General features: G+C 42.1%; 3 protein-coding genes and 2 long non-coding RNA genes across 13 annotated transcripts in view; 4 read left to right on the top strand and 1 right to left on the bottom strand.

Annotated features, from left to right (window-relative positions):
* Positions 1-1,446, top strand: part of RASA2 (RAS p21 protein activator 2) — a 122,453-nt gene extending 121,007 nt beyond the window's left edge. For both annotated transcript variants that reach the window (XM_053903766.1, XM_053903765.1), the window contains exon 24: positions 1-1,446. This exon is cut by the window's left edge and continues 1,677 nt beyond it. The gene's annotated coding sequence lies outside the window, so the exon portion shown is untranslated.
* A 21,702-nt stretch (positions 1,447-23,148) lies between these two features.
* LOC109260202 (uncharacterized) lies at positions 23,149-76,025 on the top strand. 5 transcript variants are annotated; one of them, XM_053903764.1, is made up of 11 exons: positions 23,157-23,619; positions 27,490-27,718; positions 29,009-29,161; positions 35,675-35,823; positions 38,587-38,727; positions 39,125-39,255; positions 47,789-47,884; positions 56,895-57,021; positions 61,228-61,334; positions 68,705-68,777; positions 72,799-72,902. In XM_053903764.1, exons 2-10 carry the CDS (start codon positions 27,539-27,541, stop codon positions 68,752-68,754), a joined length of 1,134 nt encoding a protein of 377 aa, XP_053759739.1. In that variant the 5' UTR covers positions 23,157-23,619; positions 27,490-27,538; the 3' UTR covers positions 68,755-68,777; positions 72,799-72,902. The 5 variants fall into 5 exon arrangements, with proteins under 5 accessions (XP_053759738.1, XP_053759736.1, XP_053759739.1 ...); XM_053903762.1 differs by lacking the exon at positions 68,705-68,777 and adding an exon at positions 73,349-76,025 and having other exon boundaries at positions 23,159-23,619; positions 72,799-72,911; XM_053903763.1 differs by lacking the exons at positions 68,705-68,777; positions 72,799-72,902 and adding an exon at positions 66,734-67,834 and having other exon boundaries at positions 23,149-23,619.
* LOC109260217 (uncharacterized) lies at positions 49,108-50,000 on the bottom strand. Its single transcript, XR_002076902.2, has 2 exons — positions 49,917-50,000; positions 49,108-49,482 (listed from the first exon to the last, which is right to left on the bottom strand). It is a non-coding gene; the product is annotated as an uncharacterized LOC109260217 (long non-coding RNA).
* A 2,205-nt stretch (positions 76,026-78,230) lies between the features above and the next one.
* Positions 78,231-84,632, top strand: RNF7 (ring finger protein 7). 4 transcript variants are annotated; one of them, XR_008422564.1, is made up of 4 exons: positions 78,231-78,501; positions 82,103-82,150; positions 83,392-83,515; positions 83,690-83,805. XR_008422564.1 is itself a non-coding variant. In XM_019438332.2 (4 exons), the coding sequence occupies exons 1-4, from the start codon at positions 78,334-78,336 to the stop codon at positions 83,706-83,708; spliced, it is 366 nt and encodes a 121-aa protein (XP_019293877.2). In that variant the 5' UTR covers positions 78,234-78,333; the 3' UTR covers positions 83,709-83,805. The 4 variants fall into 4 exon arrangements, 3 of the variants coding, with proteins under 3 accessions (XP_019293877.2, XP_019293904.2, XP_019293886.2); XM_019438332.2 differs by having other exon boundaries at positions 78,234-78,508; XM_019438359.2 differs by lacking the exon at positions 83,392-83,515 and having other exon boundaries at positions 78,240-78,501; positions 83,690-84,632.
* Positions 84,633-85,750: 1,118 nt separating this feature from the next.
* On the top strand, positions 85,751-95,408 carry LOC109260246 (uncharacterized). The gene is made up of 2 exons (XR_002076921.2): positions 85,751-87,753; positions 95,314-95,408. It is a non-coding gene; the product is annotated as an uncharacterized LOC109260246 (long non-coding RNA).
* Positions 95,409-105,870: the final 10,462 nt, after the last annotated feature.

Genomic DNA, 105,870 nt, shown 5'->3' with positions numbered 1-105,870 from the left:
TATATTCCATAAATTACACTGATTTATCAATGTGAAAGAATTTAACCATTTAATAAATTTCTCATTGTTGAATTTCATTCAGATTGAAATGTCCTTTTAAGAGTCTCTGAGATGTCTACCTGAAAAGGACATGTGAGCATTGCCAATTACCACTTGTTACTCTTCAGTGGCCGTTTTAGCCCTCTGCTAGTTCTTCAAGGCAAAAGAAATATTTTTTTAATATTTCTGATATCAAATCCCCTATTATGGTGGTTTTTAAAGATTATGGCATTATCAAAGGGACCAAGGCTGTGTGTGAATACATGACTCTGAATTTGAAGGGAAGAGCTCAGTCATATAGTTATTTTTTTCACAGGACACTTTTAAACACCCTGTTTAACTGGAATTAACCGGTTTGGCACAGCCTAAAAAGAAGTAATGTGAAATTAAATTATTTTCTTTAAAAGTCTTCTGAAATAAAAGACCATGTCAGTAGGATCTTAGGATAACCTAGGTACTTGCTTCCAAGGGCCTCATCCCTCTGTTGTTACTTAGGAGTACTTTGGTTTCTGCTATGTGATGTGCTTTCTTTGCCTTTTCCACACTTGAAAACTACATGGCAGCTCACTTCACCCTAAAAACCTGAAAACGCCTAGAAGGACAGAAAAGGATGATTTGGAAAAACGCTTGCCATAAATGCCAGTTCTGGTTCTTAGTTTAGCCATTTTCATCAGTTGCGATTTTGGCGATCTGTTGTTATTGTTTGTTCTGGTTTTTTTTTTAGTTTGGTTTTTTAATAGTCATTTAGTAAGATGATGGCAATAGCAAAGTTTTTTACTCCCAGGAATATAAATTTATCAAGTTGAATGATTTTATTTGCCAAAGAAGTATGTTTTAATATCACGGGTAATGGCTAAGTGTCAAAACTAGGTTTTCCCTTATCATAAAAGAAAAGTGATGAATGATGTGGCTTTTATTTGTTTCTGAAGCCTGATTTCATTCATAGACTCATTAGTGCCAGGTTTTAGAGAACAGACTTTTTTCTTTTTCTTTCTTTTTGCTTTTTTTTTTTTTTTTTTTTTTTTTTTTTAGTAAAAGCACCTTTAATTTGTTCTAACGGTACATCCTGTAATGACAATGCTACAAAGCCTTTTAGGTGTCCTTACAGTATGTGAAAAATACAGGACTCATTCTAGAGTTAAATTACCTGTCATGACTGATATTATTGGCTTCCATTTTTATTAACTTGGAAATTAATATGTTGCTAGTAAATATTGGTTTTTACAGTGTCCAGTTTGAAAATATAAGTTATCAAAACTTAATGTAGTGAATTTGTGTAACCATGTTGTATTGTTGAGAATGTATTTTTATTTAAATTTTATTTTCTTATCAAGAGTATTAATAAAAATTAAAAACTTTTGTAACTGTCGCTTGGAAATAACTCAAATAAATTACAAGAAGCCTGTCTATTCTTTGTGAGACCTCACTTTCTTACTGGTTTCAGAATTCTGCTTGTTTAAAATTATTATACCTTACCTGTTAGTAAGGGAATAGCAAATTTGAGAACTCCTCAGGAACAAAAAAGAATAAAGCAATCTGGAAAGAGCTCAGATTCTTTTCTTGCACTTAACTAGGCTGATTTTTGATGCACTATGGTCCTTAATTTGCTTATTCATTCAACAGACTTGTTTTGAGGACCTACAGAGTGGAGGCACCATGCAGGATTCCTTCATTCCCGATAGCCAGGCACGTCTGGTATACAGGAATGTATTCCCCTCCTGTCTAGGTAAGTTGTTTACAGCTGACTTTTTCAGCCTATGTTAGACTTGAAAAAAAAAAAAATTTTTTTTTTAATGTTTATTTCTGAGGAAAAGACAGCACGAGTCGGGGAGGGGCAGAGAGAGGGAGACACGGAATCCAAAAGAGGCTCCAGGCTCTGAGCCTGGGGCTCAAACTCATGGGCTGTGAGATCATGACCTGAGCCAAAGTTGGACACTTAACCGACTGAGCCACTCAGGTGCCCCTAGACTTTTTAAAGTATCCTGTGTTCTACTTTTCTCAAAAAAGTTGGCATCAGAGCTTTTCTGGTTACTCAGGTCCTACACATTAGCCTGCCCTCTGGCTTGACCTTTAGTGCGGTCCGTCTGGATGTTAGGATTTGACCATGTTGTGCCATGCTGAATTCTCTAGAAAATATAAAGTAACAGCACCAAAGACCGGGTTAGTGGGTAGCTTGTGCCCACAACGAGAGCAGCTAGGGTGTTTCCCCATTAGTGCTGCAGCAGCCCTCTTTTCATTTCTAAATGAACCTCTGTAAAATTTAGCCCCTGTGACTCCAGAAGAGTTTGAGGTTAATAAAGAGGAACAAGCAAGGTTCCAAATACCTAGGGATCCTATTTTTATTGAAGTACCAGAATCCTGCTCATACTAGCTCATGTATTAGAACTTGTCAGAAACATCAGTGACTTCAAGTTATAGTCTGTGATATGAACAAGCTAGTTCTTTGACGAGAGAGGCTGTCCTACTTTTCCCTTTCCAAATTTCAGGATTCCAAAAGAGGAGATACCTGTAAATAGAGGTCAAGTAGGGCCCCTTCATGTGTACACCAGAATACGAAGGCGTGGCTAGCACTTCTGGGTTCTGATTGCCGATAGCACTACTCCCATGTCCGTGGCCTTCAGAAAACAGCCTTTCTTGCTACACATGACATGCTTCAAAATCAACTAACCACTCTTCAGAGACTTTTGGTCTTGATTCCTCATAGGCATACTTACCTGACTTACCTGAGGTTTGGTCTTTGGTGGCCAAAAGTCCTGTCATTTTGCCATTTGACTTCTTTGCTTGGTGACCTCATTTGCACCATATTTTAAGCTTATGCCTGTATTTTATGTTAACAGCAGAAATGGTATAACCTGTTTAAGTCCTATCAAGATTTGTTTTCTGCTTTGTATTTCAAATCCGCTTTGTTTTATACCACCTTTGTGCTTTCTTTGTGTTGATCTACTTTTTGACATGGAGTTTAGTCCTTAGATATATCAAGTTTTTGCTCCTCAAGGAAGAGTTCTTTTGGCTGTAGTGAACAACATTGTTTTCCAAATGTAGCATATTCCTTATCTGAGAACTGAGAAAGCCACACTGCCTGTTAAAGAAGCACCCTTCATTTTAGATGGATTCTCAATGCAGGATGGGTTGTCAATGACCCCTAGAGAAGCATAATGGGAATCTCTCAGAGGAGACAGAGGAGAGGGCTCAGGGGAAGGAAGGCACATAGTTTGAAAAGGCATAGTCATTGTTAAAATTTTACACTTGGAAATATAAACACACATCTAGTTTTATAATTCACACTACCAAAAAAGCGCAACATTACTGATCATTACTGATACTGATGGAAAGGTGGGACCATACTTCTCACTTGGAGGCCCTTTTCAGTATGGAACTTGAGATATTTGTGTTAATGTGGGGCATGGTTTTAAAGTTTGGGAAACACTGGAATGTGGGCTAAATTCCAAATCCTGAGCCTGAGGCTCAGTCCTAAATTCTACATCAAAATATGTGTGAGGAGTGAGGATACTGCCACATCACTGCTTCCTTGGAGCTTATACTCCACGGAGAGAAGGACGACTAGTGAAGTTAAAAATATTGGATGGTAGTAAGTATTCCAGAACAAAGCCAGGAAAGGACACAGGGAGTGCCACACATGGGACTGGAAGGTGCAGGCATACCCTTTGAAATTGGGTAGTCAGGGCAGGCTTCACTAGGAAGAAGATATTTCAACGAAGAGGTGAGGAAAGGCAGTCCCAAGGATGTCTGGAAAAAGATCCTCACAGGCAGAAGAAATAAAATGCATGGTGTGCTCAAAGACAGCAAGGACGTTAGTGTGGCCAGAGCACAAAGAATGAGGGGAATGGTAGGAGCCAGGTGCTGGAGGGTTTTGAGCCTAGTTGAGAGAGGTCTCAAGGAAGGCACAGGAGGAAGTAGGAGACCCAGTCAGCTGATACGCTGATCCAGTGAGGGATCATGGCAGCTGGGTCCTCGGGGTGATAGCATGGAGTGTATGAGGAATGATTGAAGTCCGGGTATAGTTGAAACAGAATCCATAGGATTTGTAGCAGATGGACTGTGGGGGAAAGGAGGGAGTCTAATCAACTGGAAGAAAGGAAGGTTTATTTACTGAGATACAGGTTTGTGCTTAGATAAAGCATATGATATCCATGGTAATGATTCCTAGAAAAGATTCATTTAAATCAATAAGTACCAGCATATATCATATCTAGTTTTATACATTTATCATATCTTCCTCAGTAAACTATAAATGATTCTGAGGGTAAAGAGGGACTTTATTGTAACCCCACAGCCCCTCACCCTTAGCTGAGGAGACTTAATGCATATTCCGTGAATGAATGACACACTGAGACTAATGATGGAGCACCAATGCATTGGTTGAAAATCATGACTCAACTGGAAACTACCTTTATGGTCTTGGTCAGACAACCTCTTTAGGTTTTGGTTCCCCTCTACATGTACAATTCCTAAGTTTTTATTTTCAAGAACAAAGTGCCGGGCCCTTGCTATGCACTAAGCACTCTGCTAAACTCAGGAGCCCTAAGATGATGCCTTCAAGTTGCTCATGGTCAAGCTAGAGACAGGACCAGAGTGACCTGAGGATTCTTCTACAAGTTCAGTACCTAGACAACCCCCAAGGGCCCTCCCACTGGCCCCACCCCAACAGTTTCTGTAGATGATTCAATTCCTTCAGATCTTTCCTGACAGAATGTGACTGGCATTTACCCAAGGCTCCATGACTGAGGACCAATTTAGCAGCAGGGACAGACTATAGACTGTATTATAATCGTCTTCCTGTCATCCTTTAATAGAGTCCTGATTGTTAATGAAGTCACTGATGTATAAATAAAACACTGATTTATTTACAAGCTTCCTGGTGTAGGAAAAGAGCCCAGCACTCATTCTGCCAAAGTGTTAAATTAATTAAAGAGGCCATTAGATGGAGGTGGCTTTAGATGTCATCGCTGCCTTTGTAATCAAACCAAAATCTAAGCCTATAAATGCCTCAGAGTTACAAAATCAAAACCTAAGGAAAGCAGTCCCAAACAGCCACTAGGCTTTAAGCCGTAGCCAGCCAGCCAATCATTACTTTTCCTAACTTCTGCACCTTCTCTGTGTCACTCCTCAGGCTTCTGTAGGAAGAGAGCTCCTAGCTACTTCCGGTTTGGTGCTGTCTGATTGGAATTGATTTTTGCTCAAATAAACTCTTAAAATGTTTCATATGCTGCAGTTTGTCTTTTAACAATTTTTAGACAAAAAGCGGCCTTAAAAGAGCAAAGCTGGCACTGACTTGTGAAGGTGATTTATTTGGATTCAAACAAGGAGCAGAAGGGACTGACCCTCGCATTTTAATGTCACAGAGGACAACATTTTGGATGATAATCAGCCCTTCTAGTGACTAAAGAAGATGAGGCACAGATTCAGGCATTCCCCCCGCTTCCCCCCCCACCCCCCCCCCGCTGGCTTTACTTCTTAGAGCAAGCCCCGCCCCCTGCCCCCCACCCCACCCTACTCCACACTTTTTTTTTTTTTCAATATATGAAGTTTATTGTCATATTGGTTTCCATACAACACCCAGTGCTCATCCCAAAAGGTGCCCTCCTCAATACCCATCACCCACCCTCCCCTCCCTCCCACCCCCCATCAACCCTCAGTTTGTTCTCAGTTTTTAAGAGTCTCTTATGCTTTGGCTCTCTCCCACTCTAACCTCTTTTTTTTTTTTTTTTTCCTTCCCCTCCCCCATGGGTTTCTGTTAAGTTTCTCAGGATCCACATAAGAGTGAAAACATATGGTATCTGTCTTTCTCTGTATGGCTTATTTCACTTAGCATAACACTCTCCAGTTCCATCCATGTTGCTACAAAGGGCCATATTTCATTCTTTTTCATTGCCACATAGTACTCTATTGTGTATATAAACCACAATTTCTTTATCCATTCATCAGTTGATGGACATTTAGGCTCTTTCCATAATTTGGCTATTGTTGAGAGTGCTGCTATAAACATTGGGGTACAAGTGCCCCTGTGCATCAGTACTCCCGTATCCCTTGGGTAAATTCCTAGCAGTGCTATTGCTGGGTCATAGGGTACGTCTATTTTTAATTTTTTGAGGAACCTCCACACTGTTTCCCAGAGTGGCTGCACCAATTTGCATTCCCACCAACAGTGCAAGAGGGTTCCCGTTTCTCCACATCCTCGCCAGCATCTATAGTCTCCTGATTTGTTCATTTTGGCCACTCTGACTGGCGTGAGGTGATAGCTGAGTGTGGTTTTGATTTGTATTTCCCTGACGAGGAGCGACGTTGAGCATCTTTTCATGTGCCTGTTGGCCATCCGGATGTCTTCTTTAGAGAAGTGTCTATGCATGTTTTCTGCCCATTTCTTCACTGGGTTATTTGTTTTTCGGGTGTGGAGTTTGGTGAGCTCTTTATAGATTTTGGATACTAGCCCTTTGTCCGATATGTCATTTGCAAATATCTTTTCCCATTCCGTTGGTTGCCTTTTAGTTTTGTTGGTTGTTTCCTTTGCTGTGCAGAAGCTTTTTATCTTCATAAGGTCCCAGTAGTTCACTTTTGCTTTTAATTCCCTTGCCTTTGGGGATGTGTCGAGTAAGAGATTGCTACGGCTGAGGTCAGAGAGGTCTTTTCCTGCTTTCTCCTCTAGGGTTTTGATGGTTTCCTGTCTCACATTCAGGTCCTTTATCCATTTTGAGTTTATTTTTGTGAATGGTGTGAGAAAGTGGTCTAGTTTCAATCTTCTGCATGTTGCTGTCCAGTTCTCCCAGCACCATTTGTTAAAGAGACTGTCTTTTTTCCATTGGATAGTCTTTCCTGCTTTGTCAAAGATTAGTTGGCCATACTTTTGTGGGTCCAATTCTGGAGTCTCTATTCTATTGCATTGGTCTATGTGTCTGTTTTTGTGCCAATACCATGCTGTCTTGATGATGACAGCTTTGTAGTAGAGGCTACAGTCTGGGATTGTGATGCCTCTTGCTTTGGTCTTCTTCAAAATTACTTGGGCTATTCGGGGCCTTTTGTGGTTCCATATGAATTTTAGGATTGCTTGTTCTAGTTTCGAGAAGAATGCTGGTGCCATTTTGATTGGAATTGCATTGAATGTGTAGATAGCTTTGGGTAGTATTGACATTTTGACAATATTTCTTCTTCCAATCCATGAGCACGGAATGTTTTTCCATTTCTTTATATCTTCTTCAATTTCCTTCATGAGCTTTCTATAGTTTTCAGCATACTCCACACTTTATTTCTGAGGAACATGAAGGAAATTAAAACCCGCAGCCAGTAATGGTGTAATCATCATTTTGGAACTCAGTTGGCACTTGGTGGTGGTGGCTTAAAAGAAAATAACTAAAAGTGCTGAATTCCAAAACCATACATGGCAAGAAAATGAAGCAAATCATTCACTGTCTGACTTTCACAATTAACTGCCCTATTGTATTTGGAAATTTTCTCTTTAACATTTTAATTTGACATTAATATTTTATTTAAATGCTTATGGAAAGAAAAAAGACTTGCTCAGTTTAAGAGGTGGAAATGCTTAAATTAACCACTGTTTGAAAGTCTTTTATCTCCATATTGAGAAATCTATGAAAACCATTACAAACAGACCACAAAAATGTAGTATGGAAATAGGTCTTATACCCCACATGTCTTAAATTCTACGCAGCAGTAAGTGAAAGTGCCAAAATTCAGTTAACTTGTTTCTCAGCCATCCTAGCAAATGTCAGGGACAGGGGTGGGATGGAGATTCCAGTTTCCGGTTACAGTTCAAACGGTGTTTTCTCAGACTCAAACCCAATTTTCTTGCAGTTTCCTGCAGTTCCAATTCAACCAGCCCCATGGGGTGGGGGATAGGGGAAGAGTGTGTCCCTTAGTCTTCTCTGCACTAGAACCCTTCACTCATCATTGTAAGGAGACGGAATGGACTTGGGGGAGGGGCCTCCCCTGTGCAGGGACCTCAAAGAGCCACAGAGAAACCCTCCTTTCCTCAGACCTGCTTCCTCAGCAGAGTGAAGGTGGCTACAGGGCTCTGTGCTGGTTGGACTGGCCTTTACTGGGCTACCGGAACCTGTGCTGGCCTCCCACCCGTGGGGCTTCAGCAACAAGAGAGACCTCCACACACCCGTGGAAGAGAGGCGGGCAGCTGCTAGGCCTGGGGAACAGACATCCAGAGGGCTCCCTGAAGCAGAGAGGTCAGACCCCTGGGCCAGGCCCTGGTGGGCAGAACCACACGGGAAGGCACACCGGCTGACACAGCGGCCCCTTGCTAGCACGAAATTTCTTCCTGTGCTGAGTCAAAAACTCCCCTGCAGTCCCTGCCTGCCCCTCAGGTTCTTCCTCTGTCCTCCCACCAGCCCTCTGCCCCCCGGATTCCACCTCTTAAAGCCACTCACTTGCTTCCAAAACAATCCTGAACTGGGGCAGGAAGGGCTCTAGAAATCGCCACCGCAGCTTGGCTTCCAGTGTGGATGCCCCCTGGGTGGGGGAGGGTTGCCAGAGTTAGAAAATAAATATAGCTGGTGAGACAGGATCAAGGCACTGGTATAGTGAGTTCTCTCTTGCTCTGGGGGTGTCTGCAACTGCAGGATGTCAGAGAAGACAGTGGGATTCTTTACTGATGTTCATCTACGCACCTCCACCTAGACACTCCAAGCAGCCCCCCCCCCCCATTGCTACCTTCCGCAGTCAAGTCAGCTCCCAGAAGCCCCCCTCTTTCCTCCGGCCCCCTTGGTGACTGGCTCCCTGGCTGGGGATGGACGACTGGATATCAGCTTGAGATTTCAGCCTGGTCCATACCTTCCTACAGCCCAGGATAGGGTCGTGCTGAAGGCTCCAGACCCCAACAACGTCAGCACTATTTTCCCAGGCTCTGAGCTCCATGTGGAATGTGCCGTGGTTGGCAGCTCCCATCACCCCTTACAGCTATGGGTGGACAAGTGTGTGACCAGCCCCCACCAGGATCTACACTACAGTCTCATCAGGCATCGTGGATGCCTGGCAGATGGCAAGGACACTGTTCCCACTTCATGCCCTGAGAAGTCCCCTAGGGATCGAAGCTCTCCTTCCAGGCCTTCAGCTTTACTGATGGCTCCTAATGACGCCTCTGTTCACTACTGGATGCTGGTCCAGGACCCAAAAGTACCATCTGATGCTACCAAGGAGGCCTGTTCCTTCCACAGGGATGCAAACTGGTGGGAACTTCTGGAAGATGCTTCCTTAAGCAGTACGTGTGACTGTTGTGAGTTACCTGCCTGGCCTCCTGCTTGCCCATGGAAGAGCCCTAGTAGCCTCTGGGAGGGTCCCTGAGGAGGCTTCCAACCAGGTGACAGAAGACAGATTGCCTTGTCCTGTGAGATGAGTCAGGCCTCTAACTCCAGGAAGCCTCCCCAGCTCACTGATGCTGATGACCTTGACCCGGCTCATGGTGGTGTTGATTGTTGATGTCCACCTTGGGCATGGGCTTCTGCATCTTCACCCACTGCCGCTGGCTCAGGGCACAGAGCCTTGCAGTACATCCAGCTCCAGGCCCAGGAAGCAGAATCTAAGGAATCCCTAGCACCTACCAGAGTTTTTCAATAAAGAGATGTGTACCAAGAAAAATTAAAAGAAGAAAATATAGAACACCCAAGTAATTTTGGATTTCAAAGAAAACAAATAGGTTTACAAGTAAGGATGCTCCAGGCAGATTTCTGTGTTTTATCTAACAACCTGACTTTTTCCAGACGCAGAGGACAGTCCCACGGGAAGAAGTGCTCTTCCCTCAGCCAGCGCTTGGGGTGAAGGGTTCAGAAGGATAGAACACAGAAGGTGCCCACCAGGGAGGTGTCCTGTGAACTATAACCAGCAGGGTCTTAACACTTTGCTTTTAAGGAACTTATCTTGAAGCCTCAGGAAAGACCTTAGCCCGCAGATGGCTCTAGACACCAAGCAGGCCAGGGTGGGCCCGTCCTCCCTCTGAGCCTTCTCCTGCCCACCAGCCCCTCCTCCCTCCCACCAGCAGGGCCTCTACCCCAGCTCCCTTCCTCCTGGCCAAACCTCTGTAAGGGCTTTGCCTCTGTCAGTGCCTCCTCAGATGGAGGAACGTGGGGAATCCAGGCTGCGTGGACGTATCTCAGGGGTCCTGGCTCCATTCCCTGCCATCGTGTCCCCTTAAGTGGAGTCCCCCGCAGACACCTGTCTACACTACCTCTATACATTGGAGACAAAGGCCACCACTTTCCTCCTGGGGCTGTGTGGGGCCAAAAGTGTGTGGCTAATAGTAAAGAACGGCACCTGTAGGGGTGGTTACTCTTCTTGAAGTCCCTAAATCTGAGTCGGTCAAGGGGCCACCTACTCTTGCTTTCTGCCCTCTCCCCTTTGGAACATAATGGATAAGGAATGGGTGCATCGTGAGGCGCCAGATTGGCTGACGGCCCCTTTAAATCCCTTTAACAGAAAGGATTACCTGTGTGGGGTACACCAGAATTAGTCCCACTTCAGAGTAGGAGAATGGCCCCCTCAGTTCCTTCCAGTCCAGGGACACTCTCTGAATCATTTCACATTCTAAGAATTATCTTTTCAGAGGCCTTCTACACTTCTACACTTTTTCAAATTTCAATGTCACCTGAACTTTCATGACCCAGGGGCAGAGAGCCCAGGCCACCCTCTAGCCTCACCTGGCCCTGCCTCGGTGCACACTACCCCACCCCCACCCCAGCATATAGCCGGAGCTCCAGATTGCCAGCTGGAGGGCTAGACTCTGGTGCTAGACAAGGGGCTCAAAGTGGATCACACTTCTAGAAGTGGGGACGAGGATGGGGGGGCATTGATCCGCATTTTATGAGCACTCTCCCATAATCCTCGTAACGGTCCTGACATCAAGGGAGAAACTGCTGCTGCTTAGAGAGGCCAAGAGACTGTCCCAAGGAGGAGGGTATGGCCCCAGAACTGTTCCACTTGTCAGACCAGCAGGTGGAAGCCAGGGCAAGGCTTAAAAGAGTTTGAAAGCAGGCTGGTGATTGTGTCAGTGCCGGCAAGTCCCAGCTCCCACCCAGAATAAGGGACCGAGTCGCAGGATGCAGCCAGGCTCACTGACCAGCCTCCAAAGGGGAGGGGCCCAGAGAGATCATCAAGGACCAAGAATTGGAAAGCTGGAGAGAGAAACCGGAAGCGGCAAGGGTAGACCCCCGGGGAGGTCTGACACCAGACAGTCCAGGAGTGTGTTCGTCTGAGGTCCAAAAGGGCCCAGAGTCAGAGGTGGGGGGGGGGGGGGGGGGGAGGAGTGGGGGATGAGGGCGATGTGGAGGACAGTCACAGTAAGGTAGGCCTATTAGATATCCGTGGCCAGGGGCCTGAGCAAGAACTCAGAGAAACAGGAGAGCCAAGGTGGCAGCACCAGGGCCTGGGGCCCCTAGGTCAGCCCTGTGAGCACCCTGGGAGCCGCACAATGCCTCATTTCCTAGGCCCAGCCACAGGGCATTGTGCTGGGATGCGACCTGAGTCACCCCTGCCCTCAAGCTGGGACTTCCCACCTCCACCTTCGTTTCCCCACACTCTTGACTGCTCAGCTACTGAGGGTGGTGGCTGCCTCACAGACTGCTTGCCCCCTTCCAGGCCCAGGTCTCAGGCTCACTGGGCTCCCCCAACATGACACTTGTTCCCAAGGGCTGCCTTCCTCCAGGCCTGTGGACACCCTCTCAGGCAGCCAAGATGGACTGGGGTCCCAGGTTCAGGCCTCAGGCTCCCTCCTCTCTCTGGCTCCGTCCCTTCTCCATCTAGGCTCAGACACCCTGAACTTCAGACAGCCCCGGAGAATCCAGAATAAACCTCTCCAGAGTCGTCTCCACGGAGTGACCAAATCCGGGTACCTTCCAGAAAGTTGTCAGGGGCCAGGCAGACTCACCCCTGAGACAATTCCCCTTTCTCCAGGCCTGGGAACCGGTAAAGTGGCCTTTCTTATGCCTCCCAACGTAACCCACACCCCTGGGGGAGGATCTCCTCTCAGGCTGCTGCAAGTCAGTTCCCCAGCTGTGAATTAACATTTTGGGGAGAAAGAGAAGTATTAGACTAGTGCTTCTCAAAGTGAGATCTCAGGAGCAGCAGCAGCAGCAGCACCTGGGAACTTGACAGAAATACAAATGCTTAGGCCCCTAACCGAGTCACAGTTCTGAGGGGGGATGGCGGGGGGGGGGGGGGGTGGGCAGCCATCTGGTCAGTGTGCCCTGCGGGGGATTCTCACAGTCACTCAAGTTGGAGAGTACCTGCTTTACCCACTGGTGAGCAGGTCTGCGAGGGTGTTGGTGGTTGTTCTCCCTGACACCGCAGAAGAGGGGAGACCAGCCTCCATGTCCAGGGGGAGGAGGAGATTCCTGGAAGCACCAGGCCGGGTCACCCCCCAAAGCCCTTCTGACTTACCCTAGGTGTTAACAATGGGGGGAAGGCCTGAAGCTGCATCAAAGTGGTGCAGAGCCATCTAAGATAAAAAATGAAAGTTCCCCAAATATTATCCTTGGGAGTACTTAGGAAGGCTCTACTGCGGTGCCTTTTACCCAAATATTGTGAGTCACAATAACTGTGTTTATCTTCTTTTTCCTTCAGCAAATAAGGAAACATCTGTGGGGGTGTGGATATTTATTTATTTTTGGATGAGCATCGTGATGCTGGAAATATTTCGTTCAGGATTATAGAACCCTGGGGCTAAAGCACTGCCCCTGAGGAGGAGCGAGGAATTAATTGGTAAATAATGTAGACTTTCCCTTTTAATTAAGAAGACCTCAATGTGTCATTCCTTGTTTTTAGGTGACATCTGGCTTTCAGGCATCTGGCTTCTCAATAAAACGTTAGGTCAGACCAGTGGGAAGGGAAAGGCAGTCCTTAGCAGAGGGCACCTGGCCCAACAATCTCTAATTAAATTGCCTCATCTGTGCCTCAGTTTCCCCCTGTTTCTCTGCCTTGTGGAGGAGCTAAGAAGCCAGATGCAGTGGTAGGCTCAGGCCTTTGATCTCTTGGAGCCAGGCCCTTGGGAGGGGTCCTTAAGTGTAGGTCCTTACAGCGGTCCCCATAAACGTTCTGCCTAAAAATCCTACCGAGCTCCATGGCTCCTGCACTAAATGTAAGGGGACAAGGCGTGCTTTGTATCCTGTGACAATAGCGCACAAAGAAGAACAGCCCTGTTAAAAATCTAATCCAAGAGTCTGACCCAAAAGCAAGGTGCATCCCCTGACTCTATGTTCTTCAGAAAAAGGCTGGATGCAACCAGCATTTAGAGAGAATACTGTTGTTGTTGTTTTTTTAATTGTATTGAAAGAAACAAAAACATATATCCACACACAGACTTGCAAGGAAGGCTCATAGCAGCTTTACTTGTAACAGCCAAAATATGGAAACAACCCAATGTCTGTTAACAGGTGAATGGATAAACAAACCATAGTTTATCCAAACAACAGAATGCTCCCGCTCAGCCATATAAAGAGATGAACTACACAAAACAGTAGGAGTGAATCTCAGAGTCACTGTCCTGCGTGAAATCAGCCGGGCAAAAAGAATACGAGCTGCGTGATTTATTTGTATAAAAGTATAGAAAGCACAAAATAATCTGTAGTTACCGAGGGCAGATCAGTGGTTATCTCTGGGGAGGGAAGCTGGCAGGAGGGGTTACAAGGGCACAAGGGGATGCAGGTGCTGGATACGCTGTCTCTTGACTGCAGAGATGGTTTCCTGAGTGATTTTTCGTAAGTCAAAACTTAACCAAATGGTACACTTGATCGTATGTCAGTAATACATCAATGAAATTGAAACTGGTCACGTTTCTGCTAGAGTCCTTACTCTTCCTGGCTGAGTTGGAAACATGCAGGTTTTTGTGGTGAGCTGTTGACACCAACAGAGAGATGAAGGGTATTCCAGGGCAAATGGTGTGTGCGTTCGTAAGTATGAAGTGTCTCTTTCATAGCGACCATGATATCAATGACCATCATGAGCATCTGTTATCTGCCAGGCTGAGTATTTTACAAACATTCACCTGATTTAATGCTCATACAACCTTATGAGGAGATGTTATTGAACCCACTTTACACAGCAGGAAACAAAGTCCAAGGGAGACTAAGTCCCTCAGGAGTGGCCGCCAGGTCCAGGGTTTGAACAGGTCTGTAGCACTGCACTCTGAGATATTCAATATGACCATCTCTGGCTGGTCTGATCAGAAGTGAATTTTATTTGGGGGGTGCCTGGGTGGCTCAGTCGGTTGAGCGTCTCTCTGACTTGATTTCGGCTCAGGTCATGAGCTCACACTTCATAGGATTGAGCCCTGTGTTGGGCTCTGCACTGACTGCTCAGAGCCTGCTTGAGATTCTCTCTCTCTCTCTCTCTCTCTCTCTCAACCCCTCTCTCCCTGCCCTGCCCACACAAGTGTGCTCTCTCTCAAAGTAAATAAATATTTTTGAAAAAAGAAGTGAATTTTATAATTTTTAAATGTTTATTTATTTTGAGAGAGAGAGAGCATGGTGAGGGAGTGGCAGAGAGAGGGAGAGAGAGAGAGAGAGAGAGAGAGAGAGAGAGAGAATCCCAAGCAGGCTCTACACTCTCAGCACAGAGCCAATGCAGGGCTCGATCCCACGAACCATCAGGTCAGATCATGACCTGAGCTGAAATCAAGAGTTGGACGCTTAACTGACTCAGCTGCCCAGGCACCCCATTTTGTAATTTTAAGTACTTCTCAAACTTTCTACAATAAACATGTCCTATTAACTAGAGTATTTTTAAGTCTTTAAAATTATTATAACCACTTTGTAACAATACTTTTAAAATTCTTCTCCTGTAAGGATAATTCCTACAGCTTATTAGGCCTATCCAGTGCCACATGCTTAATCTCTCATTTTATTTTTTTTATCAAAAAAAAAGTTTTAAATTTTATTTATTTTAGAGAGAGTGTGCAAGCTGGGGAGAGGGGCAAAGGGAGAATCTCAAGCAGGGTCCATGCTCAGTGCAGAGCCCGATACAGGACTTGATCTCATGACCCTGAGATCATGACCTGAGCCAAAATCAAGAGTCGGATGCTTAACAGACTGAGTCATCCAGGTGCCCCTTAATCTCCCATTTTAATCTACAAATGAAGAATGGGAAGTTGAGGCCCAGAGTAGGTGAGTTATGTACCCCAAATGACAAAGCTAAGGAGTGGGAGAGCCAGGATTTGAACAGAGAACACTCTGGGTGTGGAACAGTTGTCCTTTTCATAGTCCCAAATCCTACCACATCCCATCAAATGATTGCATGGCCATTTTAACTTTCCTGAAGTTCCCTTCCAGCTCAGCCATGCGTGCAAATATTGAGCATATCTGAAGTCACTGTATCCATCTGTCACTGTTTTGTTTTTTCCTCTTCAGACCACCAAAGCAGTATTTTCCAGTTAATACATAGACTTCTTATTCCTTCTTCAATGGACCACTAGAGGTGCCTGGGTGGCTCAGTCGGTTAAGCATCCAATTCTTGATTTCGGCTCAGGTCATCATGTCAGAGCTCGTGAGATCGGGCTCTGCGCTGACAGTGCGGAGCCTGCTTGGGATTCTCTCTCTCCTCTCTCTCTGCCCCTCTGCCCCAATACACAAATTCTTTTAAAAAAATAATAAATAATTAAAAATAATAAGTAATAGCCATATAATAGTTCAAGCAGCTGGTGTATTATAATCACTGGCTCTTCCATTCCTCTACAAATGGTTTACAATGAACTTTTCTTTTTTTGAATTTTTTTAACCTTCATTTATTTTTGAGAGAGAGAGAGAGAGAGAGAGAGCGAGCATGAGAAGGGGAGGGGCAGAAAGAGAGGGAGACAAAGAACCTGAAGCAGGCTCCAGGCTCTGAGCTGTCAGCACAGAGCCCGATGTGGGGCTTGAACCCAAAAACAGTGAGATCATGACCTGAGCTGAAATCGGATGCTCAATCGACTGAGCCACACAGGCAACCCTACAATGAGTTTTTGGTTTGTTTTTTTTTTAAATAGAAAACAGGGCTATTTATCAAGGAACCAAGGAAGCACCTGGTAAATTACACTTGCCTCCAAAAATAGTAGGGAGAACCAGAAAGGGCAGAGACGCTTTTATGACTAGAGGCAGGTTATTCAGACCCCAGATCATGACAGGGAATGGCTCAGCAAAATCAACTCTCTCATCCTCAAGAAGGAAAGCAACAGGGTTTAGGGGAAAGCTCCAAAGTGTTTCTCCACATTGATGCTGGCAGAGCCCTTGCAAAAGTTTGTTTCTACTTTTTGATAAAATAGCACATTTTTCTTTCACTCGCTATGAAACAAAGATTATCCACCTAACCCCTTCCTTGGGGTCAGCATTGGTTCATTTTTATCTTGCCACATGGAATTTTTGGCCATTTCTGAATTAGGGAGGACTGGATGCTGATCCAATCCTATAGGACAGGGGTCAGTGAACTATGGCCCAGAGGCCAATGTGGCCCACCACCTATTCCAGTACAGTCCATGAACTAAGAATAGTCTCTATGTTTTTCAAACTGTGATAAAACACACAAAACATATACTTTATCATCTTAATAATTTTTAAGGGTGCAGTTCAGTGACATGAAGTACATTCACACTGTTGTTCAACCATCAACACCATCCAGAGTCCATCTCCACAACTCTCTTCATCTTGCAAAACTAAAACTCGGTACACATTAGACAGCAAGTCCCTATTTCCCCTCGTGAGCACCTGGCAACCACCATTTTACTTTCTGTCTCCATACGTTTGGCTGCTTTATGTACCTCATGTAAGTGGAATCATCCAGTACTTGTCATTTGTGATTGGCAAACTTCACTTAGCCTAACTTGCTCAAGGTTCATCCATATTCTAGCATGTGTCAGAATCTCCTTCCTTTTTAAGGTTGAATAATATTCCATTGTATGTATATACAATACCTTGTCTATCCATTCATCCCTTGGTGGACACTTAGGTTATTTCCATCTTTTGGCTGCTGTGAATAATGGTGCTATGAACATAAGTATACAAATAACCTCTTTAAGGTCCTATTTTCAATTGTTTTTAATATATACCCAAGGGACACCTGGGTGGCTGTCGGTTAAGCATCCAACTCTTGATTTTGGCTCAGGTCAGGATCTCACGGTCCTGAGATTGAGCCCCAGGTCAGGCTCTGCACTGGGCATGGAACCTGCTTGGGATTCTCTCTCCCTCTCTGCCCCTCCCCTCCTTGTACTTGATCTGTCTCAAAAAAAAAAAAAAAAAAAAAAATATATATATATATATATATATAGGTATATGTGTATATGTATATATGTATAACCAAAGTGAAATTGCTGAATCATATGATAATTCTATTTTTAATTTTTTGAGTAACCACCATCCTGTTTTCCACAGGGGCTGGACCACTTTACATTCTCACACACACACACACATATGACTGTACAACTATTCCAATTTCTTTACAACCTCATAACACTTATTTTCTGTTCTTTTGATAGTAGCTATTCTATACACTTTTTTTTCTATGCACTTTTAAATGGTGGAAAAATCAAAGAGATGGAACCACTGGAAAGGGGCATGTGGTAGCGGTCCCCCGCCCCCCTGCCCCCAGGTCATCTCTAATGTTGATAGATTTCCAGTCTGAGGGTATTGAGGACTTGCCAGCAGTTTCTGCAGCAATCAGAAAGCCTGGGCACCAGAGAATCCCAGAGCCGGAAGAAATTTTGGTGTCCACAGGGCAGTGGTCCTCAAACTTGAGCATGCATCAGGATCAGTTAGCTTGTTAAAACAGAGGGCTGGGTCCCACCCCAGAGTTTCTGATTCATTAGGTCTGTGACACATTTCAAGATTTTGCTTTTCTAACAATTTCCCAGGTAATGCTGATGCGGCTGGTCTGGGAACCACACTTTGAGAACCACTAACCCACAACTTAATATTCAAAGTGTGGTCCACGGACCAGCCACATCGGCATTATCCAGAAACTTCTTAGAAATGCAGAATTTCAGATTCCACTGTAGACCTACTGCACCCGAATCTCGTGCTGACAAGATCCCCGTTGCAATTTGTGTGCACGTTAACATTTCAGAAACCCATAGGGGCACCTGGGGGGCTCAGTCAGATAAGCATCCAACTTCGGCTCAGGTCACGATCTCACGGTTTGTGAGTTCAAGCCCCGTGTCGGGCTCTGGGCTAACAGCTCACAGCCTGGAGCCTGCTTCGGATTCTGTGTCTCCCTTTCTCTCTGACCCTACCCGCATTCCTGCTCTGTCTCTCTGTCTCAAAAAAAAACTACAGAAACATTAAAAAAAAAAAATTTAAAGTTTCAGAAACACAGATCCACCTTGCTCATGTTGCAAGTGAGGAACATTGGTTTAGAGTGGTTGAACAGCTTGCTTGAGGAAGGGGAGAGTTGACTTCTGATGTGCGTCCTGATGTATCCTTCCACACACCAGTGCCTTTCCCCCCTGGCTGCATGGTAGCATCACTTGGGGAGCAAATACTATTCTCCAGCCCCAGCCCAAAGATTCTGATGTAATTGGTCTGGGGAAGGGTGCTGGGCACAGGTATTCTTTGAACCCTCCCAGCTGATTCTAATGTGTATCCAGGGTTGAGAAGCACTGGGACGGCCCACACTGAATACTCAGTTTTTTTTGTTTTTAAATTTTTTTTAATGTTTGTTTATTTTTGAGAGAGAGAGGGAGACACAGAATCCGAAGTAGGCTTCAGGCTCTGAGCTGTCAGCACTGAGCCTGATGCGGGGCTCGAACTCACAGACTGTGAGATCATGACCTGAGCTGAAGTCAGACGCTTAACTGACTGAGCCACCCAGGCGCCCCTGAAGACTCAGTTTTATAGCATCACCCCATGCACCTCATTGGAAAACTATCTGAAGCTTGTGTTCAAGTGTCCTACTCCTGAGTGTCCTGAGATTCTCATTGGAAAACATTCCTCACCCCTTTTAGTCATGGTCCTCATGTGGGATGTTTTTTTTTTTTTTTTTTTTTTTTTTTTTTCCAGATGCAGGTGTTCCAGAAACACCTGCAAACAGTTGCAAGGCCAGTTCTCACTGACTCTCCTACATCTAGTGTTAATATATTTCGGATGGGCACAACCTCAGGAAAAACTCCTCGACCCGCTAAGCATACCTTAGAAGAAACTCCCCCCCTCCCCTAACACAAGGGTCTCACTATTTCTTCACCGAAGAGTTTGCCTCTTTTTTCCCTAGGGACCCAGTCAGGCCTGAATGATGGCCACGGAAAGAGCAAGCAGAAGAGGGGAGCTTTCCTGGAGCTGTAATAGGCTGGGGAAGGTGGTGGCTGCCTTCTCAGGGTCCACATTCCTTCCCCTAACCCGCCAGTCCATGCTGGAGGAAACAGAAACACAGGTGGAGTTATTGGAGGCCAAGGTGAATGAACTAGCAACAGTTCCAACTCTCTTGGTGCTACAGCCTGCAGGTAGCTAGCTCCTTGCACTTGAACCTCTATTTGAACCACTAGAGACGGGAGGGGCTTAAAGCTTTAGCTTTTTGGTGTTCTGCTAAAGGATGTTCACCAAAGATTACTAGGAGCTCACCTGCAGTAAAAGAAAAAAAAAATGTTGGGTTCATGGGCTTGAGACAGGAGAGAAAGCCCCCAGAGACTTGGGAGGGAGCTGTGAGGGACTTCTCACAGGATCGGCGGTGTGCTGGGTGATACCTGGGAGGCACGAGGAAAGTGGGGGACAGTCCTAGATTGCATGCTGTCAACAACAGAGCAATTTGGGGGGCCTGGGTGGCTTGGTTGGTTAAGTGTCCAACTTCGGCTCCAGTCATGATCTCACAGTTCGTGAGCTCGAGCCCCGCATAGGGCTCTGTGCTGACAGGTTAGAGCCTGGAGCCTGTTTCGGATTCTGTGTCTCCCTTGCTCTCTGCCCCTCCCCCGCCCGTGCTTTGTCTCTCAAAAATAAATAAACATTAAGAAAAAAAAAGAACAGAGCAATTTGATAATTGGACATCGGATCTTATCTGGGAGGCGCAAGCACCAGCGTTCCTGCAATTGGCGAAGGAGCAGCAGTCACCGGATCAGACTCATCAGAAGAGGGGCTCATTTCCTCACTTTTGTGTTTGGAGAATGGCCATGTCCGTCTTGTTCTAAACTTGTTGGAGGGCGGGGGGCTTGTGTGAGCATGGTTGAGCTGCAGTTAGGAAACCACCACCTGGCTGCCAGCAGGGCTGGTTGTCACGTTTTCAATTCAAAACCTCACGTTCGTCTCAAAAACCCGAAGAGACTGTGTCTTTATTTCTTGTCTCTAGAGTCCCTGTTCTCTTCGCAGCAGTCGCTGTGCTTCAGAGAGGGGTCAACAATACAAATCTAAAACAAAACAAAACAAAACACAATCGCAATAAAAGTGTAAAGCCTATTCACCACATACTTTCTATATTTTGGAATTGAATGTCTGCATATTTTCTAAAGCTGTCCAGAAATTCTTGTTTCTAGAAACCTCTGTTCTACTGTGGGCAACAGAAATCTGAGTAACTTTCCCTTAAATAAATTAGGGTAGTCTTTTCTACCCTAATACAGAGAAAATACAGAGAGGGCAGCCCAGACAGGGTCAGCTGCTCCACGGGGCTCAGACCCAGACTCCTTTCATCTGTCTTCTCAGCCATCCAGACCTGTATTTCTTTTTTTTTTTTTTTTTTTTTTTTTTTTTTTAATTTTTATTTTTGGGACAGAGAGAGACAGAGCATGAACGGGGGAGGGGCAGAGAGAGAGGGAGACACAGAATCGGAAACAGGCTCCAGGCTCCGAGCCATCAGCCCAGAGCCTGACGCGGGGCTCGAACTCACGGACCGCGAGATCGTGACCTGGCTGAAGTCGGACGCTTAACCGACTGCGCCACCCAGGCGCCCCTTTCCAGACCTGTATTTGATGAATCATTGATTATGTATGAGACAGCAACTTCACCTTCAGCACAAGGAGGGTACTCCAAGCCGGAACAAACAGAAGACCCAAAGACAACATCGCATGCCACCTGCTCCTTTTAAAGAGCTTTCCAAAAAAAAAAAAAAAGCTTCTGCTCCTGTCATCCTCCAGTGCTATGTCACAAGATTACGCCATATGCAAGAAAGACTGGGGAAGGTGGTTTTTCTAGTCTGGTTTGCTTGCACCCATGCTAACATTGAGTTACATCATTAAGGTAGAAATAGAGAACAGATAGTAGGAAGGCTGTCGGCAACTTGGCCGGCTTTGCAGGAGCCTAAACCACACGTTTAACCTCTCCAGTATTCAGCCCATGTGAGTGAGTCACACTTCAAATAATAACAACTGTGAAATGAGTTCCAGGCTGCCCGATTTACAAATGCTTACGGTATGAGGAACGCATATAGTACTTGCAAACTGGTGTCTAGCTCACCCAATGAATGCCCAGTTCTCCCTGTGACCCTGGCAGCTGGCCCAGATTGTTATCTCCCAGTATCCACCTTCCCCCTTTTCTGGGAGTAACAGAAGCTCCCATTTTTAGCTGGACACATGTCTGCCTGGAATAAAGACGATATTTTCCATCCCTTTTTTGCAGCTAGATACGATCATGTCCATAAGTCTGGCCAGTGGAACCTAAGCAAAGGTGTCCCATGCAGTTTCTGAGAAATGTCCTTATAGGGAGAGAATGTGCACTCCTGTGTCCACTTCTCTGAAATCTGTCTGAATCGTGGACAAAATGGCTGGGGCTCAGAAACCATTTAGGGCCATGAGGTGGAACTCACACGCTGAGAATAGCAGAGTAATAACATAAAAGGAGCTTGGGTTCCTCATGGTCTTGAAGCTTCTGTAGCAGCCCTGGGCTGCTTATCCATGAACTTCATGAAAGGGGAATGAACTTCTATACTGTTTCAACCAGTGTTAATGGGTTTCTGTCACTTGCAACTGAACTTCATGCTAATGTTCCATTTTCTTTAGGAATCTTCCCACTGTGCATAAGGAGGAATCCTCATCTCATATGTGATGAGCCATCTGGTTTCTGACCCTTACTCCGTCCGATCGGAAGCAGGCTCCAGGCTCTGAGCTGTCAGCACAGAGCCTGACGCAGGGCTCAAACTCACGGATCGTGAGATCATGACCTGAGCCGAAGTCGGCCGCTTAACCGACTGAGCCACCCAGGCGCCCCCAGCCATTTGGGTTTAAAGTACACACTTAGAACTACAACTAGCCCTGGAGGAGAAAGGACTATTTTCCATTTGCAGTTTACTGTGAATTAGTTTAATCCACTTTCTTTTTTAATTCATTCTTCCATTAAACATTCATTAAGAGCCTATTTTATATCCTAAGAGATAGATAGGTAATTTATTATTTGTTCTGGAGATCAGAAATCCCACATGGGTCTCCCGGAACTCAAATCAGGGATCAGCAGGGCTGGGTTCCTTTGTGGAGATTTGGAGAGAATCCATTTCCACAGCTATTCAGCTTCTACAAATTTTTTTTTTAACGTTTATTTTATTTTTGAGAGAGACAGAGTGTGAGCAGGGGAGGGGCAGGGAGAAAGCGAGACAGAATCCGAAGCAGGCTCCAGCTGTCAGCACGGAGCCGGATGTGGGGCTTGAACTCACAAACTGTGAGATCATGACCTGAGCTGAAGTTGGACGCCCAACCAACTGAGCCACCCAGGCGCCCCTCAGCTATTCAGCTTCTAGAGGCTGCGGAAATTCTTTGGTTCGCATCCCCCTTCCCGCATCTTTAAAGCCAACAACAGCCACTGGAGTCCTTCTCATTGCATGTCTCTGACCACAGGGGAGAAGTTTTCTGGGCCATGTGTTCTCAGACTCAGGTTATTAGATTCCTTGACCACCTCCTCCCTGCCCCCTCCCTCCCCCCCCCCCCCCCCCCCATCAAAGGTAACAGTCCTATCTCAAGGTCTGTAACTTTAATCAATCTGCAAAGTCGCTTTTGCTATGTAAGGTAAGAAATTTACTGGTTCCCAAGACTAGAACATGTAGATCTTTGGGGGCCTTTACTCTGTCCTTATATTTACAAGCCCCAAAGCCACTACCCACAGCCAGATTTCTTAAAATCCTTTTTCCTCCCCCATCCACTCCCTAACTGCAACTGCTTTCCCTTTGCCTCTTCAATATCTCCCCCCCTCCCCCCAAAAAAACCTCTGTCACAGCCCAGCCCTGAGCTGCCTCCTTTATCCTGGCGCCCCCTTCCTCCTGGGCCTGGGGAGGGGAAACCGCTCCAACAGGGAAGCGGGCTGCGGACGGGAGAGTCTCCTCGCGGGTGTCCGCGTGCAACCTTGGGGTGGGACGCAGCTACCTTTGGCGACCTCTGCCCCGCCCCAGGCCCTGCCGACGGCCAGGCACACACGGGTCCCCAACTTCTGTCTCCTCCTAGACCTCGTCCCTCGTAGCGCTACTGGCTGTGTCGACCTCGACCCGCGGCGAGGACACTAGGAGCTCTCGAAGCCCGAGCCCGAGCCCAGACCCCACACCCACGAACCCTGGAGGGAGCTTTCCCCCCGCCCCCTCGCGAGCCGCCCCCTCCAGCCCCCGCCCCGCGCCGCGCCCGCCGGCGGCCGTCTCCATGGCGCGGAGCGCACGCGGGAAGCCGGCCGGAGAGGGACGCGGGAACCCGGCGCCCGGGTGAGTGCGGGGCGCGGGCCGGCGGCGGGGTGGCTGCGTGGGCGGCCGGCATTCGGTCCGGGGAGTACGGAACTGGGGCGTGCAGCAGGAGCCCTGGAGGAGGGGGCAGAAAGCAGCCCCTCCTCGCCCCTCCCCCCACCCCCTGCCGCTCCTTATCCCCTGGGACTCCGGGGGGGGGGGGGGGGGGGGACCTGGGCTAGCGCAGACTCACCCTTCTCTCCTTCTATCTCGGGAAGGGTGGGCGCTCCTACCCCTACTGTCTCCCCCGCAACCCTCACCCCACGCCCCCAGCTCCCAGAGTCACGATTAGCACGGGGTGGGGCGCCTACCCTTAGGCCTCCAGTAAATATTCGTTAGGAGTCAGCCAGTCAAGGCGGGCCTTGAGCACCCAGGTACTTGCTAACTTGGGCCCCACAATACTGTCTATGGAAATGACAAAGAAATGCTCGTGATAAAATAGTAAGAGAAAAACTCAAGATTTCAGAAGGCCTTGCTGGAGTATTCATAGCATGTTCTCTGTGAAGCTTGTGCTCCTGTAAATACCCAGCGAAGGCTGGGGAGAAATACCTCATATTGTCAACAGTAAGTGATACTCTCCAGTACCAATCTTAGCTTGGCTGCCTTAACAAAGTACCATAGACCGGTGGCCTACACGACAGAAATCTATTTCTTACACTTCTGGAGGCTGGGAAATCCAAGATCAAGGTCCATTAAGGCAGGTTTCATTTTGAAGCCTTTTCTTGGCTTGTAGGTGGCAGCCGTTTCAAGGGAGAGAAAGTAAACTCTTTGGTGTCTCTTCTCATACGGGCACTAATCCCATCGTGGGAGTCCTGCCTTCATGACCTCCTCTGGCCGGTATCATCTCCCAAAGGCCCCCTCTTCATACACCATCACACTAGGGGTAGGACTTCAACATATGAATTTGGGGAGAGGGAGACAAAAACCCTCAGTCTGTAGCAGTACCTTTTAGGTGGTATGTTACAGTGGTTAAGAATTTGGGCTCTGGATGGGGCGCCTGGGTGGCTCAGTCGGTTGAGCAGCCGACTTCGGCTCAGGTCATGATCTCACGGTCTGTGAGTTCGAGCTCCGCGTCGGGCTCTGTGCTGACAGCTCAGAGCCTGGAGCCTGTTTCGGATTCTGTGTCTCCCTCTCGCTGACCCTCCCCTGTTCATGCTCTGTCTCTCTCTGTCTCAAAAATAAATAAACGTTAAAAATAATAATAATAATAAATTAATAAATAAATAAGTAAATACATAAATAAAAGAATTTGGGCTCTGGAACCAGGCTGCCTGAATTTGAATCCCCGCTGCGCCATTTACTAGTGTTTGCCCTTAAGCAAATCACTTCCCTCGCTTTGCCTCAGGTTTCCTGCCTGAGAATTCAGCATGTGCCAGGCTCTGTTCTGAGTATCCATCATGTATGAATTCCTTATTCCTCATAACAATTCTTTCTTTTCTTTTAAGATTGTTTTTTTTTAATGTTTATTTTTATTTATTTTTGAGAGACAGAGAGAGCGCAAGCAGGGAAGGGCAGAGAAAGAGAGAGGAACAGAGGATTCAAAGCGGGCTCTGTGTTGACAGCGTAGAGCCCTCTGCGGGCTTGAACCCAAGAACCCATGAGATCATGACCTGAGCCAAAGTCGGACACTCAACTGACTGAGCCACCCAGGCGCCCCTGTTCCTCATAAGAGTTCTTTATCATCAGCAGCCTCCCCACGTTACTGAAGAGAAAACTTTACATTTAATTTGCATTAAACCCTTACAAATACCAAAGAGTTTATTTTCCCACCATTTTTACAGATGGAGAAAATGGGGTTTGGGGAAGTGAAGTTGATACCCCCAATCACTCTACTAATAATTGACAGACACAGGATTCAAACTGGCTCCTCCTGCAACAAAGCCTGGGCTGCCCTCTCCAGATGCTTACCAAAAACAGTTTGGGGAGCCAACAGGCCCAGTCCTGTTCCCAGCCAGCGCAAGTCACTTCTTTCCCTTCCCAGGCTTCAAAAGGAGCACCCCTTTTAATGTAACATAATACACACATTTTTGGATAGTCTCTATCTGTAAACTTTCCCAAATGGGAAGTCTCTAATAATTCCCATAAACCTTTGTCTCTATGAATGCAGTTCAGAGTTGCAGCTGTTACCTTAAGTTATTGTAACCGAACCAATGTGAGTTGGATCCTTGGGGAGTCCCAGATACACCAGGTGGAGCTGCCGCACAAAGTAAACTTTATTTGCAGCACATAAGGAGATCACAGGACATAGCTTCCAAAGTGTGACTCCCAGGGATAGGGTGAATAAGTTCCTTTTGTTTAGGGTTAGGATGACTATTTAGTCGGGGAGACCTTGTCGTGGTATGTAGAGGTGGGCATAAGGTCACACATGCACCTGAAGGCAACATGCCTATACATACATTGCATGTTATGTAAATGAGGCTGAGGCTCTTTCTTGGGGGGAAATTTTAGTATTAAAATGAGGGAAAGGTAATTGCTTATCATCCCAGAGGTCACTCTGTGGTCCATGTGCACATCGAGCTGGGGGTTTAGCTCAGTCTGGGTGGGCTGGGGCGGTGGGAGGCGTTGCCAGGGCAGTCGCCATGCCCTGAGGGGTGGTTTCTGGTTTCATTCACCTGAGTTAAGAGGCAAGCTGGAAAGAAGGGCTTAAGGAAAAATATGAGGCAAACGTTGGTGAGTACAGGTTGGTGGGCAGTGAAAGTCAGGTCCTGGAGTCTAGCTGGTGGCATTATCACGTGGAGGAACCTTTCAAGGCTGAATAATTGAAAGGACAAATCAATACTGATTGGTTTCCTGTGCCCAACAAAATAATAATAACCTCAATAGTAATAATAAAGCCTATTGAGCACTTTCACTGCATACCAGGCGTTGTGCTAAGTGCTTTATTTATTTTTTTAAATGTTTATTTTAAAAAAATTGTTAACGTTTATTTACTTTTGAAAGAGAGAGAGATACAGAGCATGAGCGGGGGGAGGGGCAGAGAGAGAGGGAGACACAGAATCGGAAGCAGGCTCCAGGCTCTGAGCTGTCAGCACAGAGCCCGATGCGGGGCTTGAACTCATGAACCATGAGATCATGACCTGAGTCGAAGTCTGACACTCAACCGACTGAGCTACCCAGGCGCCCCAGTGTTTACTTATTTTTGAGAGAGAGGTAGAGAGAGAGGCAGAGAGAGAGGAAAACACAGAATCCAAATCAGGCTCCAGGCTCTGAGGTGTCAGCACAGAGCCAGACATGGGGCTCAAACTCGGGAACAGTGAGATCATGATCTGAGCTGAAGTCAACCGCTTAACCCACTGAGCCACCCAGGCCTCCCTATGCTAAGTGCTTTATAAATTTACCTTACTCAATCCTTGTGACAACCATAATCCATTTTACGGATGGGGAAATAGGGCTTGAAAAAGCTTCATAGAGTACCTAAAGCCAGTGAGTCAAGGGGTAGAGACAAAACTAAGATCCCGGTCTTGTACCCCTTCAAAGCCCATGTTCTTAACCACTATGGATATGCTGCCTCCAGGAAGTATGTCTATAAAGAGAACTATGCCATTTTAAAATCAGTATGTCTTTTCTAATATTTAATGCCCACCATTATTAATTGCATTCCTTTATAGCTGAGTTCCATGGGTTCTGCCCCCATTTTAAAGAATCTAGAAGAAAGAACATGAATCCATGAATATAGAAATTGGAAATTGAACAATTCTGCTCAACTGTCTCTATGTTGATTTTCCACTCCCATTTTAAGATACATGAGGCACTTTAAAATTTTCAGAGAAGGGTGTGCAGCAATATTTGCCAATTTTTAGTGGGGGAGGTGTGATCTGCTGCTTAAAAAGACTTGTATGTATTGGGTTTCAGGGCAAGTTACAATTTTCAGAATCCATATGGAATCTAACCCTGTAAGACAATGCCAAGAGAGAAAGAAGGAAAACAAAAAACTAAAGGAACACCCCTGCCCATCGTTCCAATTCTTCAAAAGTTCCTGAAGACATATCAGAAGCATTGTGCACAGACTCAGACATCTGTGTGTCCAGCCATCAAACAGGACTTGAAAACCAGCATCAACAACGAACAGATTCTCAGGAAAGTGAGTGTGTGGCCTCCTCTTCTTACTCTTCTCTGAAAGGAACTAAGGTTTACTCCTTAGGAACATGGGTCCTCAGAACTCTCCAGCCCAAACTGGTGGTGTCATCCCCTCTGCTTCCTGCCTGAATGAAGTCCAAAGCCTGCCTCCGGTACCCAGGCTATGTTCAGTACTTCTGCCTTCCTCCTCCTACCTCCAAATCTACCCATCCCAGTCCTGCAGCAGGCCTGCCTTTTCTCATACCACTTTACATCTGGAATAGCCAACCTGCCCCTCCCACTCTACATGGAAAGCCCAGCTCAAAAGCACCATTTTTGTCATCACTGCCCCTCTCCCTAGGTCTTTCTGATTCCTTCCTTTGCGTTGCTTCTCTGGACTCCCCCACACACCTCCCTGCTCATCCCAAATTCAGGAGCTTCTCAGAGCCATCGTTTTATGGTAAAATAATTACTACTTTATTTGTATTCTATACTTCTTATCATTAACCTCCACTACTTAATCATAAGAGTTAATTATAAGCCTTGTTCAAATTTATAGTCCCTTCAGCAATGTTTTCTAAACATTTTAAATTACAATCACTGTCAGAAATACAATTAACTTTGGGATGCCTGGGTAGCGCAGTCAATTAAGTGTCTGACTTTGGCTCAGGTCATGATCTTGTGGTTCGTGAGTTTGAGCCCTGAGTTGGGCTCTGCGTTGACAGCACAGAGCCTGGAGCCTGCTTCAGATTCTGTGCCTCCCTCTCTCTTTCTGCCCCTACCCCCCCTCTCAAAAATAAATAAATATTAAAAAAAAGAAGAAGAAGAAATACAGTTAACATCATGACCCAATATTAAGTACTGAGGTGAATCATAAGACTACAGGGGCTGTTTATGTCGGGTGGGTTGCTTTGGTTGGGTCTCCATTTTGATTTTGAGCATCACTAAAATAAAAGTCTCATGAGATGTTTATTCTTTACTACATAGGATACACTCAGATAATTTCTCTTCTATTTCATTCATTCAAGAAAGAAGAAAAGCTGGTTACAGCCTACTCAATTTATTTCCTAACCCAATAATGGGTAGTAACCTATTGGAAAAATCACTGCCCTGTGAGATTTTTCACGGGGCTTTGCATATGGCAGGAACTCCATAAGTTTTTGTTGAATTACCACCCCAATGCACATGTGATCCAAGGTTAATTACTATTTTAAATGTTCTAATGTTGTCTAATGACAATATTCTTTTCCTACATATTCAGATGCATGGACATGTCTTTATGATTCCCACCTGTAATTTTTTTCTGACACCCCAGTTTATGCTTGTAAGACCTGATGACTCCCCACCAAGCATCCTGCCAATTTCCTTGGAACCTTTGCTCATGACAATTCGAGATGAGTGCTACCTGCTGGGGAAAGAGATCTGTATCTGGGGCCTTCAGCTGAGTAACCCAGAGATTGCCAGACTGGTGAGTCATGCGTTTTAAAAATATTCCTTCAATTAAACTTAAAATTGAATATAAACATAATATATCTGTATTCCAGCTATAGTTCATTTGGTTATTGACTGATATGCTACAAGCTTTTCTTTTAAAATTTCTTTTAATGTTTATTTATTTTTTGAGACAGAGAAAGACAGAGAATGAATGGGGGAGGGTCAGAGAGAGGGAGACACAGAATCTGAAGCAGGCTCCAGGCTCTGAGCTGTCAGCACAGAGCCCGACGCGGGGCTCGAACTCACGGACCGTGAGATCATGACCTGAGCCGATGTCGGACATTTAACTGACTGAGCCACCCAGGTGCCCCTATAAGCTTTACTTTAAAAAAACATGTATTTTTTAAATGTATATTTATTTTTTTTGAGAGAGAGAGAACACAAGCAGGAGAGGGGCAGAGAGAGAGGGAGAGAATCCCAAGCAGGCTCCACGCTGTCAGCACAGAGCCTGATGTGGGGCTTGATATCACAAACCCATGGGATCATGACCTGAGCCTAAGTCAAGAGTGGGATGCTTAACCAACTGAACCACCCAGGTGCCCCAAAACAATGTGTATTTTTTTAAATAAATTTTTTAATGTTTATTTTTGAGAGAGAGAGAGAGAGAGAGAGAGAGAGAGAGCATGCGAGCAAGTGGGGGAAGGTCAGAGAGAGGGAGACACAGAATCCAAAGCAGGCTCCATGCTCTGAGCTGTCAGTGCAGAGCCCGACACAGGGCTCAAACCCACGAACCGCGAGATCATGACCTGAGCTAACGTTGGACACTGAGTTGACTGAGCCACCCAGATGCCCCCCAAACAATGTATTTTTAATGAAGCATTTCAAACTTATGTAAACGTGCAAAAAATAAAAAAGAAATTATGGTATATTCATATAGTAGGAAACTGTATAGCAATGAAAATACATCAACTACAGCTATGCAAAAACAAAATAGGATGACTCTCATAAGCCTAATGTACAAGTGAAGAAAGACACAAAAGAATACATGCTATATGTTGCATTTTATAAAGTTTAAAAACAGGTAAAACTATAATGTTTGACTTTATAAAATTACTTTTAGGGAGGAAAAAGGAGGTAGAAATTGGGAGAGGACATTAGTGCCCATTTTTCTAGTTTCTTGACTATTGGAAAATGCCTTGTTTTATGTCATTGAATGTGTTAAACTTCTCATCTGTGTCTAATAGTTTCAATAATCTGAATTATTTTGGAGTCTGATACTGCTGACTGGCTTCTGCTGGCTCCTACTCATGGGACATTTCTTCATGTGTTTTTGTGATTTCTTTTGTACTAGAAACTCATATTTCCTGGGGAAAGAGTTGAGGCAATTCCTTGAGCTCTGATTTGAAGATAGAATTCTCCCAGAGGGTTTGCATTTGCTTCTGCCACACACTCAGGGTGATACTAAATTACTCAGGGCTATACTAAATTACTAATTTTTTTTAAGTTATTTATTTTTTGATGGCAGGGGGAAGGACAGAGAGAGAGAGGGACTCCCAAGCAGGCTCTGATCTGACAGGGCTCGAACTCACGAACCTTGAGATCATGACCTGAGCCGACGTCATTTGCTTTAACCCACTGAGCCACTCAGGTGCCCCAAATTAATACATTCTTGATCTGAGGTCTCTGAACCATCCAGGTGGTATCAGTTCAGTGTGCAAATACCTGTGTTAAGACTAGCTTGTGAGTTCATAGTGGGTATATTTTTTTCTGTGTAGTCAGGCACAGTTTGAGAGGCAGTTTTCCCTGGGGAAAGAAGAGTTAGGTTTCTTTCTAGTTCATCCTTAGTCTAAGGACGTAGTGCAGTAGCTCACTTTTATGTTTGGGGCCATACCTTTATGCAGCATTTCCTCTCAGACTCCTCACCTCCAGTGGCCTTGGGCTTTATCCTTGTCCCCTGGACTACCTGATCCATGAAAAGCAAAACTTGACTCTGCTGCTTCACTGATGCTCTCAAACGGAAAGCTGGCTTCAGTGCCCTGCAAATCTCCCTAGGTTCCCATTTTCTCTCATGCACCGACCTTTGGGTATTCCTCACCAACCTGCCAATTGACACATTTTAAAAAGATATTTTTAAAACTCTGAGAAGAAAGCATAGAGGAAAAGCTTCATAATGTTGGACTTGGCACTCATTTCTTATATATGACACTAAAAGCATAGGAAACAAAACTAAATGATTTGGACAAAAAAATTTTCAACTTGCGTGCATCGAAGGACACAGTGAAGTGAAAAGACAACACGCAAAGTAAGGAAAAATAATTGCAAATCATGTATTTGATAAGGGGTTAGTATTCTGGATGTATAAAGAACTCCTACAATTCGACCACAACAAAAAACAAACAACTGATTTAAAAATGGGCAAAAGACTTGAGTACACTTTCTCCAAAGAAGGTATACAAATGAACAATAAGCACACAAAAAATGTTCACCATCACTAATCTTTGGAGAAATGCAAGTCAAAACTACATTGAGATACTACCTCAGGTCAAATAGTATGGCATCTGTCAAAAAAAGCAGAATAGAATGGGTTGACATGATGTGGAGAAATTGGAAAATTTGTACACTATTGGCAGGAATGTGCATTGGTGCAGCCACTATGGGAAATGGGATGGAAGTTCCTTAAAAAAATTAAAAATAGAATTACCATATGATTCAGCAATTCCACTTCTGGAGATATACCCAAAAGAATTGGAAGCAGGACCTCAAAGAGATATCTGTACGCTCATCTTCATGGTTGCATTATTCACAATAGTCAAAGGTGGAAGCAACCCAAATGTCCATTGGCAGATGAATGGAGAACAAACTGTGGTGGATACATACAATGGAATATTATGCAGCCCTACAAAGGAAGGAAATTCTGACCCATGCTACAACGTGCATGAACCTCGAAGAACTTATGCTAAGTAAGAGAAGTCAGTCACAAAAGGACAAATATTATATCCTTCCCCTGTATGAAGTACCCAGAGTAGTCAAACTCGTAGAGACACAAAATATAATGGCAGTTGCCGGAGGTTTGGAGGAGGGGAGAATGGGAGTTATTTTTTAATGGGTATAGAGTTTCAGTTTTACGAGATGAAAAAACTTCTGGAGGTGAATGGTGTTGAGGGTTGCACAACAATGTGAATATACTCAATGCCATTGAACTGTACACTTAAAAATGGTTAAGATGGGGGCATCTGGGTGGTTCAGTCGGTTAAACATCTGACTTTGGCTCAGGTCATGAGCAGGACTTTGGCTCGTGAGTTCAAGTTCCATATTGGGTCCTTCCCCAGCTTGTGCTCTCAGTCTCTCTCAAAAATAAATAAACGTTAAAAAAAATGGTTAAGATGGTAAATTTTTTAAATGTTTATTTTTGAGAGAGAGAACGGGAGTGGGGGAGGTGCAGAAAGAGAGGGGGACAGAGGATCCTGAGTAGGCTTCACAATGGCAGAAGTGGAGCTTGAATCTATGAACTTACTAGGTCATGATCTGAGCCAAAGTCAGCTACTTAACCGACTGAGCCACCCATGTGCCCCTAAGATGGTAAATTTTATTGTGTATTTGACCGCAATTAAAAAATAAATTTTAAAAAGTTATCTTAAATACAGAACCAGAATTTTTAGTTGTTTTTATTAAAAGGGTCAGTCCATTTAAGCAGGAATAGAACGCTGTCCATCCATGCATATTACAAGTGATCGTTAAAAAAAAAGTGATCCTTAACAGTTCTTTAAAATGTAACCCTCTTGGTCACCTGGAGGCTGCTGAGGAATTCTGTGGTAGATGGCTGTGGTCTTGCCCACAGCAGTGCTGGTGCCCCAGGGAGTGACACTGTAAACCACTGGCCGAGATCTTTAGGACGTGGTCAAGAGCCTATTTTGCACAGACCAGTGTTACCATAGGCAGTGACATGCCACATTGCCTCCTTGGTCAGAAACACAGCTTGAGAAATCCAATCCAGCACTTAAACTAGGTGTTTTCTCATTAAAGAGGCCTCAAGCACCAGCTCTCTATAGTTAAGGCTGCAAGGGCTTTTATATTCTCAACCGACATATAAATTTGGAATGTTATCTCTGACCAACATGTCATTACCTCAAGAAACCCTAAATCCTCCAAACCCCACCAAAGCCTCTTTTAAGTTTAAATGCTGAGCTGAAGAAATCCTTAAGTTGTGGTGATTCTAATTGCTAAAAGGTGGCCTTTGTGATTTATAGCTTTAAGTACCTTCTCCAGTTAGGTAGGGATTTAATTGTCACTGGAATCCTGTTACCACAAGAAATGGCCTTCCCATAGATCTCTCCATTCAGGAGACTGAGAGAACTTGAGATGGTTCCAAATGTTCACGTGTTGCCCCCGGTCCTGTGGCTTCACCATGAAAAGCACCTCATTGCTGAATTTACACAGTCTAGTTCTGCGTAGACCTCTAAATGCTAATATCTGGGGACACCTGGGTGGCTCAGTCAGCTGGGCGTCCGACTTCATCTCAGGTCATGATCTCAAGGTTCATGAGCTCAAGCCCGACGTCGGGCTCTGTGCTGACAGCTCAGAGCCTAGAGCCTACTTCTGATTCTGTGTTTCCTCTCTCTCTGCCCCTCCCCTGCTCACAGTTCCTCTCTCTCTCTCTCTCTCTCTCTCTCTCTCTAAAATAAATAAACATTAAAAAAAAAATCCTAATATCTGTAATAATGGCTATCACTTGTTTAGGAGATAATTTAACTATTATAATTTTGCCTAATTGTAAGAAGATTGGCATAGCGATAGTTATCTACTAAAAAAAATACAACTGTTACAGGATTTTTTTTTACCTCAATACCCAGGATTCCTTGTCGCTTTGAGGAATGAAGAAGGGGACACAGAGTAAAATGAGCAGCAGGCAAAAGTATAAGATCAGAAAGTAAGAATAGTAGGAAAGCTCTTTTTGCAGAGAGGGAGCATTTGAAAATAAATACCCCCAACTATAGGCAAGGGTCTTTGTTTTTTAAGGGTTTGGTCAGTGCCCCCTCCCCTTCCCCCTTGTTCCTTGCCAGGTTCCACCCTTACTCGCTGGATAGCTCTAGGTGCTGGGCTGTCCCTTCCAGATTGGCTTCATTCCATTGTGTGAGGAGTCAGAGCGGTCTTACTGTCCCTCAGATAACATAAATTTTATGGTTTATTTAGTTTCGTTAGGTATTTTGATTGTCCAATTCCTGAGGGGAACCTGAAGGGCAGTAGGTGGTGTTTGTTACATTCTTAAGAGGAACTTTATGCCTGAGCGAGTTTGCTGTGGTCAGATACTCCCAGCATTGTTCCAAAATATGTGTTTTTACCCCACCCAGGGACCTCAGGTCCTAACCTTTCCTTCTCTGCCTATTTTATCCTATCTCCCTATCATACAACCATAGGAAAATAAATTTGTTGGTTAGAGTATCAACATCTGTATTAGTCTGCTGGGGCTGCCATAACAAAGTACCACAGATTGCAGGGGTTAAACAACAGAACTTTCTTTTCTCACAGTTATGAAGGCTTAGAAGTCTGAGCTCAGGGTGTCAGCAGGGTTGGCGTCATTGAAGGCCTCACTCCTTGGCCTGTAAATGGCCACTTTTTCCCTGTGTTTTCATGTTGCCTCCCTCTCTATACGTGCCTGTGTCCAAATATCCTTTCCTTATAAGAAAGTCAGTCATATTGGGTAAGAGCCCACCCTAATGACCTCATTTCAAATTCATACCTCCTTGAAGACCTTTTTCCAAATGCAGTCACATTCTGAGGTACTAGGGGGTAAGACTTTGGCATATGAATGAGGGGAATGACGCAATTCAGCCCACAGCATCTAAAAAGATATGCTGCAGTATATCTCATCACGGAGCGGCATTTCCCATTTAATTCTTCATAGTCTGCCTTTAAAAAAATTTTTTTAACATATATTCATTTTTGAGAGACAGAGAGAGAGAGAGACAGAGCATGAGTGAGGGGGAGGCAGAGAGAGAGGGAGACATAGAATCCGAAGCAGGCCCCAGGCTCCGAGCTGTCAGCACAGAGCCCTACGCGGGCTCGAACTCATGGACCACAAGATCATGACCTGAGCCAAAGTCGGACACTTAACCAACTGAGCCACCCAGGCGCCCCTAGAGTCTTCCTTTTAATTTTTTTTTTTAATGTTTATTTATTTTTGAGACAGAGAGAGACAGAGCATGAATGGGGGAGGGTCAGAGAGAGAGGGAGACACAGAATCGAAAGCAGGCTCCAGGCTCTGAGCTGTCAGCACAGAGCCCGACGCGGGGCTCGAACTCACAGACCGTGAGATCATGACCTGAGCCGAAGTCGGATGCTTAACCGACCAAGCCACCCAGGCGCCCCTAGAGTCTTCCTTTTAAAGGGAAATTATTTTATCTTCATGTCACTTTCTCCTTGGACATTGGAAAGTTGTCTTAAAGGCAAAAATGTTGGGGTAATTAACGTAATCAACTTTTAAGAAACATTAAAACACAGAGCGTATTTGTCTTCATTGTGTAAGCCCTTTCTCACCTCACGTTCTTAGGCTTCACTTCTGGAATTGAAGGGGCGCACCACCTGCCCATTTACCACCCTGGAACTCATTGACTGCAGGATGGATCTGTGGTCTCTGCAGAGACTGGGCAGGGCTCTGCCATGCAGCTATTTGCATTCTCTTGTCCTGGATTACTGCAGGTGAGTTTGGAAGGTAGAGTTCCTTCAGGGCTCTGACTGCTGAGGGAGGCAAAGGTAAGGAGCTCAGGGTCCCGGTTCCTTGTGGCTCATCAGGTCATCACAACTCAAAAACCTTCTTAGAACTAATGTTTCTGAGTAAATGTCAGGGTTCTCTAAAGGATTCTTCCTTCCTTCCTCCCTCCCTCCCTCCCTCCTGCCCTTCCTTCTTATTCATTTATTCTTTTAACAAATATTTATTGATGGCTTGTTTTTGCAAGACACTGTGCTCAGTGCTAAAGAAGATACAAATATATATAAAGCAATGCCACTGTCCAAGGAAGTCCTCTGTATAGTGGAAGAGAGGAGATATGCTCTTGATTATGTATAATGGAAGGTAGATCACAAAGGATGTCCGTATAAATTTTTTTTAATTATTTTTTTATTTTTTACAGAGAAGGAGAGCACATGTGCATGGGGCAGAGGGACAGAGGGAGAGGGAGAAAGAGAGAGAATCTCAAGCACACTCCATGCTCAGTGTGGAGCCCAACATAGGTCTCAATCCCATGACCCTGGGATCACACCTAAGCCAAAATCGAGAATCAGATGCCCAACCCACTGAGCCACCCAGGTGCCGGGTTTGTATAAATTTTAGTCGTGGTTTGGATAAGGGAAACCACGATTCCCTAAGGGACAAGTCATTAGTCACCAGCAGAGGAGGTGGGAGGAGAGGTGTGGTGCTAGGGAAGAAAGAGGAAGTCTTTCGAGGGCTATGGCACCAGGCTGTCAGGAGAGAGGGAGTAATAATAATAATGATAATACCAGCTAATTTTTATTGAGCGCTGTGTGCCAAGTACAGCACATGGATTATCTCATTTATTCTGCCGACAATAGATAGATATATACCGTTACATATGGACATATGATATATGACAGACGTTTATCATTTCTATCCCTTGACTATAGATGAGCAAAGACTCAGGGGATTAATTGGCTTGTTCCAGGCATTCACCTCTTAGGGATAGAGCCTAGATGTGAATCTAGCTGGCTGAATCGGAGCCCACTTCTGATCCGTGATACTAGATTGCTGGGGGGTCTATAGTTTGCCATCCGTAAATAATTTCAAGCTGCTTGTGTGATGTGGGGTAGGTCCTGCAACCTCTCTGACCTATGAGGTGATCTCTTCCACTTCCCAAGTCTTTGATTCTGTGACTCTTCTTCTGGAGCCAGGTAGGGTCCTGTACTCAGAAGGCCAGTGGGTTGTGAAGTGAAAGAGATGATTCGTGCCTGACAAATGGGACCACAGCGACACAAAGGCCCCTTTAAAGAACTAGGGTCTTATTAGGGCCCTGGTGGTGACAGTGGACAAGTCTCCAGCAAAAGCTGAGGAGAAGGACTATCTCTGGAGGTTCTCCATGTTTCTGAAAAGCTTGGAGGAACCTGAGTCAGGGTCTCCTAACACAGGACAGCAGAAAGCCAGTGCCCTCAGGACACCCTGCAGTGACTGAAGACTGACTTGGGAGTCTCCCAGCTTCCCGCACTGCACTAGACAGACCCAGCCCTGCTGCTGAGACCCCTCTAGACTCCAGCTCCTCCATTGGTGGGGAGAGAGAAGGAAGAAAGAGGGAATCCTCCTCTTGAGAAAACACCATATTTTAATTGTTGTTTAATATGTTAACACCATATTTTAATAGTTGAAATCCTGCTGCTGCCAAGACTCCTGGAGTTGTCAGTGTTGGGTGGTTGGGAATCACCACTGGTGAAATGGTAGGTTACGGAGGGACTGGAGTTCTTTCCTCCTATTTTCCCTGAGGCTGTGAACTCCACCAGGCAGGATGTCCTTCTTTCTCATACACAGCTACACCCCCACACCCACCACGGTAGCCGCCCACCGTAATTACTTATTGGATAAACTAGTAAATTTAAGAAGTTGTTTCTGTTAATACGACTCACCTCATTGGAAAGGTCAAGCCTTGACATTCCAAATTCCCTGGAGATATCCTTTTACCTCACTGATGCTCAGTTTCCTGACCTGATACCTGCACCCAGGGGCTGTGCTGGCATGATGCTTGTGCCTTCTCTCTGCAAACTCCAAGGACTGGGTGGCACAAGGTGAGGAGCAGCATGAGGCCAGGAAGGAGGGCCAAGAGGTTGAACTTTCCTGAACCTGCTCTGGACATACTTTTTTTTTTTTTTTTTTTTTTTTAATGTTTATTTTTGAGAGAGAGAGAGTCAGAGCACAAGCAGGGGGGCACAGAGAGAGAGGGGGACACAGAATCCAAATCAGGCTCCAGGCTCTGAGCTGTCAGCACAGCGCCCGTCACAGGGCTTGAACCTACAAACCATGAAATCTTGACCTGAGCCGAAGTCGGATGCTTAACTGACGGAGCCACCCAGGCGCCCCTGCTCTGGACGTACTTTAAAAGGCTCCCTTCTTACACAGCCTCCTGCTGCTGGAGTCTTCTCAGACCCCTTCACTCCTGTCAGCTGGGCAATCTCTCCTGTCTTCAGGATCCAGAGCTTGCTCTCCATCTGCTCCTTTGGGTATTTCAAACCATGCTCTGCTCCCTTTGCCCATGAGTCAAACTCTGGGTCCCCCTTCCTCCACATGCAGGCTGTCCCCATCAGTCACCCAGCCCACCCCCGTAGCCACCCCGGCTGTGGAAGCCCAAAGTGGGGGTTGGCAAAATCTGATCTGCCTTGGGGGGTCAGGGAGTGCCTTAAAATGAATAATCCAACAGGTGACATAGGTTTTAAAAGTCACTATTTGTTCCCATTTCTTTCTAGATTTGGAAATGAAGAAATTGAGAGTATTTTCTCAGGCCTGGAGAACAACCAAAGGCTTCAGGTCCTCAGTCTGCGCTACTGTGGTCTGGGGCCACAAAACGGGCCACGGCTGGGCTCCATCATATGCCAGAGCTCCATTTGGTGAGATGCGTCCCCTGCTCCCCTCCTGCTTCTGGCTCTGTTCTGTCTTGAGTTGTATAATCAGCTTGTTTACAGAGTCTACGAACCCATGAATTCCCCTGAGTTTTCACGATGTTTTTAGTCATCTTTTTCTACTGTCTAGTTATTTTTGTTTTCTTTTTCTTAACTGCAAGAGAAAGATCCTTTAGTTACATTTAAGAATCAAGGGTAACATGCTAAACGCATATCTTTGGCCCGATGACATGGTCATTAGGTCTATTTTTGACGATGTGGTCTGCTATCTGTTATGATTATTTATTATTTTGTAACCAGGTCTATTATGAGGTAAGACCTCAAATCCAAATTTGAGGAAGTGAAAATAATATCAGGTGAACAGTGTATTTCACCTCTTCCCCAGTGAGCTGCACCTGGATGGCAATTACTTACAGTGTTCTGGAGCCCTGGCTCTCCTCAGACCCATAGCAGAGTACGCAGAGATGCAGGGGAAAGACCAGCCAGACACCAGGAACTCCCCTCAGCAGCTGCAGGGTAAGTGCTGGGGAACTTCGCTCAACACTCTTTGGGACCACCTAAAGAAGGAAACTGCTTTGTGATTAAAGTGACCTTTCCTTGGGTGCCTGGGATGGCTCAGTCGGTTAAGTGTCCACCTTTGGCTCAGGGCATGATCTCATGGTTCGTGAGTTCAAGCCCCATGTCGGGCTCTGCGCTGACAGCTCAGAACCTGGAGCCTGCTTCGGATTCTGTGTCTCCCTCTCTCTCTCTGCCCCTCCCCACTTGTTTGCGCGCTCTCTCTCAAAAATAAACATTTTTTAAAAAGGGACCTTTCCAGTGGTCAGTGGAAATCCTTCTTCCTGAGTATGCATGAGAGTAGAATAACGGACCCCCAACAATGTCTTTGTCCTCAGAACCTGTGTTGGTGTTAACCTCACATGGCAAAAGGGACTGTGCAGATATGATAAAGTTGAGGACCTTGAGATGGGGGCTTATACTGGATCATATGGGTGGGTCCAGTGTAATCAGGGGATCTTTGCAAGAGGGTGGCAGGAGGGTCAGAGCCAGAGAGGAAGAGATTGACCATGGAAGGAAAGGTTGGAGTGATATGAGGAAAGGGCCAGCAGCCAGGAAATGTAGGTGGCCTCTAGGATCTGGAAGGAGCAGGGCAATAGATTCTTCCCCAAAGCCACCAAAAGTCACGCAGTCCCCCAAAACCTTGACTGTGAGACCCATTTTGGACTTCTGACCTCCAGAACTGTAAGGTAATACACTCCTATTGTTAGAAGCCACTAAGTTTATGGTCATTCATTATAGCAGCGATGGGGACTTGTACAGCATGTTAATCAGAACTCTTTCAGTTAAAAGGGAAAGCAACCCAAACGGAATTAAAGGTAAATAGGGGTTTATTGGCTCACATAACTAGACGTTCATAGCTACCTTCAGAGATAGCCGAGTTCAGGGGCTCAGACCATGTCATCAGGAGACCCGGAGTTTGCTGCTCTCGACTCTACTTCCCTTCCGAGGGTTGGCCTTCTCCCCCGGTCCAGCCAGCCTTCCTCTGCATCTGGCTTGTTGACATGTCTACCAGCTGTCCCAGGGCTATAGCATCATGACTTATAATCAGCCAGAAAGTGTGAGCCTCTGTCTTCCAGTGACTGTGGGTCAGATCCCACAGGAGGACTCACATGGCCAAATACATACCTCCTGGACCAGTCCCTACAGCCCAGGTCATGATAAACCGTAACTGGCCGGGACTGACCACACACCCCGTTGGGGAAGGGGTGGAGCACAGGAACGGGCAGCCAAACAAGAATCACACCATTCACAGAGGGGGTGGGGGAGTGGGAAGTGACAGTCCCCCAAAGAAGTAAACAGATAAGGACAGATGCCGGACAGACAGGAACAACAGCTGCTTACTCCCTTAATAGATCCCTAATACGCATATTTATGACATGTTTTAAAGCTGACTACCTTTGGGGCGCCTGGGTGGCTTGGTCGGTTGAGCGTCCAACTTCAGCTCAGGTCATGATCTCACGGTCCGTGGGTTCGAGCCCCGCGTCGGGCTCTGTGCTGACAGCTCAGAGCCTGGAGCCTGTTTCAGATTCTGTGTCTCCCTCTCTCTCTGCCCCTCCCCTGTTCATGCTCTGTTTCTCTCTGTCTCAAAAATAAATAAATGTTAAAAAAAATTTTTTTTTAAAATAATAAAGCTGATTACCTTTAATCATTGGTAACAGAAACTCTACCAAGTGGCTAATAGCACAGCCTTAAAGTCAGGTCTGGGTTCAGATCCTACCCCAGCTGTGCATTAGTTTGGGCAAATTATCAATTGATCTAACTTTAGCTTTTTCAGCTACAAAATAAACATAATGATAACCACCTCATAGTGTTTAACGAGGAATAAGTGGTATAATGTAAGACAGTTAATTTGACATGATGCCTTGCACATAGTAAGTACTTAAGGGATATTAATTATCATCATTACCATCCTCATTATTATAGCAACAACAACCTTTTCCCAGGAGAGTAAACTTGAGGCATGTTGGTGAACATAGTCACTTTACTTGCCTGAAAAAATGAAGATGAAGAGCTCAAGGCCAATGTCCGGCATGGGGACAATAGTTAATAACACTGTATTATATATTTGAAAGTTGTGAAGAGAGTAGATCTTTTTTTTTTATTAAAAAAATTTTTTTAATGTTTTATTTATTCTTGAGAGAAGGAGAGGCAGAGCATGAATGAGGGAGGGGCACAGCAAGAGAAGGAGACACAGAATCCGAAGCAGACTCCAGGCCAGGCTGTCAGCACAGAGCCCGATGTGGGGCTCGAACTCATGAGCTGTGATATCATGACCTGAGCCAAAGTCGGACGCTCAACCGACTGAGCCACCCAGGCACCCCGTGAAGAGAGTAGATCTTAAGTTCTCATCATAAGAAACAAAATTTGTGACTCTGTGTGGTGATGGACAACTACCTTACTGTGGTGAATGTTTTACGACGTATACAAATATCGGGTCATTATGTTGTACACCTGAAACTAATATAATGTTAGATGTTAATTTTATCTCAGTAAAAAAAAGTATTCACTGACTTGTGCTATTAAAAAAAAAAAAAAGGAACTGGGCACCTGGGTGGCTCAGTTAGTTAAGCATCCAATCCTTGGCTTTGGCTCAGGTCATGATCTCACGGTTTGTGAGAGTGAGCCCGCATCGGGCTCTGCGCTGACGGTGCAGAGCCTGCTTGGGATTCTCTCTGCCTCTCCTGAACTCTCTCTCAAAATAAATAAACAAACTTTAAAAAAAAATAGGGGCGCCTGAGTGGTTCAATCGGTTAAGCGTCCAACTTTAGCTCAGGTCATGATCTCACGGTTCGTGAGTTCAAGGCCTGCGTCGGGCTCTGTGCTGACAGCTCAGAGCCTGGAGCCTGCTTTAGATACTGTGTCTTCCTCTGTCTGCCCCTCTGCTGCTTGCACTCTCTCTCTCGCATTGTCTTAAAAATAAATAAACATTAAAAAAAATTTTTTTGATAAAAAATAAAAATAAAGAGAGCTGAAGTCAAGGCCACTTTGTGGAAGTGAGTGCAAAGAACTTGTAACTGTGGGAGATTTGTAAATACAATAGTTATCCTCCATTTAGGAACTTTCATGATATCAGAATTATATAGGTTATTTGTTGAATTTGATAATTCAGTCAACCCGATAAATATATAGAAGAGACCTGGAAAACAGTGTTTGTTATCCAAGTATTACTTTCCCTCTGCGATTTTTACCACCAATCCTGTAAAAGGCCACAGTCCTATTTATGAAGTCTTCTATTATAACTTCAGGCCTAGATAACCAAGTGAATCTGTGCTTTTTAAGAAAAATAATTGGAAATATTGGGATTGGGATTGGCACGTGGCAGGCAGGGACAGGTTTGAGGTGTGGGATTGGAAAGGCAAAAAAAAAAATAACAAGAATGTGGAGAGAGGAAAATGTGGAGATTTCCTTTTATGGTTGTTCTAAGTGGTTTCTGATCAAAGGGGCATTGAGGCTTGATTTTAAAGGTTCTGGATTTCGTTTCCCAGAGACCAAACAAGCCAGGGTCAGAGCTGACCTGAGAGAGTGCCTGCCCTGTCATTCTTCACAGCAACCTGGGACAGGGTGGAAACTGCTCCAGCTGGGCCAGGCCTGCAGTCAGCAGTCAGCACGCAGAACCTCTTTGAAGTTCTTTTCATTATTCATTCACTTGAACCTTGATTTTTAGGCAGGTCAACTGGTACCTTTTAGCTATTCTGCATTCTTTGGGTAACTGTATTAGACTCCCCTGAACTGGCTGCTGTAACAAAATAGCACAGGCTGCGTGGCTTAAACAAATTTTTTTTTGTTTAATTTGCACAATTCTGGAAGCTCGGAGTCCCAGATCAAAGTGCTAGCTGATTCTGATCCTGGTAAGAGCTCCTTTCCTGGCTTGCCGAAGGCCACCCTCTTGCTGGGTCTTCACACGGCTGTCCTTAGGTGTGTGCAAGCAGACAGAGGGAGAGACAGAGCTCTCTGGTGTTCCTCTAGTGAAAACACTAATGCTGTCTGATCAGAGTCCCACCCGTGTGACCTCACCTAACCTTAATTACTTCCTTAGAGGCCCCATCTCTAAATACAGCCACACTGGGGGACCAACATATGAATATTTGGGGAACACAAATATTCAGTCCATAGCAGTAACATATGCACCAGCACAGAGTAAAAGTACCTTCTATTTGAAAGCTGGATCGTTAGACCTTTGCTCAGACAAATTTGGTTTTCCCATCTTGATTTCACTTCTTTGCCAGCAGGATAGTCATAAATGAAAAAAGAGGCATAGGAGGCAAAAAAAAACAAAAAACAAAAAAAAAAAAATTAAAGAATATTACCAGCCCTCTCCTGGCCACAGATGGGTATTGAAACCAAGCCCTGCCACACCAAAAACCTGAGTCTTGAGCAGAGGAACCTGGCACACCACCCCCCACAACAATCTGTGTGTTAGCACATCCTGCCAGATCCCTGGGACTGCCCTGGTCCCTGTCCTTTACAGCTCTCGTCTGGAAACAAGGGTGCTATAGACTGATGTTATGTGCCCCCCACATTCATATGTTGAAGTCCTAATCCTTGAGGTGATGGTTTAGGAGGTGGGGCCTTTAGAAGGTGATTAGACCATGAAGTTGAAACCCTCATGAATGGGATTAGCGCCCTTATAAAGAGAGCCCACGGGCGTCTGGGTGGCTCAGTCGGTTGAGCATCCGACTCTTGATTTAAGCTCAGGTCATTATCCCAGGGTCTTGGGATCAAACTCCACACCAGGCTTTGTGCTGAGCGTGGAGCCTGCTTAAGATTCTCTCTCTCTTTCCCTCCCTCTTCCCCTCTCCCCAACTTGTGCTTTCTCTCTCTCTAAAAAAATAAAAAAAAAAAAGAATAAAAATTAAAAATTACAAAAAAAAAAAAAAAAAAGAGTGCAGAGAGCTCCCTTGCCTCTTCTGCCCTGTGAAGTTACAACGAGAAGACAGCCATCTATGAACCAGGAAGCCGGCTCTCGCCAGACACCAAATCTGTCAGTGCCTGGATCTTGGACTTCCCAGCCTCTGGAGGTGTGAGGAATAAATGTTTGTTGTTTATAAGTCACCCAGTCCACAGTATTTTGTTATAGTAGACCAAATGCACTAAGACAGAGAGAGGGTACATGAAAACCGCAGTAGGTGTGTTTGGGAGGTGTGGATTGTTTGAAAGAAATGTCCAGATTCTGAACTTTCATAAGGATCCAGTACTTGTGGTTAATATACTTTGTCACAATCTTTCTACTTTGCGAGAGAAAGGCATGCTTCTCTCACATCCAGTATCTTAGCAGACATTATTTTCCCTAGGGTATGTACCAAAAGCAGAGACAATTCAAAATATTAGTGGAAGTGTTGAGAAAGTGAATGACTGTAGTCAGTGACATGCCAGTTTTTAGATACCACGTGGCTTCCGATTTTTGGTTTTAACAAAATTGAAGGAGGATTTAATCAAGCTATCAATTGACAGATCATCACAAATATTTTTTATTTTGATCAACCGCTGTGTGATATTTAGCCTATCATACAGGGGTTCAAAGAACTGAATAATACTGCTGTGATAAAACTCCTTCTAGGATTACCCAATTAAATTTGAATTTTAGATGGAAAACATATAATTTTTAGTAAGTATATCCCATGCAATGTTTGGGATATACTTAACTAGAATAATTATTCATTGTTTACCTGAAATTTAAAATTCAATTGTGGGGGGGGGGGCGGGGGTGCCTGGGTGGCTCAGTTGGTTAAGCATCCAGCTCTTGATTTCAGCTCAGATCACGATCTTGCAGTTTGTGAGATCGAGCCCTGTGTTGGGTTCTGTGCTGATTGCATGGAGCCTGCTTGATATTCTCTCTCCCTCTCTCTCTCTGTCCCTCCCCTGCTAGTGCTTTGTCTCTGTCTTGCTCTCTCAAAATAAATAAATAAACATGAAAAAGATTATAAAAAAATAACAATTCAACTGAGTATCCTATATGTTTGGGGGACAAAAGGGGTTAAATCTGGCAACCCTATTTTATCCCCATCTATGTGAACAAGATTTCTCAGTATCGGAACTATAACAATGAAAAATAGAAATAGCACTGATGCTGAAGTCTGCCTCATGTTAGCAGTAATATTCTTTAATGAATACATGAATTAATTATAAAAGCAAGTAAAACAGCATCCATCTCATAAGAGAGGCATTCAATAAAATTTTATTTCTGTGTTAGGATTTATCAAAATGTATAAAATGTATATATTATACTAATCAGTTTTATACTTCTAAAATTGATTAATAACTGCAGAATACATTTTTAATAACTTAGAGTTTTATAATCCCAAGATATTTAAAAATTTTAAATACCCGTAAATGTAGTATTTTTATTACAGAGAAGTATAACAGGATGAAATCGAAAAGACTTGCAAATACAAAATTCAGCAGAGTAAGTAGAATGAAAATACGAGTGAAAACATAAGAGGAGCACCTGTATGGCTCAGTCAGTTGAGCATCCAACTTCAGCTCACGTCCTGCCTGATCTTGTGGTTGTGAGTTAGAGCCCTGCATCGGGCTCACTGCTGTCAGCACAAAGCCTGCTTCAGATCTTCTGTCCTCTTTTCTCTCTGACCCTCCCCTGCTCATGTTCTCTCTCTCAAAAATGAATAAAAACATTAAAAAAAAATTTTTTTTAACACAATAGTAAAAGGGAATGATGTAAAATTTTCAACCACTGAAGAAGAATCTGCTCACATTTTGGGTTGTTTGGGATTTCTTAATGGATGATGATAGATACCAAATTGCTGGGAATTTAGATTCTACTGGATACACTTAAGAGAGTGGTGTAACAGATTTTATTTTTAAAGGCCAGTATTTGCTATATCCTAGAAATCTCATGCCTTGATATTTTAAAACTTATGATGAGTGAGTTTAGACAACCAACCTAAAACTGTAAAGATAGTACATCGCCTTTCAATATTCCTGTGGGATGTGAGGGGAGCAAATTTTGAGGCCACTGTGTTTTAAGGCCCAAATGCTTGGTTTTCTCTCTTGTTCTGGGAGCTGCTCCCAGGCCTCCCAGTCACTGCTTCTGCCCACCAGGGTCAGGCACAATGGCTTTCCATCGCTGACAGAGAGGCAGGAACACCTCATGAGCCAATGACAAGTTCTTCTTAATTGTTATAATGTGTAAAATGCAATCTTAATAATGATGTTGCTTCCTTCATCATGTGTGTGTTCGCATGTGTGCATTTCTGTCTCTCCTAACATACACCAAGTACTCTTCCTGGTGCTTGGGATACATAGGGTAGAAAACAAAGGTCCTTGCCCCCGAGGAGGGGGCTGGGAATGCAGTGTGCGTGTGCGTGTGCGTGTGTGTGCATGGGTGTGCACATGCGCTGTGTATGTATGGGGTGGGGAAGTCAGATAGTCTTTAAAAGGCATAATAAATATACACATGCTCTAGTTTGTTAGAAGGTGGTCATTGCTATGGAAAAAAGAAAATGTCAAAGGGAGCCTGGCTGCTCAATTCGAAGAGCATGTGACTGTTAATCTCAGGGTCATGAATTCATGTCCCATGTTGAGTGTAGAGATTACTTAAAAATTAAAAAATAAGTAAACTTTAAAAAAGTGGCGAGCAAGGTTAGCAAGTTTGGGAGTCTGGGAAAGGACGATGGTTGGGGTGTGATTTTAAATAGATGGTTGAATGTAGTCCTCCTTGAAAAGACAGCATTTGTGTACAGACCAGGAGGTGAGGGCGTGAGCCTGCCAGTGGGGAGAGCGTGCCAGGCAGAGGGAACAGCCTGCGCCAAGTCTCCAAGAGGCCTGTGCACAGGGAGCAGAAGGGTACCTAGGTGATGACAGGGACAAGGGATCACGGGCCTTGTTAGTGACAAGGGAGCAGAGGAGTTAGGACTTACTTAGGACTTAGGTTTGAGAAAGACCTCTCAATCTGTATAGCAAATGGACCGGGTGGGGAGGCCTGTTGGAAAGCTGTCCTCATCCAGGGAGCAGTGAGGGTGGGAAGTGAGAGGGGTCTACCCAAGTGTGAGACAAGGGCAGTGGCAGAGGAGATCATGTTCCACATCTCTCCCATTTCCTGATGCTTGGGATGTGGGGTGCAAGAGAAAGGAAAGGAAGGGACTAGAATGACTCTAGAGTGATAATATACTAATATTTTTAAAAATATGCCAAAAATGTGCTCCTCTCTGCTACATTCTTACTAATCTCAGATGTTTGGAGCCACTTTTATAGAGGGCAGCTGTGGAACGTGGAGAATGTACAAGAGGCCTTTTAGGATGATACTTGGGGCCCTACTTGGTTGCATGCTCTCCTCAAGCCTTTGAGGAAAGAAACATGACAAAGAAAGAACTGAACTGAAATGAGTGGGATTTGACAATAGGCCGGATAATCCTCTCACGAGAATATCTCTGCTCAAAGTGTACATAAAATGAAGGAAATAATAGCAAAGTGTGTACAGCCCCATTCATACAATTCTGAACAGGCTTTTTTCCCCATCCTTTTCTTTTCCATGCAGCCAAACAGAGGGCAAGTTCAACTTCGAACCGGATTACAAAGCCATCTGGTGCTGAAACAGGGAAAACTGCTTCAGGGAAGGAGAGGAGAAAAAAAGGTACTTGGTTCTCGCTTCAACTCTCCTTCCCTCTTCCTTCATTTGTAAATCGCTTCCTCCTTTCCTGGGCTGTGCAGTCCTGCTACTACAGTAATTACCCGAAACGGAAAAACTCACTTGGAGAGAAAGAAGACTCCGTGTCTTATGGTGTCACGGAAACCAAACACAGAACAGCTTGGCCTTGTCCACCAGAGGGATTTCTTCGGCACATTCAGCAAGCCAGCATCCATTAGGGGGTGTGGGCTTGTTTGGCAGTATCTCTGCAGTAAACAGCTAGCGGGACCTGGTTGATTCAGCTTGGAGACTTCTCTTCTACCCTCACAGAAACGGAGTCATTTAGAGGGAATTTTAAGAAATCACCAACTCCATAACCTCAGAGCAGGACTGAACAAAGTGAGAAGCTCTCCAAGCATTAAAAGTGCAAAGCTCAGCATTAGGGAACATGGGTTCTGTGCCCAGCGCTTGCCCTGGTGCCTGTATCTCAGCATCCTATTCTGCAAACCAAAGAATTTGCGCTCACAGCTTCCTAAATTCCACTCCAGCTTTAGCATTTTGAGGTTATAAAGACACAGCACAAGGGGCACCTTGGTGGCTCAATTGGTTAAGCATCCAACTTCAGCTCAGGTCATGGTCTCTTGGTGGGTTTGAATCCCACATAGGGCTCTCTGCTGTCAGCACATAATCTGGTTCAGATCTTCTCTCCACCTCTCTCTGCCCCTCCCCTGCTCACACATACTCTCTCTCTCAAAAATAAATAGACATTAAAAAAAGTAAAGATAAGCACAAGATGATCACTAGAGGTGTCATGAGCACAGTCTGTGGGAAACTCTTTGTGGAGGCTAACCTAAACTCATGTTGTTTTGTGTTAGTCCACTATATATATATTTTTTTCATACAATTAGTGTGCGGAAGGTGACAGGCCTTTGTGATGTAACTCGTTGCCCTGTGCCTTTTTCTTTCTCAATTTTAATCTGTTTTTGTGGTCTTTTTCCTATTTTTTAAATTATCCTTGTGTCTCCTCTGCGAAATCTCTCTTAATTAGGTAAATACAAATTCTTAGGATCTAAAAAGCCAAATGAAAGTGAAAAGTGAGAAAATTTATCAGACCTGTCTCTGTCATCTGGTATAAATACAGTCTTTCCACTGGGTAGTGCTAGTAGATTTTGGAAAACCTACTAAAAGAAAAAAAAAAAAAAAAGAATAATAACAAGAGCCATTCTAGGTTATCACTTGTTTTAGACATTTATTTACCATTTGGGGATATTTTCAATCAAAAATCCTTTCGGAGGAGTTGATTTTTGGTCATTCCTTTTGGGATGAGGATGATCATTGGTCTCCAAGGCAGAAGGCCCTACAGAGGACAGTCCTTACACTGGGCCAGATGACATCTGAAGGCAGAGGACTGCTGGGTCACTAGTTCTAACTCTCCATATAGACCTAGCAGAAAGTGGTAATGAGGACAAAGACTGAATCTGTGTATCACGCTGTGCAGTTAACTTGACATTGCACCAAGACCCAAAGGTCAAAATCTGTATGGGAACTTCAAGACTTCTCAAGGCTGGAGAGAGGTTCTGACCACTTCTATTTGTTGGGACTTCCTGATTAAAAATAAAAATTTTTTTAAGCAAAGAAGGTTAAAAAATTTCATAATACTTAGTCTTTATGTTTAACAAGCTAACTCTTCTAATACATATAAAAACACAGAGAATGCATGCATAACCTCAATAGGCAATGACAGCAGAGTCTGAATGTAAGGCCTTCGTGAATGACACCTCCTGTGTGCCACCCCCCTGACCCAAGCCCCCCAACCTCCCACCCTAATGTAGGCCCTGGAAATGTGTAACCCTCAAGAAGGTAGATAGTTTGAGAGAAAGGTCAAAAAGAGAGCAATACAACTGTTCATCCTCCAGCTTTTAAATAACAGCTTTGTTGAGGCCCATGTCACAATAATACCTTTCAGCTGCTAAAACCTGGCACAAAAATATCAGGCTTGCCTCTTTTGACCTTAAACAACAGAAATGTATTGTCTCACAGTTCTGGAGCCTGGAAGTTAAGATCAAGATGTCGGCAGGGCTGGTTCCTTCTAGAGGTTCTGAGGGGGAATCTGTTCCATGCCTGCCTCCTAGCTACTGGTGGTTTGTTGGCAATCTAGTGTTCCTTGGCTTATAGAAGCATCACCCCGACCTTGGCCTTCATGTTCCCCACACATTCTCCCTGTGTGCATCTGTGTCCAAGATTTCCTTTTTATAAGGACATCAGTCATACCGGATTAGGGGCCAACTCTACTCCAGTCTGACCTCATCTTAACTAATTACATCTGCCACGACCTTACATCCAAAAAAGATCACATTCTGAGGAGCTGGGACTTAGGACTTCAACATAGGAATTTGGGGAGGGAACACAATTCAGTTCATAACAGGGGGGGCTCAGAATGTAGTTTATAAACAGGATACACATCTAGGAAAACAAATAGCCACACAAGGCAGCATCTTCCAGGGGCCAAACATGGACACTGGGTTTAGAGAACCCAGTGAACCTAGAGAACCCAGGGATGGACACTGGGTTCAGAGAAGGGCATTGTTCCCCAGGGGTGAAACTGAAGAGGAGTTAGAAGTTGACATGTGGAAAGAAAGGACTTACAGGAAGAAGGATTTGAGAGAGGAGAGAGGCTTAACGGTGCAAGCCCGCAAGCCTACAAGTTTAGCTGGAACAAGAGGATGTGGGTGGGTGGACCTGTCAAAAACGCTAGGTCACATTAAGGAAGACTTTGCATGTCAGGCCCAGAGTTGGGACTTGATCCAGTAGACAGTAGGAGCCATTAAAGTCTTTTGGCTCTCAAGGGATTCTGTGCCTCAAATGAATAGAAAAAAAAATCCTGTGTTTAATACATATTTATTTTATAGCTTCTTGTCAGAGCAGACCGTTTTCCAGAGTTCACAAAGCAAGTGAAAAAATAGCTTCCCACATTGGATAATTACTTTCAGTCATAAGGTATTTGGTTGGGGGTGAGTTTTGTCTTTGGTAGAAGAGTTCTACCTGCATCAAAATAAAGGGTCAGATGGAGCTGATTTATATTAACCTCTCAAGGGTGGAGTCCAGATGGTTTCCATTTGGTCCCAATTGGAAACAGCCAAACTATTTGTATGCTTGCCCCTTTGTGGACAGGAGGCTTTGGCCTGTTGCTTGGAAAGTTGAACTCACAATACTGTATGAATCAAAACCTCCATTCAGAAGCCTGACACCCTTTATTATTCCTCCTGAAACGTGTAATTACAAGAACCTGACGATTTTACATTTAGCAGCCAGTTGTAGGTTGATAAAAGAGGAAAAGTATTCCATTTCTGTGCCTGCAGAATTTAGACATCTGTTCATCTAAGCCAGTCCTGCCTCAAAGCAGCACTGAATATGAAGATTCATTAGATCAGTGGTTCTCAAGCTCAAGCAGCATCAGAGGCCCCCAGTAGGCTCATTAAAACACAGATTGTGGGGCCCTGCCCCACAAAGCACCGAATCTGTAGGCAGAGGTAAGGCTGGAGAGCTTACATTTCTATCAAGTTCCCAAGTGTTGCTGATGCTGTTAGCCCACTTTGAGATCCACTGCTTTAGAATTAAAAGAAAATCAGATCACCTACTCTTGATTTATTTTGCTCAGTGAAGAAAATCAGGAGGCAGAGTGAGACTCCTAGATGCCTCTTCTCTGCCTCGGAAACCACAGAACAAACAGGGCCCAGGCTTGTTTCTGCTCCAGCTTCTCTGTCTCTTCCAGACCCAGTCTGGCCTATGTCTGAGCCCCCTGGCTCTGTACCAGGGGTCTGTGGGAATTGGGAACCCTGGGTCTGAAGGGTGATTAACACTCAAGTGAGTGATACCTGTTCTGGCCTATGCCTAATCACAAGCCTGTCAGGTCCATAAAGAGCCAGAATATGGCAAAAGATGGGAGGTCACCGAATGGTCATCAGGAATAGTCTTCTGCAGATAAGATAGCGTCCCTGAGCCCCATTCAGCAGGTCCTGCCATGTCACCTCAAGGCCCCAAAAGTTGCTAAAAGACTCAGCAAGGACTCAGGCGTGCCCTGTCACCTGGGCCTGCTCTGTTTCCTAGCCCAAACTCCACACTGTAGTTTCTAGGTGTCTTAATTGTCAAGGATTTAGGACTAGGAGGGCCAGTACACGACTTAGACATGTACTGAGAGCAAAATCCAACCATAAAATGGTCAGTCTACAAGCTTGAGATTGATCAGATCTTTGCTACAGTACCAATGCCACCCAAGTGCCAAATTCACATCCCCAAAGAAGGCATTGTTTATAACATAGCCGTGGTCCATAGGAATACTTTGGCATTAAGGAATGCAAGCATCAAGTTTAAAAGACAAGATGTAATCTTCAAAACAGTTTTATTGGTTCCAGATCAAGAAGTTACTGATTAATATCCTGAAATTATTTTACTTGGGATTTTATCCTGGAGTGATAGTCAAACAATGGAAACCTTTGTGGACATGTTCCAAGGTCCAAGGTATGAATCACCCAACACTAATTACACTTTGCCTCCTTAAGTCCTGCAGTCAGTGTTCTGGTTTATAAATCTCTGGTAATTACATAGGAAATCACACATATTCCTTGTTGATGGAAGGAAACTATTTTGAGCAAGTTTTGTTTTTTTTTTTTTTTTTAATCAGCCTTATTAAGAAGAAGGTCCTGCTCAGACCTGGCATCTTTAGATGAACATTTGAGTAGTTCTTAAGCCAAATAGAATGTGTGATCCAAGAGAATATGCAATGCGCAGCTGTCCTGGTGATCCCAGGAGACACCAGAGAGTGAGGGGAAAAAATGAGGAACCTCTCTGGGGGAACTTCTGGTTCCATGAAAATTTTTTACACTTGACCTTTGAGTACTGGCCCACATAGGAAATAGAGTTCTTTCCAGAAAGACTGAAAAGAGGTTTATCAACTGGGAAAGAGAGGGCATTCTAGGCAAAGGAAACCACATGAGAAAAGGCTCAGGGGGTGAAAGTGCACAGAGTGTTCAGTGTATGGGAAGTGTGATGTTCACTGCATAGTGGTCATTGAGAGAGTGGCTGGAGGTGTAGCTGAAAAGGCCAGAGGACCCACGTGGCCAAAAAGCCATGAATGCAGTTGAGTTGGGGTTTCTGCTGTGTGCAAAGTTAGAGTCATGATTCCTCTGAAGCAAGGCAGTGACATGATGAGAATTGGATTTTTGAAAAGAACCTTGGGCAGCATTGCAGCATGTGTTTTGGAAAAAGGGACGTCTGGGTGAAGGGACACAGACCAGTTTGGAGGCTGTCACGATAGTTCAGACATGAGGAGCAAAAGTGCAGAGTGCAGTGATAGAAAGATGGTCCAGGTATATTTAGGAGGGAAATCTGAAAGGACCAGATAGCCAGTTCAATGAGGGTGAAAGATTCTGCAGTCAGGGACGGTTGGGGGATCTTGGCAATTAACCACAGAGAAAATGGGATGAAGCACAAGGTTGGGTGAGTCCAGACGGATCTGTGGAGAGGCTTCCAGAGGAGGTGTGCAATTATAAGAAGTATGTATCTGATCCTCAGGGAGGCGGTGGCAGAAGGGGAGATACCTTCCACAAGGAGGTTTTCTAGCAGGGCCGCTCTCATTCCAGTGTTTCACTGACTTACAGTTTCCAGAAATGAAACTGAGAAGACAGGCAGTAACATTTGTTGTGTACTAAGTACCTCTACAACCATTACTTCACCATGCTTCCCAGTCGATCCTCCCAGTGCATCTAGGAAATGAGTATTATCTCTGTTAGAGCAGCGAGGAAACTTGGGTTCAGAGAAGGTAAGTGGCTTTCTGGGGAGTCCCACAGAGTTTCTTAGAGAGAGGTTTTAAACCCAGGGATTCTTTCTCTACACCCTCCTGCCTCTTAGTCACAATTGGCATTGCTGTGCCACCACTAAGTTCTCGGAGACAGAGGAGTGTAAATTAAAATAGTCATTGTGAACTTGTTTTTGTTTTAAAGAAATGTTAAGATTAGGGGAAAATAGGTTGGGATGAATACAGCTGGGGTGGATCAAGTATTACCAGGGGCTGAGTATGTACTCACCTTTCTTTACTCTGAGGAATTTGTTTACTATTCAGAGAAAAGTATTTGGTTCTGCTTGAATTTTGGATAAAGGCCCAAAGGAGGAAATCCCTGTGCTAAGCAACATCAGCCTTCCTACCCTCTGACAGGGCACTGTGACTCCCTAAATTCTGCAGAATGGTTTGGACCAGCACTTTCCAAATTGGTTATTTTTCATGGGCAGAGATGACATTGCAACCTTGCTTTCCACCAGTTGGAGAGGAATTTGGATTGCTTTTCCCCTGGGGATGCAAGCTGTACCAGGCCAGTCACAGACCCGGAAGCCCCCTTCCTCTCCGATTGCATACATTTGTGCTGTGCTGGCTAAGTCGGTGGGGTGGCAGGGGTAGACTCGCGAAAACTGTTTCTTTCCTTGTAGTGCTCTAGTGCTCAGCAACTGCACAGGAATTTGGCCTTTGGCCTTAGCTCCACTGGCCTCATGTTTCATCACCACTGCTTTCTGGCAAGAAGGGGACAATAAGAAACGAGTGCCACATGTGATCAGTATCCACATCATTAATTATTCTGAGCAGTAAACTTAACATTTCAAAGGCACTATGTTTGTGAAGAGATTTTATAAATAGAAAAATCATATCCTATTCGTGTTCATAAATGGTCTCAAGGCATTATTAGCTCCCTTGTACTTGGAAAAACAATAAACAGTGAGATAAAAGTTTCCACAGTATGATTACACTCTATATTATTCATTGATTCATTCATTTGTTCAATGGTTATTAAACACCCACAGTGTGTCAGATACTGTCCTAATATATTAGCACTGTTAAATTATTTATAACAGCTGTCATTTGCCATCATTCCTATGCCCTGGATATAAGAACAAATACATTTGGACAAGTTAGGCTTACCCCCAATGAAACTAAATGATGGGCTAGTTTTCATCCCTCCAACTGTGTTTTGAAGGAAAATAACAAAAAGTCCAGCTATATCACCTTGCCCTAAAAAGTCATTCTCTTTCATGAATTGAAAACTTATACTTGGTTATCATTGACTCTTCTCTCTTCCTTGTTCTTCCTACACACTAGATAGCGATCACTTCATGTCATCTTCAGACGGCAGGGAGTTTGTCTCTTCTGTTCCCTGTTGGATTCCCAGCACCTAGGACAGTGCCTGACATCTGGTAGAGCTCAAAAATATCTGTTGAAGGGGCGCCTGGGATGGGCATCTGACTTCGGCTCAGGTCATGATCTCACAGTCCTTGAGTTTGATCCCCACGTCGGGCTCTGTGCTGACAGTACAGAGCCTGCTTGGGATATTCTCTCTCTCTCTCTCTCTCTCTCTCTCTCTCTCTCTCTCCCTCCCTCCCTCCCTCCCTCCCTCCCTCTCCCCCCCTCTCTCTCTACCCTTCCTCCCTTGCTCTCTTTCTCTATCCTTATCTCTCTCAAAATAAATAAATAAAATTTTAAACAAAGAACATACTCTTTTAAAAAAATGTGTTGAATGTTGAATGAATTCAAGTACAGAAGAGTCCTGTCTAGCCCTTGGGATTAGGTTCTCAAGTCAGCATATTAGGCAAAATCAGTGTATAGCTAAATGATTCTTTACAATCCTTTAAACTGTACCCCAGTGTTTATAGCAGCACTTTCAACAATAGCCAAATTATGGAAAGAGCCTAAATGTCCATCAACTGATGAATGGATAAGGAAATTGTGGTTTATATACACAATGGAATACTACGTGGCAATGAGAAAGAATGAAATATGGCCTTTTGTAGCAGCGTGGATGGAACTGGAGAGTGTTGTGCTAAGTGAAGTCATACAGAGAAAGATACCATATGTTTTCACTCTTACGTGGATCCTGAGAAACTTAACAGAAGACTATGGGGGAGGGGAAGGAAAAAAAAATTATAGAGGGAGAGAGCCAAACCATAAGAGATTCTTAAAAACTGCGAATAACTGAGGGTTGATGGGGGGGTGGGAGGGAGGGGAAGGTGGGTGAGGGGTATTGAGGAGGGAACCTGTTGGGATGAGCACTGGGTGTTGTATAGAAACCAATTTGACAATAAATTTCATGTTAAAAAATAAATAAACTGCCCACACAATAAATGTATAGAGGTATATTATTTCCAAGTCCCGTGCAGTTTCTTGCCAACTTTGGAACAGGTCATTGTTTGTTAGCTAAGCCCCAGATGAAGTAGTTGCCTAGTGTTTAGGGGGTTATATTGTACACAAAGCATATAATTTCAAACACTTGGAGGCAATCTGGCTTTGGGACCAGAAACTCAGATTTCCCATCTCACACTTACTGAGTGAGTTAGCTGGCAGGTCCATGGCTATTTATTCTTCTCCATCCTCTTCCTGTCTTTCTCTTTGCCAAACTCCTAAACTTGAATGGGTATAAATTAAATGTGTACATGATGCCATTCCATAGCACTGAGTGACACTGAACTTCATAAAAGCTGAATGGACCAATGGGGGTAAATTAGATTCCAGGACCACTGACCTCAGTCATGAAGTCTACAAAGGCAAGATGGTTCTTTCTACTTCATATTTGTCCTCCTAGAGTTCAAAAAATGTGACAACTTTGCAGATTCTGAATCCCTGGGTAAGGACTATCACTTCCCTAGGATCAGTGAACAACTTGCTTATCTTCTACTAGGAAATTTCTAGAAACATTGATTTTCGTCTTTAGCCAAAGTAAAGGCAACAATTTAAATCTTAAGTGAGATTTCCTTTCATACAGAGCAATTTGGGGCTTGCTATTATAAAGAATAAAGGATGTACTGAGTACTTTTTTAAAGGATTTCTTAAATTACATCTATTTCCTTGACTATATTCCAAAATAAATCTACTCACACAAGTCAAATAAGTATAATCTTAAAAATAAAATCAACTTATCTGGTGGTAAGTGGGGGAGCTATTATCTAAAAATAACAAAATACTATTATTTTCTTATAGGAATCAAAAAAATTAAAGATTCGGCTGGTCCTTGGTTAGTGAAATTGTATTTGGCAGATAATGGCATAGATGGAAAAGGAAAAGAAGGAGAAAATGGCTTGTTGGAATTCACTCAAATTTTAACATGGTGAGTAGAAAATTAAGAGGTTTTATTTGTTCACCTTCTAAAACTCAGTGCTTTAGTTAAATTGTAGGGACAACAATGTAATTGCAGTTTATTAACAGTGCTAAGTGAGGGTTTTTAGCTCTGAGAGGAAAGCAGGGACCCACCTTGGTCTTGGTTTGTGATCTTAAGGAAAATCCTGAAATCATAAAAATGGCAGACAGTTGTATGTGAGCCCACATAGTGGTCCCAAAGACCTCACTAGAAGCCCCATTTTATGAAGTTGGCAACAGAGGAAAGGCAGGAGTTATGACCTCTAGATTTTTTTCCCCTAAAGTCAGCTATGTGACCTGAGGAAGAAAGGCAGACTACTCAAGTGTGAGCACTTTTTTGTTTTTGATTACAAAGTTGTCCCAAACTACTTAGGCAGAAAGAGCATTTCTCTAAAGCTCCTGGAAAACAGAATATTTTCTTGCCATGTTTATGCTGACAACCTTGGACATCTCTCTCTCCAGCTCTCCTGAATCCAAATACCCAGTGGGCCAAGCCACAAGTCAGCATTTGCAGCACAATAGGAAAGATTGCCCAGTAGAAGACTCCAGGTTATACCATGTAAGGATATTAGTACTTATAGCACCTTAGGGTAATCAAGGGCAACAGAACATGCCAAGGTTGGAAACTTGAGGTCTTGATTGATGGCTATTATTTTACCAGAAAAAGATTCTTTTTTTTTTTTTTTAATGTTTATTTATTTTTGAGAGAGAGATAGAGCACAAAAGGGGAGGGGCAGAGAGAGAGGGAGACAGAATCTGAAGCAGGCTCCAGGCTCCGAGCTGTCAGCACAGAGCCCGACACAGGGCTTGAACTCACGAGATGTGAGATCATGTCCTGAGCCGAAGTTGGACTCCCAACTGACTGAGCCTCCCAGGCGCTCCTAGAGATTCTTTTTCTAATATGCTTTACTTCTTTATTTAGGAAAGTTAGGAATTTCCAACTTGGATAACTTTGCTGCTATTTTTATAATAATTATATTGATAAACTTCATTTTATTACCCTTTTAATATATTGTTAGATTTACTGTATTGCTGATGGTTTATCCTTTTGTATATTGCTAACATTTTGGTAAGAGTTTTCACATCAGTGTTCATGAGGACTATTGGTCTCTACTTTTCCTTTCTTGTAATGTTTTCCTCTGGTTTGGGATCAAGGTGATTTTGGCCTTACAGAATGAGTTAGGAAGTGTTCCCTCCTTTTCTATTTTATGAAAGAATTTGTGTAGAATCAGCATTATTTTATCTTTAAATATTTGATGAAATTCACCAGTGAAGACATCTGGACCTGGAGTTTTCTTTATGAGAAGATTTTAACTACAAATTCAATTTCTTTAGTAGATAGAAGGCTATTCTGGTTATTTGGGGAGGAAGGTGTTAAGCTTCGGTAGTTTATGTCTTTCAAGCAATTTGTTCATTTTGGCTAAGTTTTCAAATTATTGCCTTAAAGTTATTTATAATATTTCCTTCTCATCCTTTTCCTATCTGGAGGATCTGCAGTGATGTATCCTCTTTTGTGCCTGACATTGATAATTTGTTTTCTTTTTCCCCCCCAATAAATGTGATTAGAATTTTATCTATTTTATTTACCTTTTCAAAGAACTCACTTTTGGTTTCCTCTAATGTTTTAGTTTTTTTCAATTTCATTGCATTATATTCTTATTTTTATTATTTCCTTTATTCTGTTTACCTTGGCTTTAATATGTGCTTTTCTTTCTAATTTATTAAAGTAGAAGCTTAAGTTACTGATTTTAAACTTTTTGGTTTTCTAATGTAAATGGTTATATTAATACCAAGGACTTTTTAATTGTATCCTGCAAATTTTGATACGTATTTTTACTGTCATTCAATTCAAACCATTTTCTAATTTTCCTTTTGATTTCTTTGACCTGTCGGCCTAGTTTCCACATATTTGTAAATGTTTCAAATATCTTTCTCTGGTTGATTTCTTATTAAATTCTGCTGTGATTGGAGAACATACTTGTTTTATGGCCCAGATTATGATCTGTCTTGGTAAATGTTCCATGTTTACTTGAAAAGAATGTGTATTCTGCTGTTTTTGGATGGAATGTGAATAAATGTCAATGAAGTTTAGTTGGTTGGCAGCATTGTTACAGTTTTCTGTATCTTTACAAATTTTCTGTTTACTTGTTCTATCAGTTGTTGAGAGGAGAATTGTGACTTTGTTCATACCTCTTTGCAGTTTAATCAATTTTCTTTCATATATTTTTAAGATCTTTTGTTGGGTGCAAAATATTTAAGATTAAGTCGCTTGAAGAATTGGCTCATATTATCATTATGGAGTCCCTAGTAATATTTTTCTTTTGTCTCTGATAATATTCCCTTTTCTGAAATCTACTTTGATGAATATTAATATAGTCACTTGAGCTTTCTTTGGATTAATGTTAATATGACATACCTCTCTCTGTCCTCTTACTTTTAACCTATGTTTTTATCATAATTTCTCTGTAAGTCGGTTTCCTCTTTTGTAAAAATGGGGATAATAATAGCGTCTAACTCAAGAGATTCTTATAGGGTTAAATTAGATCATGGAAGGTGCTAAATATAGTGCCTAGGGCTCCAGCAAGTACCTTTATACAAATTAGAAAAAGAGCCTCTCTGGGCAGATGAGTTAAAAAACGTACCACCTCTGGCCAATGAGTGGGAGGAGGTTAACCTTTCTAGGTCTATGCTCCAGGGCCCAGGACTTGACCAGCAAAGCTTGGCAGATTTCAGCTCCACTCCTACCCTTGGAAGGCCCATTTGTGCTGGGCGCAAGTGGTTAAGCATGTGGGTGGCCCTGATCACATCTGATGTATAAAGAACCGTAATTCATGCGAGGCTGAATAGCATAGTGATTAAATCCTTGGCCTCTGGAATCAGAGTTAGATGTAAAATTGTCGACTTGTGAAGTTCGTCTTCAACATTCTTCATTCTCTTCCTGCTTCCTTCTGAAGCATCCCTGTTCTCACCCATCTTACCTGAAGGAATTGGATATAGGCAGGCAGTTCAGGAAGCCAAAGCCAGGCCAGTCCTGATTAGACAGGCTATTTTGGAGAGCAAGACCTTTGAGAGGGAGAGTCTGGTGGAACCACTCAGCCCCACCCTTGAATTCTGGCTGCTGAATCAATAGAAAATGTGTACAGGGAGCAAGAGAATGACCTTATATTCACTACTGATCCTAACTAAAATTTCATATCCTCAGTGTGTGGTAAGGACTCAAAATTGTTTTATTGGAAGTCAGATGATAATTTCTTTCAGAGCAGAGGCCATGAGTTAAATTCCTTTGATCTCTGCAATGTTAGACATATATGCATTTAATAAGCCTGCACTCAGTGTGATAGCATCATTGATACTGCATTTTGCAAGATACTTTCACAGGAACTGCTTCGTTCTGTTTTCACCACAACCTTATGAAATAGGCAGAACAGCCAATTTGGAGGCCAGTTTTACAGATGAGAAAGGTGAGACCCAAGAGGACACATGACCTGCCCATGACTACACGGTTGACAGGAGGTATAAGCTAACCAGGAACCCAGGCCTTCACCCAGATTTCACGTCCACTCATCATGCCAGAGATTCCCAAAGACCAGTTGTCAGGCCAGTGCTAGGGCATGAAGGAATTTTCAATAATCCTCAAAGAGATTAGAAAAAAAAAAAAAAAAAGACAGATGGTGTGTTCATTTTTCATAAAGCTAAACTTACTCAATTTTAAACGCAATCCTTTATTTTGAGACTATGCCCTTCTTAATTTCATGTAAAAATATTTGTTCTTTTATTTATTGACAAGGTGAGAATTGCTATTTATTTGACATACTAAAAGTTGCCAAACCATTCCCTCCCAAGTTTTTGACATTTTACCGGTGTGCAAAATCTAAAAGACTGGGAAACCCTGCACAACCCCCACATCTTATGAATAAATAAATGAATGGAATATTGAAGGCAACTAAGTCTTTATCCTACCAACTTGCTGAAGGGGGCCATCCAATCTAGAGAGATTAAATTGGAAAAGCCTGAATTCAGGATATCTTCAGTTTTCAAATTGGGTCAGTGCATCATCTTTGGAAGTGGGGTCAAGGAGAGTATTGAGGACCTAAGAAGAAAGATCATACTCCAAAATAAGTGGATTGAGTTTCTTTGAGTAACATTGCCATTTTGATTTGTCATTTTCTTTGTCCAGCCTGATCAAATACTCTGCTCACTTAAGGGAAATTGACCTTGGAAACAATGTCCTGGGAGAAATGGCTGCTACTGACATACTTGAAGCATTAAGAGCCAGAAAGACAGGTAGAGTGTTTGCAGTTTGTGTTCCCCTCCACTTGTCCATTCACTCCTAAATGCTATTCTACTCACAGCTTGCTTTACTTTTTTCATTAAATAACTGGTCTGAGCTAAGTGATAACCAAGAGCACTATCATAAACCGCCTACCCTTGTACCAATTTGCCCAGTGATTTGCACAGAGTTCAAGAACTTCTAGGATGTCGTATGTCATCTTTGACCTAAGTATAGTCGTCTCCCCTTATGCGTGGGGGACATGTTCTAAGATCCCAGTGGATGCCTGAAACTGCAGATAGGATCAAACCCTGTATGTACTAGGTTTTTTCCTATGAATACATACCTATGACAGTTTAATTTATAAATTAGGCACAGAAAGAGATTAACAATAATAACTAATAGTAAAATAGAATGCTTATGATAGTATATTGTAATTAAAGCTATGTGGGAGTATCTCGGTGGCTTAGTCGGTTGAGTGTCCAACTCTTGATTTTGGCTGAGGTCATGATCCCAGAGTCATGGGATTGAGGCGTTGGACTCCATGCTGAGTGTGGAGACTGCTTAAGATTCTCTCTCTTGGGGCGCCTGGGTGGCTCAGCCGGTTAAGTGTCCGACTTCAGCTCAGGTCATGATCTCACAGTTTATGGGTTCGAGCCCTACATCAGGCTCTGTGCGAACAGCTCAGAGCCTGGAGCCTGCTTCAGATTCTGTGACTCCCTTTCTCTCTCTGTCTCTGCCCCTCCCCTGCTTGTGCTCTCTCTCTCTCTCAAAAAATAAATAAACTTAAAAAAAAAAAAAGATTCTCTCTCCCCCACTTCCTCTCTCTCCCGCTCATGCTCTATAAATAAATAAATACATACTATGTGAAAATGGCTTGCCTCTCTCTCAAAATATCTTACTGTACTGGAGTCACCCTTGTAATGATGTGAAATAACAAAGCCTACGTGAGGAGGTGAAGTGAGGAGAATGACAGGCATTAAGCTCCTACTGACCTTCTGATGACTCCTCAGAAGGAAACTCATCTGCTTCCTGACCGCCGATGACTGAAACTGTGGAAAGAGAAAGCCCGGATGAGGGGGTGGGGGATGGGGCTACTGTAACGATTGTCATTAGACTGAAATTTTCTCAGTTGCTCTTTCTTTTCCCTCTCTTCTCTGAGTCTCACTTATTCTCTGAGGGACTCTGTCCTATTCTCTATTCTCCTTCCCAACCCACCTGCAGATATTCCTCCAGATAGCAATTGGAAAACTCAGGTGACATCTCTCATAAGATTCTGATGTGCTTTCTGGACCATCAAAGATGACTTCAATTTGATTGGCATTGGGAGAGCAGTAAGGGTGGTTTATGACCATGTAATCCTTTGAAAATGAGAGACTCACATATGGAATGAGTTATTTATTACACATTGGCCAACGCTGCCCTCTTCCTTTCATTAATATGCATGACCAGAATTAACGATAGCCATACTTACAGCTGACAGAGGGATGAAGTAACGCCATTTTAAATAAAGCTCAATGAAAGACATATAAACAGATTTGAACATCCAAATTCAGTGTTTAAAAGGGGGAAAGAGATGTACATGGGTGGCTCAGTCAGTTGAGTGTCCAACTCTTGATTTGGCTCAGGTCATGATCCTGGGGTCTTTTGATGGAGCCCCGTGTAAGGCTCCACTCAGAGCCTGCTTAAGATTCTCTCTTTCTCTTCCTCTCTCTCTCTCTCTTAAATAAAAATTTTTTAAAAGGGTGGGGGAGAAATCTTGGTGCATTATCTGGCAGGTTATGTGGAGAGAATTAAGTAGTAGAAGTATTGGTCTTTGTCATCTCTTCAATAAAATGATCTTAGAGACATGGCATAGTTTTAGGTTGCATTTTTTTTTTTTTAAACAGTGGCAGTTTTACAAGAATTACACTATTACTTCACCAATAGTGAAGTAATCACCACTTTAAAACTAAAACCACCAAGGTGCCTGAGTGGCTCAGTAGATTAAGTGTCTGACTTTGGCTCAGGTCATGATCTCACAGTTCATGAGTTTGAGGCCCCGCGTCAGGCTCTGTGCTGACAGCTTAGAGCCTGGAGCCTGCTTCGGATTCTGTCTCTCTCTCTCTCTCTCTCTCTCTCTGCCCCTCCCCTGCTCACACTCTCTGTCTCTCTCTCAAAAATAAAAATAAAAGATTAAAACTACTGCACTGCCATTTCTTCACAAGCCAATCAAATGATTCCAAGATTTTTAAATTATCCCTTTATTTTGGAGAAACAAAACATCTTCCTAGTCCATTTGAATTGAATTCAAATTCAATGGAATTATTAAAAATAATTTAAACTTAACTTTAATTTGAGCTTAATAAACTGAAAGCAGGTTAATGATTTCATTTGGTTTTCCTTAGTATGGGAGTAACTTACTCACTATACCCTGTGGCAAAAGATATTATAAAATACCACAGGCAGTGTTCTGATCTTTATTGTAGTTAAGTGCTAATGATGGGCAGTCCCAGATGATTTGACGGAAAATGATTCTCATTGAGTACTTATTTGGAGCTGCAAAACATTGTGCTTGCTTAGTAAATAGTTCAATTTGCATAAGTAGGGAAGATAATTATGAAATACCCACCTGAAAATACAGATTCTCATTTAAAAAGCATTTAAAAACAACTTATAGTTCAAGGAAGTATTAATTTCCCAAATATAGTAGTATATATCATGAGTAGCTTTAATACATCCATATTTTGAACCAAAATAATTATGACTTGTTTCCATGGAGCACCTCAGATTGTTAGAAAGACTCCTCAAAACAGGGTTAGCTGGTTGGATTCTACAGGGAAATCTCTTGCCATTTAGCCTTAATGGTATCCTTTTAAACATTAAAAACAATGAGTGATATCACTGATTATAGAACTAATGTTCTTCTTTTGATTGCTTTTGTGTTCTTATCATTTGCAAGTTAACAAGCTAAGTTCTAATTCTACTTCTTTCATGAAATCCAAATTAATAGCCTAAAGTAATTTATTTGCCTACCAAGGAATTCTTATTGAACTACCTTTAATGATGGAACACACACAATGAAAGCTTCCTCAGAAACATCAGCAACCTCACTTGTTACAAAAAAAAAAAAAAAAAAAAAAAAAGGTTAGCAGAGGGTTGAACTATCTACATCTTATAGGGTTGCTTTTTGACTAATTAAAAAAAAAAAAAAAACACACCAGAATACTTAAGGATTGTTTCACTTATTCGTTCTTACTGATTTATTTATTTATTTCAACATGAATTTATTAATGCTGTAGAGCAAGGCCAAAGGGCCCACGGTGACCACTGAGCTGAATGCAAACAGGCTCACGAAGCGACCCACCTCTAAATAACCATAGGCCCTAACTAACCAATTACCAGTGGGCACAGTTCCTAAAATTATCAAAAAGGGAAAATTCCATACATTTCCTACCTCCTCACTGTGCCCTGTAACTGTGGCTCCTCACCCGTGCTTTGTTACAGTGTCTCCTTTGCTGTCTTGCCCACTGCTTCCTTACAATGTATTCAGTAAACTTTTATCTCTTTTGTTCTGCCTTGGGTGAACTCTTTTATCGCCTGTGCCCCTGGCCTCCACCCAATCGGAGTGCCCCACATTTGATGGCTACTCCATCTGATCAGGACAACCCACAAATGCCAGGCCTTGTTTGAGTTAAGCAGTGAATTCCTGCTTTCATGGATCTTACTTCCTAGTGAATTACAGACAGTAAACCAACTATAAAAAGAAGTAAAATACACATTATTGTATATCGGATATCAGATGGGGATCATACTTAAGGGAAAAATAAAGCAAGAAAAGGAGATAAAGCATGTATGTCAGGGGTTGGGAGTTTAGTTAGGATATCCAGAGAAGGCTGTACGAAGAAGAAACATTTGAGTGAAGGCCAGAAGGTGTGAGGGAGCAAGCCATGTGTATCTGGGGAACGAGAATTCCAGGTAAGCCGAACAGCGAGTGCAAAGGCTTATGGCAGGAGGCTACCTGGTGTGTTCTAAAACCAGTATGGAAGCCAACATGGCTGGAGTAGAGTGAGAGGTAATGGGAGAGTCATAGGACAAAAAAAAAAAATCCAAGAAGTAAGCATGGAGGGCAAGGGGACTTCTAGGCAATTATGATAACTTTAGTTTTTAACTCTATTGAGAATGGGAAGGCATTTGAGAATTTTGAGAGGAGTGACCTGATCTGACCCACATCTCAGCAGGATTAATCTAGCTCTATGTTGAAAATACATTGGAGGAGAGGTGAGGACAGAAGAAGGAAGACCAGTTAGGGAGTTTTCCCTAGAAAAATTAAACAGCCTTTCAGCAGACCCAGCACACCCAGCATGGCAGAGAATGAGAGTGAAGAAGCTGAAAAGAGGAGGATTAGGGAAAATTCTGCACACTCAACACTTGGGACACAGCCTTTACCATTACTGCAGCCTTCTTTGTCTGCCCTGCTTCCGAGGCCAAAAGCCATGTAGAAGACTGGGGTATTCTTTGAAAACTGGATAGGCCCAGAGAAAGGAAAAACAGGTGCTGACACCTGGCCATGCCCTCATCATTCAAAGAAGCCCAGCAGGTAAGCAAGCCCTGCTCCTACAGAGGAGCTTCCCATAAGCCTTTGGATGCCTCATGCTTCACTGTGAACAGAAATCCAAACATCTCCAGATACTTGAGGCAATAGTTTGATATAGGAAACCAAGCCTGAGAGAAAAAAGGGAACTCTGAAGATAAAGAGACAATACAGAAAATTAAGAAATTAGTTATGACTCCTCCCAGTGAAACAGAAGATAATGCATCTGTGAAACAAGAACAGGATGCTATGAAAAAAGAATAATCAGAAAATAAGAAAAAGTTCTTGGCAAGTATAAATGATAGCCAAAATAAAAATTTTAAAATGAATGTTGAAAGATGAATTCAAACAAGGCTTTAAAAAGTAGAACAAAAATAGGAAGATGAAAAATTAGAATATATTAGAGGGGATCAGTCTGTGAACACCAATATTTAACTCATAGCTCAGAAAGAGTGAACAGAGAAAAGTGGGGAGAGGGCATTATCAAATAATTATCAAATAAATCAAGAACTTTCCCAGAACTAACAGACATAAATCTGTATATTGAAAGAGCCCATTGAGTGCCCTGCACAGTGAATGATAAAAGCTATATCACCATGGCATTTAGAACACTAGGAATAAAGGGAAAAGTCTAACAATTACAGATAAATACTGTATATTCCGTACAAAGAACTGAGAATTAGCATGACCTCAGACTTCTAACCGGAAGCTAGAAACAATGAGGCACTGCCATGAAAACTCTATGAGAACTTTATACATTCCCAACTTCTAACCAAGTATGAGGATAAAGTAGTTTTCAGTACACAAGAACTAGAACTCTTTGCCTCCTCTGTTTCCTAGGAAGCTCCCAGAGAACACATTTGAGCAAAATGAGAATAAACCACAAAGATGAAGAATCCAGAATCCAGAAATCAGGAGAACCAATACAGAAAAGTAGAGAAGAGAGTCCCAGGGGCACCTGACTGGTCCAATTGGTTAAGTGACTCTTGATTTTGGCTCAGGTCATGATCTCACCGTTTGGATCGTGAGATTGAGCCCTCATCGGGCTCCACACTAATGGTGCAGAGCCTGCTTGGGATTCTCTCTCTCTCTCTCTCTCTCTCTCTCTCTTTCCTCTCCCCTACCTCCCTTTCTATCTCTGTGCCCCTCCCCTGAGCTCTCTCTCAAGATAAATAAACTTAAAAGAAAAAAAAAGAGAAAAAGAAAACAGAATCCCAGATGATGGTTGAAGGTCAGAACTAGTCCAAATGGACAGAAAAATAGAAGACTTTGGAAAGGAGGAATACTGTGGTAAAAACTGAATCGAGCTTTGGAAATACTTAAGTATTTTGCAAGAAATACTAATGGGTGTATGAAAAATAAAAGAAATTGGGGGAAATATTTAGAATTGGTACACAGGAAACTGTGCAAATGAAAAATTAACACTATTAACTCAGAAGAAAGTTATATAATTGGGGCACCTGACTGGCTCAGTCGGATCATGTGATTCTTGATCTCATATTGTTCAGGCCCCACATTGGGTGTAAAGATTACCTAAAAATAAAATCTTAAAAGTTTTATGAGTAAGAAAAATACTGTGAACAAAATATATATGACCATACCAGTCAATACAACAAGTGTTGATTTAACTAAAAATTTTGAAATAGAACTGTTGAGAGGTTTGGTGAGAAGATGGGATAACAGTCAATACATAAAACGTTTAATGGAAATATCATATAATATAAAAAGCACTTTCTTTGGAGTAAGGCAGCAAATCTCATGAAGAACAGCTGAATGAATGAGTATCAAGGAGGGCACTTGTGATGAACACTGGGTGTTATGTGTAAGTGATAAATCACCAGATTCTGCTCTTGAAATCAATATTACTCTATATGTTAACTAACTAGAATTTAAGTAAAAACGTGAAACCAAAAAAAATAATAATACAAAAGAAAAAAACAACAGCTGAATGAGTTAAAAGTGGTTTTCTTTGGAGAAGAAGCCTGAGGGAAGGGAAAGGGTCTATTGTTTTTCAGTATGAACTTTTTAGGCCTGTTTGATTTTTTAGCTATATGTATGCATTACTTTGATTACATTTTTAGAGAATTGAAAAGTGCATAGCTTTTTTAAAAAATATTTTTCAATGTTTATTTTTGAGAGACAGAGAGAGAGAAAGAGAGACTGGGGGAGGGGGAGAGAGAGAGGGAGACACAGAATCCAAAGCAGGCTCCAGGCTCCGAGCTGTCAGCACAGAGCCCAACGTGGGGCTCAAACCCATGAACCGCGAAATCATGACCTGAGCTGAAGTTGGACGCTTACCTGACTGAGCCATCCAGGCACCCCAAGTGCATAGCTTTCTACCATGTGATTCATTGTTATATAATTCCATGTCAATATCTAATACTATCTGAAATCACCTCAGCTTCCACTAAGGAACTGAAGGCCTCACACGCTATAGAGTGTTGCCGTATGGCTAGAGTTTTGTAAAGAAAAGCGAAAAGGATGAGCAAAAGTGTGGTGTTCAGGGAACATGACAGTCTTTTGTGAGTTTGGCTGCCACATGAATCCTCTGAGGCCTTAAGCTGGCCCCGCCTGCCATACTCCTGGCCCCATTTTAAGTGGTTTGCAGCCCCCGGCACTACTCACAGATGACCCATGCATCCCACACTGCTCCCTCAGCTTCACAGTGATCAAGACTTTAGACCTTGTTTTCCTATTGAAGCTCTGTCCTCCTCTACATTTGTGCTTGCCTTTTTTTTTTTAAATAACTCTGAGTTTTGTTTTTCTCCATGACGATGATTTATACCTATTTGCTGTTAAATTCTGCATCAGTGAGAGATGATGTTTGGCTACATGGAACAGAACCAGCTATAGTGGCTTAATCAAGTAGAGGAAGACTGAGCAGGTACAGATGTGCCCCAACATCATTCCTTTCTCTTTCTCCACCATCTGCCTTAGCAGGTGGTTTTTATCCTCATAGTTTTAAGGTGGCTGCTTCACTGAAAGCCTCCCATCTCCATTCCAGACCAGAAGAAGAAGAAAGGGACAAGGAGATAGTGCTGGTACCTGTATGAGGGAATCTCAGAAATCCTTAGCGACTTTTGCTTATTTGCAGTTGTCCAGAAGCATGTCACATGCTCATCCCTAATTTTTAACTGGGAACATTGCTGCCATAAGAAAAATGTGAGCTCTGTTAGAAAATAAGGTCAGAGGCGCCTACGTGGCTCAGTCATTTAAGCGCCTGACTTGGTTTAGGCTCAGGCCATGATCTCACCATTTGTGGGTTCAAGCCCCACATCAGGCTTGCGCTGACAGCACAGAGCCTGCTTGGGATTCTCTCTTCCCCTCTCTCTGCCCCTCCTCTGCTCACATCCTCTCTCCCTCTTTCTCTCTCAAAACAGATAAAGAAAGAAAGAAAGAAAGAAAGAGAAAGAAAGAAAGAAAAGAAAGAAAGAAAGAAAGAAAGAAAGAAAGAAAGAAAGAAAGAAAGAAAATAAAGTCAGAAAAGATATTAGGCAGGGAACTAGAAGTATTTGCCTTAAGCTCTTTTAGATTGCAATAAATAGGTCCACTGGTCCTTTCTACCCTAGACGTGGTCAAAGAGGCCTTTGCAGCCAGTGACCCCTCTGGAGTGGCCCAAGTGAGACACCAAGGTCTATATTAGACATTTGGCATGGTCCCTCATGTCACCTAGCAGACTTATGTCTATATAACCTGCTGCTCTACAAGGAAACATGGAAGACACTGGGCCAAAATCAGACCCAGGAAACATGAAGGGCTACTGCTCAACCTCTCAATCTAGGCACGTTCCTGGGACACTTCTTGCCCTAGATTTTGTTATGGCCCAGCCCCACCCTGAGGTTCCAGAGCAACTTTCCCTGCGACCCCACCTGATTTTTTGTGATGACCTGTATGTAGGATGGAATGACCCCAGCACACCAAGCATCAATAAGCACTGCTCACCAGAGGAAAAGATCCAAATAGGACACTGACTTTGCTTCTCTTCCAGGCACATATGTACGACTCAAGCCCCCAGCGACATGGTTTCTGGCCCTTTCCAAGCCTTGAAATTACAAACTGTATTGTCTTATACCTCCTGGTCCCTTATCCATATTCATCCACCTTGCCCTCCACTACCTTTTACTGTGCCCAGCCTGATTTGTTCTCACACCCTTACAACCATTTTCATGTTTCAACCTCAACTGACCCTCTGGAGGTGACATTCAGTACTATTTTTAAGGTTCATAATTTTCCTCTCAACCATATGTCTTACTTACCTGTCTGCTTCTAGCCTCTTCCTGGTGTATCCTGGCCTCCACAAACTACAGCTTGAGGCACCTGTGATACAAGCAGGACCTGGACATTGGCTAGATGAGAAACAGGAAGGGGGAGAAGGGCAAGTGCCATGGGAAATAAAAGAAAGATGGGCTGACACAGGCTCTCGGAATGGCATACTAAGTATTTGAGTCTTACTATTCTGACCCCAGTTTTGATGTGTGGGCGTAGGTCTTTCCCCTGACCACGAAACAACTGCCAAATGTGAGCGGGGTGTCCTACAATTCAACTCAATTCTGACCCTACGTATCTGGAGATAGCATTAGATTCTACAGGTTAAGGGCTCTGTCACACGAGACTATCCCCTCCCCTCCACCACCACTTTAGACACCAATCACAAGTCCAAGTTGTTACTGTGCTTCTGACTGGCAGGCTGTAAATCTGAGGTTCTCATGACCCCCTCCTTGAGTTTTATTAATTTGCTAGAACAGCTAATAGGACTCAGGAAACCAGTTTATTTACTGGATTACTGGTTTATTACAAGGATATTAAATCAATAGCCAGATGAAGAGATATTTAGAGGGTGAGGTCTCAAACAAAGGAGCTCTGTCCTCATGGAGTTTGGGGCCCAGCATGGTGGCACACAGAAGCATTCTGGTTTCCCAACCTGGAAGCTCTTTGAATCCTGTCCTTTGGGTTTTTATGGAGGTTTCATACATAGGCATGATTGATTAAATCATTGACCACTGGTGATTGATTCAACCTCTAGCCCCTTTCCCCTCCCTGGAAATCAGGGGGTAGGACTGAAGGTTTTAACCCTCTATTTATGGTTGGTTTCCCTTGGCAACCAGCCCCATCCTTAGGTGCTATCCAAAAATCACCTCGTTATCATAAACTCCGGTGTGGTGGAAAGGGGCTTGTTATGAATTATAAGGCACCCATTTCCCCTTTGTGGCTCTAAGGTGTTTTCAGGAACTGAGAACAAGGGACCAAATGTTATATTTTTCAAATCTTCTTTTTTAAATGAATTCCAGTGTGGCTAACATAAGTGTTATATTAGTTTCAGGTGTACCATATAGTGATTGAACAATTCTCTACATTACTCAGTGCTCATCGTGATGTGTATTTTTTAACCCCCGTCACCTATTTCACCCATTCCCCTACATACACCTAAGAGACCAAATGTTATAAGAAGAGATGCTCCCATTGCTCTTATTGCTCAGGAAATTCCAAGGGTTTGGGAGCCAGGAACCACGGACAAAGACCAAATATATATGAGAAATATGGATGACCAAATATATATTTCTTCTAATCACAATATTGCAGGTCTTTATAGGAAAATCAGTGAGAAATCTTGGTCTCAAGTGATACAAGACCAACTCAAACTGATTTAAGTACACACACACACACACACACACACACACACAAATTGTTGACCCATATAACTAAAAGCCCATGGGTGGTTCTAGCTACAGGTCCAGGTGGATTCAGGGGCTCAAATAACACTACCTACCTTCATCTCCTGGAAGTTCTGCTTCTGTGTTGACTATATTCTCAAGCAGGTTCTTCCCACACAGTACAAGTTGGGTAGCACTAGCTAGAAGTTTACATTGTGCCAGTTTAATCTAAGAAAGAGCCTTTCTCCTGATTTCATTGGACCATCATGAGTCACATGCATAGCTGTTAACACATCACTGTGCCAGGGAGAATAAATCCACTAATTGATCAGATTTGGGTTATGTGCCTGTCTAGCCTGAGAGCACAGGGGAGTGGAACCCCAAAGTAAATTCGAGATTCTGTTCCAGAAAGCAGCTAAAATGCAAGCTGGACAAGAAAAACCAAGAGACATCCACTAAAGATGAAGGGCCAGGGGAGCGTGGGTAGGTCAGTCGGTTAAGTGGTGACTCTTGATTTCTGCTCAGGTCATGATCTCGCAGTTCAAGCCCCATATCTTGCTCTGCACTCACAGTGCAGAGCCTGCTTAGGATTCTCTCTCTGTCCCTTCCCTGCTCATGCTCAATCTCTCCCCCTCAAAAAAAAAAAAAAAAAAAAAAAAAAAAAAGATGACGAGCCAATAAAGTATTAGAGGTAATGAAAGACAAGATTAGAATTTCACTTTCAGATGATTAATCTGGAAGTAGAGCCCAGAATGGATTTGGGGCTGGGAAAGTCTGAGGCTAGGAAGACCAGTTAGAAGGCCACTGGAATTATCCAGGTAAACATATGACAGTAGGAATGGAAAAGAAAGGACTAGGGTAAGAAGTTATTACAGAAATAAATTGTTATGGATCACTCACATTAAGAGGGAGGGGTGCCTGGGTGGCTCAGTCCGCTGAGCCTCCAACTGTTGATTTTGGCTCAGATCATGACCTTGTGAGATCAAGCCCCACGTCCAGTATCAGACTCCCCACAGGGTGTGGTGCCTGCTTGGGATTCTCTCTCTCCCTCTCTGTCTGCCTCTCCCCCTCTCAAAATAAATACAGAAACAACTATATAGATATAGATATAGGAAAAAGGTATTAAGTGAAAGGAATTTTGCCCAATTAATAAGAATGTGGGAGAATGCCCCTCTCAGAAGCCCCAGACTTACTCCATTAAATGGAGTTGTGAAATATCTTACGCATTTACTGTTATGTTCTTTCGCCCATCAGGTAAATGTCCAGTCTTAAAAATTACAGTCACTCCTCAAATCTCTTCAGAAACCTTCAGATCTATTTGGAAAAATAGCAAGAAATCTAGTATTACCTGTAAAAAGAAGAAAAAGGTATGCTCTCGGATGTCTGTGTCTGTGAATTTCAGCCACCAGGGGAGTGCTGTATGGATTCCTGGGCACTAAACTGGGGTAGATGCCATCCTCAGCAGATTTTGCACTTGATAAAATCATGAGAATTTTGGTTCTGGGTAACAGTATCCTTGTGATGGATGATGATTGGACAAGGGACAAGTAGTAAGGGAACAACATAGTTCCCTCAAATGTTAGTGCAAATCTTGCCTCCTGTCTTCATCTTTCCCACTTCCCACCCAAATCCTGGTTCCTGTTAGCTTATTGTGGATTTGAAATGGTGAATTTACTCAAATTATTTATGAAGCATGTGGGATCTATTAGGGGGTAATGATTTACATATGTTTGCTCTTTATTGTATGAACTTGAACTTCCTTTTTTTTTTTTTTAATTTGTGATTCTTGTTCATTATTTCACAGGCTAAAAACTGAATGTGGATGCCATATCTTTTTATGGGTGCTATCTATCTTCATAGCCTAGAAAGATATTGCTTGTTCAATAATAATAGTTTTCACTGGAACCGTGCCTCTTTCAAGTTCTAAATTTTGATGACTATTTTATGAAAGTTCAAAGTAGTGTTAATCCTATAATGCTTGTCATTTTTGAAAATGTGGGTTTCACAAGTTGGCCTTAGTAAAAATAGGTAGGATTCTTCTCTGGGGCTTCTTATGTGCATGTGAAATTTATAATTTAAAGGAAGTTGTGATCTTTAAGAAAGAAAGAAAGAAACTACTTCCATAAGTATATCTATAGTTGGGAACAATAGGAATATTTGGAAGTAATAACCACTTTCTGAAAGACAGCGTCTCCCAAAATGGGGATCTTCCCCAAATGAGGAAACTTCTAATCACTTTATCCCCCTGCCCCATGAAGATATCTGCTCCATGGGAAAGGCAAGAGGTACAGTTGACCGATGTATGGATGATAAATTGGATTAGTTGAAAGTCATATGTATGACAATATGGTGCAGGGATGAAAAACATGGACTGGGGAATGAAATGGACTGAAATTTTCTGGAAAACTGCTGCTTTCCAGGTGTGTGACATTAGCCAAGTCAGCCTCGCTGAGCCTCAGTTTTCCCTGATGCAAGATACAGATAAGAATAGCACCTGTCTCATGAGATGACACATGTCAAGCATTTTGGGACAATACTTGTTTCATAGTGCATGCTCAAATATAAATATTAGTGGCTACTATTATTGTTGATGTTAGAATTGAATGTTTCCAGTTATTTCACTTGGAACAGCTACACAAGAAAAAAGGAAAAGAAAGAAAAAAAAAAAGACTTAAGACCTCTTCATTTTTGAAGTTAAAAAAGAAAATCACAACAACCAAGACTGTTGGGGTGCCTGACTAGCTCAATTGGGAAGGCATGAGACTCTTGATTTCAGGATCATGAGTTCAAGCCCCACGTTGGGTGTGGAGCCTGTTTAAAATTAAATTAAATTAAATAGGGGCACCTGGGCGGCTCAGTCAATTAGCTGTCTGACTCTTGATCTCAGCTCAGGTCTTGATCTCAGAGTTGTGAGTTCAGGCTCTGTGTTGGGCACTCTGTGTTGGGCACTGTGTTGGGCACTGGGCTCTGTGTGAAGCCTACTTAAAAAAATTAATTAATTAACTAATTAATTAAAGTTATTTTTTAAAAGGCAAGACTGTCATTCATATTATATACAAATGTAACAAGTTCTGGCAAGTCTGTGGAACCAAACTATCTGTGGAGTTGAGGATGGGTAGAGTAAATTATGTCCACCCTGAAATATCTTAGCATCTAGCTAGGAAGACAAGATTCTCATCCGTTAAAAGTAAACAATAATAGAGTTTAAGAGTTGAAATAACAGATCTTCAGAACTTACACATCCAGTGTGTGAGGCCTCCTGAGAAATTGTTCCTGCTTAAAAAAAAAAAAGACCTTTTTGAAATCTGCCACAGACATCCACTGGGTCGGAGTGTAAAATCTTTGTGCCTCTTTAGAAGTCTTTCGACAACGTCTATCAAAATTAAAAATACATAACTTTTGGCCTAGGCATTCTACTTCTAGAAATTTATTTTACGTATATACTCTCACAGATGAGTTAGAAAATATTTATAATGATGTTCACTGCAGCACTGCTTATTATACATTGGAAACAGCTAAATGTCTCTCAAAGGCTTCTCAGAGAAATCCTCAGAGAAATGGGGCAATACTGTGCAACCATCAAGAATACTGTGCATATGGAAGTGCTTATGTGGAAAGTGTCCTCTCATGCTACACAAAAAGAGCAGGCTAGAGAATAATATGTGTAAAAAAACTCATGAAAAATGTTGTAATATGTAATATGTACCAACAATCCCACTTCTGGGTATATACCCAAAAGAATTGAAAGCAGGGTTATGAAGAGATATTTGTACCCTCATGTTCACAGTGGCGTTATTCACAAGAGTCAAAATGTGCAAGTAACTCAAATGTCTATTGATGGATGAATGGATAAGCAAAATGTGGCCTGTCCACACAATAGAATATTACTAAACATTAAAAAGGAAGGAAATTGGGGCGCCTGGGTGGCTCAGTCCATTAAGCATCCGACTTTGGCTCAGGTTATGATCTCACCGTTCATGACTTTGAGCCCCGAGTCGGGCTCTGTGCTGACAGCCCAGAGCCTGGAGCCTGCTTCAGATTTTGCATCTCACTCTCTCTCTCTGCCCCTCCCCTGCTCGTGCTCTGTCTCTCTCTCTCAAAAATAAATAAACTTAAAAAAATAAATAAATAAAAAGGAAATTCTGATACATGCTACAACATGGATGAAACTTGAAGACACTGTGCTAAATGAAATAAACCAGTCACAAAAAGATAAATACTGTATGATTCCACTTATATGAGATACCTCGGATAATCAAACTCAGAAATCAAGTAAAATGCTGGTTCCTGAGAGAAGAAGGGCAGATAGAAAATTGTTTGATGAATATAGTTTCCATTTTGGAAGATGAAAAAGTTCTGGACTTTGTAAATGTAAATGTAAACTTTGACAATGTAAATGTACCTAATACTATGGAACTCTACACAAAATAGTGATAAACTTCATTGTGTGTATTTTATCACAATTAAAATTTTTTAAATGATTTGTATTATGTATCTGTTTGTACATGTATAGGAATTTCTGGAGAGTCTATTAACAGTACTTGCTTTTTTTCATTGTAGATCATTTTACTATTTTAACATTTTTATCATTTATGAGTGGTCAATTTAAATTTCTTTCATTTTTTTAATGTCTATTTGAGAGAGAGAGAGAGAGACAGAGCATGAGCATGCACACGTGCAAGCAGGGGAGGGGCAGAGAGAGAGGGAGAGAGAGAATCCCATGGGGGCTCTGCACTGACGGTGTGGAGCCTGCTTGGGATTCTCTCTCTCTCTCTCTCTCTCTCTCTCTCTCTCTGCCCTGCTTGTGCACTCTCTCTCTCAAAATACATAAATAAACTTTTTAAGAACAAACACTTAAATTGTTTGATAAACATCAGTAATAGCCTTTTTTGGTTGCTATGTGACCTGGTGACAAAAGAGTACAGTAAGTGCTGTGATTTCCCAGAAATATTATAGGAATATATGTTGGCAAAGAGCAGTGAGTGAAGACACAAAGATGAGTACATTTTTCCTCAGTACAGAGAGCAATCCAGCTGGAGCAGGTAGGGGAAGTTCTGTCCGGTTGAAGAGATGTTAAAGTGTAGGGAAAAGAGAGTGTCCTTGAGTTTTCAGCATTTCAACTGCATGTCTCTCCTTTTTCTTTCAAACCGCCCCGTTCCCAACAGCAGAGTGCATTTTATCCTTGTCTAGTACCGGCCTTCCTCCTTTGTTAGATGTTTGCATTTAGAGCCGTCTCTAGTCTGATGTGTGGTCGTTTAACATGAACAGAACATGTGTTTTGTATGGTTCATCTGGGTTTGTTTACAAGCATTTTTATCTGGCTCATAAAGTTAGTGTGGTCAGATTAACATCTGCCACCACTTCTACTGCTCTGTTCTGGCTGACAGCTTGGGAGAGGAGTGCTTTCTTCACTCATTTCCTGGTCTGGAGGGCCTCCCATCTCCCCCCAGTTCAAACTTGACCTCTTCCATGAGGCTTTTCCTGACAGCATCAGTCCTCAGCATTATCTCTGTCCTTCACAGCACTTCAACTCAACAAGCAGCACACATAGCATCTAGCCACTCAACAAGCAGCACACATAGCATCTAGCCACTCAACAAGCAGCACACATAGCATCTAGCCAAATGTGACCCTGTGTCCATATTTCCATTTTTACATATTTATGCATCCTTGTATCCTCTGCCAAACTCCTTGAGTTTGGTTAGCTCCTATCCAGGCACAAGGCCCAGTATCAGGAGACCAAGAGATGTTGAGAGGCCCATTAAGAGGAGATCGGATGTTCTGAATTCCAAACCTTTGGTAACAGGTGTCCACCACTAGGTGGTGGTGGTGATCAGGCATCTCCTTAGGCGTTCACTACCTCAGCGTTCTTATCTTTTAAATGAATATGTTGTCTGCTTTGCTTGAGAAAACGGAAGAACATGACCCCGGGCTAAAAGTAGAAGAACCCACGTTTCATAACTGTCAGCTTCACGTAACAGCAGTGTACTCCTTAAATTACTTTTCTGGACCTTATTAAAAGGAGGAGGTCAAACTAGATCAGAGGTTTTCGGAGCCTGGATGCCAGGGTTCTTGGCATCCTTCCAGGGGACCAATAGGTCAAAACTATTTGCATAATAGTATTCAGAGCTATTTCTCTCTTTTCACTCAATTAAAATTTATTAAAAAGCAAATATATGCATCTTACATAAAGTCTCTTTAAGGTCCTAATAATTTTTAAGTATAACGGGGTCCTGAGCCCAAAAAGTTTGAGAACCACTAAACCAGGTTTCTCAGAACTTCTGAGGCCAGACGTTTCCTAGATACCAAGAAGAAGGTGGTGTTAAAGGCCTGGTCCCAGCTCTGAAAGAGTTTACGAGTCGCGGGGCGGGGGGGGACGGGGGGGTGGAACGAGACAAATGGTTATATTAACAAGATAATTTGTGAGAGTGGTAAGTTTCACGAAGTCACACAGCAAGGCATCTGATGCCTGCACAGTGTGCTCCGCAGCACGGGAGAGCAACACTCAACAGCACACCGCCCGGGGTTCACAACGGAAACTCCCTGGAGGCCCTCAGCCCTTGGGGTTGCCCCAGCGAGCCGAGGTGCAGGGAGAAATGCGCCAAAGCGCTAGCGTCATGTGACGTCACTGGGCCGCGCCAGCCAATCCGGGCGGTCCTTGTCGTAGGCACCGCGGTGGCCCGCGGCCTGCAGGCGGCGCTGTGGGCCCGCCGGGCGGCCCCACAGAGCCGCCATAGCCGCCCGCCTACCCCGACTTAACGTCTCCGCTGTCGGCTCCGCGCCGCCGCCATGGCCGACGTGGAAGACGGCGAGGAATCCTGCGCCCTGTCCTCTCACTCCGGGAGCGCAGGCTCCAAGTCAGGAGGCGACAAAATGTTCTCTCTCAAGAAGTGGAACGCGGTGGCCATGTGGAGCTGGGACGTGGAGTGCGATACGTGCGCCATCTGCAGGGTCCAGGTGATGGGTAAGCGCTGCACGCGAGGCCGGGGCCGAACTACGGCCTCCGCGGGCCGATTCTGGGCGTGGAGGACGGGCGAAGGCTGGGAGAGACCCCAGTCCAGAGGAGTGGGGGCGGGGGTGCCGGGAGCCACCGGTGCTGCTGCTGGCCCGAGGGCTGCTGCTGCCGCCGCCTGGGGCTCAGCAGGCGCCCAGCGCCCGGACCTGGTATTCTAGGGATAGAAACGGGCAGTGAGCTGAGGAATTAAGGTAATTTCTGGTAGTGATGGGTGTGGCCAAGGAAATAAAACTGGATGATTTGTTGGCCGCTGGGAGAAGCCACTTGGGTTTGTTTGGCCAGCTCCATGCCTAAAAGCAAACCGCAAAGGGGTCAGGGTAAAGGCCCTGAATAAGTAGGGCACTTTAATGGTTGTGGTGACGCACCAAAGTGATGCTCTGGAGTCATCTTCCACAGAAACGACACCCTCAGTTCGCTCTTGAGAGGCGAAAGGAAGAAAATGTTCCTAGCCATTGCCATTTCCGAATTAGCTACTGCTATTCTGCGGGCTTTTAACTCTGGATGTTTCAGGATGGGTCAGATGGCACTCGCTTGTCTTGAAGGGGGATACAGTGTGGTTCACGAATATTTTTAAGGTTCATGGGAGTTGAAGAATGTAAGCCCTTTATTCAGAAACATAAAACTTTTTCTGGCCCCTCCTATCAAAGGATGCCATTTTCTGAAGATCCTGCCCTGTCTGAGTCAGGCCTTTGTGGAGAGCCCTGTTGTACAAATTAAGTCTTAACTTCTTTCTATGATATTTCGAATAAAACTACTGGGCCACGCGAAACCTTTCAGAACAGCTTCATCCTTTTATATTTTATATCCTGTCTTTTTTAAGGTCTCAGACCACCTTGAAAAAGAGATGCTATTCTAAATGCCAGTTATTTTTTTAAACAGAGCATTTAAAACTACTGAGAGAGAATCTTAATTTTGTTTCTTGGGGGTAGGTGAAAACTGAGGTTGTATAGCTTGAAAACTTTGTGTCTTGCTCTGAAAAATGACAGAATTGGAGAAAATAAACAGAATTTCTCTCTCAAGGGATGAAATTTAAACCTACCAGAATCAAGAGATTTTTTCAATTTACACTCTTTAGTACACACTTGTTTTTTATTCATGAGGACTTGCTTCAAAGAGGATTTACAGCAAAGGGATTCAGATTTTTTTTTACTTTTTACTTTTGAAAGAACTTGATTTCAGACATGATCCACTTGTTTTGCATATTAGGTCTTAAAAGTACCTAGCTTATTGGCCTGCAATACAGCCCCCTTACCCCACCCCTTACTTAAGAACTAGAATCATAACTTCCAGTTTGGGTGGCGTTGTTAACTTATCCAGGCCACTTAATCTTTTCTTCTTTTGCAAGACAAGCTTTGCTAAAAATTTTATCCCCTAAATATCCTTTAGTTCAAAATGAAGAATGTTCCTGAAAAGTGTGGTTTATATTTCTACCCAAAGAAAAATTTTAGATCTGTAGGTAGAAATGCAGAATTCAGAGTAATGGTTGACATCTTTGCAACACATAAACTTTACTGGGATATTTGGAGTAAGTCAAAATATGGGCTATAAATGTTTCACATTCACATTAGCTTTCTAATTATAGCAAGTGTTCTGCTACTGTGGATTAATTTTGCAGATTTGCAACAGCTGTACTTTGAGTTCAGCAAAGTGTTCTGGACTAGACCTTTGTATTTTCTTTATGAGGTGTTAAAATCCATTTAGTGGTCAGGTGACAGCAGAAGGAAGTTTGTTTTTCAGACTTCCCAAGCTAACCCTAGTTAGCATCATTCTAAAAGGAGTTACTGTTATTGTACTCCTTAGAAATGTTTTGTTTTAGATTTTAGGAATATCGTGAAAAGAATTTTTTTCTTTTATCTAAAACTTTAGGACTTTTTATAGATTTAGGTTGGGTTTTGATAATGAGTCTAAATCAAATGTCAGTCATAATCCCGAGATTCCTAGATTCTGCAAAAGAGGCCACTTAATTCCTTAAATTTTCAAATTCCTCTCATACACCTAAATGATTTGTTACGACTTCTTGATCCTAGATCTGCCTGTCAGCCCATTCTGATGTGGTTAACACTCTCTGGTTTCCTTCATTCTGAAAGGAGCAGATGGCACAGTGAGCAAGTGTTGAAGAAGAGGAAAATAGGTTTGCTAGTACTGCTGAGTTGTAAAGAGCCAGAGTAACCCTTCATGGCTATTTATGTTAACTTGGACATTTGACATACCTTCTGGAGTCTTGTTTTCCTAATTTGTGAAAGAGGTAGTTGGGTACACAGACTGTAATTCTGTGATTATACAGAACCAGAGCTGTGTCCTCACCCTTATATCATGATCCTTATGATATTTAGTTGTTTGCCTGCCTACCTCCCCATTTCCTGGTGAGACCAGGGACCCAGACTTGGTCATTTTGGTGTCCCCAGTGCATAACTCCATATACAGAGCAGATACTCAGTAATTGTGGGATTGAAGAAAGCCTCAGGAGGCAGTGGTTGTTTTCAGTCCACACCGAAGTGGCCAGGGTGGTGTGTTTTTTTAGGGTAAGAGCATGCAGAGAGGAGCAAACAAATGCCTGAGCATAATCCAGTGTTAAGAAAAGGACCAGGCTTCAGCTCCACCGTGTATCTATTTTTACAGAATTCTTTTTCTCTAATTTATGTTAAAAACTATTTTGTTGTTGTTGTTGGTTTGAACTTCCTTTTACCTATCTTGGACTCCTCTTCCAGCTAGTGAATGAATCCATTTCATCGGTCCCTAAAATATCCTATAGTACCTCCTTCATCAAGCAAATAGTAGTATAGATTAAATTTTGAAAACTAATATACCCTTTAGGTTCCCATTCCTAAAATGTACTCCCAAGTAAATTATTAAAATACATTGCCATTGTTGGATAAATGCTTTGGACTCAGACATATTTGTAGAAGGAGCATTTTCTTAAAAAAAAAAAAAGAGAGAGAGAGAATCTAGTATTTAAGAGGTTCTTTAAAAATTAGTTTTAATTTAATTTTTATATAGATCATACAGTCACAAAATTCAGAATTTTAAGAAACTATACAATGAAGACTCCTTCCCATTCCATCTTCTCTTAGGTAGACTTTATTATTAGTTACTTGATTATTCTTCTAGAGTTTCTTTATGTGTGTACAGGCAAATACCAATTTATATGCATGGCTTACGTTTAAAAGGTGTCTTGAAAATAAGCTACCCCCAAGGTTGATCTATGTGAGCATGCCCAGTGAGCTTATAGGAACTTCTAGTATAATGAAGTATGGCATAGTTTTCTCTGGTGGTTGAATCCACCTCGGGGACACCTTTTTATCAGAGCTGGTGAAAATAGAGGGTCAGTAACCCATGTGAAATTGCTCCTGGTCATAAGTAAATGAGTAGAGTGCCTTGCACTTTATTCATCTTTAAACAGTTATGTTTAGATGAGAAATAAATAGTTTGAATCTTTTATCTCCATCTCTAACCCTTTGGGCTTTTATTTGACTTTGAAGTGTCTGGGTTTTAGAAATTGCATTCTGAGCATCAGAATGAGAATTGCTATTTGTTTACTTTTAGATGCCTGTCTTAGATGTCAAGCTGAAAACAAACAAGAGGATTGTGTTGGTATGTTGTAATTTCATTCTCTTGCTTTTTCAACTGAAGGTTTTCTCTCAGTGGGGATGTTTGAATTTGTGATTAAGATTGACTTTATCAATACATAAAAATAAACTGTAAAGCAGTGATCTATTATTAATGTAAAATGTGTTAGTTCTCAAAAGGCCTTAATGGAATTAATCTGCAAGTTCTTTTATTGCCTGTAATTAAGAAGAATTGATTATATATTCCAGACATGGCCATAGTAAATATTTGATAATCAACAAAGAAATAATTCTTTTCTGTTAAGAAAACTGTAAGGGATTACCAAAATGTCATTTAAATTTTAACTGTGTTATAGGTCAGATTTGGTAGGGTTTTATTCTAATAAAGCATTGCAGTTTTCAGTACTGTTATTATTCAGTATTTAACTTTTCAGCCAACATAGAAAAAATTCTAAGTGCTCTCTTTTGCAATGTAGTTTGTATATGGAAATCTGTTGAATTTTGCTAATAGCCTGGGACTACAAAAGTTGCTTTAGGATAAATATTTTAAGCAGTTCAAAGGTTTTTATGTCCTAGTTCTTGAAGTCATCACTTCTAGATTGCTATATATAAAAGCTTTTCTGAAAATGAAAGGTTAACTTTGTACTTTGTGTTTGCGTGGTTTATATATAGCTTTTTAATAATGATGTATTCAGTATTTATCAAATCCTGTTTCTTCCCCCTGAAACACTTAAAGTGATTTCCTTTTGCTTCCTACTCCCTGTAGCCAGTTTTCATAAGAAGTTGGTTATTTTTTTCTTTTTTTCCATGTTCTTTCATTGTTCTGTTATCATATAGGTCAAGCAAGGGACAAATAAAGCCCACATTTGAGATTGCATTTCAGATTATGGGAGATTGCCCTTGGTTTAAGAAATATTTAACTTGAGAATTGTGAGGTTTAGGGCACCTTTCTTTGATCACAGAAAGTCCTCTGTTTCTAGCCAACCACTTTGAAAAGTTCATGTGTTTGTCACATGAGGAATTGCACTGCTTATGGATGACATCAACACTTCTAGAAAATAACTGAGTAGATGTACAGCTGATAATGTTTAGAAGTATGTCATCTATTTATAACAGACTACTATGAACTGAAAACTCATGTTGGTAAATAAAAATCAGGAGGATGTTTTTCAATAAATAAAGATCAAAAGGTCTCCAAGGTCAGTCTTTGACTGAGAAGGTCTGGGATCTAAGGAAGGCTCAAGTTCTTTAATCTCCTAACTTCAGGAAGACAGCATGTGGAGCTGTGTAGGGGCTGGGGGCCACCACATCACTCACAGACTCTAAACAATGATGAAAAAGTCCCCCAGTCACAGCGCCTCATCTCACTTCTTAAGTGTGGTTTACACAGGTAAGTTGTTACTTCTTTATAGATAGAAAAAATGTTGACTAATTAGCCATCTTTATTCAAGATTATGAATCATGATTATTCTTCATAATATAAAATAGCCTGTAATTTTGAGTTGGATAATTTAAATTAAAATATGTAATGTCAAATATTCTTTTTTTTTTTTTTTCCTTTCAGTGGTCTGGGGAGAATGTAATCATTCCTTCCACAACTGCTGCATGTCTCTGTGGGTGAAACAGAACAATCGCTGCCCTCTCTGCCAGCAGGATTGGGTGGTCCAAAGAATCGGCAAATGAGAGTGGAGGCTTTCTTAGTGCATTTGTTTGGAGCCCTGGTGGATCTTGTTATCAAGTGCCCTACAAAGGCCAGAACACTCCAGGGAACTAATTCTTCAAATAGGAGGAGATGGCTCTGTGGTCCTTTGGTACTCATCAAAGGCATGGCTTAGCATTTTGTTTTATTTTCAGAAATTCTCTACAATTAAGAAGATAATTTATTAAAGATGGTCTTTCCTACCTCTGTGGTATGTATCCCACACACTGCTTAGAAGTGCTTTAAAGGAGGAGAGAGCTACAAATTTAATGACTTTATAATTTGCTTATTGGTATCCAGGGGGTTGTGGAAGCAGTTCCATTCAGAAGAGAACTTGTTGCATGCTTATAGTTGATCAGTTAAAAAAAAAAAAAAAAAGACAATGTTACAGAAACAAATAAAGTGCAGTTTAAAACCCATCTCTTATCCTTAATTTGTCCCTCATATTTATTTTTGGCTGGGAGGGGGTGATTCATGAAGTCTTTGTATGATATAATGAAAATTTTAAGTTTGGACCAGTGAACAGGGTAAATAAAATTTAATCTTCAGGCATATGGAATTGTGGTTGTCTTTTAGGCTATTATCCTCTATCTTTGGTTCATCAAGAAAACCTAAATCTGTACTCACCTCACTGTCCAAACATTGAATAGTAAAGAACAGAAGTATTTGTTCTGGTCAGATTATGTTGTAATTTAACTGTTTTAGGTAGAATGTTAATGAGGGGGAAATGTTTACTACTGTAGCACTGGGTCAAAAAGTTTATTTTATTACACAGTGTTTTAATAAATGGTTTATTCTGTTTACTTCATTTGAATTGTCATTATTACAATTTTTAAATTTTTTTTTAATGTTTATTTATTTTTGAGAGACAGAGACAGAGTGTGAGCAGGGGAGGGGCAGAGAGAGAGAGAAAGACACAGAATCTGAAGAGACTCCAGGCTTTGAGCTGTCAGCACAGAGCCTGACGCGGGTCTCGAACTCACAAGCCGTGAGATCATGACCTGAGCTGAAATCAAACGCTCAACCGACTAAGCCACCCAGGCTCCCCATCATTATTACAATTTTATGTACAACTTTAAGCTTCATGTTAATAAGGTAATATGTCAAGTGAAAGCTTTAATTTGAAAAAATATTCATATACTCTTATTTGGTAGTAATAAAAGTTAAAGTTTATTACCTGGAAATGTAGAAGTGTGAGAAAATACTTAAATTTTATCAAACTCATTCACATTTAGTGGAGGTTATCTGGTAACAGTTTATGGACCACAAGTTTATTTTGAATTATTCCATAATAAAGGCCACAAGCTATGAATTTTGAAAAATAAATCTTTATCATTCACTTCTTCAGTTTGTCAATCTGAATCTTCTTATATCTAAGTGATGCAGATACATAAAAAAATGTTAAAATATAATTTAAAAACTAGAATTCATAGGCTTTCATATTGGTTTTCATATTTCATACTAATCTGATTTCTCTGGAAACTTGCTTTATTATGCATTTTTTCACAGTTTACTGAGAAAATTAATTACCATATGGGGTAAATAAAGCACCTTTTTATCCTATAATATTAAGTATAATACTATCAAGTTTAGGAAACTTAACCATGTGATTAACATAATCATATCTTACAGAAAACTGTGACTAGAGCTATAAGTACAGTCCAGCAAAGACTTTGAAGAGGTTTATGTAAGTTTACATATGGTGAATGTGTGTCTTCAGTGAACACCTGGTGAAACCACAGAGTTGAGGGGCAATATGTAAGTGCAGACTAGGAGGAATGAGACAAGTGGGAAAGTCACCCTGCTTAGATGTAGTTACTTCACTACTTCTGCCCCAAACCATGTATCACAACACATTCTATATATGCTTATTTTTTCAGGGATTTTCTTTCTTTCCTTTTTTTTTTTTTTTTTTTAAATCTTTTTAATGTCTATTTATTTTTGAGAGAGACAGAGACAGAATGTGAGTGGGTTAAGGGCAGAGAGAGAAGGAGACACAGAATCAAAGCAGGCTCCGGGCTCCAAGCTGTCAGTACAGAGCCTGATGCCCATGGGGCTCGAACTCATGGACTGCAAGATTATGACTTGAGCCAAAGTCGGTTGCTCAATCGACCGAGCCACTCAGGTGCCCCTTTTCAGGGATTTTCAGTTGAAGAAGAATCAATAGGGGCACCGTGTTTCAGCTTAGAGAAGTAGTTGGAAAGAGTATTGGCTCCCATCTTTGTAATTTATCCAGATCATTTTTCTTTTTTGTAAATTAATGACAGCAGTTTCAAATAATTTTTCTTTTGAGTTATACTTAGGCTTTTTAGTTTGGTGTGTGTGTGTGTCCTTTTGCAAGTTCTGCTATTGAAGATGCTTTTCCAGGTCATATTTAATAACTTGCTTATATGGTTCATTTTGTAAAGTCTATTGAAACATGTGTATCCATTAGAAATGAATCTTATTTTGCTTTCATAATCCTGATTGTGTAGTACATGCATATTAAATAATGAGATAAAAAGTTAATTACAATACACAAAAATGTTTGACCACTTGAATGCTTATCATTGTACAGTGAGCTATTTTAGCAGCTTTTGTTTGACATTTTTAAAAGGATATATCCATAAAATGTGAACCAAATATTTGGCTTTGCACTGAAGAGAAAATCAGTAAGAATGTCTAGTTATTTTAGTCAGTATGACAGAACGTAAATGCAGCGTGAAGGATGGAGTCATAAGTAGATTTTCCACCCAGCAAAACCACAGGCCCACTGCCGAACAAAGCTCTGTTTCTACTCCGCATCGCCATCTGAGGGTGGAAGAGGAGGAGGGGCTGGGACAGAGCAGCACTGGTCCTACCCATCCTGGGATGATATCAGCTCATCTGCATAGCCATCTGAAAGTTTAGCACATATTGTTTCATCAGAAAGACACACTGTGACATTTAATTATGAGTTCTAAAGCAAAAGTTAGGCATTGAACAGCCTTTTCTTTCCATTGGATTAAACAATACTGAATTTTCTTTTGCTAGTATAATGGAAACATGTTGGTCATCTTCACCTATTTAATTTTCCATCAATGCAAGGTGCATTCTTATATCACAAGTAACATCTAAATCAGTAAATCTTCCCCTCTCAAACCCATTCCTTTTTATAAACTATGTCCCCATTACTATCCTGAAATTCATAACTAACACATAATTAAAGTGTATATAATAATTGTAATATATAAATATAAAATAACTGAATTATAAAATACAAGTAAAAGGAAAGTATATTCTAATTCATTTGCATTTCAGTATGTATATACTTGGGTGTAATTACACCAGGAAACATGAAGAAGCAGGCTGATCCACGTATGGATGTGTGTGTGTGTGATCACCATATATAGACCGCAGTAAGGTAGACTGTTGTGATTTAGTAACATGGGAGCATTTTCATTGATAGTAAGAACTACCCCCTCAAATGGTAGATCACACTTAGTGTACAGTCTTTTGATTTACATGTTAGTTGCACGGTTGGAAATTTCAATGACGTAGTTATTGAATATTCACTTGGCAGTCTTCTAGGCATAAGGAATAAGCTCAAAATTGTTTTATTTAACTGAAGCTAATGTAGAAGTCTTTAGGGTCAGAGAAAAAAAAAAGCTTAAATGTTCCTTTAGAAGTTTAGTAGACATCTGATAATAAATGTAACTTTTTAAAAATGTTTTCTACAGAATTTTTAACAGGGAAGCACTTTTTTTTTTTTTATCTTTCAGAGAGAGAGAGAGAGAGAGAGAGAGAGAGAACATGCAAGCAGGGAGGAGGCAGAAGGAGAGAGAGAGATTCTTTAAGCAGGCTTTATGCTCAGCGTGGAGCCTGACACGCAAGGCTCAATCCCACGACCCTGGGATCATGACCTGAGCCAAAATCAAGAGTCAGATGCTCAAACAGACTGAGCCACTCAGGTGCCCCTGTTTTTCTGCTTTTTAAAGTTATTGCCAAGAGCTAACTTTTCAGGATAATGCTCTGAAAAGAAAGTTAGAAATTTTCCATGGTTAATTTAGTAAGCCCAGTTAGAAACATATATATTTAGAGGAAAAATACTGTTGGTTTGAATATAAGGAAGATTGGAATTAAAGTATAAATGTATTTCAAATATTTTTAAATATAAAATTCAAATATATTTTATATTGAACATTTGATATAACAAAACACATGACAAATCTTTGTAGAGGAGCTCCTCTTCAGCCATTTTATGTCATTTCCATTTCTGCCACGGTTAGGTTTTGTTCAACAAAATAATGTCCGACAGGAAAAATATCTTCTCTGCATTTTGACGCTCCACTTAATGGCTGAGAGTGGACCCTAGAGCCAGGATACCTGAATTTGAATCCCAGCGCCTCCGCTTGTGTGACCTTCAGAAAGTTACTTAGTTTTCTCCTATACAATGTAAATAACAATAATATCTCCCTCACTAGATTGTTTCGAGAATTGAAGACTACATGAATTAGCACACATGTAAAACTCTGAGAATAGTTAAGCGCTACTGTGACTTCATTTTAGTCAATTTTGGAAGCTCCTTTAATAGAAGTGGCACTTAAAAAATAATGTATTTTTAGTTACGGGGTAGAGCACTCTTCTTAACTGTTCTCAATAAACATTTTGTAAGAAAAAGTTAATTGTTGTAAACATAGGTTACTGGTCGCACTGTGAGCTTTTGTGAAGGGTTGTAATGAGGCCTTTAATGACCTGCCTGTCACATTTATTTCTAATCATGGGGTCAACATGATTTCCAGATTCTATAATAAGAAAAGGTTTTGTAGGATGCCTGAGTGGCTCAGTTGGTTAAGTGTCTGACTTTGGCTCAGGTCATGATCTCACAGTTCATGATTTCAAGCCCTGCATCAGGCTCTCTGCTGTCAGCACAGAGCTCACTTTGGATCCTCTGTCCCCCTCTCTCTGTGTCCCTTCTCATGTTCTCTCTCAAAAATAAAAGAAACATTCGGGGCGCCTGGGTGGCGCAGTCGGTTAAGCGTCCGACTTCAGCCAGGTCACGATCTCGCGGTCCGTGAGTTCGAGCCCCGCGTCAGGCTCTGGGCTGATGGCTCGGAGCTTGGAGCCTGTTTCCGATTCTGTCTCCCTCTCTCTCTGCCCCTCCCCCATTCATGCTCTGTCTCTCTCTGTCCCAAAAATAAATAAAAAACGTTGAAAAAAAAAATTAAAAAAAAAAAATAAAAGAAACATTTAAAAAAAAAAAGAAAGAGGGGCACCTGAGTGGCTCAGTCATTTAAGCGTCCGACTTTGGCTCAGGTCATGATCTCCTGGGCTGGGTTCGAGCCCCATGTTGGCTCTGTGCCGACAGCTCAAAGCCTGGAGTCTGCTTTGTATTCTGTGTCTCGCTCTCTCTTTCTACCCCTCCCCCATTCTGTCTGTCTGTCTTTCTCTCTAAAAAATAGATAAACATTAAAAAAAAATTTTTTTTGAAAGAAAGAGAAGGTTGTATGGGGTGCCTGGGTGGCTCAGTCAGTTGAGCAGCCAACTCTTGATTGATACTGGCTCAGGTCATGATCTCACGGTTGAGGTGAGCCTCCAGGCAGGCTCTGTGCTGGTCATGGTGGTGCCTGCTTGGGATTCTCTCCTTCTCCCTTTACCCCTCTCCCCCGCTCATGCTCTTTCTTTCTCACAAAAGGAAAGAAAAAAAAAGGTTTTGTAAATATTGAGCTCTCACTTTAATTTTAGGTTTTCCATCTCACTAGGAATATTTTATTGACTCGTTGATAAGCATATGGGGTGCATTTTTTGACCACTTGATTTTGCCAGATACCCATATAGCTTAGAAAATGTACCTTTTTTTAAACCCTCAATTTTCATCTTCATAGCCTTTCAGAGTAGTAAGTGTTATAATCAACTTGCTGCCTTCTCCTGTCCATGCACTCAGTAAACCTGAGTCAGTGATCAGAAAAGGATCTGCTTTTCCTAACTTGGCTGCAAGCAAGCTTTCCCTGAGCAAGTGTAGCTGTGGTGTGGAATAGTAGAAGGATTGCAATTTTGGAGCCACTCAGCCTGGCCTGGAATCTTGACTCTATCGTTTACTACCTGTGTGATACTGCACCAGATTCTTAACTTCTCTGTCCCTATCTGCTCAACTAAAATGGGAACAGCAATATTATATACTTCAGTTGCTATGAAGATTAAATGAAATAATACATGGTAACCGCCCAGAACAGTATCTGAACCATAGCAGGCAATCAGTAACTGTTAGCCATTCATATAGTTCATATAGTTCATTCATATAGTTCACTGTTGTCACTGCTGATCTGTGCCTAGAGGATGGCCTTGAAAAAATTATCTTGTTTTCAATGATGATTCTTGTAGGAATTAGAATGTTTGTGTGCACCCACAACCTGTGCAGAATTGCCAACATGAGTTTTTAGGAGAGGGGTTTTCAACTTTTTAAAAACCACCCCAACACATCTGAGAAGCACATTCCCATCAGCAACAGTGGGCTGTCCCACAATGATTTTCAAAGAAGTATGTGTGTATAAACCAGGCAGGGGGGAGAGTTAGAAAAAACTACCCAGATGAACATCGCAGTTAAAAGCTTTTGAAACTATTTCAGTGCAGATGAAATGTTCTATGACATTTGTATTTTATCCTAGCCTTTAAAGAGCTAGCTACCTATCAACTAAATGTATTGGGACTTATATAAAAAGTCCAACTACATTATTTGTACCAAATTGTATGTAACAAAATAATCAGAATTCTTGTCAGATCACCTGGGACGTGACTTTATAAATCTGAAAAATACATAGTAAAGAACAGGTTTTGTGTGGCTGATGTAATACAATTGTCATCTAACTCTTTAGTGGTGATTCTTAGACCTTCCTTATAAATTATGTCTGCTATACTAACTCCTGCTCTGCTTTTTCTAAACCTTTGTAGAAATTATGTATTTATAACATACTTATATTAGAGATTTGTGATTTACTCCTTCCCTCCTATATATGAGGCTTTGCCTTCATGGTAGAAAGAATTTAAATATAAATAAGTTTCCTATCTTCAGAGACTACAGGGTCTGTTAGGGAATATTAGATTTACAACAGATTTGTGGGTTTTTAAAATTTTTTTTTGATGTTTATTCCTGAGAGAGAGAGAGAGAGAGAGAGAGAGAGAGCATGAGTGGGGGAGGGGGAGGGGCAGAGAGAGAGGGAGACACAGAATCTGAAGCAGGCTCCAGGCTCAGAGCTGTCAGCACAGAACCTGATGCGAGACTCAAACCCACAAACCGTGAGGTCATAACCTGAGCTGAAGTCAGACACTTAACCAACTAAGCCACCCGGGTGCCCCTTCAACAGATTTGTAAAGTGTAATGTAATGAACCTTCTAAGAGACGCATAATGTCTGAGAAGTAGAAGGGACAAACCACATTCACTTGCAGGGTATACAATATAATGATTAGAAGGACCATCTATTGTGTGGATTATGAAAACCCATTTCTATTTTATTTAACAAGATGTGCTATGTCTGTGCTCCATAGCATTTCTGGGGAGAGAAGGGGTGTCCCCTTGAAGTAAGTTGTTCACATTGCTTCCACTTCTTTGCATACCTACCTTGCCTTCATACCTGTCCTTTACATCCACTCATATTTGCCTGGTTGTAACCTTCTTTATAGGGCAAGGAGAAAAGGGGGCCTGCCATAGACAAAAGACATTCCTAAGGAAGAAAATAACAGTTAAAATAATTTCTTGAAGGGTATATGTCTGTGCTATCCAATAATGTAGCCTCTAGCCACATGTAGATATTTAAATTTTAATTACTTCAAATTTAAAATTCAGTCCCTGAGTCACATTAGCCACATTTCAGATGCTCAGTAGTCACATGTGTATGATAGTTTCCATATTGGATATCCCAGAATAAAATATTTCCAACAAGACAGAAAGTTCTGTTGGACACTGCTGGTATAGATCATCTGTTTATAAGGCCTGTTCTATCAGAATTTAGGAATCATGGGGGCCTCTGTTATGTCGAATTTAAGTGATCTTCTACCTTCCCTTTCAACGATTATCTTTGGAAACTATAGTGTTGAGCATAAGCCTTATTTTACTAGTTAAAACACGCTTGACAAAGAGAATCACACATTTTTAACTGGCCGCTACACTTAACGGGAAAAAATGAACCCAAGTATAAAGGTCCAAAATTATATTGAAACACCTCAGTTCAAAAAAGGATTGTTGGCATAGTTTCCTATTCTTTACATTTTGTAAGCATTTCTTATATTTTCAAAATTACTTAATATTTTAAAAAAATTTTTTAATGTTTTATTTTTTTTGAGAGAGAGAGAACAAGTAGGGGAGGGGCAGAAAGAGAAGGAGGCACAGAATCCGAAGCAGGCTCCAGGCTCTGAGCTGTCAGCACAAAGCCCGACGTGGGGCTCAGACCCACGGTCCAGGAGACATGATCTCCTGGATCATGACCTGAGCCGAAGTTGGATGCTTTACCGACTGAACCACCCAGTCGCCCTTCAAAATTACTTAATATTTTAAACTATAAATTTATGTAGTTCCTTTTGTAGCCTTGATAGATTTATAGCAGTGGTTCTCAACCAGGTAATGGTTTTGCCCTGCAGGAGACATTTGGCAATGTCTGGAGACATTTATGGTTGTCACAACTGATAGGTGTGCTGGGATCTATTGCATAGGGGATATGGATGGTGCTAAACATCCTAAAATTCATGGGACAGCCCCCCCCCCAACAAAGAATCATTGAGTCTAAAATGTCAATACCATTGAGGTTGAGAAGCCCTGATTAACAGTAATTTATATACGTTTTAATAATATTTTTGAGAAATCAGAATTCCCTATTAAAAACTTGCTGAAATACGGTCAGTAGTAATATTAAAACTTGTGTAACACTTACTAGGTACCAAAATATCTTCTAAGAGCTTTACATATGTTAATTCATTTAATTTTTTTATCCTTAAATTTATGAAATATTTAATTAAAAAATTTAAAAAATACCAGTCCTTTACAAACACTTCCAAAACAGAGAAAGAACTGAGAAATTGCCCAAATCATTGACCAGTTCATTTTATGAGACCTGTTATTACCCAGAAAAGAGAGCCAGATAAAACCATCATAAGTAAACTACAGATCATTATCTATGATAAACATAGACACAAATTATAAAAAATGTGCAAATTGAATCCAACAACATATAAAAATAATTACATACAGTAAGTGATGAATCATGGATTTCTACTCCTGAAACCAATATCGCATTGAATGTTACCTAAATAAAATTTATTTTTTTATATATAATTTATTGTCAAGTTGGCTAACATGCAGTGTATACAGTATGCTCTTGGTTTTGGGGGTAGATTCCCATGATTCATCGCTTACATACAACACCCAGTGCTCATCCCAACAAGTGCCCTCCTTAATGCCCCTTGCCCAATTAGCCCATCCCCCCACCCACCTCCCTTCCAGCAGCCCTCAGTTTGTTCTCTGTATTTAAGAGTGAGATCTTCTTTTAAACACTAATGAATCAGCCGACAGTACATTTGTCTGGCAATACCAGAACACCCGACTACACTGTCTTAAACAGATAGTGGTTTATTGTCTCTCACAACAAAAAGTCTAGGGGTGGGAAGGTTAGGGCTAGTAAGTGACGAGTGTTACCCTTGGGAGCCAAGCTCTCTTCTTTCTGCTCTCAACGTCTTTGGCATGAAGCCTCATTCTCATACCTCTTCTTCATAGTCCCAAGATGGCTACTATATTTTCTAGTCTTATATTCACGTTCTTAGGGAAAAATGAGGGGCAAAAGGATATTGTTGTTGTTGTTTTCTTTAGCAAGAAAAAGAAACTTGGGAAGATACTTTTACTTGGGATGGGGTGCCCTCACTGGTGTCTTTAGTCTATTCCTCAGTTGCCTGAATTATGTCCCAGAGCCACTTCCAGAGGCAATAATAATAATAATAATAATAATAATAATAATAGGAGGTGAAGTATTTGGCTTTCCAGCTTTCACAGTAGAGGAACAAAAAGGGAATAGTGATTGTGAATAGTTATTGAATTAATCAGCCTATATTATTTAAAAAAATTTTTTTAATGTTTATTTATTTTTGAGGGAGAGAGCAAGGGCAAGGGGCAGAGAGAGGGAGACACAGAATCTGAAGCAGCTCCAGGCTCTGAGCTGTCAGCACAGAGCCTGACGTGGGGCTCAAACCCACAAGCTGTGAGGTCATGACCTGAACTGAAGTCGGACGCTTAACCAACTGAGCCACCAAGGTGCCCCTAATCAACCTATATTATTGTCCACCATTAGTATTAATGACTAACTTCATTATTGTTAATACTTTGAGAGTTGCTGTTATGCATACTTCTTTGTCATAAACTCTTAGAATTGGAAAGGATCTTAGAGGTCATTTTATCCCTGAAATGACATCTTTATGGCTGTATTTTTTAATTTGCTGACTTGTAAAACAAAACTTTTTTTTTTTTAACGTTTATTTATTTTTGAGACAGAGAGAGACAGAGCATGAACGGGGGAGGGTCAGAGAGAGGGAGACACAGAATCTGAAACAGGCTCCAGGCTCTGAGCTGTCAGCACAGAGCCTGACACGGGGCTCGAACTCACGGACTGTGAGATTGTGACCTGAGCCGAAGTCGGACGCTTAACCGACTGAAACACCCAGGTGCCCCTAAAACAAAACTTTTAAGTGAGCCTTTAGCATATGTTCATCATGACACAAATTTGGATAGTCCTTGAGTAAAATTATGTTTCAAAATATAATGCCGTATGGAAAAAATATTATTACCTAGGCTGTGACACTACTTTTAGATATTTCCCCCAACCCTAATTTTATGCTGAGGTTAAAGAGTAATTGTTATTTGTGTTCTAAAACTGAACTGAAATAGCACATGGAGCCTTTTACAAATTAAATGGTTGCTTCTACGGTTGTCCTACGAAATTTAAACTGGAAAGATCCAAGTCTAATGCTCTTAACCAGTTTATTTCTGCCATTGCTGCCTCATTGTCCATACAGCATATAGCTTCTCTATTAAAGAACATGAGCAGTCAACAGAATACTGCCTGATTAGGCCACATTCTCAACAAAAGTTTAATTAAGGAGCTGGATAATGGGCAAAAGAATTGAAAAGATATTTCACAAAAGACATACAAAAAGACGGTTAAAACATGAAAACGATCCTAACATTTCTCTTCAGAGATGCAAGTTAAAATTACAACAGAACACCTCTACATACCTCTAGAATAGCTCAGGTTACAGAGACTGTTAACACCAAGTCTCAGTAAAGATGTAGAGGACCTGGAACTCTCATACATTGCTGGCAGGAAAGAAGAACGGAGCAGCCGAAGAGGAAAGCAGTATCGAAAAAGTTAAATATACATCCACTCTATGACTTAGCAGTTTTGCTTCTAAGTATTTTCCCAAGAGCAGTGAAAACTTATGTGCACAAAAAGACATAGATGAATATTCAAAGCTGCATTTTTTGTATTTACAACAGCCCAAGTGGGAAACAACCCAGATGTCCATCACCAGCATAGTGGTACATTCATAGAATGGAATGCTACTCAGCAGTAAAAAAAAAAAAGGAACAAACTACTGATCCGTGCAACAACATGAATGAGCCTCAAAATACTGTGTGGAGCAAAAGAATCCAGACACAAAAGAGTACTTAACTGTATGATTCTGTTTATATGAAGTTCAAGGACAGGCAAAATTAATCTACAGAACTCCAAATAGCTTGCCTCTTGTTGGGGGTATTGACTGGGAAAGGGCACAAGAAAGCTTTCAGTGGTGATGGAAATGTTGCATATATTGATTTGGGTGTGGTTATATGAGTGTATACATTTGTCAAAACTCATAAAACTACACATTTAAGATCTGTATATTTTATTCTGTAAAATAAAACTGAATTTTTTAAAAAAAGAGTGGTGGATATTATTTAAGACCACAACCAACACCCTTTTATATTTGCTACTAAGTGGAAAATACAAGAAAATGCATTAATGGTTGTTCCATTTGTCTTATTGTTCAACTCTTCAAGAAAGCACTCAAATCAAAATAATTGTGTTTCTGATCTTGTTCTGGTCCCCTGTGGAGGTAATTTGAGAAAGCTCCTTGGAGTTCATTAGAAGTGTTTCATTTTCAAGAAGTTTATCAAAATGCAGAAGAAATAAGTAATGGAAGAGGTGATTTTTTTAAAAGGGAAAATGTTTTATTCATCCCAGCTCCCTTCTAAAACATTTTTCGGGGTTTTAAGTGCACAAAATCTTAGAGCTGCCCTCAGTCATAAGATGGAAATTTTAGCGTGGTCTGAAATTCCTCACTGAACTCTGAACACCTCACTGAACAACACGGACTCAGAACTTTTCTGACAATGGGCTTAGAACTTAAGGGTACAAGATCTGGACTAGGGTCATTCCCATACCTTCTGCTTTAAAAAGCCCTTAATGGCTCTGAGGTTGTAGTGCTAAGTTTCTGTCGGACAGATGGCCTGGACCTGAGGTCTTATGAGTGAATATACATAGACCCCTTGATAAAGCTTAGGAGGGCTAGAGTCTTTCCTGCTCCACTACAGCCCTGCTGCTGGGTCCCAAGGTGGATGCAAAGTAAAAGGAGTTACTCTTGGTTCTGGTGCAGTCTTCACCTGCAGCCTTCAAACCTGCATCTAACTACAAAAATGCCCCAGATGCTCCCAGCTCAGCTCAAATTACCCCTCTGCGAGATCCACACACATGGACTAGGTGGGCGGGGACCCAAGTATTCTACATAAGACCTCCCACAATTCAGTGGTCAAGTGGGACCAGTGGTCTCAGCTCCAGCATCCTGCAGGCCCACACCAGCCCAGCACCTCTCCCTGCCCCAACACTCAGAGCCTGGCCAGCACCACTGAGTCGTTCCAGTTAGGTCAGAAAACACAAAAAACCCAGACTTCCCAGGTCAACTCACATTCTCTCAAATCTAACCCCAAGTAGTTGGGTTGTTTGGATTTTTAAAAAAATTTTTTTAATGTTTATTTGTTTTTGAGAGACAGAGACAGAGTGCAAGTGAGGGAGGGGCAGAGAGAGTGGGAGACACAGAATCCGAAGCAGGTTCCAGGCTCTGAGCTGTCGGCACAGAGCCTGATGCGGGGCTTGATTGAACTCATGGACTGTGAGATCATGACCTGAGGTGAAGTTGGACGCGTAACCAACTGAGCCTCCCAGGTGCCCCGAACCCCAAGTAGTTTTTTACATCCCCTTTTATTCCTTCCTCTCCCACTCCTCCTCAACTTCTGAAACTTCTTCTGTGCTCTCTGGTAGTTACGCCATCATCAGTTTGTTCTCTGTATTTATATGAGTCTGTTTCTGCCTTTTGCTTGCGTGTTTATTCGTTCATTTTATTTTTTAGATTTTACATGCAAGTGCAGTCACATAGTATTTGTCTTTCTCTGTCTGACTTACTTCGCATAATACCCTCTAGGTCCATCCATGTTGTCACAAATGGCAAGATCTCATTCCTCTTTACGGATAAGTAATGTGCTACTGTATATATACACCACAGCTTCTTTATCCATTCATCTGTCAGTGGACACTTGGGTTGCTTCCCTATCTTGGCTATTGTAAATAATGCTGCTATAAACATAAGGGTGCATATATCTTTTCTTTCTTTTTTTTTTTTTTTTTAAGAGAGAGAGTGAGGAGGGGCAGAGAGAGGGGAAGAGAGAATCTTAAGCAGGCTCCATGCCCAGTGCAGATTCCAACCCAGGCCTCTATCTCACAGCCCTGAGATCATGACCTGAGCCTAAATCAAGAGTCGGACACTTAACCAACTGAACCACCCAGGCGCGTCGGGAGTGCCTGTATCATTTTTAATTAGTATTTTCATTGTCTTTGGGCAAATACCCACTAGTGGAATTCTATTCATGGGTAATTCTATTTTAAATTTTTTGAGGACCCTCCAAACTGTTTTCCACAGTAGCTGCTCCAATTTATATTCCTACCAACAGTGCATGGGGGATCCTTTTTCTTCCACATCCTCACCACAACTTATTTCTTCTCTTTCTATTCTAGCCATTCTGATAGGTGTAAGGTGATATCTTATCTCATTGCTTATATATCACTTTTTATTTGCATTTCCCTGATGATTAGTTATGTTGAGCATCTTTTCATGTGTCTGTTTGCCATCTGTGTGTCTTCTTTGGGAAAATGTCTTTTCTGTTTTTCTGCCCATTTATTAACCAGATTATTTGTTGGTGTTGAGTTGTGTAAGTTTATACATTTTAGGTATTTACCCCTTAGTGGATATGTCATTTGCAAATACCCTCTCCCATTCAGTAGGTTGCCTTCTTGTTTTGTTGATGGCTTTCTTTGCTGTGCAAAATCTTTTTATGGTGTATGTAGTCCCAATAGTTCATTTTTGCTTTTGTTTCCTTTGCCTGAGGAGAAATATCTAGAAAAATGTTGCTATGACTGATGTCAAAGAAATTACCGCCTATGTTTTTTTCTAGGAGTTTTATGATTTCAGGTCTCACATTTGGGTCTGTAACCCATCTTGAATTTACTTTTGTGGATGGTGTAAGAAAATGCTCCAGTTTCATTCTTTGGCATATAGCTGTCCAGTTTTCCCAATACCATTTATTGAAGAGACTATCTTTTCTTTTCTTTTTTTTTCTTTTTTTTTTAATGCTTATTTATTTTTGACAGAGAGAGAGAGAGAGACAGAGACAGAGCATGAGTGGGGGAGGGGGAGAGAGACGGAGACACCGAATCCGAAGCAGGTTCCAGGCTCTGAGCTTTCAGCACAGAGCCAGACGCGGGGCTTGAACTCACAGACCAAGAGATCATGACCTAAGCTGAAGTCGGACACTCAACTGACTGAGCCACCCGGGCGCCCCCAAATGCCATTTCTTTAAGAAGGTCATTAAAATTGATAAACTTTAGCTACACTGATTAAGAAAAATAGAGTACAGACACAAATTACCAACTTTAGGAATGAGCAATAGACATCACTATTAAGTCTACAGATATTAAAAGGAGTAACTTGAATTACTTTATCCCAAAGAATCCTTTGTCAAAGATTAATTGACCATATAATCATGGGTTCATTTCTGGACTCTCTATTCTCTTCCATTGATCTATGTGTCTATTTTTGTGCCAGCACCATAGTATTTTAATTATTTCAGTTTTGTAGTATTCCTTGAAATTGGGGCGTATGATACCTCCAGATTTTTTCTTTTATTTTTTTTTTATGTTTATTTATTTTTGAGAGAGAGAGAGAGAGAGAGAGAGAGAGAGACAGAATGTGAGTGGGGGAGGGGCAGAGAGGGAGGGAGACACAGACTCCAGACTCAGCTGTCCGCACAGAACTGGATGCAGGGCTCAAACTCACGAAGCTCAAACTCACAAACTGGGAGATCATGACCTGAGCCAGTCAGGAGCTTAACCAATTGAGCCACCCAGGCACTCCAGCTTTGTTCTTCTTTTTAAGATTGCTTTAGCTATTTAGGGTCTTTTGTATTTCCATGAAGGTTTTGCTATTATTTGTTCTAGTTCTTTGAACAATGCTTTTGGGGAAAAAATGCTTTTAGTATTTTGATAGGGATTGCACTGAATCTGTAGGTTGCCTTGCATAGTATGGGCATTTTAGCAATATTAATTCTACCAGTCCATAAACATGGAACATCTTTCCATTTTTTTGTGTTGTCTTCAGTTTCTTTCATCAGTGTTTTATAGTTTTCAGAGTACAGGTCCTTCACTACCTTGGTTAAGTTTATTTCTGGATATTTCATTCTTTTTGGTTCAGTTGTACATGGTAGTATTTTCTTAATTTCTCTCTCTGCTACTTCATTATTAGTGTGTAGAAATACAACCAATTTCTGTGTATTAATGTTGTGACCTGCAACTTTACTGAATTCATTTATGAGTTCTCATAGTTGTTTGGTGGCATCTTGAGAGTTTTCTATATATAGTATCATGTTATCTGCAAATAGTGACAGTTTAACTTCTTCCTTACCGATATGGATGCCTTTCATTCCCCCCTTTTTTTTCTTTGTCTGATTGCTTTGGCTAGGACCTCCAATATTACACTGAGTAAAAATAGGGAGAGTCTACATTCTTGTCTTGTTCCTGATCTTAAAGGAAAAGCTCTTGATGTTAGCAGTGTGTTTCTTATATGGCCCTTATTATGTTAAGGTTTGCTCCCTCTAAACAAATTTTGAGAATTTTTATCACGAAGAGATATTGAATTTTGACAATGCTTTTCTTCATCTGTTGAGATTATCATATGATTTTTATCCTTCCATTTTATTAATTTGGTGTATCATATTGATTGATTTGTGAATGTTGAATTGTACTTGCATCTCTGGAATAAACTCCACTTGATGGTGTGAATGATCCTTTCAATGTATTGTTGAATGAGGTTTGCTACTATTTTGTTGAGGATTTTTGTATCTGTGTTCATCAGGGATATTGGCTTATAATTTTCTTTTATTTTTTTAATGTTTTTCTAGTTCTGGTATCAAGGTAATGCTGGTCTCATTAGAATGTATTTGGGAGCTTTCCTTCTTTTTGTATTTTTTGGAATAGTTTAAGGAGGAAAGCATAGACTCTTAGTATTTGGTAGAATTCACCTGTGAATCCATCTGTTTGTTGGTCAGTTTTTGGTTACTGATTGAATGTTGTTACTAGTGGTTGGTCTGTTCAGATTTTCTCTTTATTCCTGATTCAGGTTTGAAAGATTGTATGTTCCTAGAAATTTCTCTTCTTATTGTCTAATGTTTGGCATATAATTTCTCATAGTAGTCTCTTATAATCCTTTGTATTTCTCTGTTGTCAGTTGTTCTCTTTCATTTCTGGTTTTATTTATATGGGTCTTCTCTCTTTTTTTCTTGATGAGTCTGGCTAAAAGGCTTACCTATTTTTGTTTATCTTCTCAAAGAACCAGCTCTTGGTTTCATCTTTCACTTTCTTATTATCACTAAAACCAGTCTCTCCCCTGAGGCACTGCTTCTGCAACCTTTCTTCTCCCTCATATTACTGAAGCTGTTTCCATTTCTCTGTTGCTGCTTCTCTCCCTAAAAACACCCAGCTCTGACTCTCATGTCATTAGAACACCACTCACCACAGTCTTCCTGTGACCCCAGTTACTCTCCTTGGTTCTTTGAAGATGCTAGCTTGGCTCTCTGTCAGTTTCTCCATTGCCTTACCCTTTGGGTAATTCTTGGTGATTTCAATATTCACATGGGCAGTGCTTCTAATACCTGATTTCTCAATCCCCTGACGTCCTCTCCTCCAGCGATCTTGTCTTTCCACCCTATGTTGTCCATTCACTCCAGTGATCATACCCTTGAGCTAAATTCCTCAGAGGAGTAGCTTATACTGGCTGCCTCCAATTTACCTCTTTCTATTCTCTCTTGAACTGACTAATAAGGGTTTCATCATACCACACCATTGAAACTGCTCTTGTCCAGCTCCCTAATGACCTCCAAATTGCTAAATCTTTTTTGGGTTTCAATATTTTATTAAAATAGCATATTTAACAAAAATTTTTTTAATGTTTATTTATTTTTTGAGAGACAGAGAGAAACAGAGCATGAGCAGGGGAGTTGCAGAGAGAGAGGATGACACAGAATGGAAACCAGGCTCCAGGCTCTGAGCTGTTGGCACAGGGCCCGACACGGGGCTCAAACTTATGAACCATGAGATTGTGACCTGAGCCAAAGTTGGAAGCTTAACCGACTGAAGCCACCTAGACGCCCCTAAAATAGCGTATTTAACCAGTTAAGCAAGAATACATTAACTGTCTCTCCCTGCCAACCCACTCATCCCCAGAATATGCAGCACAACATAGGAGTGACTTAAAATATCCTTGATCATGAGAACCTGCAGAAATATCTCAAAGTTAAGTTTGCAGTTAAAAACTAGACCTTGGAAAATTCTGAGTTAAGAGAAATATAAAGCTCTCAAATAGAATTATTTTATCTGCCCAAAGAATAAATGCTGCTGTGCCCCCCACTGAAGATACCACTAGGCTTTCTTTTTCTCCTTTATGCATAGTATTAGTCTCATATAAATACCAACTTTTATAGCACTTTCCACCCCATTTTATGTTCCTTTCCAGTGTTACAAAGAAACCAGTAAATAAAACTTTCGAAGTCAGTTTTCCGTACTTGCCCGGCTTGACCTATCAGCAGCACCTGCCACGACTGATCACTCTCTTCCTTAACGCTATTTCCTCACTTGGTTTCTAGGGTACCATCCTCTGTTGGCTTTTCTTCTACCCCTCTGGTCTTCTCACCTCTCTGACCTCTCGGCTCTGATCTCAGACCTCTCTGCTTTCACCCCCAGGGTGTTATATCCATTCCCACGGCCTTAATATGCCTTTCATATACTGAATGACTCCAGTGAATACCTCCAGCCCAAGCTTTCCTCTAGACTCTAGACCCACAGATCCAGCAGCTACTCAAGATTCCCATTTAGATGTTTCATGGACAATTCAAATGTAACAGTACAAGACTAAGTTCTTGATCTTCTCCACTACCTGCTCCTCCAGAGGATTTTCAGCTAAGTCTGTGGGCTGTTCCTCCTTCCACTTACTTAGGGCCGAAACCTTGGAGTCAACCTTGTCCTTTTTCTTTCCGCTACACCCCACATTTACTGCAGAAGCAAAGCCTCTTAACCGTTACCTCCACTGATGTCTCACCAGGGTCACTGCCCTAGCCTCCAAACTGATTTTTCTGTATTCCCCCTTTCCCCTTTAGTCTGCCATCTTGCTAAAGTGTCCATCTAATTGTAGCCGTCCTCAGCTGAAAACCCCCAGTGGCCTCCCAGCTGAGCTCAGCCATCTGCCCACCCCCCAGTTGAATGCAACCACAGGAATCAGACCAGCAGAGAGCTGCCCAACCAAAGCACAGAATTCATTATTTTAGGTTATGAAGTCTTGGGGTCATTTGTAATTAAATATATGGTGTATATTTTACTTATTAACAGTCTCACTCGCTAAAATGTAACCTCTCTAAAGACAGGGATTTTTGTCTATTTTCTTTACTACTGTACACTCAGTGCCCACTACAGTGCCACCTGACATCTCCGTGTGGCTGTCTCATTGGCACCCCAAGCCCGCGTGTCCCAAACTGAACTCAAACCACTCCCCCTTCAAGGTTTTCTGTATCTGGGTGAATGGCATTGCCATCTGTCTAGTTCCCTCAAGCTGGAGCCCTGGAGTCACCCCTTCCTCTTCTTCACCCTGCAACTCACCGTCTCCTGTCCGTTGTGCCTTCTGCATAGGTTGCGATTCTTTCTGCTTCCTTCCATCTCTACTGCCATCATCATTACTCACTGGGCTGCCTATGGTGTCTCCCCCAACTCCCTGTTCCCAGTCTCTTCACCACACAGCAGCCAGGGGGATCTTTCTGAAAACACAGATATAACCATGTTATATGGCTAAATACTCTGATGGCCTCCCATTGTTCTTAAGACAGAGACTACATCCTTAAAAGGACGGTTTGACTCCTGGCTGTTCCTGCGGCCTCATTTGCTACCACGTATCTTCTCCCTTATTCAGGACCCTCCACTGGTCTTTGGCATTGAATGGGCTGCTCCCACTTCTGGAAATGCACTCCCCACTTTCCTTTGGGTAATGATGATATGCCAGTATACATCCGTTAATTGTAACAAATGTAGCACTCAGGAGGGAAGGACGATGTTGACGGTGGGGGGAGGCTATGCATGGGTGGGGGCAGGGAGCAAGTGGAAAATCTGTCCTTTCCTCTCAATTCTGCTCTGAATCAAAAACTGCTCTAAAAAAGTTAAATTGTTAAAAAAAAAAAAAAAAAAGAACAAACAAAACAAGAGAGTGTTAGATGAAAGTGAAAGGAAACTGGCAAAGTGCTAAGAATACCGATAATAAAGTTGGCTGATGAGTATGTGGAAGTTCATTTTACTATTCTCTGTACTTTTATGTATGTGTGAGATTTTCCGTAACAAAAAGGTCTCTAAATATGGTGTGATAGGGGCGCCTGGGTGGCGCAGTCGGTTAAGCGTCCGACTTCAGCCAGGTCACGATCTCGCGGTCCGTGAGTTCGAGCCCCGCGTCAGGCTCTGGGCTGATGGCTCGGAGCCTGGAGCCTGTTTCCGATTCTGTGTCTCCCTCTCTCTCTGCCCCTCCCCCGTTCATGCTCTGTGTCTCTCTGTCTCAAAAATAAATAAAACGTTAAATTAAAAAAAAAAAAAAAAAAAAAAAAAAAAAAAAAAAAAAAAAAAAATAAATATGGTGTGATAAAATGATGATGTTTATCTTCTGTATGATTTTTATACTTAGTCCTCTAAAAATACCTCGTGTATCACTTCTTTCTAATTTCACTAAGAAAACCTCAGTTGTCTCTAGAACTCTGTTGAAGAAAATCCAGCAGGACCACCCATTGATCTTACTGTTCAGAATTTCAACAGAAAAGACAAAATGGTTGAAAACTAATTGTTTTGTGAGAAAATTCTGTGACCACATTGAAACAGTAGTCTACAATTTATCCTTTCCCTCTCTTCTCTGTTTAGTATTCAACAAATTTTAACTGATAAGATATCCTTGACTTTTTCAAATTATTAAAATATAAAGTGTAGTCAGCTCTTGTTGGAAGGATAAAGACCCTTTTGCTTTTCCTTCCAGTAGAGGGCTTCTACTAAAAGAAAAAAGCAAAATCTTTATTATGGAAGGATTTAATTCAGAAGTTGAAGAATAACCTGGCTTCTTTGGGTATCCTAATGCTAACCTATTAGTCTGCCTCAGAACTTACATTTAATGTACGAAATATCTTGTTTCTGAGACCACATCATATCAAGTTATATTATTTCATAATTTTTAAAAATTCTTTTATTCTTTTATTTTTATTTTTAATTTTTTTAACGTTTATTTATTATTGAGAGAGAGACACACACACAGAGCATGAGCAGGGGAGGGGCAGAGAGAGGGGGAGGCACAGAATCCGAAGCAAGCTCCAGGCTGTCAGCACAGAGCCTGATGCGAGGCTTGAACTCACAAACTGTGAGATCATGACCTGAGCCAAAGTCAGTCGCTCAACCAACTGAGCTACCCAGGCTCCCCATATTCTTTTATTTTTTGGAGAGAGAACAGAGGAGGAGCAAAGGGAGAGAGAGAGAGAGAGAGAGAGAGAATCCCAAGCAGCTCCAACCTCAGTGTGGAGTCCAGATCCCATCATCCCATGATTCCACAATCATGACCTGAGCCAAAATCAAGAGTCAGATGCCAACTGACTGAGGAACCCAGGCGCCCCTATTCCATAATTCTTGATCCTCAAATACATATGCTATTGGACCATGCAAAGAACTGTGGATTGTAAGGGAGTGTCATGTTCTTACTGGAAACTTTGCTTTGCTATTTTCTTTATCCACAGATATATTTTCAATATTAAAAATCCTTAGAGAAGCAAACCAAGCATACCATATTACTAATTTAACCCAATGTTTTATATTCTTTGAGTTTCAAGTGTATTATATCACAGCATTTTAAAATATAAGAATATCTATATCAGAAAATAATGCTTTAAACCACATGATGCCAAATGTAATGGAAGACGTGAGTAAAGAACATGCTTTTCCTTTTCTCTAGGTTACAAAATTAATCATAAAAGGTAGTAAAATATTTTCATTGTTTTCCCAATGATAAAAGTTTATTTTTCTTTCAAAATTAAAGATCTCTTTTTTTCATATGACAGAGTTTAGTCTTCTGTTTTTATGAAAGAATGCAGTAAATCATTTAGTTACATTAGTTTCTTATTAGAAGTTGTACATGTCACTGAATGAATCTGGTCTCTCTGTCTTCTAGCTGCACCAGACTCCACAGCTTTCCAGGGTCATGTGAAACCCTGAGTTGGCCCCTCTATGCTATGTGAGCATTGCACACAGAAACCCACCTTCTTCCACATTGCTTAGGTCTCTCCTACCTCCAATCTGAATATCAGAAAAGCATAATTGTATTCTTTTTATTATTACTATTTTTTAAGATTTTATTTTTAAGTAATCTCACACCCACCTTGAGACTCAGACTCACAACCCCGAGATCAAGA

Source organism: Panthera pardus, unplaced genomic scaffold, assembly GCF_024362965.1.
Source record: "Panthera pardus isolate Hobbes unplaced genomic scaffold, ASM2436296v1 HiC_scaffold_16, whole genome shotgun sequence".
NCBI classification, from domain to species: Eukaryota; Metazoa; Chordata; class Mammalia; order Carnivora; family Felidae; genus Panthera; species Panthera pardus.
Note: the sequence above shows the minus strand (reverse complement) of the source record. Positions and strands in the feature narration are given on the sequence as shown.

Coding starts and splice junctions, on each gene's coding strand:
- LOC109260202 (XM_053903761.1), top strand. CDS start 27,539: ATGCCAAGAGAGAAAGAAGGAAAACAAAAAACTAAAGGAACACCCCTG. Junction 29,162..35,674: donor ACCCAGAGATTGCCAGACTG/GTGAGTCATGCG, acceptor TCACGTTCTTAG/GCTTCACTTCTGGAATTGAA. Junction 35,824..38,586: donor CTTGTCCTGGATTACTGCAG/GTGAGTTTGGAA, acceptor ATTTCTTTCTAG/ATTTGGAAATGAAGAAATTG.
- RNF7 (XM_019438332.2), top strand. CDS start 78,334: ATGGCCGACGTGGAAGACGGCGAGGAATCCTGCGCCCTGTCCTCTCAC. Junction 78,509..82,102: donor CTGCAGGGTCCAGGTGATGG/GTAAGCGCTGCA, acceptor GTTTACTTTTAG/ATGCCTGTCTTAGATGTCAA. Junction 82,151..83,391: donor CAAACAAGAGGATTGTGTTG/GTATGTTGTAAT, acceptor TCCTAACTTCAG/GAAGACAGCATGTGGAGCTG.